The 117,429-nt window shown below is 53.4% G+C and overlaps 3 protein-coding genes and 1 pseudogene across 7 annotated transcripts; 2 read left to right on the forward strand and 2 right to left on the reverse strand.

The window, feature by feature from the left end:
* Nucleotides 1–16,230: 16,230 nt before the first annotated feature.
* MAP2K2 (mitogen-activated protein kinase kinase 2) lies at nucleotides 16,231–36,864 on the reverse strand. Its single transcript, XM_075903011.1, has 11 exons — nucleotides 36,594–36,864; nucleotides 33,307–33,517; nucleotides 31,602–31,748; nucleotides 30,791–30,868; nucleotides 29,560–29,611; nucleotides 29,327–29,451; nucleotides 27,278–27,491; nucleotides 25,790–25,854; nucleotides 24,649–24,710; nucleotides 22,318–22,363; nucleotides 16,231–20,774 (listed from the first exon to the last, which is right to left on the reverse strand). Exons 1-11 carry the CDS (start codon nucleotides 36,677–36,679, stop codon nucleotides 20,664–20,666), a joined length of 1,197 nt encoding a protein of 398 aa, XP_075759126.1. The 5' UTR covers nucleotides 36,680–36,864; the 3' UTR covers nucleotides 16,231–20,663.
* Nucleotides 36,865–47,010: 10,146 nt separating this feature from the next.
* CREB3L3 (cAMP responsive element binding protein 3 like 3) lies at nucleotides 47,011–59,278 on the forward strand. 3 transcript variants are annotated; one of them, XM_075903012.1, is made up of 10 exons: nucleotides 47,011–47,206; nucleotides 50,250–50,389; nucleotides 50,757–51,054; nucleotides 52,035–52,150; nucleotides 53,515–53,652; nucleotides 54,450–54,556; nucleotides 54,975–55,043; nucleotides 55,299–55,383; nucleotides 56,563–56,659; nucleotides 57,452–59,278. In XM_075903012.1, the coding sequence occupies exons 1-10, from the start codon at nucleotides 47,026–47,028 to the stop codon at nucleotides 57,805–57,807; spliced, it is 1,587 nt and encodes a 528-aa protein (XP_075759127.1). In that variant the 5' UTR covers nucleotides 47,011–47,025; the 3' UTR covers nucleotides 57,808–59,278. The 3 variants fall into 3 exon arrangements, with proteins under 3 accessions (XP_075759127.1, XP_075759129.1, XP_075759128.1); XM_075903014.1 differs by having other exon boundaries at nucleotides 53,518–53,652; XM_075903013.1 differs by having other exon boundaries at nucleotides 50,253–50,389.
* A 4,932-nt stretch (nucleotides 59,279–64,210) lies between these two features.
* Nucleotides 64,211–65,288, forward strand: LOC142819058 (relaxin-3 receptor 1-like; annotated as a pseudogene).
* Nucleotides 65,289–75,671: 10,383 nt separating this feature from the next.
* On the reverse strand, nucleotides 75,672–108,125 carry SIRT6 (sirtuin 6). Of its 3 annotated transcripts, none has more exons than XM_075903015.1 (8): nucleotides 107,966–108,125; nucleotides 106,370–106,497; nucleotides 97,682–97,864; nucleotides 88,579–88,638; nucleotides 87,539–87,634; nucleotides 86,871–86,951; nucleotides 79,368–79,491; nucleotides 75,672–76,145 (listed from the first exon to the last, which is right to left on the reverse strand). In XM_075903015.1, exons 1-8 carry the CDS (start codon nucleotides 108,029–108,031, stop codon nucleotides 75,798–75,800), a joined length of 1,086 nt encoding a protein of 361 aa, XP_075759130.1. In that variant the 5' UTR covers nucleotides 108,032–108,125; the 3' UTR covers nucleotides 75,672–75,797. The 3 variants fall into 3 exon arrangements, 2 of the variants coding, with proteins under 2 accessions (XP_075759130.1, XP_075759131.1); XR_012896711.1 differs by lacking the exons at nucleotides 75,672–76,145; nucleotides 79,368–79,491 and adding exons at nucleotides 81,990–83,939; nucleotides 85,531–86,122; XM_075903016.1 differs by lacking the exons at nucleotides 75,672–76,145; nucleotides 79,368–79,491 and adding an exon at nucleotides 81,990–86,122.
* Between the last annotated feature and the right edge of the window lie 9,304 nt (nucleotides 108,126–117,429).

Raw genomic sequence — 117,429 nt, forward strand, 5'->3', positions numbered from 1 at the left:
GGATGAAGACCTGCCGACCTCCCGCTGTGCAGACGGCGATTTAAGATACGTCAACTCCAGCTACATAAGTTGCATATCTTAAGTCCACCTTCTGCTTTAGTGTAGACCAGGCTTAGGTGGCATTTTGAGGGTCGACCCAGTGAGTGGTGGATAGAAAATCAGTCATGCCCATGAAGTAGCCTCAAGCAAACAGTCCAGTTCCCAAAAATGAGACATGGGAAAGTCCTATTATACTGCTTAGCCCCCTATCTTGACCAATTATATTTATTTACTGGCAGGGTGTTCCATAATACTCAGTGTCATATCTAAGCTGCTAACAAACATTACCCAGCTAACCTTAGACAGGTCTTTGGTAATAGCATCCTTAGAGCAGAGACAGGCTATGTCTACACAGCAGCATTATTTCAGAATAATAGATGTTATTCCAAAATAACATAGTCCGCGTCTACACACAATCAGTTATTTTGACATAATGTTGAAATAATGTCAAGCTGGAGGGCTGCTTACTTCAACTCCTGCAACTCTCAGGCTGTGTCTAGACTGGCCAGTTTTTCCAGAAAATCAGCCGCTTTTCTGGAAAAACTTGCCAGCTGTCTACACTGGCCTTGAATTTCTGCAAAAGCACTGACATCCTACTGTAAGAAATCAGTGCTTCTTGCGGAAATACTATTCTGCTCCCGTTCAGGCAAAAGTTCCTTTTGCGCAAAGCTTTTGCGCAAAAGGGCCAGTGTAGTCAGCTCAGATTTGTTTTCCGCAAAAAAGCTCCGATCGCGAAAATGGCAATCAGGGATTTTTTGCGCAAAAGTGCGTCTAGATTGGCTTTTGTGCTTTTGTGGAAAAGCTTCCGTGTCAATCTAGACGCTCTATTCCGAAAATGCTTTTAACGGAAAACTTTTCCATTAAAAGCATTTCCAGAAAATCATGCCAATCTAGACGCAGCCTCATTGTATGAGGAGTAAGGGAAGTCGGGGGAAGAGCACTCTATCTTGAAATAACTGCTGTGTAGAGGGCGCCAAAAGTCGAAATAAGTTATTTCGACTTATGCTACGCAATTAGTGTAGCTTGAGCTATTTTGAGTTTAGCCCTGCAGTGCAGATGTGCCCGGAGTTACCCCTGCAGGAAGACAGTAGCAGAGCCAGGTGTTAATCCTGACAGATGTGCGTCATGTCACTATGGCTGTGTCTAGACTGCATCCCTTTTCCGTAAAAGGGATGAAAATTAGACACATCGCAATTGCAAATGAAGTGGGGATTTAAATCTTCCCCGCTTCATTTGCATAAACATGGCTGCCGCTTTTTTCCGGCTCGGGGCTTTGCCGGAAAAAAGCGCCAGTCTAGACGGGGATCTTTCGGAAAATAAAGTCTTTTCCAAAAGATCTCTTATTCCTTATTGTAAGAGGAATAAGGGATCTTTCGGAAAAGGCTTTATTTTCCGAAAGATCCCCGTCTAGACTGGTGCTTTTTTCCGGCAAAGCCACGAGCCGGAAAAACGCAGCAGCCATGTTTATGCAAATGAAGCGGGGAAGATTTAAATCCCCGCTTCATTTGCAATTGCGATGTGTCTAGTTTGCATCCCTTTTACGGAAAAAGGTTGCAATCTAGACATAGCCTGAAAGTTCTGCAGGCAGGTGTTCAGATGCTATGGTGATGGGAACCATAAGACAAAATAGAACCACAATCACCTGTGTCTCAGCCCAGTTAATTGACTTCAATATTACTTTTCTCCTAGTAGCAGGTTCCCTGCATTCAGGAAACTATATTACCTCATCCCCTTGGATGAAATCAGAACAATCCAGCTAGTACAGTATGTCCTCAGATCTCAGACTGGAAAAAGATAAGCAGTGGCACTTTGCAGAGTGTCTCATGCAGATAGAAACACTTAGCACTCATCCCCCCCAAAATCCATGCCTATGTAAGGCATCTCTAATCAGGCACCCCAAAAATTCAGGGGCTCAAAATCACACCACTAAAAATCTTGACTTTGGGGGAGGAGTTGTAGATTCTAAGGCCATCTTGGCCAGTCTCTTGCATGCCACTTCCCCCAAAATAATTTCTGTTTGAACAGATCTTTGAGAAAAACACCCAGCCGGGATTCAAAAATGGCTGGTGATGGAGAAACTGAAACATGGTATGAAATCTGGCATATGAAGTATTTGATGTCTATGCTTGCTTGTGGCCCCAGCTCTGTACCCTGGGGGGGAATATAAATCCTTAGAACAATGGGTTTCAACCTGGGATCCACAGATCACGGGGAGACTCCTGGAGAGGTATAAGATTTCCAAAGGGCTCTGGCACCTCCATTGGGAATTTTGTAGGGGCCCACAATTGAAACAAAGTAGACACCCACTGCCTTAGAAAAAGAGCACAACACATGTCAAATGAATTATTCAATTGCTTTTCATTGAGGACGCCAAAAGGTATTTTTGAAAAAGCCCGCTTGCACGGCTGGCTAGGTGTGCAGATTGGAATCAGGAGGAGCTCTGTGGGAAGAAACCTCATGCTCTGTGCTGCCAACATGCACACTGTTTGGGGCACATCTACACAGCAGGGCAAACGTCGAATTAAGCGACGCAACTTCAGCTACGTCAATTGCAGAGCTGAAGTTGAAAGTGCTTAATTCGGCTTTCGGCCCTGTCTGCACAGCAGGAAGTCGTGGGAAGAGCACTCTTCCTCCGACTTCCCATACTCCTCATTAAATGAGGGTTACCAGGAGCCAGACTAAAAAGTCCTCCAGATCGACATTATTTCGAAATAAAGGCTTGTTACAAACGTGCATTGTAACGCTGCTGTGTAGACGTCCCCTAAGGTGCTACAGGACCATTCGTTGTTTTTTAAGTGTTTTTAGTTGTGAGGTAGCTGAGCAGTGGGCCACCTGTCTTAAGGATGAGACAGAGGGAAGACGTAGAGTAAGTCTGCAATGCAAACAGCTGGCCTTTGTCACTGGCGCTCCCAGGGGCTGTAAAAGTGGGGTGCAGATATTTGGGCTGGAGCTTGAGTTCTGAAACCTGAGCAGCAGGAAATCAAGGGAAGAACACTCTATTCCTTCACCTTCCCTCATTCCTCGTGAATTGAGGGTGACAGGACTCGGAGTAAGGAGTCCTCCAGCTCGCCATCATTTCGAAATAACGGCTTGCTGGGTAGATGCGCTCTTTGTTACTTCGGAATAATGCTGCTGTGTAGACATAGCCTTAGTGTTTCACTTAACCCCCAAAGCTCCCAGAGTCATGTGACTGTGGGAAACTCTCAATTTTCATTTTAAAGTATGTTTCCAGCTCTGGGAGTTGCAGGGAAATGCTTGATGCGCATGGATGTGCTACTATGTCTACGATTTCCAAAGGGATCTGCCTGCACCTCCATCCGAAATTTTTAGGGGCCCATAAATGAGAAAGAAGGTGGAAAACCACTGCCTTAGAAACCCCTCACACCCACCCAATAGAAGCTTAAATATCTTACTGTTGCCTCATGTCTAGGAGGACTGATTTTCCAATGCTTGGCATTGGCTGTGCAATGATATAGAAAAGGTCATCAGTGCTGATCAAGTAAAAGGGGCAGGGACAGATGAGCCCATGGCTGGCTTTTGGCCTTGCTTGGTTACAGCACAAAATAGCAAGATAATCAGCCCAGGACGGGGACATGATGAACTGTCATGTAAACTTGTTACTTGTCTCCGTGATCTGATCACGGCTTTCTAGGGATTCCACCAAAGCACTTCAAGGCAGAGTCCTTTAAGAAGAAAGTAGGGGGTTGATTTTCTGCTGTAAAAGCCCTAAGACAGGGGTGGGGAACCTTTTTGGGTTGTTAGCTGCTGACCCACAGAAAAATCAGTCGGGAACCTGGGCTAGTAGATTTTGTGAGTCCCCCTAGGCTCTGGAGCAGGGTCAAAAAGAGGGGGTCAGTATGCAGGAGGTGTCTGCCAGATAACAGGCTTGGGCTGGGGTGTTTGGGCAGGAGGGAGGATGCAGGTGCCTCGGGGGCTGGATCCATTCAAACTGGGGGCCGGATCCAGCCCCTGGGCTGTACGTTATCCATCCCTGCTTAAGATTCTGCCCCTGGAGAATCCAGCTCATCACAGGCCTCGCTGTATGTTACAAGTAGGTTTGGAAGGATTGGATGTCTATCAGTAAATGTCAATTTCCTCACACAATATTTCTATCAATAACAATAGAATTTACAGATAGGCCAAGTTAGAACAAAGCTGCCTGTGAACTTATGAGAGTTTGATTTACAGCTATTTATTTTGTATAGTTTGACCTGTGATGTTGACAATTGGGGTTTTAACATTGAAAAGGGTTTAATTGTTTGAATGACGATGTCAATTGTCATTAAATAACTGTTTTCCAGGATTTCCCATGACTGTGAAATAATAAATAGACAAACATTTTTAAAAAATGTTTAAAACCCATCATGGTGTGCAACTGTGAAAATTGCAATGGATAAAAATAAAAATAGAGGCTTGAAAACAAACATCAATGTTCTCTGCTGAAATGAGAAAAAAATCAATTTCTGCCAAGCTTGGTTACCAGCAATCCCCCGTTAGCTATGTTGCATTCCTAGAGCACTGCGGGAAGGCCACCATTACTGGCTGTGCCCACTGCTGAACAGCACCACCCTGCGAGAGAGCTTGTGGGGGAATTTTAGCCAAGGACTCTGCTTCTATGAAGAGTATCCTTGATTCTTTAATGCCACTGTGGAATATATGGGGGGACCTTTGCTTTCCAGATTTCACCTGAAAGATACAAGTGATTTTTAAAAGTCTGCCCCTAAGTGGGCCTCAATTTTTTTATGGTAACATTTGGTTTCATAGGAGGAAGTGGAGGTGTTTAAAATTGTACACACACACACACACACCCCTATGCATGCTGTCACACACACACACACACACACACACACATGCTGTGATCCAGGGGCTTCTAAGTGCTGACTGACGGAGGGCAGTGGGGTTTTACAGGGATTCCCTGGTCCAGATATAGGCACGTTTGTTCACCTTACTGGTGCAAGGTCTCTATTGGGCTAGTAACCTGCTGGTTTTCAGAATCATTGCAAAATGAATGTGTGGCTAATATTTAAGGAGTTGTGTGTCAATACAGAAAATCATGTTCTAAGGCAGGCACTTAGGAGGTGGTGTGTTTCACACAGGTTCCATTCAGGTGGGGGGGTAACAGCGATTTGTGTCTTTGTCTGCATTGATGGTTTCCTGATGGATGGATGCCTGTTAGCCGCAAGCTAAACAAGATCTCTTCTGCAAACCCGAGAAGAGATTGCAAAATGGACAGAAAGGAATAAGCAGCAAGAGGGGGTCTGGTTTATGAACAAAGAGAGAAGGACTGATTTGATGTGTCTGGGGCTGCAGAAAGAGACAGCCAGGGTTCCTTCACCTCAGAGGCAAGCTGGCAGTGTGTTTCATCTCCTGAACAGGGGATTTCAAGCCAGGCCCAGCTGTGAATGGCTGTCAGGATTTTGGGATGCGCCCAGTTCCGGAAGATGAAGAAGTATCTAGTTAAATAAGTCTAGGTTCTAGAAGGCGAGTTATGATTTTGCTTTGTACGGTTCCAAGACTGCAACTTGAATTGCGGCTCTGAGTTCAACACAGGTGTCCTTGTTTCACCACAACTGCGTTTCAATGCGGTGGATTGGGCAGAGCAGCGAGCTGAGGGGAAGCTGGTAGGCTGAGGTGCCCCACTTCTTTGGACGCAGCAGATCTGTGAATGCTGTGAGTGTCCAGGCCCTCCAGGGAGAAGCGTCGAGGGTGAGCGTGGGCCTGTTGCTAACACACACATGGCTTTTCCTTGCTAAGGACCGGTGGTAGCAAAGTTTCTTGCAACCTATGTAGCATCACACACACAGTCACACAGCTCCACACACATGCTAATTCCTAGATCCTATCAAAGCCCTTTTCATCCGTTGATCTCACGGCACTTTACAAAGGCAATCAGGGGCATTGTCCCCATTTTACAGGCAGGAAGCCTGAGGCACAGACAGGAGAGAGAGATGCCTTGCCCAGGGTCACCCAGCAGGCTAGTCGCAGAGCTGGCAATAGAGGCCGGCTGTCCCGAGTCCCACCATGAACTATTCTATCTGCTAGGATACCCAGCAAGCACGCCTGCATGCAAATGTGCACACAAATGCGTGTGTGCACCCACACACACATCCCCACATTCTCACACACTAGCCTAGAGCATTTCAGCTTAAACCCTGAGAGGAGAAGCACAAAGAGGAAACTGGACAGGGTAGGACTGTTTGCTTTTTAAAGCAACACTGATTATTTTTTTTCAGGGTAGGAACACACAAAGGGAAGAAATCTAAACCTCCCAACGGTAGACAGGAACAGGGATAAAATATACCCAGACACTCCCCCTCGCCGCCAGACCAGTAAGGACTAATCAACAGATCTGCAGATGCTGTGGGGGGCACCGAAGAGAAAAATCGCTTGCCTGCTTATCATTTCGAACCTGGATTGCTACTACTAACGCCCTCCCTGCCTTTATTTCATTGCTTTTCAGGTGAGGATCTCATCGAGCTCGACAAATGGGGGGGTATCACCACCCTCATTTTCAACACTGGCAGAACAAAGCACAGAAGCCCGTTGAAAGACTTTGGATCTGGCCGGGAGACAGGAAGTGACTGATCTGAAGTTGCATGTTGGGGGCAGGATTAGAAACAGAACCCAGGTGTCCTGCTTCGTGCCCCACCACCTGCCGTACACTCTACTAGACCAACTCCACTCCAGATTATCATACAGAATTTTCATCACCATTAATTTCTTTGCTCCCCCCCCCCTCCTCAGCAGAGACTTTGAAATACACTAGACTGGTCAGTTTCACTTTCTATTCCTAGTCAGTTTTGTTCTTTAGCACTAGGCTGTTCCCCTTGAGTTTCCATAGCAGCAGGCGAAAGGTTAAAATCATGCCACCCATAAAAGCCTTTTTGCTGGAATTAAGGAAGCAAACAAAGAAAAATCGCCTATTGAAATAACCTAGGCCTATTCCTGGGCACTTTTGCATTAACTCTTTTAAAAACATTCAAGGGCATAAAAGGAAGGGCCAGTGCAGTTTTGCTACCACTTCCTATTTAACATGTTTTTTTTCGTAAAGCCCTTGTTTTGGGAATTAGGTGACTACAACTCTGCTTCCACTTTCCTAAAAAAAGTCAATTTCTGGCTCTCCTGGCTGCAAAGAAAGGGTTGAAAATGTGACCCCAGACGGTTCAAAGACCAGAAAATAAATAAAAAGAACCCAGCTTTTTTGTGTGTGGGGGGAAGGGGGGAGGACTCGATTTTAAGGCAAGTTTGTGATTTTTAAATGTTGGGAGTTGGTAACATCAGCCGTGGGCCCTTAATCAGACCTGGCAGAGGCTGTGTTCACAGGCAGAGCATGCTTTTTTAGTATAGCACCCAAGTAATAAAAAATAATGAGCTAAGCTCTCTCAGAGGACAGAGGGTTGTACAGCTTAACCGAGGCAGGCTGCACTGCCGTGTGCAGAGATTTTCTAACTTGATGACCTCTCCAGGTCCCTTCCGGTTCTAGGATGCTATGAGCTAGGACACCTTCGGCGAGGAAGGAGCAGGCATGCTTTCTAAGGAACGGAAGCCGGCATCACTTTTCAAAGCATTCCGGGAACCAGGCTCATTTGGCACATGGAAGTATAGCCTAGTGGTCAGAGCATGGTACGAAGAGTCAGGATCTGCTGCCCCGCTCCTGCCTGGTTTATGAAACTGCACGTGAGGACTCAGAGCAAAGCACGTCCCCCTTGTCGCTTAGGCTAGCAGATCCTGGCCGTTGGGCAGCAGTACCGGGCACTAGGAGCACCCACAGCAATACTTCCACCCAAGGATCCCAAAGCACTTTACAAACATTACCAAGCTGAGCTTTGCAACATCTTGGCAGGGTAGGCACTCTAATCCCTCTCTGCTATGGGTGGGGAAACTGAGGCACAGAGCCGGCCTGTGTCTGCCCAAGGTCCTATGGGAAGTGATTTTCTGCTATAGGCTATAATGATTCAACTCCTAGTCCAAAACTTTTCACAGAGAGCATGATGTAAACCCCCAGCATCGTACCTGAACACGCCCCCGGAGAACGCCCGAGTTATGTACACTGTGGGATTGGTCCTGCCTTGGGCAGGGGGCTGGACTTGATGACCTCCTGAGATCTCTTCCAGCTCTAGGATTCTAGGTCTTTGGCCTCAGCTAAAATCAGGGCCCCATTGCATTGTGTGCTGCACAGACCTGCTATGCTGGACGGCCCCAGCCCCAACCAGCTTACGCTGCAAATAGCCAAGAGAGACAAAGGAAGCGCTACCTCCTACCCTTCTACAAAGCAGGCCCACAGAGATTAAACGCTGTCTCCTCTCTGCCATCCTGTCAGTTGTCTCTATTTAGACTGGAAGCTTCTCTGACTGAGAACTGTCTCCTGGTGAAGGACGTGGGATCAGGGCCAGAATAAAACAGGGCCTCACTAACAGGGCTTCTAAATGCTACTGTGCCTGATTTCCCCGGGGGTCACATTAGAAATCTATGGGCAGAGCCAGGAATTCTATGGCACAGCCAGCTGTCCTGAGACTTATGCCCACAAGACCTTCCTTCCTCTCTCCATGACCCAACACGTTCCCGTCTTTTACAACATGCAAGCAGGTGGGTCTGAAGTTTTCTGGGTTGGTCGGTATTTTATTTCCTCTTTCTTTGGGGAAGGAGGGGCCTCTAGCCCTGCTGGCGGAAGACTGGAAGTTGGGAGCGTGCTCTAGGGCAATTTCTCAGCCTTTTTTTTTTATAAAGTACCCCTTTAAAAAAAGCTTATAAGTACCTCCAGTACCTATAGTTTCCAGACACACACAATTTTTTCTACGCATTTGTTTAAACAATTAATCGTAGCCGGTCAGGCGATGAAATTTTTGGGTGTAAAAAGTACAAAAATAATAAAACGCGGTAAAACTTAAAACAACAATTCAGTTTTCTCCAAATTTCAGTTGTGTTGATGTATCCCTCTGCACCAGACTTCTCTTGAGAACCAGGTACCACTGGTTGAGAAACACTGCTCTGGGATAATACAATGTCATCCACCCGCTACAGCAAATACAGATGGGATACCCCGAGCAGGGAGGGGTTCTCAATGGGCATAAGAGGCTCTGGGTAGGAAAGCTGGCTGATAGGTGTTTTAGTGGGGTGGTGCACATCCATACATGCTTCGGTGCACATAACAAAATTTATTTCACACATGGATGGAAAAAATGAGAAAGAACATTGCTCCTCTCCCTGACATGGATCCTCAGCTGGTGTAGCTGGGCGCAGCTCCATTGTAGGCCACGGATCCAGCACAGCAAAGGCAGGATTATTTCACCAGCGCTGACAGTAAGTGGCCTCTTCTGTGACAGCTTCCTCCAAGACCGGAGAGCCCAAACTCAGCGCTTGCCCTTGCTGTCCACGTCACCCCACGTGACCCCACGGCTGCTGCCTATGCTGTCCCTGCACTGGTGGTAATCAGTCGTCACTTTTCAATTGCTGCTGCATTCATGGGACAGACTCCTTAAAAGATTAAAGTGATCCAGAGGATTTTTCCTTCTCCCCCAGCCTGGCTGGAAGGGGGGTTATTGAGCAGGCATTCTCTCAGAACAGCTTTCCTTGCCTGGGTTACCACTATCACTACCGCTTGTTAAAGATGGAGGGAATTTTATTTTCCTCTGCCATCCTGACTTTGTTTCGTTGCTGAGCTTGGATAATGAAAGGCGATCCAGCTCCTTTTCCTGGTGGCTGGTACATGTGCGATGACTCTGCCCATCTTTCCCGCAAGCCTCCGTTTATGAAGAGGTTCCCCTGATATTAGGCTTTGCAAAGCAGCTGTTTAAAAAAACCCTCTAAATTTTGGTCCAGAAAGTGTGTGTGTCTAGGTGTCCGGCCTTGAACAGGACAGTCCGGTATTTACACCTTCTGTCTGGTTCAAGAAATTAAGAAAACACCGGATATGTCCAGTATTTTCTGCTTTCCCCGGCTTGGCGCCCAAAGGACACATGGCAGGGGAGAGGGGAGTGGCCGGTGGTGGGCCCAGCAATTAAAGGGGCCACAACTGCATTTCAGCAGCCCAGCATTTTTTTTTTTTTGCGCAACAAAATTTTCCCAGCGCTTTATTTTTTGGGTCCGGTATTTTTGGTGAACCCTATGTGTGTCCGACAGAAGCACTTAGGAATATTTTTACCTTCCACCCGCAGAGGAAGAAGAATGATGTCAAACACCTAGAACAGCCCGGTTTCCTGTTCTGCGTTCCGTGCCACTGGGAGAAGCTAACCCTCAGAAACCCAGAGTGGGCTTTTCAAAGGCGCCAAAGGCAGTTGGGTGCCTGTGTTTGGCTCCCACAGCTGCCTTGCAGTAACACCTTTGATTTATCTGTACATCTATCCAACTGCTGATCTGGGATCTTAAACAATGGCTCCCCGACAAGCCTGCTCAGGATATGTGTACACTACACTCTTCTTCCAGAAAAAGCTATGAAAATTGTAAACCGCAATTTACATAGCTTTTTCCGTTCCTTTTTTCGAAAGAGGCCGTCCTGACATTTGGCCTATATACACGGGGCCAAATGTCGGAAAAAAACCCTTTTTCGAGACATCCCTTCTTCCTCGTAAAACGAGGTTTACAGGGATGCCGAAAAAGCATGTCTGCTCTTCTGAAAAAATGTTGGAAGAGCAGACGCGTTTCCTGGACACGGCAGGAAAAACTCAGCAGTGTAGACATAGCCTCACACTGGAACAAATAATCTGAATATCGGGAAGCGTACTATATCTGTTGCCAGCCCTCGCTAGGATCGTGGCTGGGAGATGACCCAAGGGAGGTGAAAAATTTGGTATGTGGAGTAGGTATCTGTGGACCATAGAGAGACAACTGTCAGGCATGCAGTCATGAGGTTTTGAAGGAGTCTATTAAAGTCACTAAACTAAAACAGGGAAGTAGGAAGAGAGAGGAAAAAAAAGGAAAGTAGTATTATAACCACAGCTAATTCCAGGCAGGCAGGTCATCACACGACGGAATAGCCAAACTAGCATCTGTGTATTAGATCTGGGCTGAGAAAGATAATTCCGTTCATGGAGGATTTTGCAATTTCGTTTCATTCTAATTCTGTGAAAAACCCAAACAGTATAACATTTTCAGTGGAGGGGGAGGGGAGCCATTCACCCTGGAGTCTCACAGGGCTATACAATTGCTGGGTAGACATTGGGACTCGGGTTGAAACCCAGGTTCTGGGACTCAACCCGCTCGTGGGCCCGCTGTGGGTATTTCACTGTGGCGTAGACCAGTGGTTCCCATCTGCTGCTCTGAGGACTGGTGTCGGGCCACGAACCACTGGCTGCTGAGCTGCGGCACATTGTGAGACCACGCTCCCATGGCTTGATGATTGGCTCGGCTGGGTTCCCTGTAAGCTATGTGGCCGCACAGCTGCTAATTGAGCCCCGCCCGCACAGAGTTTCCTGGCTGGGGTGGGCACTCCCTCGGTGGCAGAAACTCCCTGCTCCGAGTCCAGACAAGAGTGTGTTAGTAGGGAAGGGGACATGAGGAGTGAGGATGTGGCTAGGCTGGGAAGGGGTCAGAGAAAAGGGTCTCTCCAGAGGCAGCCTTGTTTTATTGGGCCACTTTAATAAAACACTTTGGGTCGCTAGCGATGTGTTACGTATGATTTTTTTAAGGTGGAAAGCGAATACTTTGAGGGGGGACAAATAGTAACAAAAAATCCGTTCCAATGACATGTATTGTGTGCATACAGATGCAGTTTAAAATAACACATGACCGCGTAAAACAAATGACCATAATGAATATGCAAATACATTAATTGCCCCAATGAATATGCTGATGTTTCTGTACCAATCCACCAAAAGTTTTTGAATGAGTTTGCCGGTCTGCAGTATAAAAAAGGTTGGGAACCACTGGCGTAGACAGACCCACGCTGGCAAGAACAGAGCTGCCGTCTTCTATCAAAACATTAACATTAAACTGCTGCTGCAAAACTTTTTTTACTTTTTCACTGGAAAATTCCGTTGAAGAAAATTTCCATCAGAATTTTTCTCCTGACTCGCTCAAATCACAGTAGCAGCCAGGCGCTGATTCTCCTGGTCGCAATTCGTGTCAACAGCAAAACACTTGTTGACTTCACCAGGGCCAGTGTTTTACCTTCATTTCTCTCACACAACAATCTGGAGCAGGGGGGCGGCTTTTTCTTTACTAAGCTTCTTGAGTGCCATTATTGTGTTTCAGGAGACTCGACACTAGGCCAGCTCCGCTTCACTGCTAGGTCATGTGCCACACAGACCATTCCTTTCATGGGAGGAGGACCCTTTTGTGCCATTTCATTCATGCCACGTCTAGACTGCAGGCTTCTTTCGGAAGAAGCTTTTCCAGAAGAGATCTTCCAAAAAAACTTCTTCCGAAAGAGAGCGTCCACACTGCCAAAGCGCGTTGAAAAAGCAATCTGCTTTTTCAAAAGAGAGCATTCACACTGAATGGACGCTCTCTCGCATGTAAGCTGTGATTGCTATGGGTGGAGTGGCCACTAGGGCACCCATGCTTTTTCCTCTTTCCTCTTCTTCAGAAAGAACTCCTTCTTTCCCACCACACACACTGTTTTCCGAAAGAGCTCGTTCAGCAAAAGTCTTCTTCCTCGTAGAAAGAGGGTTACCAATGTCAGAAAAAAAACCCTCCGTTCTTTTGATTTTTTTGAAAGGGCACGATTGCAGTGTGGACGTAAATGAAGCTTTTTTTCAGAAAAGCGGCCGTTTTTCCCAAAAAAACTGGCAGTGTAGACCTACCCTCTGTGTTCGCCCTGCCCAGTTGAACAAAAACAAACGCAGGAATCTGTGCATTTTGCTAACAGCAAGTCATTGCTCATCTCTGCTTTCCAAGCATCAGTGCTGTGTGGGTCAGTTTCACTCTACAATTCAGGGAAATGTTTTTTTTTTTAAACATCTACATTTGAGTCCTAAACTAGGCTGACTTCTTTTTGGAAGACTGATGGTGAATGTGTCCTCTCTTGGTGCGGGCACAGGAGCCCTATACTATTTTTCATTTGGCCCTCCTGCCTTTTAAATTGTTGATTTCTCCAATACAGTGGTTACGTCTAGACTGGCATGATTTTCCGGAAATGCTTTTAACGGAAAAGTTTTCTGTTAAAAGCATTTGCGGAAAAGAGCGTCTAGATTGGCACGGACGTTCTTCCGCAAAAGCACTTTTTGCGGAAAAGCGTCCGTGGCCAATCTAGATGCACATTTGCGCAAAAAAGCCCCCATCGCCATTTTCGCGATCGGGGCTTTTTTGCGCAAAAAAAATCCGAGCTGTCTACACTGGCCCTTTTGCACAAAAGTTTTGCGTAAAAGAGACTTTTTCCCCGAACGGGAGCAGCATAGTATTTCTGCAAGAAGCACTGATTTCTTACAGTAGGAAGTCAGTGCTTTTGCGGAAATTCAAGCAGCCAGTGTAGACAGCTGGCAAGTTTTTCCGGAAAAGCAGGTGATTTTCCGGAAAAACTGGCCAGTCTAGACACAGCCAGTATGTTCAAACTCTAGGCTTCCTCCACTACAACTAGAGAGAGAGGCTATTCTTTCCCTGTGATCCCTAGCATGCACACCGTGGGGGGAGGGGGGGGGGGGGAGGCAGAATTCAGGCTAATGGGAAATGTCTCTTTCCTTGACACCCTGATATTGATTACTGGTAAGATCTGAATGCCACGGGGCTCAAATAATTCTTCATCTTTTACCTGCCACTGAGATAGCCAGTGCTGAATCTCGCCCTGAGCAACTCGGGGAAATTGAGCAGCTCAAGGCTTGGGTAAAATGTATCTCACTGCAGCTGTGGCTTCCTTATAAGAGATGATTCAGCCCATCCAGAATCCAAGAGTAGCCAGTAGCAGGTACAAGTAGCACCATTTAATCTATTAGAGCAGGGGTGGGGGAACCTTTTTTGAGGGTCCAGAGCCGCTGACCCACAGAAAAATTGGTCGGGGACCATGTATAAGTGAGCAAAAAAAAAAACCCAGCACAAATCTGCACTGACATAGCCCCCAACTCAGGAAAAAGACCCTCCCCACATTCCCCCCTGCACTCCAGAGCCTAGTGGGGCCCGGGCCAGAAGATTGTGTGCTCCAGACTCACAAGTGGATGGCAGGAGGGCTGGAGCACCAGCGCAGGCTCCCCAGTGATGGGGGCTCTGAGCCTCAGCGGCTGGATCCAGGCAAGCCTGGGCCACATCCAGCTCCTGAGCCTTATGTTCCCCGCCCTTGTATTAGAAGTTGATCAAGTATGACTGTTGAAAAAAAAAGCAAACCTGATTCCGGGAGGCATTCATAGGAGAGTTGTGAGCAAGACACAAATCGTTCTTCCGCTCTGCTCTACACTGATTAGGCCTCAGCTGGAGTGTTGTGTCCAGTTCTCAGCACCACATTGCAGGGAAGATGTGGAGGAACTGCAGAAGGCGCAGAGCACAGCAGCCAAAATGATGAAAGGGTAGAGAACATGAGCTATGAGGAAAGACTGAAAGAACGGGCCTTGTTTAGTTTAGAAAAGAGGAGACTCAGAGCAGTTTTCAAGTATCTAAAAGGGTGGTTAAACACTGGGATAAATTGCCTAGGGAGATTGTGGAATCTCCATCACTGGAGATATTTAAGAGCAGGTTGGATAGACATCTCTCAGGGATGATCTAAACTAGGGGTGGGCAATAATTTTTGCCTGGGGGGCCACTTCAAATATTTTTGAAGTATCCCTGGAATGGGTGGGGCCTAAACAGGAAGGGGTGGGACTACCCCACCCCAATCTAAATAGTGTTTGGTCCTGCCATGAGGGCAGGGGACTGGACTAGACCTCTCAAGGTCCCGTCTAGTTCTAGGATTCTACGATTAGAGAAATCACTTGCCCACAGTAGTTTCTTCAACAGCTGCAGTTAACTTATGCCTTGACGCATAAGACACACACTGGGGCAGACCAATGATCCATTTAGCCCGCTATCCTGTCCTCTGGCAGTGGCTGGTGCCAGATGCTTCAGAGGGAATGAACGGAACAGGGCAATCATCAAGTGATCCATCCCCAATTATCCACTCCCAGCTTCAGGTAGTCCCAGGTTTACCACCACCAAGGACAGGGGGCTGTATCCTTGACTACCTTAGCTAGCAGCCATTGATTGATCTGGCCTCCAAGAACTGATCTTGAACCTGGTCATACTTTTAGCCTTTACGACATCCCCTGCCAACAAGTTGACGATTGGGACGTGCTTCCTTGTTTTAATACTGCTGCCTATTAATTTCAGTGGGTGACTCTGCTCGGGACTTTTTTTAGCAGGTTTTATGTCCTTCGGGGGTCTTGTATTTTAAATTTTTATATAGATTTGTATTGTGTTTAAAACATTTTTTGTAAGCCACCTTGAATATTTCAAATAGAGAGGCAGGGTAAAAATATTTAAAATAAATAAATAGCAGGGTGACTCTGTAACTTTAAAAACGAGCAGTACAAAATATATATATATAGTGTACCATGAGCTTTACATGGGCAAAATCCACTTCTTCAGAGGAGTTGGAGGTGGGGGAGAAGTGGGGACCCAGAATTTAACAGAAAGGGGGGGGGGGGAGAAAGTCAATTGCAGTGCTGGTGCTAATGAGGCTAATGGAGGGGGCTGGAAGTGTCCCATACTTAGCTTTTGATGTCAGTGAGATGTTAAATGTAAGGAAGGCTGGTTTTATAATGGGACATCCTGGTTCTTGTGTTATGTAAAAGGATAAAATAACACTTCCCTATTCACTTTCCCCAACCCATTCATGTTTGTGTAGACCTCTATGCTACCCGCCCTCCCTCCCCCCATCTCTTTTCTAAGCTGAACAGGCCCAGTTTCTTAAATCTTCCTTCTGGGAAGCTGTTCCTCGTTCCTTTAATTTTTGTTGGCCTTACTTTCATCTTTTCAAAATCTAATATATATATTTTAAATATGGAGCAACCCCAGCTGCAGACAATATTCAAGATGGGGGTATACCATGGATTTATATAGTGACCTTGTATTTTCTGTCTTATCTATTTCTTTGCTAATGGTTCCCAGTGTTAGCTTTTTTGACTGCTGCTGAATATTGAGCAGACGTTTTCATGGCTCTATCCATGATGCCTCCAAGATCTCTCTCTTGCATGGCAGCAGCTCATTTAGACCTTTTTCTTTTCACTACAATTCACATTTTGATTCAACAGGGGTTACAAACCGCCTGTGATGGAATTAAAGAGGAAAAGGGCCTTTTTAATGTAAAGTGCCATTTATTTTTTTCCATGATGAAAATAGAGTTAAAAAAAATTGCACCAACAAAATGCTCAATACACTTTCTCCTTCACCTCCAAAACCAAGCGCAAAAGCAAAATAAAAACAAAAATACCCTAAAGCTTTTCAGTTGTACAACTCCCTACCACTTTTTATTTAAATAAGAGGCAAAAAAGATACTCCCCACCCCCCCGGAGCCTTATGGTTCATATACATGACCAAAAGAACAGTAGTCATTCAAAGCACATGACCTCACCATTTCAATTAGAATTGGGTTTTTTTCATTAACCCAAACACTTTGTATAATACATTCAATCCTCAGGAGTTACCAGATTTGATGGAATATAAGTGCACTCTAGGAAAAAAAAAAGTTAATGGGTTATTGGAAAACATACAAACAGGCAGACTGCCATTTGGTGATGCTGTTTCAGATTTTAGCTCTCAAATCTTTACTGTTAGCCACGTCTTCCCTCTAGCTATTGAGCCGCTGTATAAATATCAAGGGACACCGGCAAATGGATGTTGCAGAAATGGATAGAGGCAAAACTCGAGCGAAATCTAAAGCCTGCGGCATGAGCTTTGATTTGGAGCAGGAGTGGAACTGGTCTCTCCTTCTTCTGGGCTTCAGGTAATTGTAAAATATTTACAGACATTCACTGGAGCAGAGTAAGAGATGCCCCCTCAGCGGTTTTGCTGCATTAGCGTCCCATTGGTCTGATTAACTAGAACCCAGGGAGGAGAGCACTTGATAATCTGATCAAATAGGGTAACTCCAGGGTAAAAATAAAGGCCTTCAAACATGTAAAAATGACATCAGTGCTTGGGCCACTGGTACTATTTGAAAAAATAAGCACAGCGCACTATAATTTTTTTGTTTTTTTTTTCCTTTTTTTTAAAACACCCAGCACATCTGAACCACAGTCAGCAGCATGAAATGCATCTATGGAGAGGGAATCCCCCACCCCTCATTAAATTATTACACTGTCGACGTGCTTGTTGAAAGACTACTCAACACTGACTGGCACCGTGCCCTTCATCAAGGGGGTGAAACCTACACCATACAGACAGTGTGTGCTTCATGAGTGATCAGGTTCTCCCCCGGCACCCTTTCCTTTTCAGGTCAATACATTCCCAAGTGGAAAAGAATGTATGCTTTTTTGGAGGGGAGAGGAACACAGATATGCCTTCTGCCTACCCAATCACAGAACTGTTCATTGCAAACCAGCTGTGACCAAGCCTTACCAATCACGCACACACCCTCCACTTCCCCAAATTTACAAGTTCATCATTAACATCTGCAGCCACCACAGGCTGGCTCAGGTTGTTCCATTAACAGCAGCACAAGAACGCTAGGGCTGAGGACACAGAGAGCCTCTGCCCATGAAGCCAAGACATTGTGCGTCAGGAAACCCGACAAAGACGAGATTTCTAGGATCTAGCCAAATGGAACTCGCCCCGCAAAGAGACCCGCCCCGCAAAGCCAAGAGGGCAAGGGAATGAGTCATTCCTATGGCTTGTATTTCTAAGTCAGGGAGGAAAAGAAAGGGTACATTAAAAAAAAAAAAAAAAAAAAAAAGCATAAAAGCCTCTTTCAACAGACCCTGTCCATGTGACTCAGAGACACGCAGGTCATCTTCCCACCTAGTGAGACTCCACCAGCAGAACAGGGCCCTTCCTTGCTCCCGTATCTGCAAGGTACGTACCTATCATTCCCTAAACTAGAGAGGTAGCTTGAAAGAAGCAAGAGTCCAAAGGTGAGCAGGCTCTTCCAGTTAGCTATTGTTTAACTTCTTCTTCCGTTCCCTCAAGAAAATTAAGAACCAGATCCACGCAAAGAAAGATGAGATAAATACACTTGGTGAATTCCATACATACTACTGCCAGGCACACAAGACAAGCAAGGCCTAATCAAGACCCACAAGAGGCTTCCTCAGACTTAACACCTGCATCAGCTCACACACTGATGGAGCGGCAGGAGCAAAGAGATACCTCGGATGGTCACTGCCACTTCGCCAGCTGGGTCTCCCTGCCCAGTTTGCAGCAGAACACTTCTGAGAGCCAAGCTGCTCACGCGGAAAGGCAGAAAGCAAGATCTTTTTGCCCAAAGCATTTGGGTCAGGGCAAGACACTATGCCCAGCCCCGCCGCAGCAAAGCGCGTACGACCGGCGTACCCATTCTAGGGAGATCTTCTTGGTTCAGAGGATTGTCATTAGATGAAGCAGGTTTGGAGTTACCTCTCCACTCCAATGGAGCTACATTGCACAGGGATTTATACTGGCCTCGGGCAGGGAATGCCAAGCAATGAGGAGAGCTGTAATAACTCTTCAGTAGCAGAGCTTCCCCCGGTGCATCTAGCCCTGACGAACATTAGCTCAAGGGGGTTGTTTCACTGGACAGGACTCCTAATCTGCTGGAGCTGAAGCTGCAATAGAACAGCGTGAGCCTGGGACCAGGGCTGCAACAGTGCAGGTAGCTCTGCGGAGCAGTTCAGCCACCACTGGGGGGGGAGGGAACAATCCTTATTTATCAAAAGGGGAAAGAAACGTGCACCATGGGTGTGTGGCTTTGAGAGGCCTTTCCCCCACCACAAGGGCCCACAGGGAGAGAACTGAGGTCCATTTAAGACCCCCAGCTCCCATTAACGCCAATGGAAGGTCGGCACCCAATGATCCTTGGGGAAGTCTTCCCCAGAGGCTTGACTGTTTTTGGCTAGTTATGTCACAAAACTAGTCCCGGTGTGCGGTTTCATTCCTCCAGTGGCATCGTACAGCATCTTGCCAGCCAGTCATGAGGCGGCTGAAGTTGCAGCTCCCTCGGCCTGCTCTTCTACCTTGCCTGGTGTCTGATGGCTGCTGGTTGAATGCATTTATACTGTTGAAAACCAGCCACTAACCCAGTGAGATCAGCCAGAGGAAGGGAAGGAAGGGGATTTCCAAACTGGGCACCTTCTGGGGGAGATGACAGGTTTGAACTCCTCAGGAGGAGACTGGTGAAAAAGATCAGTGCCGGCAGAAACACAAAACAAAGCCCAGCAACTCTGACCCCTGGCAGGTAGCCTGGGGAATTCTTCAAAGAGGTAAAGAACCCCAGGTGGAAACCGGCTGTGTGGCTTCCTGCAGGATTGGAGGCATTTCTCCCTGCCTCTCCAAAAAAAAGTTTCAAAAAGCTTGTTCACGTGCCATAGATCTTGGGGAAGATGGTTCTCACTGGACTGGAGCAGCTGAGAAAATGCGCAAAGGATCAGCTGGACTCCCAGAGCCTTTGGGGTATGCAACACATTCCCAGGTAGCTGCTAGATCAGCCTGGTCAGTGCCGGGAGAAGATCTGAAAGATCGAGACTTTTCTTCCCCAGGCCAGTAGCTAGGAACTCCGTTCCCAAGACAGCATCTCTGCGCTGGTGGCAGAACGTGCCAGAGCTACAGAGAAACGGCGACTTTCCCTTTCTCTCACCAACAGTCGGGTACAAGACAGGCTTCCTTTCACAGCGTGGAAGGGTAGCCGGGCAGTAATGCTGCTGCAATCGCAGGAGGGAGCAATCTCCTCCAACACAATTCTGCTAGCCCCAAGCTCCCTGCAAAAAGCTTCTTGCCCTGAGCTTCACATTGACCTGAAGAGCAGCCAATATTGCCCTGCAATCTGTTATCAATTGGCTCAGACTCATGTCCCTTTCCTAGTAGGCTCCCAGCCCCATTCAGTAGCCCAGGATGGAGCCGGCTGTGTCCAGGAGGGAACTGGACAAAGGGAGAAGAAAGGCTTCAGACAGACAAAAGGAGGGCGAGAGAGAATTTAATGCTACTCCTCTTTCCCCAGCTAGGCTAAAAATATTTACCCAGCAACCCTCTCTTTGTTCTTGCAGTGCACCTGCTAATTTCCCCAAGCACCCTCAAGGAATCCACTAACCCCTTCACTTCCCCTTCTTGCTCTCTGCCAACTCACATGCAACAGCTGTACCATTTGGCAACTTGGCCTGCCCTCACCCCCGCCATTCTGCAGTGGTAGTTTTCTCTGTGCTCAGCGCGAGAGCTTTCTACACTAGCCCTTTCCAAACCCACACCAAAAGTGTACCAAGCATGTGATCTCCCTCCCACCCTCCCTCCGCGTATTTTTTAACCCAAGTGAACAGTTTTCGAAAGAGACAACACAAGCAGCACCACACTTCCCAAATGTCAGAAACTCCAAAGACTCAGCTGCGCTTGAACGCAGGCATGGGAAACAAAAAACAAAAAAGGAAGCAAGCCCGTTTCTGCTCGTTTGTTGGATGAGGGATATTTCCCAAACGATGGTGCTTTGCTGTTTACGAGCAGGGTGGGAAGGGGATGGGGAGGAAGGAGGGCGGGTCTGTCTTCTACTGAAGGGCAGGAAACAGTGACAGACAGGCAGATGTATGGATACAAGGCAGTTTGCTTTGCTGTCACATAGCGGTGCGGGTAGGGGTGCTGGGCTGGTTTAACCGCAGTGTTTTACACAGCCAGCCTGCAAAATCCACCTCTTCCACTTCAGAGCGTTTGATAAAGGCATGATTCTGAAAGGGGAAAAGAGAGAGAGTAAAGCACATGCATTCCAACCAATGATCCCTCTAATGGTTTCCATGTACATGCGGAATGAATTTTGTTTTGTGCACCGAAGCAGGTGCAGATGTGCACCCGCACTAGAAACGCACACTGCTGGCTGTGGGCACTCTGCTAGTCAGCTGGGCAGCATTTGACTCGCCCCTGGGCGGCTGCCCAAGAGCTCAGCTTACAGGGAACATGGATCCCAACACCATGTCCTAAGTGGTAGTGGAGCCCTGCCCTAAGACAGGCAGCCCTGGCTCCCGAAGTCAGTGGAGGAGGGTCATTGAGACCAGACAATGGCAGGATCCAGACTAATGCTGCTACCTGAGAGCCTGCACTGGCGGAACAAGGGATTCCCGGACAATGCTTCACAGGACATGAATGGGAGGATGTAGGATTGTCACGGGGTAATGGTCTCTATTGCCGTTACATGGGGTAAAGCCAGGAAATCTCTCCCCCCCCCAAGGACGGGGTTTGTATCAGCCAATGACTCAGAACGTTGTTAATGGTTTCAGATGCTTGTGCCGCAGAGGCAGCTTCTTCCTGGAGCCGGGCTGTGCTGCCAGCACTGTTCTGAGTTGGAGGACCGGCTCGTTCTGTTCTCCAGCCAAAACCAGCTTTTTATAGAGCTGTCCAACAAGCTGCTATTTACAAGAGTGGCTGGGTCTTTTGGCTTTGAGATGGTTGATCAGTTGGTGCGGGGCTAGGAGCCATACTGCTGTTTGATTGGCTGATGCGCTGCAGACGAGAGCACGAACAGACCCACCGGGGAGCAACACACACACATCCCCCTGGTGGCTGAACTGGTGGCCTGGTGGGAGGACACCTCGAGCGGGGAGACAGTTCTAGGGGCAGCGGCAGAGCGGTGGGTGCGGTGTCCAAACTGGCTTAGCAAAGCTCCAGAGCTGTAAACCCTGTACTCCGCGGGCTGAGCGCCGGAGCTGCCAGAATTTGAGAGGAGCACCGCACAGAGCAGCTCGCTGGGTGCTGTCACGCGGGGGGTTGGCAAGTCAAGGATCTGCCACTCCACGGGACTGCCAGCCACTGCACCCACTGAGGCAGGTGATGCAGCCCGGAGCAGCAGTTCCAAGAGGTGTGGAGGGGAGGCACAATCTCCCCATCCCAGTCCTTAGCAGCTGAGGGGGTCTGGCACTTACCAAGGCAGTGGTCGCCCAAACCACCGGGGAAGACATGGAGATTTCCAACAAACACCTGCTTCCCTTCCCAAAGGCATCTCTGAGGAATCATTTCAGGAAGGCCTGGTGCCTGCATGGGCTGGGGTAGCACATGCCTGCGGGTATTGGGCATGGTTTGGGAAGACTGTAAATGCATCAACGGGACAGGTATTCTCCTGTACCTCCCCCCCGCACACACACTCAGGTCACCCTTAATGTCACTTGGAGCTTCCAGTGTCTCAAGAGGAGGAAACCAAATGCAACAGGAGCTGCTTCTGGTAAAGGAATGGAGGGGCACCCTACCCACAATGCAATGCTCCTGTAGCTCCCCACTTACCATCAGCATCTTCAGATCTGCCCGTTCCGCTGGGTTTTTAATTAAGCTGAGAACAGAAGAAAAGGCAGGAAAGGTCTGTCAGAGCCCTCTTGCGAAAAGCTGGCGCTTGGGCCATGCAGGTTACGCAGTCTGGTGTCTGGTTTATTTGGAAGCCAGAGAGTGCCGCCTTCAACAGACCTCCACCTCATCACTTGTATCACGGCTCTGAAAGCAGCATTATGTACCCACTATGGAGGGACATCCCCCCCCAAGCCGACCCCAGATGAGTCCCTTCAACAGTCTGACCTCTACACCTGATCTGTCCAGGATCTCTGACCCCACCCCACTATCCAGGCACTCACCACACACTCCAGCAGGCTTGGGAGATAAGAATCAGAGAAAAACTTTAGGGAAAGCTGATTCTCAAAGGTCCAGGTCCTGTTGGAAACTTTCCTTAGCAGAGGTTGCTGCTAAGCCCTCATTTGAAAGTAAAGATCAGGGATAAGTGTCCAGCAGTGACCAGCTATTTTAGGGGCCAAAACTGAAAGACTGCAAAGGCATCATATTTTGAGATGGAGCTGCTGTTCCACAGTTCTGAAAAATCAGACTGTTTCAAAGAGTTTCAAGTTAGGCCCCTTCCCCCCCCAAAAAATATCAAGGCTCTTAAAGGCATTAGTCACCGTGGGAAAATGTAGGGCAAGAAAGCTGCAAAAGATTAACTCATGTTTGAGACAGGGATGGTAAAAAATAAAGCTTTAAAAACAGTAACGGTGGAACTGTTCAAAATCCTAGCGGTTACACCATTAACCGGTTTTGGGCAGGTACTGCTGGGTGGGACGAGGGAGGGAAGGATGCAGCCTGCGGCTCCCGGGGAGATGGCTGCTGCCCCGCAGGCTCTGCCATATAAGGTTGTACTGCAGAGCGTGGAGCAGCAGTCAGCTCCCTGGGAGTGGGGAAGGCAGCCAGAGCGCATGGCTACAGGGCAGAGTTTAACCATAACAGAAACCGATAAGCTCATGATTGTCGGTTAACTGGTTAAACTCTTACATCTCTAATCAGACACTGAAGCACATCCATGAACCAAAGCCAAGCTGGCTGCTCTCAGTTTAAGTCCACTAGTCCTAATGTTGCTGCTGGGTTCTTACTATATTTAAAATGCAGAGGTGCAGTGATCATGGCGATCACCTGTTCGTGGCGGACAGCTCTGGCCACTAGTCCCTGTTCATGGCAGCCAGGGCTGGCTGCAGCCAGGGGCTGAGCAGCCCCAGCCTCTGCGAACAGGAATTTTGCTCAGCAGCAAAAGCCCCTGAATGCCGGGAGGCCCAGCTCCCTGCTGGGACCCCTGCGGACAGGAGCTGCTTTCCAGCAACCTCCCCATCTTGCCCCCCCCCCCCCCCCGCCTCTAACAGAGGCAATGAAGGGAGGCAGGCAGCACCCCAGAGACGGTGCTGGGGGGAAACGGCTTCTAAGCCAACTCCCCCCAGCACTGGCTTCTGTCCCTCCCCCCACCCTGCTGGCTTTCAGGAACCATTTGCTCATCGGACAGTTGACTAGTCGCTTCCATCCCTACCAAGTACACAGTAGCACTAATTACAGGTTCCTCTGAACAGAGCCTTAACCAAAGGTAGCTGAGCCGGGAGCATCACGAGCACATGAAGCCCCAACAAGACAAGTCCTACTGAAGAAAAATAATCCCTTTTACATGAGAAGAGAAGAGAAGAGAAGAGAAGAGAAGAGAAGAGAAGAGAAGAGAAGAGAAGAGAAGAGAAGAGAAGAGAAGAGAAGAGAAGAGAAGAGAAGAGAAGAGAAGAGAAGAGAAGAGAAGAGAAGAGAAGAGAAGAGAAGAGAAGAGAAGAGAAGAGAAGAGAAGAGAAGAGGATCCTATGCGCCTAGGAACATTCTAGGCAAGCTTCCTCGGGGCCAGGGTTTGGAGGGAGACCACGGCACGGAGAAGGCTGTCAATAAACCAGCATCAGCTGCAGAACTTATCGAGGCACCCACCAAAAGTCTTATACTAAGGACAAAGACAGAGCAGGGGATTGGATGACTTAAGCGACCAACCCATAGAGCCAGTTCTGTACCCTCCATGAAGTGCGCTGGTGACTTTAGTCCTGTTTCTAGGGAAGTAAGTGCCCGCACAACAGCTCACAGGGCGCGCAGACTGAATGGATCGCAAGGACTGACTGAGGGTGGTCCCTGCAGGTCAGAGGGGAGGCACTTGGGCAGGGGCACATGGAAAACCATGTACTGCTCTGCCAGCCTTGCTATAGAACAGAACATTTTCCTCTACCGAGCCAGCCCCACGCACAGCCTCTGTTCACTTGCAGCCAGCCCCACGCAGGAGATCCTTACCATTTATTTACAAACTCCTGGAAGTCCTGCGTGAAAACTCCACTCGGCAGCTTCGGCGGCGGCTGAGGAAAGAAGCAGAAGGGTTTTCTGCACGCATGGGTCAGGAAGCAGCAGTCTCTGAAAAGCTACAGCCTGAAGACCTGACTTTCTTACGGGTTTCTCTTTAAATTTAGAACGGCGTAACTATTGCTTCCCTTCACAGCCAGTGACCTCCCAGACGTGCGCATCTTCTGTCAGCTCCACCATTCATGGCCTCAGAAGGAAAACCGTGCACCCCACCTGAGGGAAAGCACGGCTCTAGGTGCACAGGCAAAGCGGTGCTGCCTACTTTTGAAGCATTAGGTATTAACCGTTGTCATAAGGTTGGAGTTCAAGAGCTAAACTCAGTATTCTGGTCAGACGTGGCAAATCCCACACACCTGTAACCCTGCAGCAGTGATTAGGTAACGATTCCTCATGAGACAAAATCTGCGTCCGCTTCTGCAAAAACGAGCTACAGATATCCGCATCCGTGGATACCTGCGGCCGTCAAGCAGATAGCCGCGGACTTGCAGGACTCTAGTCACCATGTCACCTTACAGGGGAAGCTGCTCCTCCCACAGACTGGTTCCGCCTCCTTACTGGGACACTTACTTTAGGACCCTGGATTGTAATTTACCTTAAGGTTTTTCACAAAGATCAGGAATTCGTCCCATGCTGAGAACACTGGTGTGATCTGCTGCCTAGCAGAGGGACTGTTTATCCTTCACAGGTCTATGGAGAAGTTTGTTCTAAATAACTAAATTGCTCAACAAATCGCTCAGTAACCCTCAGGGCTCCTTTTTCTACTCTTCTCTCAATTCCTTTAAGGATATTACAAGCCCTTGTCTGCAGGGTCTTATTCCAGAGCTAGAGGCATTTCAGTATTGTAGACTTTAATACCAAGAGACAGGAAGAGCAAATGGGGGTGAAGGGACAGGATCTAATACAAATAGAAGGAGTGGGAGAAAAGGCTATTTGATTGAAGCTTTCAGTTCTTGTTACCCCTTTAACTGATGGGCAAATGCGGATTTTATATCTATTTTGAATCGAGAGACTCTGAAAGAGTCCAGCAAACCAAGGGGGGAAGGGAAGGAGATGAAAGGTGATTTCAAATACCAACCTCATTAACAATATAGTCCAGCAGTTCAAAGATGGCCATTGCAGGCCGACTGTCCATTCCGTGGCCTGTGTAGTTAAGAGCACAAAGGCAGGGTAAGAAACTGCACATGGCCAAAACTGAACAGAAACTGCACAGTGGAGTTTAGACTCTGACAGATGCAAAAGCAATACAATGGTATTAGCCGTAAGAGACTCCTTGGACGGGAAGTCATCTGTGGCTATGACACAGTACTGCAGAGAATGGGGATAGATTTTTTTTCACAGCCTGTTTTCAGCTTTATGGTTTCAACCCTGGCTACCATATCCACGATTCATTTCATAGCTTGGAAGGTGGAAGTAGACCAAGTAGCCTTTTGTGTTTAGATCAACTACTCAACTCCAGCCACTCAATAATGATCATCTAGGGCAGTGGTCCCCAACCTTTACGGGCTCCCGGGCGCCCGGGGGCGGAGCCACACTCGCGCCGGGCGCCCGGGGGCGGGGCCACACTCGCGCCGGGCGCCCGGGGGCGCCGTCCTAGGGCACGCCAGGGCCGGGGCCGCCCGAGCCCCTTGTGCCGTGGGCCCGGGGCTGGCGCCGCCGCCCGAGCTGCGTGCCTGGGGCCGGCACCGGCATGTGCCCCGTGGCTGGGGCCGCCCGAGCGCCGCGCACCAGGCGCCGGTGAGTGTCACGCACCTGGGGCCAGCGCCTCCAGTGCGCCGGGGGTGGGGCCAGCCCGGGTTGTCGGCAGGCGCCTAAAAATGCCCCGGCGGGCGCCATGGCACCCGCGGGCACCGCGGCACCCGCGGGCACCGCGTTGGGGACCACTGATCTAGGGGCTGTTCAGAGGCCTATGTGAGATTAATTTGGCAGTCTCAGTCTAGCTCCTTGATCTGTTCAGATCTCAAATACACCACACCTGGCACTTATTTGGCCTCTTTGGGATCAGACTAATCAGAGACAAAGGAGCACATACCTTGCCCTCCCCCCAGGCCAGGACTCAGGCATGCTAGCAGGAAGCGTGCTCTGTCAATGCAAATGCTGTACCTGAGCTGAGGGTAACTGCACTTGTCTCTAGGGTAATCATGTCTCTCCAGCAAAGTCAGTCGGTCAGCAGAACAACTTCCACCTGAAGTTCTGCAGTTTGGCCAAGATTTTTCCAATGATTTTATGGGGCCAAACTAGAACGTGCTGAACAGGCGGCTCTGAAAAATCAGGCTTTTTTCAAAGTATCTCCCCCCAGATCACTAGTCTCTTTGGAACATCCTGACCCTCATGTGTATGGTAGGCTGCCTTTATGGGAGACTGATTTTACACGAGCAGTCTGTAAAAACCAGGGAAGCAAGAATTAGTGCTGGGTTCTGCTTCCAGGACAGGCCAGCCTTCTGCAGAACAAGTTCCAGAGAAATGATGAAAGCCGATTCTACAGTACCGGATTGTTTCATATTTTTAACCCAGCCCCATAAACCAAAGACCATCCCCGCAGACAGGTGTCAATTTCAGCCCCTACCACTGACAGGGCGCCCTGGGGGTCTGGGCCGCGGTGAGATGCTGTGAGGTTCTCCCTCTGCCCCATCGACCATGGGGCGGCCAAATATCGCTTCCAGTTCCTTGGAGTCAGGTGGGGGGATTGGATACCTTCCGATAGACAGCTCCACCAGGGAGAGCCCCATGCTCCAGATGTCAGACTGAACTGAGTAATGAGTGCCTTGCAACCGTTCAGGCTGTAATGAAAAGTCACAGATGTGCCTCATTAAACTCTCCTTCCACAGAAAAGAGGTCACTACGTAAGAGACTCCTTTGACGGGAAGTCATCTGTGGCTATGACACACTACTGCAGAGAAACTCTGCCTCACACATAAGGATACAAAGCACCTCCCTCTAATTATACATTTAAATGAAACAGACATGACCATCTCTCTCCCCCACACACTCCTGCACCTTCAGGCTACAGGGGCTCGTACAAACTACTTTTTTCTTTTTCCAGGCTGAACTGCTGCAGGGACAGGCTGGTTGAAAACTTACCATCTTCTTTATAAACTAAAATCCTCCGAGGGCCTGAAACTCTTCATACCAGCAGGAAGCATTAATATGCTCAGAGGAAATATGGGGGATGGGAAGGGGTGGGGGGGTTCTTCTTCCTAGAGAGGCCACGTACCCGGAACGTGTAGCACAGGTTTTATACACTTCGAGTGCAGCTCTCTAGCTTACTCAGTATACAAGGGGGGGGAAAAAAGATGATTTTTTTAATTGCCCGATAATACAAACTCCCAAGTAGAAACTGGGTTTTCTGCTTCTTTCATCACTGCAAAACCAACAGGAGTCACAGCTGCCAGTTGAGAAATGACTCAATCACCCAGAGCTGATGGACTGAAAAAGGGACTTTTTTTACGTTAGTCTCTGCCCTAACTATAACTGCAGTTGAAGAGTTACAGTGTCTAAAATATAGAGAAGTTCGGAGTGAAAGAGACAAGTGCAGGCTGACAGCCTCTCTAAAAGCCCACATCTTCGTTCCTAGCCGTTAAATCTGGGGGAAATGCACGCTACGCGCCACCATGCTGAGGCAAACAAGCTAAGGCCCAAGAGCGAGCACAGATTTAGAGTTTTGTAATGACAGTGGTCAGTAAATGTACTGCTCAAGAAAGCAAAGAACCCTGGCTAGAGTGTGATCTGTGCAAGTCCTTACAGATGCACACGAGCCAATATGCAACAATTCCATTGCATTACATTGTCACCAGACTGGGGATATAAAGAGAAAGCCCAACAGCATCTAATTAAAGGAACTTCCACTTAAACATCACACAGCTGTCTGAAATTCTTCTGCCTACGGTGACAAGTAACATGACTCACTGAACGTGTCCAGAAAAACGGTTCTCTCTCCCAGTTAACACAAGACCCCGACACAACTTTGGACCTGATGGCACACTGCCCTGCACTGTGTCGAACATCTACACCAGAGGAAAGTGAATAGAACACGCTACTATTCTGCTTTCAACTTTGCAACTGGACAATGAAGTGTTTTAGAGTGTCCATTTCATAGTTCTCCCCTGAATAGGCCAACAGCCCTTGGGTGACAATTCATTCCCTCCTGCTCTTGTGGAAAGCATTTTTTTTAGAAGTTGCAAATACAACTCTAAGCCTGCCAATACTGGCAGGGGAACTCAGGAGCAGGCGTAGGACTTCAAACTACTTTCTAACTTTTTGGAAACTCACTAGTTTTAAGGTTGTGGGCGTCCCTTTAAAAGAAGCAGACTCATCTAAGTATACAGAGGTGTTTGTGCACCTAAAAAATAAATCAAGCTGGGGACAGAAGTGAAGTGAGGTCTTGTAATATACACATAAATCACAGAGAAGATCAGCTACCTCTCTGGTGGGTCTGGTTGCTAGTTTCAGCGTAGAAGGGTGTAACAGCAGGATACCACAGGCAAGGCTAAGAATACCTGGTGGAGTTGAGTGACCCTGGACACTACGCTAACGCATAGTCTGGTTCTTAGGAGTGGTAAAGCCCTCTCCCTTGTTGAATACACCCAAAGGTTTACACAAGTGTAAAGAGGCTTACAGACATGTAGGATCGAGTCCCCACAAAGGAGTTTGCCATGGAGTCAATGAGCTGACCGCTAACCCCAAAGTCACACAGTTTGATCTCTCCTCGGGAATTGACCAGGATGTTAGAAGGTTTCACATCTGAGAATGGGAGAGAGAAAGGAAAAAAAAGGTATGTGCAGTGTTAAGAAAGAACAATCCAGGTCTCTGGCTGTCATGAGAAGGTATTTTTAGGTTCTCTGTTCTCACCTCTGTGCATGATCTGATGCTTCTCTCTTAGATATGCCAAACCTCGCAGAACCTAGAAGAAAAATAAAAGACAGAAAGAGCTAAATGCTGGGAAAGAAAAGTCTTTCCCTCTGCAGAGAGAGATCTTGCACAGACTTAAGATGCTGTCATATTGCAAAATCAACAGTAAAGCCTCCCTGGAGTAGCTAAGGGTTCCAGCCCCAGGGAGTAATCCACACACGGCAGAGCAAATGATGGTTTCACTTTAGGTCTACTCTGCTTAAGAAGATTAAACGTGCAGATAATTGAAAATCCCACAGTGTTAGATATGAAATCACTGGTTCACCGTAGGGATGTCAGTGGCTAACCATCTAACAGGCAAGCATCTCCTTTACCAGGTGATGTTTACCAGTTAACCAACGGCCCAGCTGGACTGGAGCAGCCCCCCCACCCACACCACAGATGGGGGGGCACTCCAGCCCTGCAGGCAGAGCCTCTACCCACCCATGCCAGGCAGTTAACTGATTCAACATAACGTTTGACCGGTTAACTGATTCAACAGAGTTGTAGTAAATGGTCTGAAATATACTAACTTCCCAGCTCATATGGTTATTCTTTTGACTCCTAGCTGATGATACAATAAAGACACATGGGATGGAGGGAAAACCTACTAATTTAAGCTGCAAACCCCGGTGTGTCTAGCTACAGGAAATTGTGCTCCCACTCCCAGGAAATAAGCTTCCTGGGCAACATTCACTTTAATCTTTTCCATCCACGTGCAGATTTTTTCCTTCCATGTGCGGAATAAGTGTTATGAGCACGGATTCACATGTGAATGTGCACCACCAGTTAAAAAATGAAACCCTAGCTGTGGGCACTCTGCTAATCAGCTGGGTAACACTGGAATCTCTCCCGAGTGGCCGTACAAATGACCAGCTTGAAGGGAAGACTGCTCCTGGGGTACTGAATAGATTTCAGGAAGGGTTGGGAAACAGACCAGCACAGAGTCAACATTCAGACTGTGTTTTCTCCCAATACACCCTGAGAGACAGCGAGTTCTGAATAGGAACACTAGATAGAAGTGTGAAAAACTGGAACGGGGTGGTGGGTAAGAGGCGCCTGTATAAGACAAAGCCCTGAACACTGGGACTGTTCCTATAAAATCGGGACGTCTGGTTGTGCTGCTTCTGAAAGCCTGAAGCCTCTCCTCTGCCAAGGGGTTTTGAGTGAGCCCTGGGAGAGGGATACTCACGGCTATGCTGACTTTCCCCAAGATCTCCTCAGGAATCCTTTTGGCTTCCTTCAACACTTGATCCAGGGAGCCTCCATCCTAAATTCAGAGCAGAGAAGTTAACTGAGCACTGGCAGGAAAATACAATAAATGCCCTGAAAAGTGTTTTCCAGCTCTAGGTTCTACAATGTACCCACCTATGAGGACTGAGCAGCGTAAATAGCCTAATACATTTGGGTTCACTAGTCAGTAACACTAGAGAGTATCTGCAGACTAAGGAAGATAGCTCTGGTAATCGTCACAAGTGGGTGTTCAGAGGACTACACCCATCTCTTGCTACGCCCTTCATGATTAAACTTTGCTGTCATAGGAAATATTATTTTAATGTCACCGTCTAACATAGAAACGTCATGAGTTTTCAGCACTGTTTCCCTTGCCTTTGCATTGACAAGTAAAGTGTAATGTGGGGGAAATAGAATATGCCCTCCCTGACAGATACAGCGGAAGATGCACATTGCAGTTCACTGAATTCTGTTCAGTGGAGGGTTTGCAACATTTCCTCTTGGCTGGACCCCAAAACCGCCACTTCCGCTTTCCAGAAAGAATACTTCTCTGTACATTTTAGCCACCATAGTAGGGCTGTGTAGCTCCTAGACAGAGTCTGATGTCCCATTTCCACCACACACATTCTGAGCAAGGAGCCTTTTGCTTAGCAGAAAAACACTCTAGCATCACTTAGCCCTTTGCATCTACAACCCAGAGGAATCTGCTCAGTAGAAAGTACTGGAGAGGAGCAGCAATGGCTTAAAAGAAGGAGGGAGTGTAGGCTCACCATGTGCTCCATGCAGATGCTGATTTCCCCATCGCTGTAGAAAGCTCCATAGAAACCCACAATGTATGGAGAGTTACACTCATGCAGCACCTGCAGCTCTCGGATAATCTGATTACGAATGGCGGGCTTAATTTCTAAGTGAATCAGCTGAAAAAAAAAAATCAAGCCAGACTCAAGGAACAGCTACAAGAACATAGAGCTCCAGTTTGGAAGCGAGAAGCAAAAGGGGTTGAGAGAGCTCCACTTGTCCCTGTGCTGGTGAGAGCTGTTCTCCCTACCATTACCAGCCTAAGTGGTGAGGCTTGCTGGACAACTATTCTTGCATTCTGCAGGCTGCACAGAATGTAACTGAGCATACTAGTCACCCCCGTACTGATAATACAGGGTAAGTCAGAACACCAACGTAGCAAGCTGGGCACACAGATGGCTCCCAGCACAGTAAATGTTTATCACGTGAAAAAGCCAGCTCTGCAGGCACTACGCAGGGTGTCTCAATACCAAGGAGACCAGGAAAGAACAAAACAGGGACACTAAGAGGGAGTTGCTTGAAAATTAAGAAACAGAGGACTCCATGTAGGACCAGTTTAACAATGCTACTGTGGAAGACTATATGGGTATTACCGCTCTATAGATTTGCTCATCAGACCCATAGAATTTTACCTGTTGCTTTTAAAAGTTCATCCCAATAAGAGTTTCAAGTTAAGTCACATAACTGGATTTGAACAGTCAGAAATCTGACTTGTTCTCTCTGAAGAAGTCTGCCTTTTCTTGACAGACGGGTCAATTACTGATTTCCATTATCGGGCATCATTAGGTGAACAACTTGTGTGTTTGGGACAGTAAGTTTCAAGACAAACGCAAAAGGCTCCTCGCAGCACTGTTCCAGGTACAATGCTGGAGGGTTTCTCTTATGGCAGAAGGATCTCTGGGGCTCTGTTGCTGAAAATGATTAAATGACCTTTCCTCTACTAGCAAAGTGTCTTTCTGCAGATTCTGCCACACATTTTCTCTCTGTTACCTACAACTTGCACCTGAAAAGCGTACAACTTTCCCACAAACCTCAATCAATTTAGTCGAGTTGATTAAGAGCTGAGCTAATGGAAAAATAAAGCATGAGTGTGCTCTAAACAGTATTTAGGATTTGAAAAAATAAAGCATGAGTGTGCTCTAAACAGTATTTAGGATTTGACATAAAATGCAACTTTGAATTGCTCAGAGGATTAATAATGGAAGAAACCCATCTTTCAAATCCAGATTCGATCACAAGTGGTAGAAAGTCAGTATCAACTGAGGACGCGTGCTCATGCATAATGAATTTGAGGAATTTCAATCCATTTGCTAGTGAACAGGTGTCCATATCACAAGAGTCACAGTTGTTGGTAGTTTCATCAGAAAGGCTAAGGAGACTAAACTCTCTTCTCCCTGCAAGGGGAGGATGTTCCAGATCAGAGTTGAAGCACAGAGCAAAGACTAGCGTGGCTGCCTGAGATACTTGTTCTAAGGATCTTGAGGAGACTTGGTCTCCAGAGCTCCTAATAAGGCACCCTTTACCAGTATGGAATTCATTTAAGGAAGCAGAAGGGATAGGCTAAGCAAAATACTGCTTTTCTTATAGGGTAACAGGGTGACTTTCTATTACAACCTCTCTCCTGTGTAGGCCAACACAAGCATAAGAAAAAAAATACGTCTGCCTCCTGTCTTTTACCTTTCGTGCCATAATGAGTCCTGAGGGTTTGTGCTGCACTTTGGTGACTACCCCACCATTACCAGCTCCCAGCTCGGAGATCCTCTCAAAGTCGTCATCTTTCAGCTCCCCAACCTTGGCTTTCTGGGTGAGGAAAGCCTCTAACCTCTTCTTTTGCTGCTCATCCAGTTCCAATTCCTCCAGCTTCTTCTGAAGATCTACCAGGTTAGCCCTGAAGAAAAACAGGGAGGAGAAAGACAAACTATGAGAGCCTGTTCGAATTTTGTCTTTGGCAGAGATACGTGTCCCTTCCTCCAGAGGAGATGGCAAAACTGTGGGGGTGTGGGCAGAACCTGCTGGGCATAAAGGAACAGGAGTTCAATTGGCAATGGAGGGATAAGAGAGAGGTTACCGCCCAGGGAACAAGTGCAGAGCAAGGAGGTGCCCCATGAGGCCCAGTAGAATACAAGAAGTCCCACATATCATTCATACTGAACCCCTTCAGCACTGCCAGCGGGAAGAAAGAAGAGAAGGGGAAAGCCCTACTGACAGGGACACAAGTGCTGTATTGGAGATAAATGATGCAGCATCTTCCCAGAAGCACAGATTCCCTCACAGAGATACATTTTTTACATTCAGTCACTCAAGCAAAACTATGAAACCAAAGGGAATCATTAAAACCTTACAGCAGGGAGAGGAGCATTGGCTGTGCCAGCAGCCGCTCCCCTTTCTGAATCCAGGGATACAGCTGGGCAGTCCACTAAGTAATATGAGACAGGCTTTCCATGTAGCTATGCAAATCCTACAGCTTAAAACACTACACCCCTCACCACCCTGCCCAAACATGATGCCTATCTATTATCCAAGCACAATGGGGTATTTATGCTCCGACGCCACCTATCTTTTGGAGCCCTGATTGGGGTATCTTTGGACAGCAGAAAACTGGACCATCAGTGTGATAGCTCCACGCTGCTGGGCCTATTTCCCCTTCAAAAGCCACCCCAGCCCTTGGATCCACAATTTTAATGAACACCCTTTTTTTCAGAGGGTGCTTTTTATTATCAACCTGCCAACCCTCCTACACAGAGCCCGCCTCCTCTTCCTGGCAGATGCTCCCCCCCCCCTGCTACTCCCCCAGGTTTGTTTCCTAACTTTACATTCACAGGGGACTGCTTATGGTGAAGAACTGGGTAGTGCTCCAAGCGCTTGGGAGAGGTGACTCTTCACTGCAGTGGTCTCCAATCTTTTTAACCACAAGATCACTTTTTCAATGCAAGTGCAATGTAAGATCTACCTCAAACCCAAATACCCTTGCCCTGTTTCTTTCCCACCTTTCCTCCAAGGCCTCACCCTGCTCACTCCATTGCCCTTCTTCCTCCATCCTCACTCACTTTCACCAGGCTGGAACAGGGGGCTGGGGTGCAGGCTCTGGTCTTGGGCTTGGAGTTTGGGAGGGGCTCCAGGCTTAGCTGAGTGGGGGATTGGGGTCCAGAAAGAGTTTCAGGGTGCAAGCTCTGGGAAGGAGTTTGGTGCAAGGGGACTCACGTCTGGAGCAGGAGGCTGGCTATAGGAGGCGGTTCAGGGCTGGGACAGGGGTTCAGGAAGCAGGCTCTGGCTGGGCACCGTTTACCTGAGAACGCTTCCAGGTGGTGGAGCAGTGGGGTTAAGGCGGCTTATGCCTGCCCTGGGCCTGCACCACTCCTGAAAGCAGCTGGCATACACAGCAATGGACCCATGGTACCATATGCTGCCCCTCATCTACAGGCACTAAGCCCACGGCTTCTACTGGTCACAGTTCCCCATTATTGATCAATGGGAGCTGCAGGAGTGGTGTCTGCAGGCAAGGACAGCATAGGGCAACCCCCAGCTCTGCCTTTCTCATGGGCTGCAGGGACATGCCAGCCACTTCCAGGAGCAGCAATTACTACGGGGATAATATTACTTCAGACAGGACAGGTGAGGCATTTTAAAACTCACTACTCAAAGAATTAAATTTAAGTGTGAGAGAAATGAAAATTATGAAATGCACAGACCAGTCAAAAACAAAAAATAACCCACTTTGCAAGCAGTAAAAGAAGTAACAACCCCCCCCCCCCCATGTGTGTGTTGGGTCAGCAGATGAGAGTGAAGGACAGCGTGTGTTTGTGAGAATGAGAGACACACACAGTGTGTGACAGATTTGCACTGCCAAGATCCCTCCATTCCCTTCTCTCTGTGTGGAGGTGGGGTACAGAAGTGGGGGGAGAGGGAAGACACCCGAACATCAATGCCCCCCTCTTCTCCCTCCCACACACAGTGGGCAGAGGAGCAACTGAAGTGCTTTATAGCTTCCTGGCCAAACCAGTCAGAATCACCTGTCAGAGGCTCCAAGATCTAATGGTAGATCCCGATCTACTTGTTGGTGACAACTGCTTTACAGGGACTGCCCTAACCCACCCCCCAAAACTCAGCATCTCCGAGCCCCCTTTCTGTCTCCAGTCCACCCACCCCATCTACAACCCCTCGCCCCACAGCACCCCACAGACCCCAGCATAATCTCTCACATACACCCCCGGGTGCCTTTGTCTCAAGGTAGCATGGGCCTGGAGGCCTCCGGGCCTAACCCGGGCCACCTCCCTTGTCCCCTGGGGGCAACCCCTCTCTCATCCCCCCACTGCCAAGTGAGCTGCTGCTCCTTTAGTCCGGCAGGTCCTGCCCCACCTCCGCCCTTCGCTCCCGGGGGGCACCACCTGGACCAAGCCCCATTCCCGGTCCCGAGTCCTCACCCGCCTCTGCCCGTCCACCTTGGGCTTCCTGGCCCAGCTTGGCAGCCCCTGCCTCCCCGGGGCCTGGCGCCCTCCCCAGGGCTCTTTCATTCCCCCCCCCCACCCCGCTAGGCACCCCCTCCCCCGCCTCTCCCTTCCTCCTTCTCCCTCCCCCCCGCCCCCCCACCCTGGGCTTTCACCCCCCCAGCCCCGCTTGGCACCCCCCTTCCTCTCCCTTCGCCCCCCCAGGGTTCTTTCACCCCCCCCCGGCCCCGCTTAGTACCCCCCACTCCCCCCGGCCCTTCCCCCCCCCGGGCTCTTTCATCCCCCCCCCGCCCCGCTAGGCACCCCCCTCTCTCCCTTCGCCCCCCCCGGCCCGGGCTCTTTCATCCCCCCCCGCCCCGCTAGGCACCCCCCTCTCTCCCTTCGCCCCCCCGGCCCGGGCTGGCTCCCCCCGCCCCGCTAGGCACCCCCCTCTCTCCCTTCGCCCCCCCCGGCCCGGGCTGGCTCCCCCCGCCCCCCCCCAGGGCTCTTTCATCCCCCCCCGGCCCCCCCCGCACTCACTCGGAGGAGCCGTCCGGGCTCGGGCCCTCGGCGATGGTCGGGGTGATGGTCAGGGCCGGCAGCACCGGCTTCCTCTTGGCCGGCATGGCCGGGCGGGGCGGGGCGGGCCTAGCGGGGGCGCCGCCGCATGGCCCGGCCCGGGCCGCGCTCCCCCGCGGGGCTCGGCGAGCCGCACTACGCGAGCCCGGGGCTTTGCGGCCTGGCCGGGCAGGGGCAGCGCAGGCCGGAGGGAGTCAGCGCGCGGGGCCGGGCTGCAGCGCAGGCGGGCGGGGCTGGGCGGGCGCGAGCAGGGCGGGGAGGGGCGGGCGCTCCCGCCGCGGAGTCTCGCGAGAGCGCGCGCCCGGCCGCCAGGCGCGGCCCCCGGGCAGGGCTGCGGTCGCCGGGCGCGCGCTCAGCGGGGACGCGCAGGGAGAGGCGCTTGGGAGGGAAAGAAGGGGGAGCTAGTGGGAGGGGGAGGAGGGATGAGAGGAAGGAGGAATGGGAGGGGGTGGAGGTGTGGGGAGGAGGGATGAGGGGGGAGGGATGAGAGGAAGGAGGGATGGGAGGGGGTGGAGGTGTGGGGGGGAGGGATGAGGGGGTGGGGGGATGAGGGGAAGGAGGGATGAGGGGGGTGGAGGTGTGGGGGGAGGGATGAGGGGGTGGGGGATGAGAGGAAGGAGGGATGAGGGGGGTGGAGGTGTGGGGGGGGATGAGGGGGTGGGGGGATGAGAGGAAGGAGGGATGAGGGGGGTGGAGGTGTGGGGGGAGGGATGAGGGGGTGGGGGATGAGAGGAAGGAGGGATGAGGGGGGTGGAGGTGTGGGGGGGGGATGAGGGGGTGGGGGGATGAGAGGAAGGAGGGATGAGGGGGGTGGAGGTGTGGGGGGAGGGATGAGGGGGTGGGGGATGAGAGGAAGGAGGGATGAGGGGGGTGGAGGTGTGGGGGGGATGAGGGGGTGGGGGGATGAGAGGAAGGAGGGATGAAGGGGGTGGAGGTGTGGGAGGAGGGATGGGGGTGGAGGGATGAGAGGAAGGAGGAATGGGAGGGGGTGGAGGTGTGGGGTGAGGAGGGATGAGGGGGTGGGGGGAGGGATGAGAGGAAGGAGGGATGGGATGGGAGGGGGTGGAGGGATGGGGTTGGGGAGGGTAGGACGGGTGGACAGAAGGATGGTGGGAGTGGGAAGCCTGGGGTTTTGCAGAGTTATTAGCTGGGAATAAGGGTGTTCTGTAACTGTAGTTTTCATCATGTAGATTCTCAGGAGCTCTCATCGATAATAAACCATACATGTTTCGGAGAAGGTGGAAGGATGCAGGGAGATCCACCTTTCTGTCTGCCTAGGCCCTCACATGGCTCCCTGCCTAGAGCATGGGCGCACTTCCAACCGGCTTTCAAACAGAACAAGAACATTCTCTCTTTTTTCCTCCTCAGCCTTTAGGAGAACTAACTGGATTAGTGTATAAATTGTTACCAGTGTGAGAGAGTGAAATCAAAGAGACAATACTGCAGTTAGTTCAGGGGACTAAGGGCTGATGCTCCTTCTAGATCATATTCTGCCACTGATTCTGGATGCTGCAGAAGACCAGTAACTCTACTGTGCCTGATTTTTATCCCAGTAGGGTGCACATACCAGGGTGTTGGCTGAATTAGAAATCTAGGTAAATATGTGATAAAATATCACTCATTGTATATGAATCATAACCACAAATCGATTCCCTCATGACTAGGGCCATACCAAATTCACAGCCATGAAAAATGTGTTATGGATCATAACATCTGGTCTCTTCCCAGAAAATCTGACCTTTAGTGTGCTTTTATTCTGTAGGATACAGATTTCATGAGGAAGGCCAGCGTTTCTCAACAGGGGCGGGGGCCTGACCCAAAAGGCAGTTGGAGGGGCGTCACAAGGTTATTTCTGGGGAGTCATGGATTTTCCGGAAGTAAGTGTGGCAACACCACACTATGCCACTTCACTTCTGCATTGCTGCCTTCAGAGTTGGGCAGCTGGAGAGTGGTGACTTAGCAGCTCAGAAGCAAGACCATGGAATTTCAGATTTAAATAGCTGAAATCATGAAACAAACAATTTTTAAAATCCTGCGCCTGTGAAATTGACCAAAATGGGCTAGTGATCAGCTAATGCCTTAAATCACATGCTTGTGGCACCAAGTAGTTCTTCCTCCTCTTTTCCCAATTCAACCCCCCTTCAATTGCCACCCAGGCCTGGACTAATCAATCGGAACCCCCCTCCCTCCAATCTGATTTGGTTGTGGAGCTGATGAGATGGCATTGCTTCGTTGATCAAAGGGCAATGTTCAGTTGCCTAATTACATGTGAGCAATTAAAATCAACTGCATTCCTTATCCCAGCAAACCCTGATAACTAGGTTGGTACAAGTGCCAGGAGGCTGAATTACCAGCGTCAACTTTGACAGACAGGGCGTGACCCCCCCAAAAAAGACGCCCCACACAAGCCATTTTCCCACTTTTCTTCACCCAGTTACTATCACAGCCCCTCTGTGAGCTCCCGACTCCAACATGATGGTGGAGGGAATTCAAGGTTGATAAATGAGCAGTAACACACTCTGGAAGACTGAATCCCAAGTGTGCGTACAAAAGGATGGAGGCCCGATTAGCTGTTGCCACTCAGGAAAGAGCTAAATTCAGTTTTCTCCAAATTTCAGTTGTGTTGACATGCCCCCCCAGACTACTTTCAAGTACCCCTAAGGGGACTCATATCACTGGTTGAGAAACACTGGTCTATCTAGAACAGTGTTTCACAATTTTATTTGGCCACGGAACCCCTAGAGTTGCCTTAAAAAAAAAAAAAAAAAAAGGCCCCTGCCACATTTTGTTGAGAAGAAGAAAAAAAAAAAAGCCTTTGCCATGGCTCTGTCTCTTTAACAGGGGGCGGGGGAGTGCCGGCTGTTTGCAGAACCCTTGCTTTCTCTTCGCGGATCCCCAGGGTTCCCAGAGCACCAATTGGGAAACACTGATCTAGAAGATCGGGAATGGTTTGGAGAAAATGAATAGGGGAGAGTTATTTACCACTTTGCATAACACAAGGACCAGGGGTCACCCCATGATGGGACAAGGCAGGAGGCGTAAAACTAATGAAAAGGAATGCTTCTTCACACCATACACAGCCAACCTGGGACACTTGCTGCCAGGGGCTTGTGAAGGCCAAAAGCACAACTGAGTTCAGAAAAGAACTAGATAAATTCCTGGAAAATTGGTCCAGCAATGGAGTGAGCCAAGATGGTCAAGGTCACAACCCCATGTCCTGGGTGCTCCTAAATCTCTGCCTGCCAGACGGTGGGACTGGATGACAGGAGATGAATTCGAGGTAAGTGGTGAGGGGAATCCGGGTGGGGGGTTCCTGCCATGTGACCCCCAGTTTGGGGAAGAATCAGGACAACCTCCCCTCCGCCCTAGGCCCCGCCGTCTCTGCCCCTGCTTTGCTTCTTCCCCATGCTTGCTCTGCCTTATCCTGCTTCTTTCCCCCTTTACCTTTAGGTCTCTTTACTACAAAGCACCTTGGATACTCTTATAGCTGGGGCAGGGGACCTGCAAAAGTAAACATGAACAACAATAGAAGTTTGACAGTTTGTTGGGGGAATGACACAAACCTTTGGATAATCAGGAACTTGGTGAATTGGGGCTGCATTGGCCTGCGTCTGCTGGACTCTTCAGCTGTCAGATGGCCTCAACTGTGCTCAGGAACTCAGGGAGTTGTGCAAACTGCTGAAAGGCAGCCACCTCTGGGGTGGGACGCAGACACTGTAGAACAGCACACAGCAATGCTACAAAAGAGGTCAGGAAAGGAAGTGAAGGAGAAAGCCGTAGCCACTTGATGCTTTATGAGGGCAGTAGGGAGACAGAATAGAATTGCCTGTGGCTAAGGGGCTGCATTTAACTTAGGATGTTAAAAAGCTGTTAATTGGGTAACTGAGTAACTGCTGAAAAACTTAGCCATTATACGGTTACAAGAGGCCGGCTTCTCAGCTCCTGCCTGCAGGCCCGGGTCAGGAGCAAGAGTGTAACCATTAGTCACCGATAAGCCCAGGCTTACTGGCTAACCGTTTAAACGATTACCGTATTACATCCCCACATTGAACCATTCATATCTTGCAAGCAATGGCACGGGCTCTTGAATCAAAAAGACCTTTCCCCTTCCAGTGACTTACGGCATGAACTTTAAGGAGGCAGGGAGTTGTGGGTTGGCCACCCAGCCATTCGGAATGCCCCGAGCTCTGTCCAGCACGTGCTGGGCTCCCCATCACACCCAGGATGGCAGGGGCAGGCTGTCTCTTCACTGGCTGCTCCAGCAAACTTGGCTGGATGGGGATGCCCCCGGCAGCCTGGGTTTAGCCGCTCCCTGCTGCCCTTAGGTTCCAGGTCCCAAGGCTCTACGGGTCGTTCTCAGCCATCCCCCCAGGCTGCCTCCTGCAGAATGTGAAGCTGCAACCTGCCAGCACAGCCCCCTGGCTCCAGTGACCCCGCCACAAAATCACACACCTGAGAACATTGCTCAATGAAGGAGCTTGCTCCAGTCTATTGCATCACCCGGAGCTAACAGCACCAGGGTGGGGTGGCAGGGGGAGGAGGGTTAAAAAAAAAATCACCACTTCCTCTTTTTGCCTCCCCAGCGTCGGTTCAGGCACTGTGTGGGCTTTGGCCTCCGATTCCCCTTGAAGAGCGGCGCGGGGGCAACCGTCTGCTTTGGAGGCTGTTTGGGGTCCGTGCTTTTGCCCAAGCGCTCTTCTACCACCAGCTGCAGACCCCCTGTTCCCAGGCCCCTGCAGTGTGCGGGGTGGGTGGGGGAGAACCTGCCCACTAAGCAGCAGTAGAGCCCTATCTCGCTGTGGCAGCGGGGAGCTTCGTGTGCCCCCGGGAGTGTTGCTCAACAGAGCAGCCTGAGACTCCGTATTCCCTCTTGGGAGCCCTGACTTCTGCTAGACCCTGGTTAGCCTTCCGCCCTCCCTGCCGTGTTTGACTGGGCCCTGCTTCTGGACAGAGGCAGTCTGGAGCGTCCCTGGGATCAGTGGGGCTTGGGGGTGAGGGGATCCGCTCATCTCACTCTCCTGTCAAGTAGGGGCCTAGCAGGCAAGCCCCATTGTGTTTACCGGAGCGTGGCCATTGGGATTCAGGCGCCCTGCACCCTCAAGGCCCAATCCTGCGCACGGCTCCGCACCTCCCTGGGACATCCACAAACTCGAGGTCCCTCCACTCCTCCTGGAACAGCCCCAGCTGGCTAATCAGGAGATGTTGTGCAATGAGATAACAGTGCTAGAGGCCGACCTTGCGTCTCACTCAGCGCCTTGCCCCTCCCCAGCGCTGGCTCCGGGGCCATGCCCCAGTCACAAGGTTTCTTACTCATCTGGGCTTCGGGATCCCTCCCTCGGCCAGTGGGAAACCCAGCCTGGGCCTCCCATTGCCGGAGACGGGTGACGACGGCCGGGCTCAGCTAGGGGGGATGCTTGTAGATTCCCCACTTGGCTTCCATGCTCAGAGGCACAATCAGGATCAGTTGCTAAGCCTGCCACCCCCTGGGCAGCATGGAGCAGGGCCGGCCTGGCACCTGGCTAGTCCATCTCAGGCCTAGGCTTCCCTGGCCCATCTCTGACTTACCCCCCATCTCTCCCTGTGGCTGAGAGCAGGATCAGGGCTTCCTAGCGCAGCATGACAGGAAACACCAGCCCAGTGCATCCCCTTGCCCAGATTCAGAGGGTTCTGGGTGCGGTTACTGGAAATGCCTCGAAAATGCATTTCCCCACGTCTGTGCACCAAAGGGCAAACTGGCACTGTGGGAACACCCATGATCTGCAGGTGAAGCACCAAGAAAACCACCTTCCCCACCACATCCTCCCCCAGCCCAGCTCCAGACAACACTTAATGAATTTAGTCTCTCAGCCCCCCAAGACAAACCTGCCTCAATATCTCCCCTGCCGGCGGGAGGGACCCTGTGACAGGCCCCCCTGGATCTCTGTGCTGGCCCCAGGATTTGAACCAAGATGCTCTGGAATCCAAGCCCACCCCAGCCCCCATCTCAGACCTCCTGTGCTACCATCATCCCCATGTCAAGGCTTGCCAGCCAGCCAACCTCGACCTGCTGTGCATCTACATCTCCCGCCCTCATTGCTTTCTGGCTTCCTTCAGGCTGAAGCACATGGCCTGGCCTCCCTCGGCTCCTCTCCTTCGTTCAAATCTGGGCGGAAGAGTCATTTCTGTTATGCCCGTGCAAGATGGGGAGTGAACTTGCCACCTCAGGATCTGAGAGCAGCAGCAGCAGCTGCCTGAGCTAAAGGACCAACCCCTCTTAACTAGCCCTAGAGAGGCTCAACTGGTGGAGCTACACTGGAGCGGGACAAAGCCCAGAAATGAATGGCTCTGGGGGGCACACGCCTCTTCTAAGGCATCCTGCTCGACCTTCTCCATCCCCATCGTGGGGTGGGAGTGCCCGGCTCCTCCTAAAGCGGGGCTTCACGCCTGCCAGCCCTCTCACCACATGCGCCACCCTCTGAGTGTCTCAGTCTCCGTCGACAAGGTCCTTTCACTTTGCACCCGCTCCCCTACAATGGTCCGGCCTTGCGGCCATAGTCCGTACAATATCCCTCCTCTTAGGGTAGTGAGGCCCAGTGGCCAGGGTCCTTTCCACCTGCTTCCTCGGGGGGGTGGGGCCTAGTGGCCTGAACCAGTTATCCCGCCCTTCCCTTAGAGCAGTGAGGCCTAATGGCCTGAGTTTGCAGCAATTTCCTTCAAAGTAGGAATAAGATCCTCCAGAAAAGGGCGCTTTTTCCGGAGGATCGGGGCCAGTGTAGACGCTCTTTTCCGGCTTTTCTAAAAGCCGGAAAAAAGCGGCGGACATTTTTATTTAAATGCCGCGGGGGATATTTAAATCCCCCGCGGATTTCCCTATTACGACCTGTGAAATTAACATGCCCCTTTCGGAAAAGGGGCCAGTGTAGACGTAGCCTTAGAGTTCTTTAAAGGGGTTAACAAACATGCGGACAAGGGGGATCCAGTAGATATAGTATACTTAGATTTTCAGAAAGCCTTTGACAAGGTCCCTCACCAAAGGCTCTTGTATAAATTACATGGCCATGGGATAAGAGGGAAGGTCCTTTCTTGGATTGAGAACTGGTTAAAAGACAGGAAACGAAGGGTAGGAATAAATGGTAAATTTTCAGATTGGAGAGGGGTAACTAGTGGTGTACCCCAAGGGTCAGTCCTGGGACCAATCCTTTTCAACTTATTCATAAATGATCTGGAGAAAGGGGTAAGCAGTGAGGTGGTAAAGTTTGTGGATGATACCAAACTGTTTAGGATAGTCAAGACAGAAGCAGACCGTGAGGGACTCCAAGAAGATCTCACCAAACTGAGTGATTGGGCAACAAAATGGCAAATGAAATTTAATGTGGATAAATGTAAAGTAATGCACATCGGGAAAAATAACCCCAATGATACGTACAGTATGATGGGGGCTAATTTGGCTACGACAAATCAGGAAAGAGATCTTGGAGTTATCGTGGATAGTTCTATGAAAACTTCCACACAGTGTGCAGCGGCGGTCAAAAAGGCAAATAGGATGCTAGGAATTATTAAGAAAGGGATAGAAAATAAGACCCAGAATATCTTACTGCCCCTGTATAAAACTATGGTACGTCCACATCTTGAATACTGTGTACGGATGTGGTCTCCTCACCTCAAGAAAGATATTTTGGCCTTAGAAAGGGTTCAGAAAAGGGCAACTAAAATGATTAGGGGTTTGGAACGGGTCCCATATGAGGAGAGGTTAAAGCGACTGGAACTTTTCAGTTTAGAAAAGAGGAGACTGAGGGGGGATATGATAGAGGTCTATAAAATCATGAGTGGTGTGGAGAGGGCCAATAAAGAAAAGTTATTTATTAGTTCCCTAAATAGAAGAACTAGAGGACACCAAATGAAATTAATGGGTAGCAGGTTTAAAACTAATAAAAGAAAGTTCTTCTTCACACAGCGTGTAGTCAACCTGTGGAACTCCTTGCCAGAGGAGGCTGTGAAGGCTCGGACTATAATAGAGTTTAAAGAGAAGCTAGATAATTTCATGGAGGTTAGGTCCATAAACGGCTATTAGCCAGGGGATAAAATGGTGCCTTGGCCTCTGTTTGTCAGAGGCTGGAGAGGGATGGCAGGAGACAAATCGCTTGATCATTGTCTTCGGTCCACCCTCTCTGGGGCACCTGGTGCTGGCCACTGTCGGCAGACAGGATACTGGGCTAGATGGACCTTTGGTCTGACCCAGTACGGCCGTTCTTATGTTCTTATGTTATGTTCTTATGTTCTAACACCTGAGCTCTCAGAGTTTTCACCTCCGGGCCCTGGGCTACTTCCTACCAGCCTCCCTGATGTCAGCGTCTTCTCTAATCTCATCCAGGCTGAGGGCTTCCACGGCCGTTCTCTGCTGGCGGGTCTCTTCAGCACTGCCCGGCTGCCGCCCTTCTTCCAGAGCTCTGGCAGCAGCCTCTTCCTCTGCGGCGGTCAGCCCTGACTGCGCTGCTCCACTGCCTTTATACCTGTCCTCCGGCTGGAGCAGCCCAACAGGGCTGTGGGCGTGGGGGGGGGGCTCTTTCAGCCAGATAACCCTGGTCGACTGCTTCAGGCCTAGTGCGGGGTTGGTACGCCCCGTCACAATCCCCAACACCGCTCTGGAAGAGGGGAGAGTGAGATCAGGAAATCTACGCCCCAGGAAAAAACAACAACCTCACAACAAGGCTAAACATGCTCTGGCCTCCCTGTGCGTCTTGCCTGTCCCTTGGACAGTGAGATCCTCGGGGTGGGGGGAGGACTGGAGGTGATGGACTCCAGCCAGCAATCCCTTTGAACAGGCAAGTTGCAGAGCACTTCCCAGAAAGGTTATAATAGAAACCGGCAGCTTCTTTGTCATTGCAATGTTTAAAGCCAGAGGGGCCCGTGTCGCCAAGAAAGCTACTGGCATGTTAGGCTGCATTAGGAGGAGCATGGCCAGCAGATCCAGAGAAGTGATTATTCCCTTTATTCGGCTTTGGTGAGGCCACATCTGGAGTACTGTGTCCAGTTCTGGGCCCCCCACTATAGAAAGGATGTGGACGCATTGGAGAGGGTCCAGCGGAGGGCAGCCAAAATGCTAAGGGAGCTGGAGCGCATGGCCTATGAGGAGAGACTGAGGGATTTGGGTTTGTTTAGTCTGCAGAAGAGAAGAGTGAGGGGGGATTTGATAGCAGCCTTCAACTTCCTGAAGGGAGGTTCCAAAGAGGATGGAGAGAGGCTGTTCTCAGTGGTGACGGTGGCAGAACAAGGAGCAATGGTCTCAAGTTACAGTGGGAGAGGTCTAAGTTGGATATTAGGAAAAACTATTTCACTAGGAGGGTGGTGAAGCACTGGGATGGGTTCCCTAGGGAGGGGGTGGAATCTCCATCCCTAGAGGTGTTTAAGTCTCAGCTTGACACAGCCCAGGCTGGGTTGATTTAGTTGGGATTGGTCCTGCCTTGGGCAGGGGGCTGGACTTGATGACCTCCTGAGGTCTCTTCCAGCTCTAGGATTCTATGATTTAGAGCAGTGTTTCTTAAACTGTGGGGGTTTTTTGCTCAACAAAAAATCCCTGGTGTTCCTCATCAAAAAAAAAGTATTGTTTGGTGTTCCTTGGTCTTAAAAAGTTTAAGAAACTTCTTTAGAGCATCTGGTCTGACCTCCTGTGTGTCACAGGCCATAGATTTCACTCTGGGCCCTGTCCTGAGCCTGCTAACTAGCGTTTGGGAGGCCCAATGACCTGAAGACATTAAGAGATGGCGAATCCACCCCTTCCTTTGGGAGCCTATTTCGTCGGTCAGCCGCCCCTGCTGTTAAACATCGGTGCTGGAAAATAACAGGATAATAACCTTCTACTCCTTCAAGGTTTGCATCCATCGATCTCAATGTGCTTAAGAAAGTAAGTACCATGATCCCCATTTTTCGGGAGAGGGGGACGACCAAGGCACGGAGGTTAGGTGACTTGGACCAATGTCACACAGCGAGTCAGGGCAAGAGCTGGGGGTAGACCCTGGGCTTTCAAGTGCCCTGCCCCATGTCCTGGCCTCGGAAGGCCGGAAACAGCTCGATCTATACGCGATACGGGATAAGATAAGGGCACGAGTCCAAGGCAACATCTTCTGACTGCCCCGGGAATGTTTCTGACACCCAGCGAGCGTGATTAATGCTGATGTGTTGGTTTAACAAAAGGGAAATCGCTCCTGAAAGTGGGTGAGAGGTCACCGTGAGATGGAGCGGCGGGGACTTTGCACTGCCGGGCCCAGTGCCCACCTGGACGGGAGAACAACAAAAACATCGGGGTAATAGTTACCCTGCTCACCCCAGCCACCACGGCTCCCCGCCAGCTGTCAATCAGCGCAGAGTCCTCCAGCCCGTCACCCAATCAGAAGCAGGGAAGGTTTTGCAATCCTGGATGCTATTTCTGCTCTGCTGGAGTTTAAACTTTGCCACTGAGCAAAGGAAGCATTGGGGAGAAGGAGAAAGAGAGAGAGGACTCATCCAGCCACCAGTGCGTCCCGGGGTTCACCGGGGACCCCCAGCCGGCGGTCTGTATCAGCAAAGCCACTGTGAGTGGGTGTTCGCTCTAGACAAAGGTGAGTTCATGGGCTTTTTTCTCCAGAAATTTGTCCCTTGGGTCTCTTTTCCTCGCCTATGGCTATCAGGTCTGCACAAACAACAGGACAAAGGTCGGGGCAGGGAGAGAGCAGGGCTCTGGCCAAAGAGGGATTCAACAACCCCCGATGGCTGTTCATAGCAAATTATTTAGCAGCTCCCATCCAGATTCCAGACTTAGAAGGTCCGGCTCAGGCCGGAGGCGTTTTTCATTCCGTTTTTTTAAACTTGCCCTCCAATATTCCTTGGTATTTTGCGTCGTCATTACAAGCCCTGAGTCCAGACCTGGCCATTGAAGATCTGACGCCTGGGAAATGTAATTGACGCTGGTCCCTGTTTATTGATTAGAGACAGAATTTTCACAGGAGACAGGCCGTCGGTGGCATGGTGCAAATTGATTGCGCTCGTTGTCACTCCACATTTGGGCCCCCAAATTAGTAGCCAGAATTTCCCAGAAGCTCAGCTAGCTCTTTGTGGTGCAACAGGGACTGGGAGAGGGGAGCAAGGCTAAGGCTTGGAGTATCTGTCCTGTATTTAAGTACCTAGATGGGAGCTGAGGTCTGAAAAAAATTGGCCTCATAGCGATAGGGCGCAGCTGGCTGGGAACTGATTTTTCTTTTTTGTACCTGCAAAAGATCTCGAGGAAAACCCACAAGATTTTTTCCAGCTTTGCCCTCTGAAATTTTTAAGGGGTTGCTGCAAAACAGAAACATTTTGGCCAGCCCAAACCCGACCCAAAAGGCTGGGATTGTGGTCAGGCAGCCGGCTGGCTGAAAATGGAAACATTGTCCAGTTTTTTAACAAAAGGCCCCCGATGTCTTCAAAATGGAAAGCTGTTTGTTGTTGGACAATGGACTGGAACAAAAACCCATCATGGGCATTGCTGTGTTGTGCTCGCAGCAATGACAAACTAACAGGCCCCAGTTTGCTCGGAAGGGGGGGAGCAGGAGGAGTTCAGCGGGAGTCCGTGGCCTTTGCGCTAGCCTTGCACAGGTGCAATTCTATCAGCTTCAGAGTCTTTCTGGTGTCCGACACAAGTGAGTGCAGAAGCAGCCCATGGCTCTGGATTCATACCAGGGAAACAGCCAAAGTTACGGGCAGCTTTGGCTCCGATCAAGTGTACGATCAGTTTTACGTCTGCTGTCCCCTTCCGCAGGTCAGCTGCTCCTGCCCCTAGAGCGGGAACGACCCAAAGCCAAGGGGCTGTTTTCTGCCTCGCTCTCTCTCTGGCGAGCCTAAAATAGAGATGTGAAGTGTCAGCTGAAAGGCACTCAACTGGATCCCGCCTCCTGGGCACCCCGTGGGCAGCCCCAGTGCCCCACTGAGCTATGGGGCAGGAGAATCAGCCATGAAATCATCGCTGATCTATCCAGGCAGGGGTCAGCTCAGAGGGTCCTGGTGGCAAGGAGGGAGCCCATCACCCCACCCTCTGGGCCTCTTTGCTTCCCCTTCTTCAGATGCCCAGTCATCTCTCCTCTCAACCCCCCAAAGCCAGCCACCATCTCCTCCCACTCCCGATCCTCTACCCACCTCTGTCCGCTTGGGCAGGGGCCACCAGACAGGGCTCTACAGGCAGAGGACTGTCCTCGGGGCACGGCCCCAGGCCTGGGATGTAGCAAGGATGCTTCAGGTCCCAGCACCTCTCTGAGGTTCTCACCTACCTGAGGCAGCCAGGTGGGATATTGGGTGCTTTGGACACTTCTGACCAGCCCAGGGTCCTTGCTCCATGGCTGGGGCAGCCGCTGCCTCTCGGTGAATGGTGCCTCCAGGGGCTCAGCAAAATGGGATCGGCACATGCAGGAAGGAGTCGGGCATGTGCCCATTCCCAGAGACCCGCCGTATGGAGAACAGCTGATCCCTGGGGATCCAGCAGGGTGAAGCCTGCAAGCATGGAGCAGTTTGGAGAGACCTTTATTAGTCACCAGCTTGCCCCACAGCTCTCCCTCCTGCATGGCAGCGAGGTGGGGAGGCTTAAGGCTTAAGACTTCTTGGGTGTCCCTGTGCCATTCCCCACGGCCACTGGGCATCCCAGTGGAGCAACTGGGAGAGAGCTCTGCTGTACAATGACATTTCCTGTTTCTTAAGCTAACAGAGAATCTCCCTTGAATACTGGCAGTATAGGGGCTATGAAACACATTGCAGATATTTGGCTCCCTTCCATTAGCAGTTCCTGGTGCACGCACACACCCAAAGACACCCTCCTCCCCCTCAATTCTTTGTGTCTACCGAACAGCCATGATTTTCAGCAGTGACTAGCGATTTTGGGTCCCCAGACCTGGGACACTGTAAAGGGACCTGCCTGTCAGAGGAGCGGGTGCTCAGAACTTTCTGAAAAGCAGCCTCCTTTACGGTGACTTACTGTGCCACTGCCCCCCTCCCAGTATCACTCATCCCCTTGGGGAATACTGGCCTGTCTTTCTCTCCGTTTGGGCATGGAGGGAAGCCCTGGGCCAGCCTAGGCTGCCTGGGGGGAGGCAGGGGAGAGCGCTGTAGTGTTGGTCCCTGACAGCTGGGGGCGCTGCTGGAGACGCAGCCACGGCCGTAGCAGAAGTTCAGGCAGAGGAAAAGCTGAAGGGTCAGAGTCCGGCAGTAAATGCGGCTCCAGTCGGACTGAGCGGGGTGGGGGGTGTTTCTGGGAAGAGGCAATAAACCGCAGAGGCTGGGTTCTGCTCCGTGGCCAGTGCAGAGACAGGGGAAGGACCCGAATGCTCCCCTGGGGCCCCACTGCCGGGTCCAGTCCCAAAGAAAGGGCCGGCGGGGAAACCCCATCCCAATGCTGCGGGGACATGGCACGTGCGAAGCAAGGAGCTGATGAAACTGAGAGAGGAGGACCTGGGGCGGGTGGGGATTCCCCAGGGGAGGCCAACAGGAGGGATTTCCCCTTCCTGTCCCATCTCTCACTATATCCCTGAGCCCCCTGCTGAGCCCCCCCCCCGCTCTGCGCCCCAAGCGCCTCACAGAGTCGTCGTCCCCCCCCCGTGGCCCAGGGAGCTGACCCAGCCTGAGGCTGCTGTCTCTCCCCAGCAGACATGGCCTCCAGCTGCCAGCTGGGCAGCATTGACAGCCTGGAGCTGCTGGACCTGCTCTTTGACGGACAGGACGGGATCCTTCGGAACGTGGAGTTCGGGAGCCGAGCGGCCGGCTGGCCCGGGGCAGAGCAGAGCGTGAGTGCCCCCTCCCCCGCACCTGGGGCCGGTGAGGGAGGCAGGGCCATAGGGCTCCCAGGGGACCCCCTCTCTGCCTGGGAGGCCGACAAGTCACTGACCAATCAGATGGGTGCAGTGCACTAGTGCCAGGATGGAGCCCCGCCCCCTGGGGTGCACATCAGCCCCGCCCCCACCCCGATGCACTGGGAGCCCCACCCCTTTGAGTGCACATCAGCCCTGCCCCCACCTGGGTGCATTGGGATCCCCACCCCTACTCTAGTGCCCGGAGCCGTAGCCCTACCCCAGGCTGGTCGTGCCCTGGCCATGCCATGCTCCCCCCGCCGCCTTCTGAGGGTGATTCGTCTCGTTGCCCTCTCTTCTCCAGCTGCTGCCCGGTGGCCAGGAGAACGAGGATTTCCTCAGCTCCATCCTGGGCTCCGGGGACTCCAGCGCCGACTCCCCGAACTGGTCCCCAGCAGCCAGCGACAGCGGCATCTCCGAGGACCCGAACTCGGACCAGCTCGACAGTCCCCAGCACTATGTGCCCACAGGCAGCCCGGGGGGCTCCTCGGACGGGGGGCCCGGTGAGCCAGCGTATCCCTACCAGGAATCCTGCCAGGCCCAGCCCGCCCTCGGCCTGCCTGGCACGGACCTGCGGGAGGCCGAAGTCTCCATAGATCTCGGTGAGTTCAGGTGTGGAGCTGGGGGGCTCGGTGGGGAGCCTGGGGTACAGAGATCTGGGGGGGCTCAGATGAGATTGTGGGGTGCAGAGAGCTAGGGGGTTCAGATGGGATCGTGGGGTGCAGAGAGCTAGGGGGTTCAGATGGGATCGTGGGGTGCAGAGAGCTGGGGGGCTCAGATGGGATCGTGGGGTGCAGAGATCTGGAGGGCTCAGATGGGATCGTGGGGTGCAGAGAGCTAGGGGGTTCAGATGGGATCGTGGGGTGCAGAGATCTGGGGGGCTCAGATGGGATCGTGGGGTGCAGAGAGCTAGGGGGTTCAGATGGGATAGTGGGGTGCAGAGATCTGGGGGGCTCAGATGGGATCATGGGGTGCAGAGAGCTAGGGGGTTCAGATGGGATCGTGGGGTGCAGAGATCTGGGGGCTCAGATGGGATCGTGGGGTGCAGAGAGCTGGGGGCTCAGGGGGAAGCCCGGGGTTCAGAACATGGGGCTCCCTGGGCCCGGACGGATGTGCACGCAGCCAGCGCATGGGGCTGAGCTGCCCATCCCGAGCACAGAAACTCATCCAGTCTTGGGCTCTTGCCAGTAAAACCCTGAGTCGCCAGCAGATGGCGGTGAGTCCCGCGGGTTCAGCCAGCCCTGGCAAAGGGAGGCGCAGCCCCGGCAGCTGAGGGTCTGGTAGCTGGAGCCCCGAGCCCCAGGCTCCGCCAGCAGAGACAGTAACTGAGCTCCCCACTCGGGGCCGACACTCCGTCGCCCGCCCTGTGTCGCCCGGGGATTGGCTCCCCAGGGCGCGGGAGGAGCCGCTGCTCTGCTCCGGTTCCGGCTGTGAACCCGGGTGCCAAGCAGGAGGCGCCAGGCCCAGCAGCCTGAGCCGGGGGAGTCCTGCAGGGAGCTCGGGGTGTGGAGGAGGAAATCGCTCAGCTGGCCCATGGCGCCGATCCCACCGACTCCACGTCTCCCCTTGGCCTTCCCCCCAGACCTGTGGAACCCGGGGTTCTTCTCAAAGAGTCCGGACCTGCCTGCTCCTGCGCAGATCGCAGCTTCCTGCACCCTGACAGTCAAGGACCTGCTGCTGTCCAGCAGCTGCGACATGGTGAGAGGCCTTGTGCTGCACCTGCCCATCCCCACCCACTCTCCATCCATCCACTGTCCATCCGTCCGTCCGTCCATCCATCCGCCCGCCTGTCCCCAACCGCTCTCCATCCATCCACTCTCCATCCGTCCGTCCGTCCATCCATCTGCCCTCCCACCTGTCCCCACCCACTCTCCATCCATCCACTCTCCATCCCTCCATCCGTTCATCCGCCCGCCCACCTGTCCCAACCCGCTCTCCATCCATCCATCTGTCCATCCAACCATCCGTCCATCCATCTGCCCTCCCACCTGTCCCCACCCACTCTCCATCCATTCATCTGTCCATCCAACCATCCGTCCATCCAACCTCCCGCCCACCTGTCCCCACCTGCTCTCCATCCATCCGTCCGTCTGTCCATCCATCCGTCCATCCATCCACCTGCCCACCCACCTGTCCCCACCTGCTCTCCATCCATCCTCCTGTCCCCACCCCTCCGTCGCAATCTCACTGTATCCATCCGTCTGCCAATCCATCCACCCACCTCTCTGTATCCTCCAGCCACCCTCCGCAGCCCCCCAATGTCCCCCCAGCTCCCCCCTGGCTCTGCAATGACTGGATTGCAGGTCAGGCCCAAAGAGCCCCAGGCTGTCTCGCCCTGCACCTTGCGCCGCCATTGGCACCCGTGTAGAACGTCTCTTTGCCCTCCCTGTGCCTGTTGTACGCCTCACTGAGCTGCAGGACAAGGGCAAACTGGGCCCGTCCCGTGGGAATTAGGGGATGGTCTGGGCTCCCGTGGGGGCTGGGCACAGAGCAAGCAGGTGCTGTGAAAAGCGTCCTTCCCTAGGGCAGCGCCAGGCACCCATTCCTCTTGCATCCTGCTATTGCAGCACTGCCCCACCGGGCCCACAGACCCCTCAGCCTGGCCCTGCAGCCCTGCCCCCGCTGTTCCAGCCTGGCCCCCCCACAGCGCCCCTCAGGCCTGGCCCTGCAGCCCTGTCCCTGCTGTTCCAGCCTGGCCCCCCTACAGCGCCCCTGCAGCCCTGCCCCCACTATTCCAGCCTGCACCCCCCAGCACCCCTCAGCCCTGGCCCTGCAGCCCTGCCCCCACTATTCCAGCCTGCACCCCCCAGCACCCCTCAGCCCTGACCCTGCAGCCCTGCCCCCGCTATTCCAGCCTGCTCCCCCCAGCGCCCCTCAGCCCTGGCCCTGCAGCCTTGAATTTTCCTGACCCTTCCAGCGCGAGGTCAGCAGAGGGGCCCGGTGGGCTCTCCCTGCCCGGGGGATGGTCCCGCCAGCTGACCCTGTGGGAACCCAGGGGAAGCAGAACCCCTGGTGACGGGCAGGGCACCCCCGGGGGTAACGCAGGGCTGATGCCGTTGCAGCAGCAGCAGCAGCTGATGAGCCCCGTGCTGCTGAGACAGGCCCACGGGCTCTGCCAGGAGCTGGTGCTGACGGAGGACGAGAAGAAGCTGCTGGGCAAGGAAGGCGTCACGCTGCCCACCCAGCTGCCCCTCACCAAGGTGAGGAGAGACCAGGGACAGGATCCCGCGGGCTCCCCTTTGCCCCCGAGCCTTCTCCTTCCTGCGCGGGGAGAGTAGGGCTGTAAAATCCCCTTAATCGGTTGCCCGGTGAACCGGTCGGTCTAACCAGGTAACCGCTCAGCCTGGGGCTGGCAGGGAGCCGCTCCAGTCCGACTGGGCCGCCGGGTAAGCATAGCTGGTCAGCGCCACCTGCTAAGAGTGATACTTACCGGTTAACCGGTCACATCCCGCGTGGCGAGCCAGCTGGGCCGGCGTGGAGGGGTGGGGGCATGGAGGGCTCCCTGCTGGGACACTGTGGACTCAGCCGTAGGTTCTGGCCTGGTGTTGGCATGGCAACGTGCCGTGGGCGCTGAGGACCCGGTCCAGGCCTGGAGTAGGCCCAGGCAGCGCCACCGATCCCAGCAGTGTGGTGGTACCCACTTCCCCCAGGGTGCAGTGTGGGGGAGCCTGGCGGGAGGGACAGCGAATGGGGCATCCGGTAGGACAGGTCTTCCCTAGGCCCTGGGGGAAGCGGGTTATTCACATAGAAGGGATCAGCCCAGGGAAGGAGAGCAGAGAATCCGGTTCGTTCACAAGTCCCCCTCTTGGTGCCTCAGTTTCCCATCCTGGGGGAGTATCAGGTAACGGCTCTCCGCAGAGCATTCCAGACCCCCCAGTGAAAGGCACACAGCATTATCCGTTCTCCAGGCCACGGGGGGCTGGGGCAGGGCTGGAAGGATCCCAGCCAGGAATCCCCCCCAGTGCCCGTGGGCCGGTGTCTGCCCTTCTCTCTGCAGTACGAGGAGCGGGTGCTGAAGAAGATCCGCAGGAAGATCCGTAACAAGCAGTCGGCTCAGGAGAGCCGGAAGAAGAAGAAGGAGTACATCGACGGGCTGGAGAGCCGGTGAGACCCGGAGCAGCCTCCTGCCGGGGCTGTCTGCCTCAGGCCTGCGGGGGCTGGGCCCCACCCTGCACCTCAGGAGTCATTTACCCACCGCCGGGGGGCAAAACGCGCCCTTGGCAGCGCAGGCGGGAACCTGCTCCACACCCCTAGGGAGTTCCCAGCCAGCCCTGTCCCCATCTCCATCCTGCCCCCATGTCCCATCTCTGCCCAGTGGCAGTGATGCTTGTGGGTCCAGGGGGTGGGGTTCAGGGAGGGGGCAGGGAGGGAGCACGTGGGGCACCCCATTTAAGAAGGCAGTGCATCTCCCGAGTGCTAAGCCTCTGCCCCCTCCCCCGGTTCCTCTCTGCCCCCTCCGCCAGTTCCAACTCACCCCCCCCCCACCCCCGCCGGCTCATGTCTCCTCCCGTGTCTCCCCCAGGATGTCAGCCTGCACGGCACAGAACCAGGAGCTGCAAAGAAAAGTGCTGCACTTGGAGAAGCAGAACTCGTGAGTCCGGCTCCCTGCTCCCGCCGTGGGGGGATGGGGGTTCTGCCTCCCCTGTGAGCCGAGGAAGCGGCTGATCCAGCCGCCAGACGGACACGCACAGACCCAGAGAGCCGAGTTAGCTCTCAGCTCTGGGGCCTTGGCCATCCTGGCTGGGACGAGAGATGAGCCCAGGCCGTCGGCTTTGATCCAGGCCGCTCTCTGGTTCCGAATGCCCCGCACCATGGGTCTGACCGGGGGGGTCTCTTCCCCTTCCAGGTCTCTCCTGGAGCAGCTGAGGAAAGTCCAGGCCCTCGTGGTGCAGTCGACCAGCAAAGCCGCCCAGACGGGGACCTGCGTCGCGGTGGGTGGAGACGCCTGCTGACGCCTCTTCCCATTTGCCCCCTCTCTGCTGAAGCCCCCAAGGGGGGCTGGGCCTAGCTTTTGGGGAGCAGGGGGCTCTGTTGGGTATGACCTAATGGGGCCCCTCTATCTCCCATCCCCCCCACTGCTGTCGCTGCCTCCATGTAGCCACAAGGCCCCAGCCCGGCCTGCCACCCCTGCCCCTAGCAAGGCCCTGGGTGTTCGGGGACTCCACCGCCATCGCCCCGGGAGCCAGGAGGGGGGGCGAGAGAGCGGCCTAGGGAGCAGGGCAGCTAGTCAGGAGAAGGCTCCAGGGGGTTGAGCCCCGTTAAACGAGACCTGGATCCAACAGGCCTTCCTGTCTGCCCCCCGCAAAACACCAGGGACCTCCCAGCCAGAGCCCTCCCCCAGCGTGACACTGAGGAACTCTCCCTCCCCCGCCTCCGGAACCAGGACTTGTCTCCTTTCCACGGCCGAGGGCCCGAAATTCCTCCAGGGGCCGGCTCGGCTCCGCAGCAGCTGGGAATTGCAGCGCTCCCCCCCCCCCCAGCTCCGTCATTGCCCCTGCACTGCGGGTGCACTTCGTCAGAGCGCAGGCTCCGGTTCCCTGGCCGCTGGCCACAGGATGGCGCCCCAATGCCACAGAAATGGGCACGGGCGAGGAAGGGCAGATGGACCAGTAGGCGGGGGGGGGGGGGGGGGGGAGGGAGAGGGAGGCAGACACTGTATGACTGGGAATGGACAGAAGAGTATGAAGGGGGCTGGATGGACAGACAGACACAAGGGCGCAAAGGAGGCCGGGATGGACAGACAGACATTAGGGTGTGAAGGGGGCTGGATGGACAGACAGGCATTGGGGTATGAATGGGCCGGGACGGACAGACAGACACAAGGGCACAAAGGGGGCCGGGATGGACAGACAGACATTAGGGTGCAAAGGAGGCCGGGATGGACAGACAGACATTAGGGCATGAATGGGGCTGGATGGACAGACAGACATTAGGGCATGAAGGGGACTGGATGGACAGACAGACCCAGACTCATGACCTGCTCCCAGTGTCCCTAGGGAAGTTGAAGTAGATCCTCTGGCTGGCACCAATGTTCCCCGTCTCCTGCCTCTCCCCCCCCCCCCGAGAGGGGGTGGGGGCCCAGCTGACACCTCTCTCCCTCGGGCTCGCAGGTGCTGCTGCTCTCCTTCGCCCTGATCGTCTTCCCCTCCATCAGCCCCTTCGCCTCCAGTAAAGCAGAGCCGGAAGGCGCCTTCGGACCGGTGAGAGGTACGCACTGGCAGTGTGCAGAACACAGCGGGAGCCCAGAACCAGCCGGCTGCCCCCTGGGAGCTAAGGCGTCCTGCACAGACCCCCAGGCGATGGGCCATGGGGTTGGGAGACAGGACAGCTGGCTTCCAAGCCCAGCCCTGTCATGGATCGCTAGGTGACCTTGGCCAAGGCACTGTCCCCAGGCCCGTGCCTCGGTTTCCCCATCTGTGGCACCAGGAACATACTGACATGAGATGACATTGGTGGAGGGGGAAGCAGGTGGAGCCCTTCTCCACAGGCCATGATCCTGCCCCCACCAATCAGGTGCTGCCTTCCCAATCAATATGAACCCAAGGAGCTTTACATCGCCATGTGCTTCCATTACAATTCCCACGGCACTGGGTTTGCCCTGTCCAGGCTGAGTGCTGGCCCCTGCCTCCCTAAAAGCCCGATGGCGTTTACCCTAGACATTGGGTCTTTTTCACTCCCGGGGCCACGAGCACTGCGGCGTTACTGTGTGCTGTTCAATAGTTACCCCATCCCACCCCAGAAGTGGCTGCCTTTCAGTACAGGGCGTGACCCCCCAGGCAGCATTGCCATGTGCTATTATGCAGCCGTCACGTTCCACCCCAGAGGTGGCTGCCTTGCAGTGGTGGGTGGAGCAATTTCCGTGCCGGGTAAAGCTCCATCGAGTGCAAGACGATTCTCCCAACAGGTGGGGCGGGGGGGAGGGCCCGGTGCGTGGTTGGGGGGCTGGCACTGGGAGACGGGCCACTGATCGGACTCGTCTCCCCTCCCCCCCCATGACAGTGTTCTCCAGGTCGCTCCATAATGACGCCTCCTCCCGGGTGGTCTATGCCCTGATGAAAGACGGCGCCGAGAGCCCCGAGGAGCCGGAGAAGCCCGTGTGGACGGAGTACGCTGGCGAGGTGCAGGGCGAGCCCCAGGGCGTCCTCGGCAAATTCCTCCGCAGCCACGGGCTCGCCAGGCCCCCGGCGGAGGCTCCGCAGAGCAACGGGACGGGGGCCCTCCCGCCGGACGGACACTCGGACTTGGAGGGGCTGAGGCACGACGACCCCGCCACAGGCCACGGCCCAGCCTCAGTGGCTTGGACAGAGCCCAGCCAAGCCAGCCGGGCGCTGCTGGAGGCAGCTGAGGAGCTATGACCGCCCCCCCGCCGCCTCCCCCACGCCCTGCCTGAGCGAGGCTGCGAACGGGAGGGCGGGGAGCTAGCCAGGACCCCGTCTGGGGGGCCACTGACAGGAGTGGGGGTGGGGCAGCGTGTGTGTGGCGAAAGAGTGAGAGAAGGGGGCGGGGGGGAGGGGAGCCGCTGGCTCCTCTGAGGCTCCAGCATCCTCCAGCGGCCACGTCACCAGCCCAGGGCTGCAGGGAACCGGAGGACAAAGGAACAAGGCCTAGCTGGCCCCCTCCAGCCTCCCTCCCCCCAGTCTGGGACTGGCTGAGCAAGCACGGGGCTCCCCTCTTCCCCCCCCCCCCGTTCCCTAGAGATTCTGAGGGCTGGGAGGTTTCCCTGTGAATTGTCTTACATTTCCCCGTATTGCCACCCCCCCCCCCAGCTACGCCCCTGGGGCATCGCAGACATTTAGCCGGGCGCGGCCACACCCCAGCCCCGCCCGGCGTCTGTGTCCCTTCACTCTGCCCCCTCGGCTTTGGGAGGGAAGGTGGGGCTCAGGCGCTCGGTCCCCTCGCTGGCCCGGGGCGGTGGGCAGAAAGCGAGGGGGGGAGATGGGATCTGGAGTCCGGGGGGAAGGGATGCAGCTGGGGGAGAGTGCTGGGGGGCCAGGCAACTTCCACACAGGATTCGGTCCTGTCCGAGAGAGGTGCCAGGGCAGCCGCTAAGGGGAAACTGGGCCCCCTGTGACAAGGGCAGGGGAAGGGCTGGAAAAACACAGGGGGCCCTCCCCAGTGTCTATGGGGAGAGCATTAGCTGCTTAATGCTCCAGAAAGACCCCAGGGACCCAGGCAAGGGGGCTGGAACGCAAGCAGCTGGGGCCCTAGCTCCGCCTGCTCCTAGCGCTGCCTCTCCTGGGGCTCACTGAGGGGGTGGGGAATTGGCCAGGCACAGCTGGGCGGAGGGGGGCGGGTAGCCCCTCAGGAGCCAGGAGCTGAGCTCCGTGACTCCCACCCGCCCTGGAGTTCAGTGAAGCAGCACGGACTACACCTGGCAGCTGAGATGCAGCAGGCCCCGTCAGCCCTGCGCTGGGATCCGGCTCCGCTGCCAGGCAGCGTGGGGGTGTCTGGAGCTGTACGTGTGTAGGAGAGCGGCTGTCTGACTGCATGTGCACAAGGGTCCTCGACAACCCCACCCGCGAGCCGCGGAACCCCCTAAGCAGGGCGGGCGAACCCCACCTGGGGGCCTTCCCCCCTCCTTGGGGAGCCCACTTCTCAGGACAATAGCAGCCGGGAGAGTGGGGGGCACAGGGAGAACCCCGAGGGAGACCTGCAAAATCCAGCCGTGTCCCTAGCTAGGATCCTTGGCCAGGATGGGGGACACGCTGTGATTCTTTCCCAGGGATGTCCCAGAGGAGCTGGGCCATGGGGTGTTTCTCTGTGTCGGGGAGTGGTTGGTTTTTTTAAGCTTGATGTTTTGTCTCCTAATAAAATATTTTGGAAGGAGCCGCTGTGGAGTTGGGCCGGGATGGTACCAGGAGGAGGGGCAGGGTCGGCCTGCGACATTCCACCCCCCTCCCCGCATGCTTCCCGTGACCGGCTTTCCAGCTGTGCAGAGGATCTGAAAATCCTCTGGGGACGGGCCTCCCTTCTCCTGCACAGGGCCGGCCTGTCCATAGAGGCGAACTAGGCGGTCGCCTAGGATGCCAAGTTAAATGGGGCACCAAATGGTGGCGCAATATGGTTGAGGGGTTTGGAGGTGGGGGCGCCGGTTGCTGGCAGCTAGTCTAGGGCCGCTCCTGCTCCTGCAGACGCCCTTGTAGCCAGGAGGAAACCCTGACCCGACTTCTCACTCCACCAGTGCCCTGGCTTTATGATGTCCCCATGGCTTGGGGAGGGGGGGCAGCAAGAGAGCAGGGGCGGGGTAAAGGGTAAGATTAACCCCTGGGAGGGGTGAGAGGCGGGGGAAGGGAGAGGGATCTGCTGACAGGGCCTGACCAGTGCATATGTTCGTAGAGAGCTGGACAACAGAGCAAGGGTCGGGTGGCACTTCCTGGTTGGCACAGGCTGCGGGCACCTGGCTCATTGAGACTGGCAGACCCATGGGGACGAAGGAGGAGGGGACAGGTGCAGAGATGGCCGGGCACTGTGCAATTCAGTCTGGCAGTGGGAATAAGGAGGCGTCGGCCTTTCCTGGCTGGGGACATGGCTTCAAATCCGTGTCTGCGTCACAGATGCAACCCCCGCTCTGCAGAGTAGCAGGGGGCGCTGCTGGCCTGCCAGCTGGCAGCTCCCCCCTTCCTTGCTCAGGGGAGATAGCCAAGTCCACCAGCCCCATTGCTGGCTGACTGCCTCTGTTACCCAGGGCCGAGCCGAGCCGGGCAGGGCAAGTGAATTCCCAATAGATTCAGTCTTCAGTCTCGCAGGGTGCGTCTGCGCCCGCGGTGTCCAACATGCTAGCCGCAGGGGTCGGCAACCTGTTCAGAGAGCCAAACATGAACATTCAGAACAAGGGGTCTGTTCGCATGGCGGAATGCCCATTTGCATGACTGAAAATCTACAACATCCTATTATTGATCATTGACACAACGATTAATAAGAGCACCAACGAAACATTGTACTCACAGACTATTTAATGGGACTTCTGCTGCTGCAACTTTTCACACATTTCTTTGACGTTTTCATCATAACTGGTCAAATCCAGCTTCATGCAGGCATTCAGGCTGTCTTCTGTCAATCTTATGGCAAGGGCTGGGGATGTGGGGGTGCAGAAGTCTGGGTTGGGGTGTATGAGGGGCTCAGGGCAGGAGATTGGGGTATATGATGGATGCAGGGCACAAGATTGGGGTGTGTGGGTGGTGTAGGAGTGTTATGGCAGGGGACTGGGGATGTGGGGGGCTCAGGGCAGGGGGTTCAGGTGTATGATGGGCTCAGGGTTGGTGTGGGAGGGGGTGCAGGAACATTATGACTGCATCCAGATGGGGGCTGGGCCCCAAGTGTGGGCTTGTTGGTCAGCCTTCATTTTTAAATCAGGGAACCTTTTTTGGGTCGGGGCCACTGACCCACAGAAAAATCAGTTGGGGACCACACAAGTTAAAAGCAAAAAAAAAAAACCCTTCAACTCTCCCCCCCCAGCTTTCACTGATGAGACCCCCAACTGCAACACCTCTCTGCCCTGGTGCTCCAGCCCCATGGTGGGGCGAGGGGCAGGGAGGCCTGAGGTTCAAGGCCTCAGGCCAGATTTATTCTTCTGAGGCTCCAGGGTTAGTGGATTTTCTGCCTCACCCCCAGGCTCTGGCTTGGAGCCAGAAATGAAGGGTTAAGTGTGCAGGACAGGACCGCCACGGAATGGGATAGGGATGGGAGTGCAGGATCTAGGCATGGGGTGGGGTGTAGGAGAGGGTGAGGGGTGAGGTCTGGCCATGGGGCAGGGGGATTTTGGCCAGGGGACAGAAGGCAGGGGGTCTCTGGCCATGGGGCTGGGGGCACAAGGGGCCAGGGGGAAGGCTGTCTGGCCAGGGGAGGGTGAGGGAGGGAGTGGGGGTTTGGGCATTTACTTGTTTTCATGCCACGTGGCAGGCACCATGTAACGTACCAGCCTCCAGGAAGGAGGGGAACAAAAATAATGCGCAGGGAGCCATTTTTGGCTGCTTGTTTCTCGCATGCAGGGGGTGGGGGAGGAAGGAAAACACTATTGCTCTGAGCCATTTTTAGCTCTGCTTGTTCCCTGCATGCTGGATCTGGCAGGGAGGCTCAGGGCTTTCTCCCACTGTGGCCCCCAATCCCCACAGGAGGCCAGTGCTGGTGTTCCAATACTGGGGAGGGGAGGCTGCCATGAGGCTGTACTACCAGTGATGACTCCCTGCTGCAGGAGGAACAATGGGGAGGGGGCTGAGTTGGGGCTAGTTCACAATAGCAGTTGCCATGGACACCGCGGTTCTACACTGTTAATGGTCGTGTCAACCTGCCCTTAGAGTCTCCATCACCAGGACTCTTGGCTCTGGTAGGACCCAACCCCGGGACAGTCGATCGCCCCTCTACAGCCTGATTCACGTAGTGTTTGCGCCCCACACAGTGCACCCGGTCTGGGGTGGTCCCAAAACACAGTCCTGCACCACAAACCAGCTGCTCCAGCATCTTCCGCCACACCCAGGAGTTGGTCCCCCCTGCCCTCAGCAGGACAGCCACCCACCCAGAAAGTGCAGCAAACTGAGCTGAGACCCACTGGGCTGCTGAGCAAGGTGGGAGGGGGCCCTGCTGTGCACCCCTGGAGGGGGAGGGGCCTCAGGAAGAAGGGGCGGGTCTTGGATCAGCCAGGCCTCAGCACCACCCAGAGCACACTGCGCTGCGCCCCCCCCCCCTCAGCCACCTGTGGACCGCAGCATGCAGGGCTCTGGTGGTGATTTAAAGGGTGACAGTCCCAGCCCCACCATTGCTGCTGGGAGCCTAAGGCCCTTTTAAATTGTCAGGCCCCGGGGCAGCTGGGGAAGGGGCTGGCTTTGCCTCTGTGTGTGTACAGCACCTAGCGCAGTGGGTCTCTCCTCTTGGCTGGGGGGCTCTTGGCACCACCATAACAACACAGAGCTCCCAGGATCAGGTCCTTTTGCCATGCTGCATAACTCCGCATGAGTTTTGCCAAGTAAGGAGCACAGGATCAAAGGGGGGGGGGGGGCAGGGAGGCTTCCTAAGCGGGGCGTCAATGCAGAGGCACCGCGTGGACGGAGCCCTCCCAGCACAGCCGGTGCCCTTTGCAGAATACGTGACTGCCAAGTGGCTATACCCAGCCAGGGCTCTGCACCAAAATGCCAACAGCCACTTCTCACCCTTTTGGGTCGAGTGTGTATGTGTGTGTGTGGGGGGGGGGGGGGCTGATAAAAAAGGCACCAGCCACCGGCGCTGTAATTATTGCCGTGGTGGGGAAGAAAATTACAACCTCGCCCAAGGACGCCTTGTCAGGCTTGCAAGCGGCTGCCAGTCCCATTGGTGGTGGGGAGAGGGGCGCTGATTTGCAAGTCATTGGTTTCGCTCTGAGCTGCGGAAGCCGGGAGGGTGTGTGTGAGGGGGGGGGGTCATTTGTATTCCGGTCACAGGGAGCGAGCTGGCTGAGTGTGACCCAGCAGGGACAGAGGAGTGGGGGGACAAGGCGGGGGGAGGGGGGAAGATGAGCCACCTTGGAAGGGAAAGCCGGTGACTCTATGCAACACAACCCTAGGCTGACCTATACTAGGTTGTCTTGCAGCCACTGCATGCAGCGGTGCCGGTCTACACACCCCACCTGGGGTCCATGCTGTGTGTCCCTTGCACTGGCTACGAGGGGCTGCTGGGAGCTGAGAACCCGTCTCTTTGCTCTGCTAGCAGTTCCCTGACAGGACCCTGGTGGCCTAGACTTCCCTGTTCCCTGCCGGACTGCAAAGGAGCTCTCAGGACTCAGGACGGGAGGGGGAGCCACGTACCCAAGGTTACTCCACAGATCAGCGCTCAGCTCTGTGCCCAAGTCCCCTCGTGCAGAGCAGGGCTGGGGGTTTGATCCCCCATCTGTATCCATGTCCCTGTGTCAATTCATGGAATCCAAGAACAGAACCTCCCCCCCTGACTTACTGCTGGACCCAAACCCATCACAGCCCTGCCAGCATTCCCCGGCAGCCCCCCGCAGAGGGGAGCTTATGGCCTGTGTCATAGCAGCCCCTCTGCTGCCCTCATGTGAAGACCCACATTGGATTTAAGTAGGGCCTGGCCTCCCACACAGGCAGAATTTCAGCCTTTGTGCTCTGCAGTGGCTGCTTGTTTAGGTTACAGCTGACTTCTGCTCCCCGAGCACTGACCACCGGCCGGCAGGGCCAATTGCAATCTGACACATGACACCCAGCACTTTTCCTCTGCAGAGCTCAAAATCCCCATGCCCCACGGCTCAAGGAGGTTGGGGTGTCAGCCCCCTTTTACAGAGGGGGAAACAGAGGCATGGAGTGTGGCTGTGACATGCCCAAGGTCCCCCGCAAGTCAGTGGCACTGACCTCCATGGCTCAGTTGTGGAGAAAGATGTAGAAGCTTAGAATCCTAGGGCTGGAAGAGCCCTCAGGAGTCATCAAGTCCAACTCCCTGCCCAAGGCAGGACCAACCCCAACTAAATCATCCCAGCCAGGGCTGTGTCAAGCTGGGACTTAAAAACCGCTAGGGCTGGAGAGAGATTCCACCCCCTCCCTAGGGAACCCATCCCAGTGCTTCCCCACCCTCCTAGTGAAATAGTTTTTCCTAATATCCAACCTAGACTCCCCCACTGCAACTTGAGACCATTGCTCCTCATTCTGCCATCTGTCACTACTGAGAACAGCCTCTCTCCATCCTCTGTGGAACCCTCCTTTGGAACCCTGCTGTCAACCCCCCCCCCACTCTCCTCTCCTGCAGACTAAAGCCCAACGCAAACGCAGCACAGTCGAATTCATGGAAATCGAAGCTTGCTTTGAGACCAGAGCCGCTTTCGGCAGGCCATTCTCTAGCTGTTCAGCTCTACCGACTCCCAGGACACCTGGAACCTCCCGGGATCCCATTTGCAGACGTGATCTCCCAAACAGACCCTTTCAATTGCTCCGTTCCGTGTCACCTCTGCTGAGCGGGACAGTGGAGCTGCAGCAGCTGGGCTGGCGACAATGGAAACTGCCAGTTTGTATTTCATGGGCACCACCCAGTCAATATTGGCAGCCACTGGGGGTGGCGGGGAACCTGCTGGTGCTCTGCCTCTTGGGCACCGGAGCCCACCGAGATGGTCCAGCGATGTGACTTTCTTTGAGCTCAACCTGGCGGTGACAGACTTCCAGTTCGTTCTTACCTTGCCTTTTGGGGCACTGGACACGGCCCTGGATGTCAGCTGGCCCTTTGGCAAGGCCGTGTGCAAGCTGATCCCCTTGGCCTCAGCCATGAGCATGTACGCCAGCGCCTTCTTCCACGCAGCCATGAGCATGGCCCGCTTCAGCTCCGGGGTGTCCTCCCCAAAGGCCCCCAGGGCTCCTCCTCTAGGGGCAGGGCTAAGGCAGTGGGTGCCACCCTCTGGCTCTCTGCTGCTGTAGCCACCTTGCCACATGCCGTCTTCTCCGCCGCTGTCTCCAGGCAGGAGCTCTGCCTGCTCAAGTTCCCAGAGCTGGGAGACCTCGACCCCCAGTTCCTGCTGGGCTTTGTCCTCAGCCTGGCCATCATCTCGGCTTGCTGCTTCCTCCTCCTCTGGATCCTGGGCAGGATGAGGCTGAGTTGCTGCCTCCCCCCCCCCCCCCCCCGAGGAGATCCAGGGTCACCAGGTCAGTCACCATCTTGGTGCTCTGCTTCTTCGTCTGCTGGCTCCCCAGCCAAGCCCTGACAGCCTGGAGCATCGTCATCAAGTTCAGCCTGGTGCCCTTCCCCAAGCCATCTCCTACACCCAGCCGCACTCTTCCCCATCACCAGGGGCCTGGCCCACACCAACAGCGGCCTCAACGCCACCCTCTACTGCAGGGCTGCTCAACTTTGGAAGCCCCAGGGGCCACAATGACACTCAGAGCACATGCCGAGGGCCGCAACTTAAGTGTGGTTGCATATTCATGCAAATATATATGCAAATATATGCAAATAGCTTCTTTCACACTGTCAGGCATGAATACAAAGCACTTCCCACAATACCCTGGTGCTCCCAGCACCTCCTCCCTGGGGGCTAGAAACGCCGACACCCCACACCCGTCTGTTCCAGCCAGCCTGTCCGCTTGCCTCTTTCAGTGCTCGCCTCACCTGGGGGACGCCTCGCCGCTTTGGAGCGTGTTCCCAGGAGGCCGTGTGTTGAGCCCCGTGTAAGCCCAGACCTCATCGTGGGCGTGTTGCGTAGCCCTGTCTGGTGAGAAGGGAGTCTCGAGAGGTGCTGAAGGGGATCCCTTCCTTCAGCCAAGGACCAGCAAAGCCCATTGCAGGCCGGGCAAGGCCCTGCTGGCCCAGGGGAAACTGCCCCAGCCCCTGTGCTGCGGGTGAGGCCCCCTGAGGCTCTGGGTTACAGCCTGGGACAGCTGGGGTCTCTCCGGGACTCGGTGCCAACCCTGCCCCTCCCCCTCCCTCCTTTTGTCCAATCCGATTGCCAGTTCTCCTCCCGCTTTGGGCATGGACAGCGCCTCGTGCCCCAAGTGGCGATCCCAAAGGGGGGGCGATCCCAAAGGGGGGGCGCTCCCAGGTACAAGGGGGGCAGGGCGGTCCATTGGGCGCTGTGCGCGGGGGGGGGGGGGGAGCGGAGTGGAGTCTGTGGGGCCCGGAGTACAAATGCCACCAAATGGGGAGTTGGGGGGGGGGGGTCTAGTGGTTCTGTGCAAGTGACGTGGGGGCCAAGTGTTTGGGGGACAAGGCCCCTGGAGACCGGCTCGGCTCCGGGGGGGGGGGGATCTCCGGGCTACCGGTTCCCCGTCCCCACAGGGAGCAGAGGGGCGAGTGTGTGCGGGGGGCAGGCGAGTCTCTGTCCCGCTCTTCCCCCGACGTGCGGCTGCGAGGCCCCGGGCCAAGGGTTTCAGCACCCGGGACAGCTCCGGCGCAGCTAGGGAGGGACCCCCAGGCGGAGCTGGGCTGTGGGCGGCTGCTCCGTCCGACTCCCCGCTGCCCGGGGACGGGGGCTGCCAGGAGCCGCGCTGGGGCGGAGAGAGGCACCGGGGGGGGGGGGGGGGGAGAGCCGTTCGTGCCCCCCAAAGCCGGGAGCGGGGCCGCAGGCCGAGCGGGGCAGAGCCGGCGAGTCTCTCGGAGAAGCCACTAAAAGAGGCGGGGAAGGGGGTACAAGCGCTGTTTCTATATTGCTGCTGGGCTGCGAGTGTGTGTGTGGGTTGGAGCGTGTGGCTGTGTAGGTTGGTGCGTGTGCTCGTGTGTATTTGTTGGGGGAGGTGTGTGTGTTGTGGGGATGTTGGAGTATGTGTGGGTGGGGCTTGAAGTGTGTGTGTTGGTGTGTGTGTGTATGTTGACGTGTGAAGAGCATGTGCATGTTGATGTGTGTGTTGTGTGGATGTTGGGGTGTGTGGGGGGGTACTGAAGTGTGTGTGTTGGTGTGTGTGCTCGTGTGTACGTGTTGTGGGGAGGTGCGTGTGTTGTGTGTATGTTGGCGTGTGCATGTTGATGTGTGTGTTGTGTGGATGTTGGGGTGTGGGGGGGTATTGAAGTGTGTGTGTTGGTGTGTGTGTGTGTGTGTTGGGATGTGTGTATGTTGGTGCGTGTGCTCGTGTGTACGTGTTGTGGGGAGGTGCGTGTGTTGTGTGTATGTTGGCGTGTGCATGTTGATGTGTGTGTTGTGTGGATGTTGGGGTGTGTGAGGGGTGTTGAAGTGTGTGTGTTGGTGTGTGTGTGTGTTGTAGCGTGTGGATGTTGGGGTGTGTGTTGGGGTGAGTGTGTGTGTTGTGGATGTGTCATGTATAGGTGTGTGAAGGTACGTCTGTGTTGGTGAATGAAAACAAGTCACAGTGTGTGTGACACACCCCAGCCCTGTGCTCACACGCCCCCGATCAGACCCCCTGGCAGAAAAGACAAGTCCTGCTCCCAGGAGCCCTCAGCCCCTTTTCTCCTGGCCTGGCACAGAGACGTTCTGAGCAGGGGGACCGGCCACAGGCAGTGGGGAGCCGGGAGCTGCGATCGGACTCTGATCAGTGCCACCGGGCTGTCTGCAGCTAGGGCCCTTGGCCCCCCCATCACTGCAGCACAAAATCTGTGGCTGCTATTGACCCCGTGAGCGTCACAACCCCTCAGGTGCCCTTAGAGCCCAGCTGCAGGGAGGATGCAGCTGCTGGGGGCAAGTCGGTGGCTGCAGAGCGGCTGGGCTCAGCCCGGCTGCCTTGTGTTAGGCCGGTTGGTGCCATGTCCTCAGACAGCAGCCTGGAGGGGGAGGGCACCCCCTTGCAAACGTGGCATGCACAGTCACAAGCAGGGCACCCCAAGGGCCCTGAGCAACACCCCATGCTCCAGAGGAAGCGGCAAGGAAAGCCACCCCTCCCCCGCTTATTGCTCGTTGGGACCCCGTTGGGTACAATGGGCTGAAGCCAGACCTGGGGATGTCAATGGTGCTGCAGGAGCTTTACCCAGATCTCCACACTCTGGGGTGCCCAGGGGCTTGTTCCACCTCCTCCCCTCCCCTCTGGCCTGTCTCAGCCCCTGCTGCTCCCATCTCCCAGCGAGGCCGTAAGCCAGGCCGCCTGCACAGGGTCCATGAGTCTAGGGCTTGCCCCAGAGCTCCTGTCACTTACAGGGATGAGCCGCTGGCTCCCCCGGAGCGGCGCTGCCATAGCCGAGGGTCAAAAGCTCCGTGCCCCTTGTTTGCAGGGGCAGCTGGCGGGCGTGGAGCACGCTGGAAATCCGGCCAGTTCAGCTAGCGGCCTCAGTGGAAGCTGTGAGCTTCTGAAAATCCACCTCTTAGGTCAGGGTGGGCAGGCCCCAGGGTGATCCCTTCAACCAGCGGGTGGTGAAATTTTCCCTTTGTATTAGCACCGACCACACCAAATGACCAGCCTGATTTTCTGCAGCACCCAAGTTAATTATCTAACACAGTTGCAGGTGGAGGGGCAGAGCCAGGGAGTTAAAGGCCCCAGCAATAACAACCATACCCAGCAAAGCGCTGGGGCTCCCCTAGGAATACCAAGGATTGGGAAGCCCCTGCTCTCGCCTCTTCCGATGGGTTAGTCAACAGTGGCCTGAGTCTCTTGTTGGAGGCGACAGCTGCTGCTGCTTCTGGTGGTGGTGAGCTGCAGCCTCTTTCAACACCCCCTCTGGAGAACTAGCAAACTCAACCCCCGGCGTGCACCCTGTCCCAGCTGCGGCACCGTGGGCCCTTTCCCGGCACCCCTGCCTCCCACTCTAATTCACTGGAAAAGTTTCAGAGGGGGAGCCGTGTTAGTCTGTAACTGAAAACACCTAAACAACCAATAGTCCTGCAGCACCTTAGAGACTAACAAAACATGTAAGTGGTCTCGTGAGCTTTCCTGGGAAGTGGGCTGTGCCCACAAAAGCTCATGATACCAGTTACATGTTTTGTTACTCTCTAAGGTGCTGCAGGACTATTGGTTAAGTGTTTTCCCTGGAAAAGGGGCTCAAATATTGCGATCGTTTGGGCTAAGCCTCATTGGAACAACGATGTCGCCACTGCCCTTCGTTTAGGCGAAGAGACGATGGGAGATTCAGAAATTAGAACCACGTAGGCAGAAGGGCCTCGGGGGTATTTGGAGAAGGGAGCAGGTGCTGGTGTGTAGGAAAGAAGCAGACCCAGAGAAGGGAGAGCCAGGGAAGAATGAAGGCCGGGGGCACACCCCTCGGGCAAAGCCTCGAGAGCACTTTTTGGGCAGAAGGCCGGCTAAAAATGGGCGTGGAGCGGGCAAGCAAAGAATTTGTGAGATAAATCTTACCTGATACGTCCGATGATGACATGCAAACTTTGGGAGTGGGGCCATTCTCCATCAGTTCCGCTTAACAGCCGGGAACAAGATGTTGACAGGGGGAGACAAGCCAGAGCCCTCGTGGAATACATCAATATTCCGTGTGCCTCGGTAATGCTCATTTCTGGCGAATTCTGCCCCGCTGCGATTATCCCCCAGTGCTGTCAGCCACACGATCCGCACACCAAGCGGACAGCCTCGGCACAAGGTCAATTTGCCGTTAGACACCGTCTTCCATTTTACCAACCCTCTTCAAACAAGTGCTCGCGCTGGGAAAGATGAACAACACACGAGTCCCCAGAGACCACGCTCCAGAGGACAGAATCCGCAGCACCACCTCTTTCCACAGCAAAGAGCAGCCGAAGTCGGAGCTCTGTGGGATTGAACTGGATTTCCCGGGAACCTAGCAAGCCCTCAAGAGGCAGAGTGACAGACAGAGGCCAAAGTTTCATAAACTGCCAGTGAAAATGGCCAGGCGCATCTTCTAGAACGATAGCTTTCCTCCAGGCCAGGAAAAGGACAAAAGAATCAGGAAGAAGTCTTTGCAGGGGAAAAGCATAAAGCCCGACTCGTCTAGACTACATCCCTCTTTCGAAAGAGAGATGTAAATGAGCCCGATCAAAAGTGCAAATGAAGCATAGATTTAAATATCCCGCACTTCATTTGCATATTCGCAGCCAATCAGTTTCGAAAAAGGGTATTTCAAAAATGAATGCGCAGTCTAGACGTGGGAGTACGGGATCTTTCGAAAAAAGGTTTTTTTCCCCCTGAAAGAACCGTGTCTGGACTGCAGTTTCACTTTCAAAATAGCACTTTTTCAAAAGAGCGCTATGACGCAATTATGCAAATGAAGTGCAGGAAACTCAAAACCCGGCTTCCTTTGCAATTTTCAAGTGTCTAATTTACATCCCTCTGTTGAAAGAGTTTTGTAGTCTAGACGCACCATGTGATTTCACTTTCGAAATACCCTTTTTCGAAACTGCAATCGGACGTGAATATGCAAATGAAGCGCAGGATATTTAAATCCGTGCTTCGTTTGCACTTCCGATTGGGCTCATTTACATCCCTCTTTTGAAAGAAGGATGTGGTCTAGATGAGCCCATGAGCTGAAGAACGAACAGGGTAGAGAGGAAAGATGGTTTGAAGTTAGGGTGCAACATGGGGCTTTATTCATCTTCTGTGTGCACACCCAGAGTGAGTGCACACTCACACTGCCTCCCCCCCTCCCCCCCCACTACACAGCAACAGAAAAATAAATGAAGTCTGAAAATCTGGAGTACGTTATGAGCCTTCTTCCTTTCCAGCACACTTCAATGAGCAGTGAAACAGTTGCCAATTTTGTCATTAAAGGTATCACTACCAGCCCCCATTCATGTTCATGGGGTTTCATGTAGCCTCTTGTTTCAGGCTCTCTGCAAACTCAGGCAGGCAATGCTGCGCAAGTCAGACTTGCTCCACATTTTCTTTGCAACAGTCAGAGATTCACTAGGCAAAGCTCGCCACGAGGGCTACCTTTTTTCTCTCAGAGTCAATAGCGCTCAGGCTGCAGAAATGAAACAAATAAAATCTTCCACAGACCGACAGAGACTGGGGAGAAAAACTCAAGCTTCTGATTTTAGTTCAGGCATGGTTTCCATTTACAATCTCTGTAGATATTTTAGAGATTTGTGCATCTGTCCATATGGGAGTCTGCCTGTGTCTGGGAGTCTGTTTGAGAACTCCAAAGCAGAAAGCGTTAGGACCACCAAATTTGGGATGCAGCTTCCTCTTCTCCTAACGTAAAGCAAGGTCAGGGTTAGTAGTACCAGGAAAACCAGCAATGCCAAGAACGGGACTGTTTTCCATAACATGCAAAGGGAAAGGTTTGGTTGTTCGGAGGGACACAATACTCACGGTGGCAGCCATACCACAAGGGAGTGGCTAGCAATGCTGGAGCTCCATCATCTTGCCTGCCACCAGACTGGGTGAGGCCCCCTGCCCGAGAGACAGACCCTGCCACCCCCCCAAAAAGGGCCAAGGGGAGGGAGAAAGTCCCTGTTGCCCCCCACTCTGGACCAGGCCAGTAGGGAGGAAGCCCCCCTCAGCTCCCAGGGACAAGCCAGTGGGCAGGGGGTGTGGTCCCCACTTCCTTGGGCTGTCCCCAGGGAGCAGCCAGCAGCCCCCCACTCCTTGCTCTGAGCCCCGTTTTCCCAACCCCCTGCCCCACTCTCATGCCCTCGCCCGCCTTCCCTGAGCCCCCCACACCCCCAAGGCCCTGCCCTGACTCCTGCCCTCCCCCCACCAGCCAGGCAATGTTGAGTAAGCCTTCTAGTTAGAAATACATTTGAATAGCCCTACACATGACATGGACACGCACGTGGGTGTCTATAGCTCACTTTCCCGTTCAATCAACTCACATCCTTTTTTTTTGTCGATTTTTGTATCTAGTCTGTTCCACTGGTGCTTGGCACTAACCATGCAGGGGCCTTTTATCTGGTTCCCTTTCCACGGGGAATAGCGCCCTCCTTAAAGCATCCTAACCCCTCCGCAGAAGGACAATGAAGCAGCCCGCTGCCTGTTTCTTCTCCCACCCCTTTGCCTCCCTGATTTTGAACGCCTGCCCTGAGCCACTGACCTCTCCCCGCCTGCGTGTATGTGCGGTGCCCGGCTCCGTGAGATCCTGGCCTTGGCTGGTGGGCGAGGACCAAAGGCAGCCCTTTGCCACGGGGAGGGGGAACACTTACACAAGCGTAGCACCATGGCAGCAAAAATCTAACACTTCACCCTCTCCGAGAGCAGCCCCCAGGTTGTGCGGTGCAGGCAGCTGATGGGCTAGAGAGGAGAGGTCACTGCCACCGAGCCGTCTGGAGACTGAGCATCCCAGCCTTTCAGCCCCACTGAGCTCTCGCACCCACAGATCACCAGGGGGGCGGGCGCCCAGGGAGGCATGGCAGGCCCAGGGAATCGCAGCACGGACACGGGACGTTTGGGCTCCGAGCCCAAAGACGAGGGCACTCCGCAGGGGAGCCACAGGTGCCTGTATCCAGCAGCGCCTCCATCCCCGTCCAGCCCCAGGGAAGCGTTCCATTAACGACGCACGACCCCCGCCTGAGGCAGGTGGCGTTCGCCCAGTTCCCCCGGCAGGCAAAGGTGCTCAGCACCCTCCCAGCGCCAAACCGCTATCCCAGAGTGCCCTGGGGACCGTTAGCTCCGGCCTCCTGCTTGTCCATCCCCAGGCACAGCCCCCGCAGGGCCGCTGGAACAGCCAATGGGGAAAGTGCAGGGACAGAGGGGACTGTGCAGGAGTCCAGCTTCCAGGTGTTGCATGTCACCCCCCTTCCCGTCTCTTGCCGACTGGATGGCACTCGCTGCCGCAGCACCCCGTGATGCCAGGGGCTCAAAGCCACCAGGTGAGAGGACCCATGATGGATGGGTGCCCAAACATTGCCCCTACAGAGGCTGTAGTGTGGGGTGGCAGCTGCCCTTCTCTGTGGGGGATCTGAGTTTCACAGCAGCGTCCCCTGCCCCCCACCCACCGCACTGCTGCCCCAGAGAGGGGATGAGGGGAGAAGAGGCTCCACAGACCTGGTGCTGGGGGAACCAGATTTTAAGCTGGCTCCCACCAGCACCAGCTCCAGCTCCTGCCTCCCTCCTCCCCCACAGCCTATGTAGGAGGCAGCAACGGGGGGGGGGGGGGGCAGGCAGGTCCGCGGAGCCAGCTCCCCATGCATGTCGGCTCCAGCCTGCCCCCCTCACCCTCAGAGGCAGCAGTGCGGTGGGGGGGAGGGGAAGCGGATCCAGTGCTTTTAAGCCAGCTCCCGCTCCCCTTGCTGCCTCTGATGTAGAGGCAGCAAGTGGGGGGGATGCATGTAGTCAGCAAGATTAACCAACAAGCCTAGGCGTATTGGTTCATCGTACAGTCATTTACACGATGACATCCCTATTGAGGGGGGCCCACGGGTAACTTGCCTGGGTTCCAAGAACTGCACCTCATTTGCATACATATTTACATACTATTCAAATAAAGGAGCCCGACCCGAACCTTCATTTTGACTTTCATTGTAATCCCTTCGATGGCAATTGTCTGTGGATTGAGTGCGCCAGGCCTCTAGCTCTTCTGCTATAGCCGGACCACAAGCTGCGTTTTACTCCTGGGGGGCCACGCAGACCGCACACCACCCTGGCCAGCTGTGGGCTTCTGGCCTGCTCCTGTGCTGTAGCTAATTTGCAGGCCAGAGGATCTGTCATTGCTTGAAACGCCGCGAGGATACGTCGCATCATCCCTGGCACAGGTTGGACCTCCCTGGTCTGACACCCTGGGGCCTGAACGAGGGATTTTGCTGGACTGGGGAATTCATTTCTGGCCCCCAGAAAGGCTCCTCCTGGTCTGGCTGCCAACTTCCCCACTGGCTCCCAGCCGTACCGGCTCTGCCAGGCTGACCCGTGGCTCCCAGCCCCACCAGTCCTGCCACCGTGGCTCCTGGCCCCACCAGGGCAGACCACTATCCTGCCGGAGTCCTCCGGTGCTCCAAGCGCCCTGCTGCCAGCTCAGACAGACTCCCGCAAGTCTGGGGGGGCTCCTGGCCGCCTTTCCCCCTGCGCCAGCCCAACTGGGCCTCCAGTCCTCCACCGGGACTCCCTGATCCAGCCACACCTGTAGTCCAGCCAGTCCCAGTTTCAGTCTGTGGGAAGGAAAGGGCTGTGCAAGGAATACTGAGATGCAGCCACTTCTGGGGTGGATCCAACAGCTGTTTAACAGAGCACAGGAACACCCCTGGCTGGTTAGGACAGGAAGTGAAGACTAACATCCCGTAGAAGCCACAGGGCAGACAAGGGGTAGGCATAACAACCAGAGGGCAGTGTCAGGTCACTGAGGGTAACTCCAGCTCTTACACCAAGTACCAGGAGATCTTTGAGTGACAAGTGGTCAGGGCTGGAGGGTTCAGTCTTGTCCAACAGACACAATCTTTGTATTTTTACACAGCACCTCGAGGCAACGCCCATCATCCCCCCCCCCCCCCCCCCCCCCCCCCCCCCGCTGTGTTAGCCATTGGGGTATAAAATTGGAGGATGCATCTTCATCATGTGCTAGGACATTTCAAATTCCATCCGGGAGACTGAGACAGGAAACTGGCCCCCCAGAGTTTCTACATCTCAACCCAGACTCCCCCAAGTGGCTCAGAAAGACCCATACCTGGGTGGCTCAACATGCAGGCTGCACCGGAAAACCGGTCGGACTATACAGACACTGAGGATTTACCCTCAGCCGGTCCCCTACCCCCCAACCTCTTCTCTCTCTCTTTACTCCTGCGACACACAGTGCTGCAAGTACACTCCGCTACAGCGGGGTTCGCCAGGCCCCGGCGGCAGGCCTGAGGTGAATGGAGCCTGCGGGGCTCACACAGCGTGCGTTCCCTACAGCCCACCTTCAAATCAGAAAAACGATCGCCCCGCTTGTAAGGAGGAGGAAGCCGATTCCGATCACAAAGCAAGTCTCTGCCACCTCTCTTCTCAGCCAGCAGCAATTACAGCTGCGTACCTACGCCGAGTCCGGAGCAATCGCTGCATGGCGCTAGGTCAACGAAGGCACCGGCCCCTGCTGGTTACTGATTCCTGCTACCAGGCTGGAGCCGTGGAAGATGAGCCGCCCCTGCTTGTAGAGCGAAGTAACTGCCATCCAGAGACGTGCCAACCGGAGTGCGGCTGACCCCTCCCGCCGCTGGGAGCCTCGCCCAGTAAGCCTGCAAGGCGTGCAGGGTAAGACGCAGCGAGGCCGCAAGTGCTCCGATGGGGAGCGCGTCCGCGAGGGCCGGCAGCCAGCGAGAACGCAGGCTTAGCAAGGCAGGCTGGGCCTGTGAGCCGATCAGACCCCACTCCCCGGGCTGAGGTCAGCGACGGGACTGAGCGCCCCGTGGCAGGGAGGGAAAGGGCAATGAGGGAGGTGAGCCAGGGTCTGCCACTGGCCAAGTCCTGCAGGGTAGCGTTTGGCTTAGGAGCCGAGTCCCATCAGATTTCAATGGGGCCTCTTCAGAATGTGACCCTCACTTCTCTGCATCTCCGTTTGCCCGGCAGTACAATGGGACGGAAGCGCCCCACCTCCTGCAGGATGGGTATGCGCGTAAACTCGGGCTCTTGGGTGCCGGGCTCAGGGGCCATGCCATGGACGGATACCCACGTCCCGGGTCCTGCGAGGCTGCAGTTCTCATCTGCAAGGGATCAGCCCAGCCACATTTCAGCTACCGGGTGTAGCCAGCTGGCTAAGTGCTGCTGCCCTTATTCACGGGCAACTCCTTTGGCTTCTCTGGGAGTTTTCATTCCTGATGAGCCAGACCTTGGAGCTCTTAGGTCAGATCTGCCAGAGAAGCCAAGGGAATTCTGCTGACCTTGCCCCAGCAGGGTGTGGGTCAGCAGCCAGACAACCTCCCTGCAGGCAGAGCAGCAGTAACACACCCCGGCTTCGCCAGGGTGCTGGGTAGCTGGAGACCTGCCCCGCCCCGACTGGCGATGCAGCTGCACAGACACACCACTGCCGTACATTTAATACTTACAAAAAGGGAGTGATATTTAAAGGTATAAAAAGGACGGTAGGAAAAGCAGCCCAGGCTGAGCTGCTAAGACAAACGACCAGCAGCGAAGACGAGTCTAAGTCAAGAGAGCAGCGACTCCACTTTCACCCTCTTGGCTGCTACGGGACCGCGGTCTGAGCCAGGACACTCCTGTTTCAGACTGTCCCAGTTCTCCTTGCGTGAGGGCCCGCGCCCAGGGCAAGCCCCGTCGGCCTCCTCCGTCGTGCCGTTGTGGTGGGAGCAGGGCTCTTCCTTGGCCGGGCGCGGAGCCTCTGGGTCGAGTTTTAGGGGTGGTTCGGGCTTCACAAGCGCAGAACTCTCCACCACCGCCGGCCCCGTCCACTCGGGGATCTCCAGACTGAGCTGCTTCATCAGCTGTGTCATGACTTCGTCCACGTAGCCATGGATGCGCAGGTCGGCTTGCCTGTCCTGGGGCCAAGAGACAGGAAAAAGGGTCATGGAGCTGGCGTCTCTCCAGCCTTACTGCTCACGTGTGCATCCAGAGGGCAGGAGCCTTGGAGCGCTACCACCCCGGCCATGATCCGGCCCACCTCTGGATCACCAGCCAACAGCTTCCTGGTTGCCTTGATAGAGGAAACTGGGGAACCCCTTTTACTAGAGAAGCCCCAAGTGCAGCTTGGGGGCTGCAGACCCCTAACATGCGGCTGCTCTCTGCCTCTTACTAGAGGCCTAGGACACAGCTGAGCAGCCTCGGGGGAAGTCCAAACTCCAAGTAATTTGAGAGCTCTCTCTCAAGGGACCTCTGACTCTCAGGATTTTGCTCTGGTTTTCAAAGGCCATGGGTGTTAATTGCAACGCCTAGCAATTTGCCTCACACCTTGGACTAATTCTCAGCTCTGCACTGACCAGTGATAGAAATGTAGCCGTGTTAGTCTGGTGTAGCTGAAACAAAACACAGGACTATGTAGCACTTTAAAGACTAACAAGATGGTTTATTAGGTGATGGTTGTGACAATTTTCTTCCACTATTTGATCTGAGGAAGTGGGTCTGGCCCATGAAAGCTCATCACCTAATAAACCATCTTGTTAGTCTTTAAAGTGCTACATAGTCCTGTTTTTTGTTTCTGCACTGACCAGGCAGCATGTGAGACAGATTCCAATTATCTTGATGCAGAAATAAGGGGGGAGTTGGCAGTGTAAAGAGGCAGGATTATGCCTCCTGTAGTTTAAGACACCAGTATCTGGGCAGATTTCACGAACGTGAAATGTTCAGTATCACCTTCTAGACAGCTAGAAATGTGGAGCCTTTCAGCCCTGATGTGAAAAGGTCCAGGAGCGACACATTTTCATTAACGATCCAGATGAGGTTTGCACCCTCAGCAAGCTCACAGACGATGCTAAGCTGGAGAGAGGTAGATACGCTGGAGGGCAGGGATAGAGTGCAAAGTGACCTAGACAAATTGGAGGATTGGGCCACAAGAAATCTGATGAGGTTCAACAAGGACAAGTGCAGAGTCCTGCACTTGGGACGGAAGAATCCCAAGCATTGTTACATGCTGGGGACCAACCAGTTAAGTAGTAGTTCTGCAGAAAAGGACCTGGGGGTTACAGTGGATGAGAAGCTGGATATGAGTCAACAGTGTGCCCTTGTAGCCAAGAAGGCTAATGGCATATTAGGTTGCATTCAGAGGAGCACTGCCAGTCGCTCCAGAGATGTGATTATTCCTCTTTTCTCAGCTCTGGTGAGGCCACATCTGGAATATTGTGTCCAGTTCTGGGTCCCCAATTACAGGAAGGATGTGGCTGCATTGGAGAGGGTCCAGCGGAGGGCAACCAAAATGATTAGGGAGCTGGAGCATATGACCTATGAGGAGAGGCTGAGGGAGTTGGGTCTATTTAGTCTGCAGAAGAGAAGAGTGAGGGGGGATTCGATAGCAGCCTTCAACTTCCTGAAGGGAGGTTCCCAAGAGGCTGGAGAAAGGCTGTTCACAGTAGTGATGGAAGGCAGAACAAGGAGCAATGGTCTCAAGTTACAGTGGGAGAGGTCCAGGTTGGATATTAGAAAAAACTATTTCCCTAGGAGGGTGGTGAAGCACTGGGATGGGTTCCCTAGGGAAGTAGTGGAGTCTCCATCCCTAGAGGTGTTTAAGTCTCGGCTTGACAAAGCCCTGGCTGGGTTGATTTAGTCGGGACTGGTCCTGCCGTGGGCAGGGGGCTGGACTTGATGGCCTTCTAAGGTCTCTTCCAGCTCTAGGATTCTATGATTCTAGACAAGTACAGAGTCCTGCACTTGGGACAGAAGGATCCCCAGCACTGCTACAGGCTGGGGACCTTTCCACAGAAAAGGACCTGGGGTTTACAGTGGCCGAGAAGTGGGACAGGAGTCAACAGTGCACCCTTGTAGCCACAAGGACTAATGGCATATTGGGCTCCAGTAGTAGGAGCACTGCCAGCCAACTGAGGGAAGTGATTATTCCCCTCTAGTCGTCATTGGTGAGGCCAAACTGGAGTACTGTGTCCAGTTTGGGGCCCCCTCACTACAGAAAGGACGTGGACGCATTGGAGAGACCACAGCAGAGGGCAACAAAAGGGATGAGGGGGCTGGAGCATATGACTTATGAGGAGAGCCTGAAGGGACTGGGCTTATTTAGACTGTAGAAAATAGGGGGGGGGGGGATTTGATAGCACACGAAAGGGGGGTTCCAAAGAGGATGGCGAGAGGCTGATCTCAGCAGCGGTAGACAACAGAACGAGGAGCGATGGTCTCAAGTTACAGCCGGGGAGGTCTAGGTTGGATATTAGGAAAACGATTTCCCGAGGAAGGTGTGAAGCCCTGGGATGGGTTCCCCAGGGAGGGGATGGAATCTCTGTCCTTAGAGGTATTTAAGTTCTGTCTTCACAACGTCCTGGCTGGGTTGATTTAGTTGGGGTTGCTCTGGTTTTGAGCAGGGGGTTGGACCAGATGACCTCCTGAGGCCTCTTCCAACTCTAATCTTCTGATTCTATGGAGGCCGGACAGCACAGAATAACCCATTTAACACATACTGGGCTTCGGGCAGGCCAATGTCACAAACATCCCCATGTTTCTGGTAAGAGGTCCTACGGGTCTCTATTTCCGGAGGGGACGGGTGGGAACTCGGAGTTGGGAAACACATTGAGACGGACGGGTTGAATCACCAAGAGTTCTGCAGAGTCTCCTGCCTAGGACAGGGACTAGATGATCGGAGCAGGTTTTTACGTCTGTCCTTGATGCATTTGGACAGTCTGGGAAACAAACTGCCTTGGTTGTTTAGGATTCTAGCAATCAGGGTAATTGAGGGAGGTCAGAACATACATAATTTGGTCAAATTCCATCGGCTCACACCAGGACTTAACTCCTGGGAAGTTCATTAATACGCCGGATCGCAATTCACCTTGGGATACCTGAGGGGGTTTTGATCCCACCAGGATTATTTTGATTCACAGCCCTAAGGTCGTGAGCAATGGGGACCCAACCTGTTTACTTACTGAACTAGGTTGATTTCCTCTAGTCGGCATCATCCCGCCTGGCTCCCAGACTGACTCGTTTTTGCAGGATTCAATCAAGCATCCACAAGTACCGAGTACTACGGCTGGAATAAAATCCAGGCCTGTCAGACTTCCACTGGGCAGCTCTGCACTCACAGGGCCGGCCAAAGCATGTGAACTCACGTGCTTCGTTGCTTGCAGATTCACGATCACCAGCTTCCCTCCTTTCCTTTTCGTGAGGAGGGGGAGGTTGCCACTCGGTTTGATCTGAAGAGAGGTCCCCAGCGTGACTGACAGGTTGGCTTTCCTGTGGGCAGAAAGGAGACTTGCAAGCCCATAAAGGGAACAGAGCCGGTCTCAATGGCTGAAGTCACCGGCTCTAAGATGACAGAAGGCCAGAGGCCCAGCCAGACGCTACCCATTGGTCTTACTGTCCCTCCGACGAGACTCATGCCACAAGTATTCTCATAAACTGCATCTCAACTTCATTCAAAATGGGAGCCTGTGAAATCTAGGGACGTTAAAAACTGGCATTTGCTTATCGGATAGTCTGTCGACTAGTTGATTTCTCCACTCCCCTTTTGCTGCCTCTATAATATAGAGGCAGAAAAGCCGGGGGGGGGGGGGAGGGAAGAGAAAGGGGTACTTCAAAGTGGCAGTGCCAAGGCAGTATTTCAAAGGGGCAGCCGCTGCACACCTGATCCACAGATCAGCTGTGTGCTGGCTGCCCCTTTAAAATGCCACCTTTGTGCGTTTCAAAGGGCCAGGCGTGGAGTCCTCAGCTGACCCCGGGCCTCCACGGCTGCCCCTTTGAAACATGCAGAGGTGGCGTTTCAAAGGGGCAGTGGAGCCCGGAGCCAGCTGGGGAGTTCCCAGCTGACCCCGGGCTCCATGGCTTTGAAATGCACAAGAGCCCCCGCTGGGGACTCTTGTACATTTCAAAGCAGGCACTCGTGTGCAGCCCAGAGTCAGGGGGACTTCCCACTGGCCCCAGGCTGTATGCAGAGTTCCCACTGGGGCTCTTGTACATTTCAAAGGAGGAATGCGGAAGTGCCTAAGGACTAGTCAATTAACCTCATTTCAACATCCCTAGTAAAATCAGCGAATAAAACCCCGTTCAGAGTGATGCTCAGCAGACTTGATTTATGACTGGCAGCTCTTGGGGGCGAGGAGCCTCTGCGTTTTGTGTTTGTACCGCACCTAGCGCAACGGGGCCCTGGTCACTGCCCCGGTAAAAAACCAACAACAAACCAGGCCTTGGAAAGTCTAGTAAATATCCATCCACCCCCCAGCAACGCCAAGTAAACGTCCTTTCATTTCCTTCCACGCTCTGTCCCTTTACACTGGGACACCAGCGAGGCAGCCACGTATTCATGTGCCACTGATGACTGCTAGGGATGTGAACCGTTACTAGGTGAGCATCGCCCCAAACGGTGTGCCTGCAAATAGAATCAGCTCCCCTCCTGCAGGGTGCCCGCCATGGACAGGGCCTGTCCTCCCTCCCCTGGGCTCCCAGCTGTCCACAGACAAAACAGAGCCCTGTAGCAGGCTTTTCTGAGCAGCATGTAGGGGTGGGGCAGGCAGAAAGCCTCCTCCTGCACCCGTGGGCCAGATCCAGTGGCGTGGTGGGCTGGATCCGGCCTGCAGGCCACGTTTTTCCCCGACCCTGCTCCTGAGCAATACCACAAGCACCTGGGCTCAGGGGGTAGGAGGAAGGTAGGGTGTAGGATTGGGCTGGGGGTGCGGGAGGGAGCAGGGGATTGGGAGCTGCTACCATTTGGGGGGGGTACAGATGGCTCCTCACCTCCCTGCGCTTGCAGGCACTGCCGCCTGTTGCTCCCATTGGCCACGATTCTCGGCGGCGGGGGTGGAGCCTGCAGGCGAGCGCAGGGACAGAGCATCCCCATAGGGGCTTTAACGCCAGCTCCCCGCTGCTTCCATCTGCGGCAGGGAGTCAGCACGATCTCTGAGGCTTAGGCCTCGCTACAGGGCTGGAGGGCCAGTGCTGGTTCGCCCCGCTACGGGGGAAAGCCCCAAGCCTCATGCGGGCCAGATCCAGGCAAGCCTGAGCCTGGATCCAGTCTGCCGGCTGTAGGCTCCCCATCCCTGGCTTTGGGATGCACTTTACTCTCCTTTCACCCCTGGAGTCTAATACTCACAAGCGTCCGCTACAATTTATAATTCTGGCCAGTGTGGCAAGGGCCCCTCTTACCCAGGCCACTGCTTGGGCCAGTCTCTCCCCCTTTCCCCGCGGGCTGGGGCTTGCAGCAGGGCTCTGTGGTAGGGAGCCCAGCCATTCCTCCTGGGACTCCCTTCCCTGCTCTTTGCGAGGACTCACTCGCAAACGTTTGCTCTCCTGCTCTCAGTCTCCCCCATACCTCCCCTCCCGTCCTCTCACTCTCCCCTCCACCTTCCAACGGGAGAGGCTTTTAAAGGCCTTCAGCAAGCCGGCGGTGGAGTCAGCTGGCCCCAATCTGCCTGCGCCAGCTCCCTCCCTGCTGCTTCTAATCGCCCTGCTGGCCTCTGCTCCTATTTCACAGGTCTTTCCCCCTTTTGGGGCTGCCCTTCCCCTGCTCTACAGGAGCCCTCTGGCCTGACCCTGCCACACCTCCCCTGCCCCTGCTCAACACCACGGGGTTGGGCTACTTGCATCGGGAAACAGTGCACCCTTGACAAGTTGTCTGCGTTTCCATGCTGGGCTCCCCATCTATGTTGCACCCAGAAGTAGGAGGGCTGCAGGGACAGGAACCACCTGCTTACCCTCGCGTTCCTGTCCTTGTTCCGGTGCATCCATCGCAGGGGTGCATGATCGGTGACCAGGGTAAACCTTCGCCGGAGCAGGTGGTAGCGTAGGCTTTCCACGGCCCATGCTACTGCAAGGCATTCCCTCTCTGCTACGACACACTCTTCTTCCCTCAGCAGGAGCTGGCTGTTGAGGTATAAGACCGGACGTTCTTCCTCCCCAACCATTTGTAACAACACTGCTCCTAACCCCACTTCCGAGGCATCAGGCTGCAGGATAAACGCCTTTTTAAAAGCAGGGGCTCGGAGGACTGGGTCACTGCAGATCCGTAAAAGCTTCTTCCGCTGCAGTGGTCCATTTTACGCTGTCGGGGCCGCAGACTCTGGTCAGGTCAGCGAAGGGGTATGCCCTGGAAGCGAAGTGGCGAATGAACCCGCAGAAATATCCAACCAGTCCTAGAAATGCCCTGACCTGCTTCTTCCTGGTTGGTTGCAGCCAATTCGCATTGCTTCCACTTTGTTGAGTTGGAGCCTCACTATGCCCCTTCCTACAATATATTCATGGTATTTAGCTTCGGCTAGCTCAATCGCATGCTTAGTGGGATCTGCCGTAAGGCCGGCTCTCCTCAGGGTCTCCAACACAGCCTCCACCTTCTCCAGGTGTGTATCCCGATCTGGGCTGTGGACAACAACATCATCTAAATAGGTGGCCGCATACTTGGCATGCGGGCGTAATAGCTTGTCCGTAAGCCTTTGGAGTGTTGCGGGGGCCCCATGCAGGTCAAAGGGGAAGACCGTATACAGGAAGAGGCCCTCTGGAGTTGAAAAGGCCGTCTTTCCTTTGGCTTCTGGGGCCAAAGGGATCTGCCAGTAGCCCTTGGTCAAGTCAAGGGTGGACAGAGATGGGGCCTTCCCCAGTTAGTTGATTAGCTCATCTACCCATGGCATAGGGTAGGCATCACATCTGGACACCTCGGTCAACTTTCGGAAGTCACTGCAAAACTGTAGGCTTCCATCGGGCTTGGGCACCAAAGCAATAGGACTGGACCACTGGCTACATGACTCCTCAGTGGCTCTGAGTTCCAGCATTTTCTTAACCTCAACTTGGAGCTCCCCTCGCTTTGCCTCGGGTATTCGGTAGGGCTTACTGTTCACCTTCACTCCTGGATTGGTGACGATGTCTCAGTTGTTTTCCCAGGCTCTGCAGAACACACATCATGATTTCTCTCAATCATATCAGTTACTTCTGCCCGTTGGTCCAGGGTCAATTCAGGGGAAATCCCCAGCTGCCTTTGTGAGTTCTCCTCTTGGGGTGGTGCTCCCAGAGCAACCAATTGCACTTCTCTGTCTTGCCAGGGTTTCAACAAATTGAGATGACATATTTGCTCCGGCTTCCGCTTGTCAGGCTGGCGAACCTTGTCATCCACCTTGCCAGCGGCTTGTATCACTTCATATGGCCCCTGCCACCTGGCTAGGAGTTTACTCTCGGCCGTTGGCACCAACACCGTCACCCAGTCTCCCACTTGGAACTTTCGGGGAGTCGCTTGACAGTTGTAATAGGCCTGTTGGACCTCCTGCGCCTTCTCTAAATGTTCTCGCACTACGGGGGTGACTCTGGCTGTCCTGTCCCTCCTCTGGAGCACATGATCAATGATGCTCTTCCTTGGGTTGGGCTGCTCCTCCCACACCTCTTCGGCGAGGTCCAGAATACCCTGTGGGTTACTCCCATACAAAAGCTCCACCAGAAAGAATCCAGTAGACGCTTGAGGGACTTCCCTTACGGCAAACCTGAGAAATGGCAGCAGAGTATCCCAGTCTTTGCTGTCCAGGCTTACCACTTCCTGGAGCATATTTTTCAGAGTCCTGTTAAACCACTCGATGAGGCCATCAGTTTGGGGATGACAGACAGACGTCCTCAGGGCCTGAATGTGGAGCAGGGTACGCAAGTCCTTCACGAGCTTGGACACAAAGGGGGGCCCTTGATCCGTTAGGATTTCTTTGGGTATCCCAACCCTAGAGAAAATTTGGATTAGCTCTCTCTAGTGTTTTGGACAGGGTATTGCGTAGGTGCGCTGCCTCTGGGTACCGGGTGCCATAGTCCAAAACATCTAGTATGTTCTGATGGCCTCACACAGACTTCTCTAGCGGCCCAATTATGTCCACAACAATCCTCTCGAAGGGGACTTCAATGATTGGTAGGGTACCAACGGGGCCCTCAGGTGCGGTCGGGGCCCGTGTAACTGGCATTTAGGACAGGCAGCACAATATCTCCAGACTTCCATGTAGATCCCTGGCCAAAAGAACCTCCATAGACTGTAGTCCAGGGTCTTGCCTACCCTCACATGCCCCCCAAACAAATGACTGTGTGTTTCCTCCAGTACCACCCTCCGGTGCCTTTGAGATACCAAGACTTGTTTCACCTCTTGGTCCTCTATACGAGCTACTCTATATAGCAGATCCCCCTTAATTATATAATAAGGCCCAGTACCCTTGCTCCTTCCCTCCATGGGGACCCCATTAACCTTGACCACCTTCTTATGGACATTTTGATAGACTGGGTCGTTGGCTTGATCCTGTCCAAAAGCTTCCCATGAGGGTCTAACATGTCTAAGCTCAAGGGGGCCTCTCTGTTCCCTCCCGTGATGAGCTGGCTCCTGCTTCTGGCTCATCTACTTCCAGGGTTTCCCTCCGAGTAGTCTGATGGGCTCCCACCCCCCGCAAGCTCCTGCTTCAGATTTTGAGCCAAGATTCTTGTCCCCAACCTCTTAGCGGCCCTTCCTTCCCGCCTCATCTTCTGGGGGCGCCCTAGCACAGGGAACAGGTCCTGGGAAAATTCATGGAAGATCGGGAGAGAGTTACCTTTTTCTGCTCAGTCCTGCGGTAGCAGGTCGTTAAACCTGGGGAAGTCTCGTCCTATGACCACTGGATAGAGAAGCCTTCACACTGTCACACTTGAGAGACTTCCTTGAACTTCTCTCTTCCCAGGGATGGTGGGGTAATAATTAACATCCCCACGCACACCCGAAATCCCAGTGCACTTGGCTCGGGTCAGCTGGTCCTGCCCCACTAGCTTCCCCGAGACCAACGTAACCGCGCTCCCCGAGTCCACTAACATGGTGATTTCTACCCCATTCATTTTCACTGGCCGGGTGTACTGATGGGGGGCTACTGCAATGCCTACAAGGCTGATCAGGGCATAGGGGCCTCGCAGGTTTCCTAGGTCACATTGCACAGGCTTTTCTATATTAGGGCACTGCGCTGCTATATGCCCCATTTCCCTGCAGGCGTAATACCTATATCCCCCCTTTTCTTTGGGCTGTTGGGCCTTGCCCCCTGGCACTCTCTACCCCAGCCTCCAAATCCCTTTGTAACCTCTAGTCGTTCCTCTGCCTCCTTTCTCTTTGTCCGTGCTCGGTCTGGGGCTTCGGGAGCATGGACCCTTGGAGCGAGGGCCCCGTGTTCCGACGCACCGCCTCCCCAGGGAGTCGAGAAAAGCTCCTTGGCAGTCAACCGCCTCTCCACGAGGGCTACTAAATCATCGACCGTAGATGGGTCATTCTGCCCAGCCCACTCCCACAGGTCCGGTGGTAACCCCCTTGTATACCTGTCAAGGACGACGATGCGATCTTCTCTGGGCTGTGGATTTCGGGCTGTAACCATTTCCGGGCCAGATGGACCACGACAAATAATTGGGTTCGGGGGGTTCTCTCTTCCCGATATTTCCATTCGTGGAATCTTTGGGCTCTCACAGCTGCCCTGACCCCTGCCCACGCCAGAATCTCAGCCTTCACCTGGGAGTAATTGGAAGCTGCTTCCTCAGCCACGTCAAAATGCGCCTCGGGGCTTCCCCACTCAGGAAAGGGGCTAAAATGCTCAGCTTGGGGCCGGGCCTCCCGCAAGGCTGTCCTTTCAAAGGCCAAAAGAGAGGCCCCCACATCATTGTCCCGTCATCTTCTGTAAGGAACAACTGGCGCGTAATGGCCACGTCCTGTCTTGACTCAGCTGAAGGTCCTGGCTGCCCAGAGGCAGATTTGCCCCCTCCTGCAGGGTGGCTCAGTCCTGAGCAGCCTGGCTCATCGGGAGCTGGTTTGTTTCCTGCTGGAGCTGCACCGATTCTTGCTGGGCAGCCATCTGCACCCAGGTAGCTTCTTGCTGGGCCGCGGTGGCCTGCACCAGTGCCTCCATATGTACTTCTCCTTTAAGAGGGGTCAAGTTAACCTGTTTTAGGGTCGCTGTGAGGCCTCACAGCAGCATCCCACTCCTGACACCACGTGTGGCAAGGGCCCCCTCTTACCCAGGCCACTGCTTGGGCCAGTCTCTTGCCCTTCTCCCCAGGGGTTGGGGCTTGCAGCAGGGCTCCGTGATAGGGAGCCCAGCCACTCCTCCTGGGACTCCCTCCCCTGCTCTTTCTGCGCTGAAGCCGCTATGACTCACTCTCAAACTTTTGCTCTCCTGCTCTGTCTCCCCTATACCTCCCCTCCCGTCCTCTCACTCTCCCTTCCACCTTCCAACGGGGGAGGCTTTTAAAGGCCTTCAGCAAGCCAGCAGTGGAGTCAGCTGGCCCCAATCTGCCTGTGCCAGCTCCCTCCCAGCTACTTCTAATCGCCCTGCTGCCCTCTGCTTCTATTTAGCAGGTCTCTCCCCATTTTTGGGCTGCCTTTCCCCCAGTCTGCAGGAGTCCTCTGGCCTCACCCTGCCACACCAGCTACAGTCATTCTTAAGGGTTAGACAGGATTAAAATCTTGGAGCAAAAGGTCAGTGAAGGAGGAATGGCAAGTCAGATTCCAAGTATCTGAACAGCCTAATCCAGCCCAGCAGAAGGCAAGATGCTTGGAGAGGAGAGCAAGAATTTTCATGTTGGATGATTTATCGTAGGGAGGTTTTATTGAAGTACCAGGTTTTAAACAAACAGGAGCCAAACCCCAGTGCTGTGGAAAGCAATACCTGCAGGCTTCATCTGCCAAGCTGAGGTCCCGATCAGGCAGGGAATCTTCCCAGTCCAAAATAGTGTCGATTAACTTTCCTCTGGAAAAAAAAACCCAACAGGAAACAGGGTTGGCTTTGCTCTTAGACAAGGAATAATCAGACACAGAGACTCGCTGTATCATAGAATAATAGAGCTCGAAGAGACCTCAGGAGGTCGTCAAGTCTAGCCCCCTGCCCTAGGAAAGACCAATCCCAACTAAATCCACCCAGCCAGGGCTCTGGGTAACCAGTATTCAGGGAGCAACGGGAGGGGGGGGGGTAGATTTTCCGAGATGCAAAGGACACCTAGGAACCCAACTCCTACTGAGACACGATGTGAACTGGGTGCCAAGCTCCCATTTATATCTTCTCCTGCACAGACTCTGCTTTTCATCAGACAGCGTTTCACAGACTTAAGCTAACCCAGCTGGGTGTGAGCACAGACTCACCACTCCTAAGACAGACACAAATGAGAGCCGTGGGCCCTTCATTGAGTACCTAGAGGAGCCCTACCGGGTATGCTGGGACGGTGCCATGTGGCACAAACCAAAGACACAGAAGCAGGAAATGCTGGAGTCCGGGAGTGTCATAAATGGTAAGTTTCTGCAGGGTCCCTTCCCCCGAGGCCGTCCTTACGTGATACATACCGGCAGGCACGAAGCCCTCTGGCTTTGGAGACATCACACAGCCTGCCCGTTGGCTTGAGGCCCATGCTGCCCACAATGGTGTCCCGCACATATTGCCTGTGGATACAAGAAGAAAGGATGCAATTTGGGGCACGAGACAAAAAACAAAATCTGTTCACAGCAATTTGCCTGCAAGTGCGTCGATAAGACAGATGCTAGAAAGCACCAGCCAGATTCCAGGTCGTGGGATTGAGTAATGGGAGGGAAGATGGAAAGGCAGAGAAATACGGAGGATCATTTTTCAGAGAGGTAGCTGTGCTGGTCTGTTTCAGCAAACACAATGAGGAGCCCTGTGGCACCTTAAAGACTAACACATTTATTGGGGCATAAGCTTTGTATGTATAAAGCTCGGCCGTATTGAAGCATCCACTTCATCTCTCCGCGGAAGGGAGCTGCAGCCCACGACAGCTTATGCCCAAATAAAATGCAGGACAATGTAGCACTTTAAAGACTAACAAGATGGTTTATTAGATGATGAGCTTTCGTGGGCCACACCCACTTCCTCAGATCAAAAAAAGGTGGGTTTTTTTTTGTTTGTTTGTTTTTTGATCTGAGGAAGTGGGTCTGGCCCACGAAAGCTCATCATCTAATAAACCATCTTGTTAGTCTTTAAAGTGCTACATTGTCCTGCATTTTGCTTCAACTACATGGAGAGACCACTGATATTTAACCCTGGGCATGACCAATATAACGTGATGAGCTGATGACAGGAGCTGTGAGCATCTTCTAGGGACACGAGATAATGATCTCCCACTGAGGGGCAAGATTTAAGTATTTATCCAGGATCTGCTCATATCACATGCCCTGGGCTCTCTGCATCATGGGCTTATCTGTCAGAAAAGCCCTGGGGGAGATCAAACTCGACTCACGCTAGACCAGGTATAGAACAGAATCCAAAACTGCAGCAGCCACGTGTGCCCCGGACACACACCACAGGTTCGCAATGCCTGTCGGCAGTGGAGAGACTCACACACGTGTCTCGAGCAGGAGGGATGACGTACTTGCCGCATTTCACACATTCCTCCACAAACATGTTCCCGTGCAGCTCGGCCAGCTTGTCCCTGCGGAAGAAACAGCGAAGATGAACAGAAACCCGGTGGCCACGCGGCCCCTGGCTGATGCATCAGCCAGCTCGACAGATTCCTATTCACAGCCGGTGTGGATGCAGCAGGCCCAAACAGCCTCCAGTTAAGCTTTTGACAATGTCTAGCTCTCACAGACGTACTGTTCCGGATGACACATTCCTGGGCTGGGCCGGCAGCAACCGAGCCATGTGGCCCAAAGGTTTCTGTGATGATGCCATAGGGTGAATCACCCTAAAAATGAGCCAGATTATTTTCATACGAGCCCTCTGCTAGTGGCACCCTCAGCTTTGTTATCAGTTTCCCACCGTTCCCCAACACCCAGTTAACCCACAAGAGCCTACCCCGATGCAACTGATTGGATTTAGGGAATTTACTCGGAATAAAGAACAAAGTGTCTTTCTAGGTAGGTGTATTGTGGTAGCGCGTTGGTGCCCTGTTCCTAGGTCAGGCCCCCACTGTGGCAGGTGCTACACAAACAGCACACAGGGATGCTCTTGCCTGAAGGAGCACACAATCTTAGTAGGTTCAAATGGAAAGCCAGCCCTTCAGCAAATGAAAACCACCACCACAGAGTTCGCACTCTAGCCGCTACCGTAATACAACTAATAGCAGCCCCAACCAAAGCCAGGGTGCTCTGTGCATGCATGCAGTGAGAGTGGTTGTGCCCCAAACATTTACCACCCAAAGGCCGTGTCCAGACTCAGGGGTTTTTTCGGGAAAAGTAGCCTTTTCCCGAAAAAACTTCCCCTGCGTCCAGACTCAAGCCGCGTTCTTTCGAAATTATTTCGAAAGAACGCGGCTTTTCTTTCGATGGCGGTAAACCTCGTTTCACGAGGAAGAACGCCTTCTTTCGAAAGTTCCTCTTTCGAAAGAAGGCGTTCTTCAATGTAAAGAGGCCGTCTTCGAAAGAGAGCATCCAGTCTCGCTGGGTGCTCTCTTTCGAAAAAGCGGATTTCTCTTTCGAAAGATCTGCCTGCAGTCTAGACGCGATCTTTTGAAAGAGCCTCTTTCGAAAGAAGCCTGCAGTCTAGACATAGCCAAACAGACAAGACAAAGGATGAGTGGGGGAAACAGACCAAGAATGGTCACAGTAGGTCACAGTAGGTAACTAGCAGTGTAACATTATCCTGGTTTCCGGCCTACCATACAGCCTTAGATATAGAGGATACACATTTCCCAACCTTCATGCTTTTTCTGCACCTTGCTGATAAGGAAGTTTCACCCAAGGCAACAGACACGCTTGACTAATGCTAAAAGCAGGCCTTTGAAAGAGAGACAACTTTAGGGACTGAACTGTACTGGTTTCCCATAGTTTTACTGCCACCATGTAGATGTAACAACGTGTGACACATCAAATCACCCCACAACAAAGGTACAATTTCCGGTGTGAAATGCTACAGAAGGAAAGAGGCGTCTCAGATTGCAAACACAAGTACGTTTCTGATTTCTTCCCCCTGTTGTGGGCCTGATCTATGATTTTTATCTGAGATCAGTAATGACATAGGTCCATCACTTCTTTGATGTTTTTTATTATTTGGTCCTGGCATGATTCTAGTTCTTTGCTGTTAATTACCTCAAGAGTTAATTACCGCAGACTGCAACAGTACTGTCAGCCTGATTCATTGGGTACCTCGGAAACCACCTGCAGTTGCTTCTGTAAGATCAGTGCCTCTTTGTAAGTTCCTTTGTTGTGGAAAGCGCGTGATTTGTTTTAATCCAAGTTCCCCTTGTGCTCAGTGCAACTTTCAACGTTAGTGACATTCGCCAGGTGCAGATGTAAAGAGACAGTCTCTCTGAGTTCTGCATTACATTAACTTGAAACAGGGGGACTCCTCCCTTAAGTATTGCAGGGACAAGGGGATTAGTCAATCGCTTTTTGGTGATTTCTCTTCCCAGCGCCCATTCTACATTCTAAACATCGTCAGCTCCTACCCAATGAAGCCAGCAAGTTCTCCCTCCTCCCCCGCATCCAAACATCACAGAATATCTCTGTCCTAGGTCATGCAGAGGTGTCAGTGGGCAGGTCCATGACATGATTTTCCAGGATACATGCCCAACATAAGGGACCTATGATGGGACAGGTCCTCAGGTAGGGTATGTCTACACTACAGTGTTATTTCAAAAGATCTTATTTCGAAATAGTTAATTTAGAACATAAGAACGGCCGTACTGGGTGAGACCAAAGGTCCATCTAGCCCAGTATCCTGTCTGCCAACAGTGGCCAGCACCAGGTGCCCCAGAGAGGGTGGACCGAAGACAATGATCAAGCGATTTGTCTCCTGCCTCCTTCTCCAGCCTCTGACAAACAGAGGCCAGGGACACCATTTCTATCCCCTGGCTAATAGCCTTTTATGGACCAACCCTCCACAAAATTATCTAGCTTCTCTTTAAACTCTGTTATAGTCCTAGCCTTCACAGCCTCCTCTGGCAAGGGGTTCCACAGGTTGACTACACGCTGTGTGAAGAACTTTCTTTTATTAGTTTTAAACCTGCTACCCATTAACTTCATTTGGTGATGTATCTCTTTAAGGCTTCTGGGATTTTTAGAGCAGCCAAAGTGCAGAGGCAGCAGCAGATGGGAGAGAGGAGGATGGTCCCAAGCTCCTGTTTCTTTAGGGGTCTGTTACTCTTGCACTCTAGGGGTATGTCTAGACTACAGGGTTTTGTCGACAGAAGTTTTGTCAACAGATACTGTCGACAAAGCTTCTGTTGACAAAGAGCGTCTAGACTACATCCAGTTCTGTCGACAAAGCAAGCCGCTTTGTCGACATAACAGCGTGGACGCAAAGGACAGTGTAGATGCAATAATGCCTTCTATCGACAGAACTCTGTTGATAAAGGCGTTATTCCTCGTAGAATGAGGTTTACATACGTCAACAAAACTGCTGAGTTTTGTCGACATTATATCGACATAACTGAAAGGCAGTGTGGACGCAGATATAGTTTTGTCAACAAAAGTCCACTTTTGTCGACAAAACCCTGTAGTCTAGACAGACCCCAGAAGTCCCAGAAAATGGGTGTTGACTGACTCCTAGTCTCTACTATCCCAAGGGGGTACAGTCAACCTGTTCCAATGCTCTACCCCCATCCAGCAGTTGTTCAGGATGACTGCGCTAGAGATCTCACTTTTTCAAACAACATTGTCTGGATCAATGGTTCCCAACCTTTTTTGTGGCACGGACCAGCAAACCCATTCACAAACTTCTGGCAGACCAGCAACATTTTATTTGCATATTTGTTATGAAATAATGAATATGCAAATAAAATGTTACCAGTCTGCCAAAAGCACCACCCTCCCCCACCCCAGCCGCTGTGAACAGCCAGCTTCAGCTTTGCCAGCCCCCGCCACCAGACCTCCCAGTGCCAGCCTCCTGCTTCCAGAGCCCCACTGCCATAAAGGGCCATGTCACAGGGGAAAGGCTGAAGCTAGGACCAGGGCCACGTGGTGGCTACCCTGCTGCTCCTGGGGCAGGGCAGCTGACCGCCCCGTGGCCCTGCCCTGGAGCAGCTGAGCAGTCACTGGTGGGTTGAGGTGGTGGGTGGGTCTCAGAGGGAACACTGGCCGGGTGATGTTCTCCAGCTCCGGCCCCTAGAGCCCCCGTGGCCTGGCAGTCAGTGGTTCATGGACTGGCACCGGACTGGCAGTTGGGAACCGATGGCCTGGACAAATGCAAAAGCCTGTCATACTTTTCTCTGTATTTTTGGATAGTGTCTTCCACAACTTGGAAACCATATTCTTTTAGGAAGGAGGAGTGGTTCTCATAGGAAAGGTGGTTCCATTAAGTAGAACATATGGATGTATCTAGCTGTGATCTGGTCACATCTCATGTGAAACCAACCCTCTTGCATTAATGGCAATGTTCATTCTTTAGTTCTCCCTGTCTTCATTTACAATTGATGGCGTAGACCTGGGCATTTAAGTCTGTCTGGAAAAGAACAACCAGGGCAAACTGCTTCAATCCCTTGTTCAAATGGCTCGGTTTTTGCTACATGGTGAAATGAGAATGAGAAGGTTGCAACTCTTGTCACGTCTTTGCTTTTCAGTTCTTCCCCTGGCAGTGTCACTGTTTGGTTTTTGCCACTGTTGGGTGTTGATGAGCAGAGATTGCTCCTAAATGAATTGATGTTGAACGGCTGGAAAGCCCAGCACTGGGACAAGAAAAGCATCTCACATGCAGGCTCAAACTCAATATTCAGCTCTTCTGTTTCAACTAGCCAATTAGCCCGTCATAAGATGGGATTTTCAGGTCTCTCCTCCACGTCTGTCTTCTCTCCTGAGCCTCCGGTCTCTCTCTCCTCCTGCCGCTGCCACCTCCTCTCTCTCTCTCTCTCTCTAAGCTTTCCTCCGCCTTCTGCCTCTCTCTCGGTCTCTCTCTTTCTCTTCTCTTCCCCCTCCTGCCTCTCACTCGGGGGACTGCGGAGCCCAAACTGCGCCCGTGCTGCATGGGGAGCGCGGAGTCCAAACAGTCGCTTGCTCCACTTGCTCCCACGTGGCGGCCTGGCTGAGCAGTGCAGAAGTCAGCTGAGCGCCACGGCGGGAGGTGAAAGGGGGCGGGGTGGTGACATACACGGCTGGGGGCGGGGCCTGGAGCCGCTGTCACACTGCACATCACCGCTCCGCCCCCCTTCACCTCCCACCGTGGTGCTCAGCTGACTTCTGCGCTGCTCAGCCGGGCCGCCGCGGGGGAGCAAGCGGCTGTTTGTGCTTCCCCGTGGCGGCCTGGCTGAGCAGCACAGAAGTCAGCGAAGGAGGGCGGGGCAGTGACGTACATGGCCAGGCCCCACCCCCTGGGCATGTTACGACACTGCCCCCCCCCCCCCTTCTCTTCCCACAGTGGCTCTCGGCTGACTTCTGCGCCGCTCAGCTGGGCCGCCGCGAGGGAGCAAGCGGCCGTTTGGGCCCCCACACTCCCCATGCAGCACGGGCTGCCCAGAGGGAACAGCCAGCATTTCAGGCAACAGCACCGCCCAGAGGGAACAGCCAGCATTTCAGCGTTACAGACTCACAGACTATATCAATGATGAGGAAAATTTCATTCAATAACATTTGATCTTGAAGAAAAAACAGATTTTCTGCACCGCAAGATGAGCATGGATGCTTTCTCCTGATCAACTCTAGGCATGTAAACACTGTCAGTGCAACACAATTGTCTCTTCACTACGCCAACACTTGTTTTCCACCACTTCCTTCAATCTGTCCAGTTTTAGTCAGGAATTCTCACACTGATACTTGGCAATTAGTGAGCACTTGCCATATTGATCAGTAGCTTTTACATTTTCTTTAGCTAGGATGAGAAAGTGCCGCCTCCCCCATTCGATACTCAAGCCTAAAAACAAATTGAGCTGGCCAGCTTCATTCAGGACCATAGCATCAGTTATCCTGACCGTGCCATCTAGAGTCTAGCAAGTCAAGCCTTAGCAGATCACAGGATCACACACTGCCCTAACATCCAAAGGCACTTAATGCCACCCACTAGCCACACAACCCTCAATAACCAGTGGTTTAATATATTCCCCTTCCGTGCTGGGTTTTTTTCGGCAGTTTGGTTGCTTTCCTCTTGCGTCTTTGTAGGCATAAGAAGCTCAATCACTTCCTTCTTACCATCTTAGAATTGTTATAATTTTCATTTGCCGGTTGAAATCAGAGTCTAGTGTTTCTCCTATAAAAAGCTCCTTTCAAACCTGTAACGTTCATAGCAGTATTTGAGTGTGACTCTCATGCTTTGCCCATGCACAGAAACTGCATCAGTTAAACTAAGCCAGTTAAAAAACAACCTTCACACCCACAGGTGCCGACTCTGTGGGTGCTCCAGGGCTGGAGCACCCACAGGGAAAAATTAGTGGGTGCTGAGCATTCACTGACAACTCAACTCCCTCCCACACACCCCTCTGACTTGCTGGTGACCTCACTGACCAACTCCAGTCCTCCCCTGCCCTCCCAGCACTTCTGGAACATTGCAAACAGCTGTTTCCCAGCATTCGGGAAGCTCCAGGAGGAAGGGGGAGGAATGGACACAGGCTTTGCTCTGGGGAGGAGGTGGCTGGGGATAGGGAGCGGGTGAGGCAGGGATGGGAAGAGGCAGGGGCTTGGGGAAAGAGGTAGACTAGGGGCAGAGCCTGGGGAAGAGTGGGGGGTGGAGTATTTCCTGGCTAGAGGGGAAGCAGGCACCTATGCTCACACCTTCAATGTAATGCCTGCACATGTGTATCCACACCAGGCCGCAGAATTTAAAAAAAGAAGAGAGACCAACCCTGAGTCATAGCTCGCACTAGAACGTTCTTGAAGTGTGAAGTTGGCTCCCCCTCACTCCAAAGAAAACGACTCTGATGTGTAGAGAACCGCGCTTTTCCCAATCACTCAGGTCTGACTTTGTCAAAGGGCCATTTGTCTTGCTAAGAAAAAGAAATCAGCTCTGAGCTGCCTCACGGGATGAGAACACAAGCAAATATCTCCTCAAGCCAGACAGCTACTAGATTGGCTCGTTAGTTAACACCATGTCATGGTCTTTGTAAGATGCACCTTCTCTAAGGAGGTAATTTCCATTCACACCCGCTTCCCAGTTCCTCTTCCCTTATACTTTCTTTCTTGAATTAAAATTGCATTCTCATCTACCCACCTGATCCAAGCACTCAAGCACACCAGGCAAATAACCCATTTGTTTGAAGTGCTTGAAATGTGCTGTCTGGGGTATTTTCATTGTAGATTAAAGTTTCTCCTGAAGGCAGAAGTTGCCTTTTCCAGCCTGAGCTAATGGAAAGGCAGGTTCCTTTGAGGACATCCTTGAAGTTGTCTTTACCTAAGTGCAGTTCAATCTTTACTGTCATTCACGTGGGGATTGGAGAGTCTGTATCCACACGCCAATCAAGTGCATAACACATTACGGGGCACAGCACCGGGCTGTTTTGGACACTGTTATAATGAGGATGCAGGAAGAGAAACAAACAAATCAAGGAAACCACAGCTCGCATAAGAGGATTATTAACCTGAAACTCAAGACTCTCCTCCTTGTGCCCTTTCTAACAGATTGCAGGTGTATGTGGCAAAGCATAATTGAAAGGCACTGCAGAGTCCGTCAGGCAGCAGTACAGGTTTTCTCACAGAAGAGATGGGGCAGGATGGGTGTTCGGGAACCTTACCTGATGAATCCCAGTTTACCTAAAACAAAAATTCCTGTAAAAGCCGATACTTGGAGGTGAATCAAATGAGACACTTGCACAAAGAAGTGCAAGGGTTCAGACAGCCAAGTTAGCCTTTGGGAAATGAGTTTGATTTCTCAGTCCAGTTCCAGAGGACAGGTGTCCTCTAAATGGGCCACAAATGACACCCTTGCTGGCAGTTTTCATGAAGAAGCCACAACCTTAGTAGGTTACAGAGACCAAATTCCCCCTTCTTCAAAGGGTCTGTAATGGACAGGAGGAGTACTGACCAGCACCTAAGGGGTTAAACTCAGGTAGCTACCAAAGCTCTTGCAAAGCAGGCTGTGCAACTGTCACCGGAGCACACCTTGATTCCCTCTCTACACCTCCCTGCAGACATACGGTAGCCTCCCCATTCGCTGTACAGCGTCTTGTATGTTAATCGTGCTTTGTAAATATCAGTACAATTTAGATCTACTTGGGACCAAATGGAAAGTTTCCCATTTTCACTTGACAGAATCCCCACAAACATACAAAGAGTAGAACACAGAGGAAGGCGATGGGAGAATGGCCTGACATAACCTGTCTATGAATTCAGTCCTTCCAGATGGTGAATCATGATGTTTCCAATGGTGATCATAGAATCATAGAACACTAGAACTGGAAGGGACCTCAAGAGGTCATCGAGTCCAGTCCCCTGCCCTCATCAATACCAGCTGCTTTACATACACCAATGTCTGACCTTTAATACAGAAAGAGGCGGCTAGTTCAAATCTAGCAGCATGGAGTCCCAGCAGAGCTTGGGGAAGTATTCCTAGAGCTATGTGGGTCATCGCCTTTCAACAAATAAGGCCCCCTTTAGAAACAGCAACAGAGGAAGCAACACTGGGTTTAGCTTGCTCCAGGGTACTACACCAAGAGCAATAGTAGATGGTGCTGCTGCTGTTACATCTGCCTCTATTCTAGCCTTACAGCTCCTCCCTCTCTTTAGATCCCATTCAGTTTATTTTCCCCAAATGCATCCCATAGCTCCCCACTCCCCATCCACACCCAGACTGTAGTAGTGGGACTAATAGCTCTTTTAGTACAAACATGATTAGAGAAGCCGTGTTGCTTCTAAAGCTCAAGAGATTTGGGCTCCAGGGTTTGCTTTCATCTCAGGAGAGCAATACCTGTTTTGGTACAGGGCGGCCCCACTATAAGTCGCCCCGGTATACATCCATTCCACACTAAAGTCGTTGATGCTTGTAAGAACTGATTCTTTATAGGTCCTTCCGTTCCCTGCTCTTAAGTCGTTTTTTTGCACAAATGGAAGTCAGCCGTGGGGGAAAAAATTCCCCGCTTTAAGTTGTTTCGCTGTAAGTCCAAGTTTTTTTTAGCGTATCTTGGACTTAGGGTGTGTCTAGACGACAGGTCTTTTTTGGAAAAAAGTGGCCTTTTTTCGAAAAAACGTCCCCTGCATCTAGACTGCTGCTGCCTTCTTTCAAAAGGAAATCAAAAAAACACAGCAGTTTTTTCAACCGTGGAAAACCTCATTTTACAAGGAATAATGCCTTGTAAAAAGTGCTCTTTCGAAAAAAGGCGCTATGTAATGCAAACTGTGCTTTTGTGAAAGAGAGCATCCAGACTGCCTGGGTGTTCTCTTTTGAAAAAGCAGCTTGTTTTTTCGAAAGTACTGGCTGTCGTCTAGACACTCTCTTTCGAAAGAGGCTTGTAGTCTAGATGTATCCTTATTGCGAAGACAGCCTGTACAAGCATTAGCAGAGATTTGTGCCGCTTCTACACACATTGTCCTGCAAAGCTGCACTTGATAACAGGTTCTAGTGCCTGTTACAGGCCTCTGGGCCCTGCTGGGCAGAGATGGATAAGGGAGGCGCAGTACCGTGGGAATCCGGAACGCACATGCAGGCCATCCACGTTCTGGCTGACCAGGAACTTCAAGATGCCGACTCTCTGCAGCTCCAGCAGCGCCATGTGTGTCTTGGTGGGCCTCGCATTCTCAAAGGTAGTGTCAAACTTGGGGGACAATCCCCTCTCTTCCATAGTCCATACGCCATTGGGCCCCCTGTTGGAGGGGAGGGAAAGAAGTTAAGTTATAACTGGAGGTAGCAGAGATTAAGCACAGTCAGCAATCCTACTTAAGGGAGAAAGAGCAAAGTGAGTTGCTAAACAAAGGTGAGGTGCTACCATGGCATTTCTGGGCCCCACAGCTGCAACCTTGCTGCTTCATTCAATGCTCCTGGGGACAACATGTTAATATTAAACAGTAACGAGCAAGATAGAAATGAGAATGAGAATTCCTGCACTGACCCAAATCAAATCTGATACTGAAAGTACAGGCATGAAGAGCAGGCAATGCTGGAAGGAGGGCATCTAATGGAGGACTGAGATCCAGTGGGCTTAATACCTGCTGTAGAGCACTCAAAGCTGCCTGTGTGTCACAGGGAACGATAGCAGTGGGATGACATGAGGCTTAATGAGGCATAACTGCCAGACCTATCAGTAAGAGCATTATACTGGTTGGACCTCTCTAGTCCAGAACTCTCTAGTCCGGAAACATCCATTGTCTGCAATGATTATAGTTAGCTGGGTGTCCACTTTTCATGGATCTGGCCGAGTTTCCTATAGTCCCATAACGTGTGTTTACATCCAGCAGTCCTGGCTCTGAGTGTTCTGTGATATTACTTAGCTCTAATTTACCCCTAAACGTCCTCCAGCAGCCCAGTAAGCAGTAGGGATATTACATTTCGATTAACTGGCTAATCAAATAGTCGATGCAATTTGCATCGACTATTAGATTAGTTGATAAAATTTGCATCGACTATTAGATTAGTCGATAAGGGCACCTCCACTTTTTAAATGTAGCAACAGCCTCGGGGCTGTTGCTAAACTTCAAAGGCGAAAGCGCTGCAGGGAGCATGGGGCCTGAATCCCCCGCTGGCCCCGTGCTCCCTGCAGCGTTTCAAAGCAGCAGCACAGCATGGAGCCCAGGGTCAGCTGGGGAGTCCATCCCCTGCACTTGATCTTCCCTCCACCAGCTTATTTTCCTGCTAGGACACTTCCTATAGCAGGTAAATTGCCCTTCATTGACTGCTTTGTAACACATGTGGCCTTTCAGCGCCCTCTAGATTCAACCTCAAGAGTATCTCAGATTCACTGATGGGGAACCCGTGAGTTGCAGACTGGGAGCCCTGGGGGGTTAGCTAGACACAATCGGAAATCAAGAGACTGAAGAGACTTATTAGGTCAGCTGTGGGGCAGGATCATGCCGTAGGGAATATTCTCCAGTGCTTTGCCCGATCTCAAATGAATTGAGCAAAGTCACTTTCATTACTCCCGAGACCACGGTCCACAGCCTCCACTATCAAATGCTTTCCTAATGCTGAGCCCACTGGCAGAAGCGACTGGTGAGGGGGGCCCAGAGGGGGCACCGTCCGTGTGCCCTCCCAGCCCGGGAAAGGGTCGGAACATCCCTGCTCTGCCGCAAGCCCCACCTCTCCCTGCGCGACCCTGTCTCTTCCCCCAGCTGAGGCGGCCTGGGGGATTAGTGAGGCTGGTGGGACAGCGCTGCACCTCCCCACCCCATGCACCCATTGGCAGCAGGGGGGGGGGGGGGGGGAGCACAGCAAAGCAGCCCCAGTTCGTGCTATTCTCTCCGCCTCAGTGCGCTGCTTCTGGGGAGCACTGGGACGATCGCGCCGCCTCCTCCGCAGCAGCACAGCTGGAGAGCAGCACAGCTGGGACCATCTTGCTGAGCTTTCTCTGCCACTGTCGGTGACTGCAGGGGGGGCTGCGTGGACCCCCCACTGCCAGTGCCACCTTCCAGCCTCGCTAATCCCCCTGCTGGCCAGCCCCTCAGGGGTCCACACCCCTTTCCCGCACTCACCACCAGTGGCAGGAAAAGCTCAGCAAGGCGATCGGGGGAGGGGACAGGATCACCCCAGCACCCCTCAGAAGCGGTGCGGCACAGCTGGAGAGCAGCATGAGCTGGGGCCATTTTGCTGCACTTCCCCCACTCCCCACTGGCGGTGAGTGCACAGGGTCCATGGGAGGAGGGAGGAGTCTTGCTGCCAGTCCCCCTGTTGACTGCTGACTGGCCCCTCCCGCTTTGGGGGTGCATGCGCCCCTTGTGCACCCCATGCCTACTTGTATCCCATCACTCCTGACAACACCTCCCTTAAAACACTCTCCGCCCTCCTTCAACCGTTACACCCTTCAAACAGGATGCTGGCCAATGTGTGTACCAGACCAGCGATGGGCATCCCAGGCTAGTGAGTGGAGTGCATGCCGGCCCTCCTTCATCTCAATGGGCCGCACGACTGTCGTAACCAAGACCATCTCCCGGGAAAGGGCAGTTTTGCTACCGGTTCAATCGATACGCCCTGCAAATTCTAGGTATGCAAATGCAGTTGCACTGGTGTACCCAGAATTTGCAGGGGGTACCAATTGAACCGGTAGCAGCGCTTTGATTGGATGCAGAGGGAGCGCACGGCTCTCACAATCAGCACGCATCTCATTTGATGTGCCTTTGCGTTACATGCATGTCTCTTTAGTCATACCGGTACACACAAAAATGACACGGCTGGAAGCCAATGGAATCTGGCAACCTTACACATGGGCAGTGGTAAACAAAATGCCTTGTGGGTCACATACGGAACCTGATAGGCCACATGTGGCCCTCAAGCTGCAGGTTGCCCATCATTATTCTAGACTGTGTTACCCACCATGTGACCGTAGGCAGATCAGGTCACTTTGGTGCCTCAGTTTCCCCATATGCGAACATGGACAGTCATACTCTCCTATCTCCTAGTAAGAGCTCAAGCCTGCAGTCCAGAGGAGCTGCCAAGGAGAGTCAGGGCACCTTTATATTACTAGCTAGTAGCAAGTTCCAGAGGAACCCTCTTCAGTTTAGAATCAGAATCCCCTCACTAGCAAGACAGGCCGACAACAGCCACAATGACTGGAAATGAAAGTAACCAGCTGTGGACAAGCACAATGGGACGTTTTACTGTGTCAAAAAAAACCCCCCAAAGTTTGCAACAGGAATTGCGCTGCTGGGTCCCAGAGCGCCCATGTGCGTACCCTGCACCTCAGCCAGGTGTGCAGAGAAACAGCGCCACCTGCTGCTTACGAGGAACCGATGGGCCTGGCAAACGGAAGCAAGAGTTCCTGGCTCTATCGATGGTCTTTCTGCCCCAGTGCACGGAGTACAACATGGACCACGTATGTCAGAGGGAACATATGCAACTGACCTATTTTGAGTGATCCATCCCCTGTCGCTCACTCCCAGCTCCTGGCAGTTGGAGTTTAGGGAAGCCTGGAGCACAGGGTTACGTCTCTTTGGCTACTAGTCATTTACTGACCTCTCCTCTTTGAACTTATCCAATTATTTTTTGAACCCAGTTATGCTTTTGGCCTTTGCAACATCCCCTGGCAACAAGTTCCACGGGATGACTGTGTGAAGAAGTACTTCCTTCTGTTTGGTTTAAACCTGGTGTCTAGGCATTTCTTTGGGGAGCTCCTGACTCTTGTGTTTTGTGGAGGAGTAACTAACATTTTCCTATTTACTTTCTCCACAGCAGTGACGATTTTATAGACCTCTATCATATCTGCTCCAAGTCGCCTCTTTTCTAAGCTAAGCAGTCCCTCTCTTCTTAATCTCTTCTCATACGGAAGCTGTTCCATACCCCGATCTTTCGTTGCCCTTCTCTGTCCCTTTCCCAGTTCCAGTATTTTTATTTAGAGATGGGGTGACCAGAACCAGTACCAGTGTACTGCAGGTGTACATGCAGTTATAGAGTGGCATTATGATCTATTCAGTTTTGTTATCTATTCCTTTCCTAATGGTTACTAACATTCGATCACCTTTTTGACTGCTGCTGCATACCCAGTGGATGTTTTGAGGGATTTATCCATGATGACATGAAGATCTTTTTTGAGTGGTAACAGCTAATTTAGACTCCATCGTTGCATCTGTATAGTTGGGGTTATGTGTTCCAATGTGCACTACTTGGAATTGATCCACAGCAAATTTCATTGGCCATTTTGTCACCCAGACATCCAGTTGTGTGAGATCCCTTTCTTAACGCTTTGCAGTCAGCTTTGGAGTTAACTATCTCGAGAAAATTTGTATCAACTGCAAATTTTGCCACCTCATTGTTTACCCTTTTTTCTAGATCATTTACCCAAGACTTCTCGGATCCTTGTGTGGGCTCAGGGCAGAAGGTTGGGAAATGTGGAGGGAGGGGCCTTAGGGCAGGGAGTGGGGGAGTGAAGGAGTCTAGGCAGGGGTTTGGAAGGTATGTGGGGGCTGAGGGCAGGGTGTGGGCATGCTGGAATCAGAGTAGGGTGTGGAGAGTGCAGGAGCCAGGGCAGGGGGATGGGAGGCATAGGGGGGTGCCCCAGGGCAGGGGGAATGGGAGGCATAGAGGGGTGCCCCAGGGCAGGGGGATGGGAGGCATAGGGGGGTGCCCCAGGGCAGGGGGATGGGAGGCATAGGGGGGTGCCCCAGGGCAGGGGGATGGGAGGCATAGGGGGGTGCCCCAGGGCAGGGGGAATGGGAGGCATAGGGGGGTGCCCCAGAGTAGGGGGAATGGGAGGCATAGGGGGGTGCCCCAGGGCAGGGGGAATGGGAGGCATAGGGGGTGCCCCAGGGCAGGGGGATGGGAGGCATAGGGGAGTGCCCCAGGGCAGGGGGAATGGGAGGCATAGGGGGTGCCCCAGGGCAGGGGGAATGGGAGGCATAGGGGGGTGCCCCAGGGCAGGGGCAATGGGAGGCATAGGGGGGTGCCCCAGGGCAGGGGCAATGGGAGGCATAGGGGGGTGCCCCAGGGCAGGGGCAATGGGAGGCATAGGGGGGTGCCCCAGGGCAGGGGCAATGGGAGGCATAGGGGGGTGCCCCAGGGCAGGGGGGATGGGAGGCATAGGGGGGTGCCCCAGGGCAGGGGGATGGGAGGCATAGGGGGGTGCCCCAGGGCAGGGGGAATGGGAGGCATAGGGGGGTGCCCCAGGGCAGGCCTGAGGCCACCCAGGGCTATGCTGTCCAGCTGGTGGCTGCTATCTAGGGGACTGTGGCAGCGGGGGGCTGCACTGCCCAGCCAGTGTCTGGGAGGCCACAGTGGCAGGATATCCCTCCCTGGCGTCTGGTGCTGGGGCTGAGGAGGGAGTGGTTTTGGCTTTAGGCAGAGGAACCACTTACCCATGGCTGACAACATGCAGAGCCCCTCCCGAGCTGGCCATTCTCTTCCAGATGTAGCCACCCCACTGCGGTCACTCTGCAGTATCCCTGTGCGCAGTGTTCGCTGCCCCCTGTGGTCATCCCAGAACAGAACTGTCCCTGCTATCTGACCCCTCCTTTTCCATGTTACGGAAAACAATCGGATTCCAGGCACATCCCATTGTCCTGGCACAACCAAACCCTGATCTTGCTTTAAGTTAGGATAAGAGGAAGTTGCATATCTAATTTGGTGGTCCTAGCTCTTACCATTTAGGAGAGCTCTTTAAAAAGATGGATTGATTGGCAGAAACAGTTTCCCAGTATAGATCCATGGGGGAGGGAGGGCACTGCTATTTACCGCTCTCCAATCTGAAAACAGACCTTTTATATCCTATATCCTATTTTTTAAAGAGTTACTGACCTAAGAAAGAACATTCCCTTTTAATCACATAACTGCCTATTTTGCTTAAGAGCCTTTGATGAGGGACTGTATCACCGATTTTCTGAAAGTCCCAGGACACTATATTGGCTGGATCGCTCTTGTCCACATTTGACATTCTAAAAGACCAGCGAGGTACGATTGCCCTTTCCAAAAGCAATGTTGACTTTTCCACAACATATCATTTTCATCTATGTGCCTGATAATTCTGCTCTTTTTTTATACAGGCAGTCCCCGGGTTACGTACAAGATAGGGACTGTAGGTTTGTTCTTAAGTTGAATCTGTATGTAAGTCGGAACTGGCGTCCAGATTCAGACACTGCTGAAACTGACCGCCAGTTCTGATTTACATACAGAATCAACTTAAGAACCCCAGGCGTCCCCAAGTCAGCTGCTGCTGAAACTGATCAGCAGCTGATTCCAGGAAGCCCGGGGCAGAGCAACTCTGCCTCGGGCTTCCTGTAGTCAGCGCTGGTCAGTTTCAACAGAAGCTGACTTGGGGACGCCTGGGGCAGAGCAGCTGGGTTGCTCCAGTAGCGCCGCTCCTCGGTGCTACTGGACCAACCCAGCAGCACCCCATCTGCTCTGCCCCAGGCGTCCTGATTCAGCCGCTGCTGAAACTGTCCAGCAGCGGCTGAATCAGGACCTGGGGCAGAGCAACTGGGGTGCTGCCGGGTTGGTCCAGTAGTGCCCAGAGCGGCGCTGCAGGACCAATCGGCAGCGCCCCAGCTGCTCTGCCCCAGGGTCCAAAACAAAAGCCTGGTCTGCTGGGGGGGGGGCACACTAGCTGCGCCCCCCCCCAGCAGACCAGGGACACGGGGAGCAGAGCCGCAGCGGCAGCGGGGTGCCGCGCCTCTGAGGCTTTGCTCTGGCAAAGTCTCAGAGGCGCGGGACCCCGCCGTGGCTGCAGCTTCAGTCCCGGTGCCTGTGGTCTGCTGGGGACGGTCCCCAGCAGACCACAGGCACCGGGACTGAAGCGGCAGCAGCGGCGGTTCCCCGTGCTTCTGAGGCTTTGCTCTGGCAAAGCCTCAGAAGCGCGGGAACCCGCCCGGTGCCCCTGGTCTGCTGGAGACGGTCTCCAGCAGACCAGGGGCACCGGAGCAGCTTACGAACGGGGCTTTCTCGCCCTGGAGCTCGCAGGTAGCAATCCGCCACCTCGACCTCCGGGGCGAGAAAGCCTCGTTCGTAAGTGCGGATCCGACGTAAGTCGGATCCGCGTAAGTCGGGGACTGCCTGTAGTTACAGCCAATTTAGCTGGTACTGAATTGAGGCTTACTGGCCTGCAATTGCCAAGATCACCCCTGGAACTACTTTTAAAAACTGGCATTAAACTAATCACCCAGCAGTCATCTCACACAGAGGTAAGCAATACGTTACATTCCACAATTAAGAGTTCTGCAATTTCACATACAGGTTACTTCAGAACTCTTAGTTGAATCCCATCTGGTCCTGGTGACTTCTTATTGTTGAATGTATCAATTTGTCTCTCTAGTGACACCTCAATCTGGGACACTTCCTCAGATTTGTTGCCAAAAAAATAGTATTTCAGGTGTGGGGATCTCCTCCACGGCAGTGAAATCATTTAGCTTCTCCGTCTTCCTTAAATGCTCCGTTAGCACCTCTATCGCCCAGTGGCCTATTGATTATTTGGTAGTCTTCCTGCTTCTGATGTATTTAAAAAAATTAATTTTTGAGTCTTTTGCTAATTGCTCTTTACATTCTTTCTTGGTTTGCCTAATTATATGTTTACACTTGATTTGCCAGAATTTATGCTCCTTTCAGTTTCTCAGTAGGATTTTACTTCCAATTTTGAAAGGATGCCTTTTAGCATCCTGCTGCTTTTACTCTGCTGCTTAGGAAGGTGTCATTTTTTTACTCCTCTTACTGTTTTGTGTTCATTTGGGTTATATATTTAGTTTGAGTCTCTAGTATGGTGTTTTAAATAGTCTCCATACAATTTGAAGGCATTTTACCTTTTAATTTCCATTCAATTAGCTTCCTCATTTTTTTCCCCCTTTTTGAAATTATTACTGAAGTTGTGGTTACACTATTAACGAGCACGGACAAATAGGCTATAAAAAGAGGACACTAGAGACCAAGGACTGTCATTGTTTGGCTTGCTGGAAGTAAGCATGGGTGCTAGCCCCAGAGAATAATCTCACCGAGTTCAGTGTCTCAGCAAATCCCACTTTGGCCAATAAATAGCAAGCTCTTGACTTTGGGACAAAAATCAGAGCAGACTATAATCAGAAAGGAGAGGAAACCTCTACCCTCCATTTACCAGAGGGCTAGAAAAGAAGGTGTTTTCCAGAAGTAATGGCACTGAATAAATGAACTATTTTCCTTACAGCACTTAACATGTAAGCTAACTGGCTAAGTATCAGGGATGGAACCATAAGAAAACTATTTGTTGCTCATTAATGAAATATTTTCACCACCAATTCCATCACTAACCCAGCAAAATAACACATGCGCTCCTACAGATCTCCAAGCACTTCATAAACATTGTGACAAGTCTCAGAGGAGTAGCTATGTTAGCCTGTATCTGTAAGGACAACAAGGAGTCCTGCGGCACCTTGAAGACTAACAGATTTATTTGGGCATAAATCCATGCTTCTGGCGAAGTAGTTTTGACCTACAAAAGTTTATGCCCAAATAAATCTGTTAGTCTTAAAGGTGCCACAGAACTTCTCATCGTGTTTTCATAAACATTAAGCTTTTGCCAAACTCCCGGGAACCAGACATATTTTTACGGGTGGGGAAACTGAGGCACTGAAAGGCAAAGTGACTGGACTGCCGTGAGTCAATGTCAGAGCCAGGAACTGAGCCCACAAGCTTTAACTCAGGTCTTTGCTCTGGTTGCTAGACTACACTGCTTCAGTGACTAAGGATATTTCTTCATTCGGTGCCCTTACCTGAAATCAGGGATTCCTGAGGCTGTGCTGATCCCGGCTCCTGTGTGAAATACTACATTGGAAGAGCCCCTGATCAAGTCTGCTAAGGCACACACTTTCCTCTCCAGCTCCTCTGGCGGGTCAAAAATCTGAGGGGAAGGAAAAATTGAAATGGAGAAGCAGGGATAAGCGTCCCGCCAGCCCAGCACGCGGAATGGTGGATAAGCAGTTTCACCGAAGCCACAAAGCTACCTGGCACACCAAAAAACAGGCTAGAAGTTGACACAGAAAAAAAGCACATTAGCAACTGGGTCGCACAGATGCAGCGCTGGCGGCCAGAACTCATGGCCTGCCACTGGCCGCTCAGTGGCCTCAGGATGTTCCAATTTAAACCTCACATCTGCTTCAGGGAGGTGAGGAGTCAGCGTCCCTTAGAGGCAAAGGGGGGGGGGGATTTGAGGGGAAAGGGAAACTCCCTTGCAGGGGTGCATAGGACCCCGTTGGTGGGGGGAGAGGGAAGAGGAACCGTCCCCAGGGGAAGGGAAGCACCCTGGGCGGAGAGAGGGGAAGGCAGGGCTCCAGCTGGGAGGGTGAGGACAAGGGGGAAGCACCCAGAGGTGTGTGAAAGGAGCGCAGGGTCCCCCTTGAAAGGGAAGGAGGGGAAACACCCCAAGGGACGGACGTACAGGGCCCCTCTTGGGGGGTTGAGAGGAAGGCGCCCCAGGAATGTGAGGGGGGTGCAGGGTCCGTCGGGAGGAAGGAGAAACACCCCAGGGGAGGGCATGCAGGGTCCCTGTCGGGAGGGGGCGAGGGGAGCGCCCCAGGGGGGAGAGGAAACACCCCCAGGGGAGGGCATGCAGGGTCCCTGTCGGGGGCTGAGAGGGGAGCGCCCCGGGGGGAGGGACATACACGATGCCCGTGGAGGGGAGGGGGAAGCGCCCCAGGAATGTGAGGGGTGCCCCGGGCCCCCGAGGGGAGGGGAACACCCCCAGGGGAGGGCGCGGAGTCCCTGTCAGGGGCCGAGGGGGGAGGGGCACGCACGGTGCCCGCGGAGGGGGAAGCGCGTGGCGCTGGGTGGGGGGAGGGGCGCGCAGGTCCCGCCAGGGGGGGGAGACGTGTCACTGGGGGAGAGCGCAGGACCCCGGGGGGGAGACGTGTCGCTGGGGGGGGGGGAGCGCAGGACCCCGGGGGGGAGACGTGTCGCTGGGGGGGGGGGAGCGCAGGACCCCGGGGGGGAGATGTGTCGCTGGGGGGGGGGGGAGCGCAGGACCCCGGGGGGGAGACGTGTCGCTGGGGGGGGGGGGAGCGCAGGACCCCGGGGGGGAGACGTGTCGCTGGGGGGGGGAGCGCAGGACCCCGGGGGGGGAGACGTGTCGCTGGGGGGGGAGCGCAGGACCCCAGGGGGGGGAGACGTGTCGCTGGGGGGGGAGCGCAGGACCCCAGGGGGGGGAGACGTGTCGCTGGGGGGGGGAGCGCAGGACCCCAGGGGGGGGAGACGTGTCGCTGGGGGGGGGAGCGCAGGACCCCAGGGGGGGGAGACGTGTCGCTGGGGGGGGCCGCAGGGCCCCGGGGGGAGGCCCCGATGCTGGGCGGGGGGGGCTGCTCCTTCGCGCTCACCTCGGGGAGGCCGCACTTGCCCTTGTCCGAGTAGGGGGAGAGCCCGGCCGCGTAGTTCACCGACATCCTCCCGCCGGCCCCGCCGCTACCAATAAAGTTTCCCTTGTTGTCAATTCCTCCAGCGAAGGGCGGAAACGGCCGGGCAGGGCCGACTGAAGCCGCCGCCCCTCAGTCCGCATGCGCAGAACTCGGAGGGGCGCGCCGCCCGGCGCCATATTAGCTCCGGGCAAGCGCTCGCTCCACCAGCTGGAGCTCAGGCGTGGCGCCTCGGGCAATGGGCTGTGCCCTGGCCTCGGGGGTGCGGTGGGGGGCGCCCCTAGGGCACAGGCCCGCTCTGAGCAGCGCTGCCGGCCCCCAGGGTTCAAAGATCACCAGCCAGGCCTCACTGGCTGGGGAATGGTGGCTCTGTCGCTTTTTAAATAACACATTTTTGGTTATTTTGCTGTGACTCTGGTTTTTTACCTGGGGCCCGGGCAGGCGCCTAGGCCACATGTTCTAGCTTTTCCTCCCTAATCATGAGGGCTAGAATGTAAAAACACACACCATGAAATCAAAGATTCCCACACAAACACTTGCCTCTGGGAACTGGGGCTTTAAGAAATCATAGAACCGTAAAAGCGACGAGGAGTCCTGTGGCACCTTATAGACTAACTGAAGTGTAGGAGCATAAGCTTTCGTGGGCAAAGACCCACTTCGTCAGATGCATGTACATGCATCTGACGAAGTGGGTCTTTGCCCACGAAAGCTTATGCTCCTACACTTCAGTTAGTCTATAAGGTGCCACAGGACTCCTCGTCGCTTTTGCAGATTCAGACTAACACGGCTACCCCTCTGATACATAGAACCGTAGAACACCAGAAGTGGAAGGGACCAGTCCCCTGCCCTCATGTCGGGGCCAAGTGTCATCTAGATCAGTGTTGTGGGGTTTTAGATGCTGCTTGTAATTATTAGAACTGGGAGCACTGGCTGTTGGGAATCTGGAAGCCCAGGAAACAGGAAGGAGGGGGGAGGAGATGGGCTAGGCCTGAGTGAGAGCTACAGAGGGGAGCAGCAGCAGCTTTGTGAAGAGGTTTCACCTTTGTTACATAAAGGCCTATTGAAGTTTGTTACTACTTTGCTTGCATGATACAACAAGTGTTTTCAACTTTTTTTTATAAAGTACCCCTTTTAAAAAAAAATTATAGTTTTCAGGACTATGTAGCACTTTAAAGACTAACAAGATGGTTTATTAGATGATGAGCTTTCGTGGGCCAGACCCACTTCCTCAGTCTGGCCCACGAAAGATCATCTAATAAACCATCTTGTTAGTCTTTAAAGTGCTACATAGTCCTGTATTTTGCTTCAGCTACACCAGGCTAACATGGCTACATTTCTATTACTATTCCAGTTTTCAGACACACATAATTTTCTTCCACCGTTGCAACACATTTGTTTGAACAACTTAATCGTAGCCAGGCAGGCAATGACATTTTTGGGTGTAAAAAGTACAAAATAATAAAGCGCTGTAAAACTTAAAACAAAAAAATCAGCTTTCTTCAAATTTCAGTTGTGTTGACTTCTCTCGAGTACCCCTAAGGGTACTTGAAGCAAAATGCAGGACAATGTAGCACTTTAAAGACTAACAAGATGGTTTATTAGATGATGAGCTTTCGTGGGCTAGACCCACTTCCTCAGATCAAATAGTGGAAGAAAATAGTCACAACCATATATACCAAAGGATACAGTTAAAAAAAATGAACACATATTTGTACCACTGGTTGAGAAACATTGATCTAAATCATACCTGATAGTTGTCTGTCTAACCTGCTCTTAAATATCTCCAGTGATGGAGATTCCACAATCTCGCTGGGCAATTTATTGCAGGGTTTAACCACCCTCACAGTTAGCAAGTTTTTCCTAATGTCCAAACTAAATCTTCCTTGCTGCAGTTTAAGCCCATTGCTTCTTCTCCTATCTTCAGAGGCCAAGGAGAACAATTTTTCTCCCTCCTCCCTGTGACATCCTTTTAGATACCTGAAAACCACTATCATGTCCCTTCTCAGTCTTCTCTTTTCCAAACTAAACAAGCCCAACTCGTTCAATTTTCCCTCATAGCTCATGTTTTCTAGACCTTTAATCAAATACCCCAACTATAGCAAGATTTGCAATAAATTCTCCAGCATTGGCTTCACTGCCTAAGGGACTCGTAGGATAACTGGATGCATTTAAGGGGTGCCTGTGGAATGTAGCTACAAAACCCTAAAATGTATCTTCTGAGATCCTAAAATATGGCCTTCATGTTCTCTCTGAATAACCATATGGTGAGGGCAAAGATGGTTATCACTGTTGGCCTTCTCAAACTCTTTCTAGACATCTCCCACGGACAATGCAAGCACACGCAGAGGTCCCTCAGGCTACGTCTACATGGCAGCATTTTGTCGGCATAGGAAATGCAAATGAAACGCTCATTAGCATTTCTCATGCTGTCATTTGCATAGTCTCTTCCGATCCTTTTTGCCGAAGAGGTTTTTGTGGAAAAAACTGCAGTGTAGACGGGGCCATTTTGTGCAAAAAAAACCCTTTTGTGCAAAATCCAGTATACCTCCTTTTTTGAGAGAGAAGGGATCTTGCACAAAAGGTTTTTTTTTCGCAAAATGGCCTCGTCTACATTGTTTTTTTCCACAAAAACCTCTTCCACAAAAAGGATCAGAAGAGACTATGCAAATCAGAGCACGAGAAATGCTAATGAGCGCTTCATTTGCATTTCCTCTGCTGACAGAATGATGGAGTGTAGATGTAGTCTCACTATAATAAAGTCTAGGCTCTTGTGTGTTTTTCCCATCATGTTTTCCAAGAGACATTTTTACTGTACCTGTTTGGTGGGGAATGTACCTCCTTGTCCAGCTACAAGATGCCCAGCATGCTATAGTTGTTATAGGAAAATAAAATAAAATAAAATAAAATAAAATAAAATAAAATAAAAACATGAGCCACAATCCTGCAAGAAACTCTGTGTTGGGTGTACTGAGGTCCATCTGCATAGTCATTAGTACAGAAGAAGGGCCATAGCATTTATGGTTGCCAGATGGTCTCCCGAAAAATACCGGATACGTGGAATTTTTTGGTCGAGCAAAAAAAAAACAAACAAACAAAAAAGGAACGTGGGATAATAAGCCCCTCCCCCCTCGTTCTTCGGTGCCCAGAGCGGCGATCACAACCCCGCCTCCCAGCTGGCACTCCCAGGCTGGGAGGCGGGGCCATGATTGGCACTGGGAGCCTGTGATTGCGCAGAAGCCTTGCGGGGGCGGAGGCAAGGCCTCTGAAGTGCCCAGAGCAGCGATCGTGGCCCCGCCTACCAGCTGGGGGTTCCCACCTTCCCACCTTCACAGGCACCTAGCGCCGATCATGGCCCCACCTTCCAGCCACCCCACCTCCCCTCGCCCATGCCTGGCTTCTGTCTGGTGCACAGCTGGAAAAATCAGAGAGTATTGGACATTGCACATGTCCGGTATTCTCTGATTTTTTTTTACCGGACAAAGAGCACAAATACTGGACTGTCCGGTAGAATACTGGACACCTGGCAACCCTAATAGCATTGTTTAGTGATTACGACCTAGAGATTATGGGACTGGGGATCAGGATAGTTGAAAACAAGCAGCCAGGCAGGTGTGTGGAGAGCTGAGCTGTGCTGAGCACTGGTGACATAACTGGGCTAGGCAGGATGAACAGGGTTCGGCCCTATGTAGAGAAATACATTCAGCTCTGTCAAGTGCAGTTGTCACCTTCCCGTACTGAGCAGCGACCAGCTTTGGCAAGGTAACTGTACCTGTAGCAGGTGAGTAACTTAATTCCTATCGCAGTTAAGTCCCACCCCTTGGCTATCCTCATTGGTGGATTCACCAGCTGGCCCCCACTGGGCCACCTATCGTAGGGTGAGATTCCTTCAATTGAGACTGCAGTAAGGAGACACTTCTCAGTTTGTTCTGCCTTGGGCACAGAGGGAAGGAGCCCTCCCGGCTGAACTCGGCTCTATCAGCAAGGTAGGGAAGAGGGTTGGGAGGGAGTGATGGAAAGGCCCCAGGACTAGGGGAATAGCCACCCCATTCTGTCCAGCCCTCTCAATGCGGGATTCACGTATTTAAGACCAGAAATGAGGGAAGCTTCTGCTCCCAGAGCTCAGTGACTGTTGGGTCTAATATATGAAGCCATAGATATGACTGTGCCGCAATTCATGTCCCCATTTGACATATCCTGAAAGGGACATTACTGGGAATAGCAAAGAGGCAGCATGCCCTAGGAAAGAGAGGATGGTGATGCTAAAGAGGCAAGGCCAATAGGCCATGATGCATTGAGTTGGAGCCTGTCCTGGCTGGTTATCTTGATGCAATAGAAAGCACGGCCCACGCAGATTTAACAGTCTAGTGTGGGATGGGGAAGTGAAAGTGCTGCCTGGTGCTTAAAGCAGAGGACTCAGAATCAGGCCTGTTCCCAGCTCTGCTACCAATATGCCAGACAATCCTGAGCAATTCTTAACCTCTCCATGTGTTGCTTTCCCCACCGGTAAAAAGGAAATAATAATGTCTAACGAGCCTTCTGAGGCTTCATTAATTGGCTGTAAAATGCTTTGAGAGCCTCAGGTGAAGGCGCTAGAGGAGTACACGTAATATAGTGTGCCATGAGCTAGGTAGAGACTAGAGTAACAGGACAAACATGATTAAGGGGCTGGAGCGCATGACTTCCGAGGAGAGGCTGAGGGATTTGGACTTATTTAGTTTACAGACGAGAAGAGTGAGGGGGGTTTGATAGCAACGACCTGAAGGGGGGATCCAACGAGGATGGAGAGAGGCTGGTCTCGGTGGTGACAGATGACAGAACGAGGAGCAATGGGCTCAAGTTGCAGCGGGGGAGGTCTAGGTTGGATATTAGGAAAAACTGTTTTCCTGGGAGGGTGGTGAAGCACTGGGATGGGTTCCCTAGGGAGGGGGTGGAGGGGCATCCAGTAGCCTAGGTGGGGGAAGGCTTTGCTTTCACAAATCGCCAGGCATGGCCCCGCCCACACTGTGCCCCAGAATGCCCGGTGTAGACATTCTGGGGGTGATTATTGCTGTCCCCAGCGGCCCCCCCTCTTTGTGCTCCAGGGCCGGGCAGGCTGGAACCGTGTGGGGTGGGGAGGCTGGTGTGCACATGAGCCTCCTCCCCTTTCCGTGGGGGGCTGTGTGCTCAGCATGCTGCCCTGCCTCCTCCCCCATTGTTAGGGCGGGGCCTCCGCAGCGAGGGTGGGGCTATAGGTGGAGCTGGGGGCCTGCCTTCCTCAGCCCTAGCTGCACCCCCCACCCATAGGTGGTGAAATCCCCATCCTTAGAGGGTTTTACCGTATTTTCCGGCGTATAAGGCGACTGGACGTATAAGACGACCCCCTAATTTTCTAGTTAAAACATAGGTTTTCGTCTTATACTCACCGTATAAGACTACCCCCCCTTAAGAGGCCAACCGGCAGCGCCCCAGCGCCCCTCCGCCTTCCCGGCTTTGCTCCCGGTGCCCCTGGTCTGCTGGGGACCGTCACCAGCAGACCAGGGACACCGGGAGCAAAGCCTCGGGGGAAGCCGGCAACGGGGCAGCCCAGGCGCACCTGGGCTGCCCCGCTGCCGGAGCCCCTCCGCGGCTTTGCTCCGTGTCTTCCTGGTCTGCAGACCAGGGAGACACGGAGCAGCTTTTCTCGCCCCGGAGTACATGGGCGGCGGGACCGCGAGGTCCCGCAGTCCGTGTCCTCCGGGGCGAGAAAAGCCCCGTTTGTACCTGCAAGTCGGGGGACTGCCTGTATACCCGGCGTATAAGATGACCCCCGATTTTGGGGGGATGTTTTTTAGCATAAAAAGTCGTCTTATACGCCGGAAAATACAGTAAGTCCTGGCTTGACAAAGCCCTGGCTGGAGGATTTAGTTGGGATTGGTCCTGTTTTGAGCAGGGGCTGGACTTGACGATCTCCTGAGGTCTCTTCTATGCATCCGAACATGATATGCCAGGACAGCAAGACACCCTATTTCCAGCTCAGTGTGCCAGCTAGCGGTACCTTGGTGGAAGGATCGCACGGCTCAGCGTACCGTGATGCACACCGGTGGCAGGCACAGAGCAAGAGGCTGGCAGGTCCCTAGGCCGGCCAAGACCAAGCCTCCTGCAAGTGTTCCAAAGCAATTAACAGAAGCAAACTCATGTGCATTTGAAATCAGCAACTGGCAGCCTCTGAGGCAGTGGTTCTCAGCCTGTGCTTGCGACGGCGGGACCATTTGAGATCTGTGGAGGGTGGGGAACCCTGAGAGACCGGTGTGTATTCCACCTTAATCCCACGCCCATTGGGGACATCAGTTGGCAGCTCCTTCACAGAGCCGTGAGCATGGGCGTGTACCTGGTGCGGTTCACCCCCATCCCCGACACCTGTCCCTTTGGCGGCGTGAGGGAAAACCTGGCACATGCGTACCTAGAATGAGCCAGGTTGCAGCCTTTTTTCCGGCTCCTCCAGAACCTCTTATTGAGGTTCTGGCTGCACTTTTCCCCCACACCTTTTTATTTACACACACCCCATCCCTGGCCCCACAAAGTCGCAAGACCTCCTCGTCAGCCTCCTCCTGGCCCTGGCAAAAGCCGTGATATATAATACCAGGAGGAGGATGCTCCCTACTGTCACACATCTGGGTGGAGTTCCTCTGTGCTCCCTACTGTCACACATCTGGGTGGAGTTCCTCTGGGTGGTGTCCACTGGCTCCCTGTACAGCTTGGAGGAGCAGTGGGTGCCGTCCGGGGTTCTCTGCTCAGTATCCCCCGCTGGTTCCCTCGTTTTAAACCTTTGACCGCACTCCTGACCCTGATTTTCATTATTTGTCCCCCGTAATCAATTGAACCCTGGGTCCAGTTGTCCCTCCTGCAAGTCTGGGGGAGGGGCTTTTAGAAGTGGGCGGGGTTTCAAATAGTGTTTGCGGACCAGTCAGCACACAGCTGCAGGCCACGTGACAACACCCTCAGGGCCATACAGTCGGCACATGTATTGTGTGGACGAGGCCTCGGTGATGCACAGAGAGCTGCACACGAGGCCCTCAGTGATAAACAGATTGAAAACCACTGCCCTAGGACTTGGTTCATTTTGATGACAAGTCAGTAAAGAAGGAGTGCATGAGTCTGAACTTTTGGAGAGGGCTGAGCGTTGAGCCTCTATGAAGACTAGGGATATCAGGTAGCTTCAGAAAAAATACCGGACACACTTGATTGGTGGGGGGGGGACCAGCCGGGAGAGGAGCAGGGCTGGCTGGGAAGGGGGGGGGGACGGGAACCAGGGCTGGCAGGGAGGGTCAGGGACAGAGAAGATGGCTGGGGGAGATCGGGGGGGGGCAGCCGGCAGGAAGCAGGGCTGGTTGGGGGGGAGGGTCGGGGGCAGCAGGATTGGCATGGGGAGATTGTGGGGGCGGCCAGTAAGAAGCAAGGCTGGTGGAGGGGGTCGGGGCAGCGGGGTTGGCTGGGGGAGATTGGGACAGGGTGTCGGGGAGAGCTGGGAGGGGCTCGGGGGGAGCGGGGCTGGCCGGGGGAGATTGGGGTGGGGTGTCGGGGAGAGCTGGGAGGGGCTTGGGGGGAGCGGGGCTGGCCGGGGGAGATTGGGACAGGGTGTCAGGGAGAGCTGGGAGGGGCTCGGGGGGAGCGGGGCTGGCTGGGGGAGATTGGGGCAGGGTGTCGGGGGGAGCTGGGAGGGGCTCGGGGGGAGCGGGGCTGGCCGGGGGAGATTGGGGCGGGGTGTCGGGGAGAGCTGGGAGGGGCTGGCCGGGGGAGATTGGGACAGGGTGTCGGGGAGAGCTGGGAGGGGCTTGGGGGGAGCGGGGCTGGCCGGGGGAGATTGGGGCGGGGTGTCAGGGAGAGCTGGGAGGGGCTGGCCAGGGGAGGAGCCGGGGGGGATAGAATCAGCCAGTGGGGAGCAGGACTGACCCGGGCACATGCAGATCCCAGGGCACTTCCTGTCCCACGCAGTCCTGGCGTAGCACGAGCGAGTCCGGCTACGGCTCCACAACACACTTGACCAGCGCTCAGGAGCACGGACGGGGCTTCTCCTCCTCCCCAAGGCGTCACTCCTGTGTCAGACGCAATCAGAGGCTCCCAGCGCCAATCATGCCCCAGCTCCCAGCCACTCCCTACAACCCCGCCAGGCTTCTGTCGGGCGCCCATTCAGAAAACACCAGACATTGCACATGTCTGGTATTTTCTGAATTTTTTTACCGGGTTGAGGGCCCAAAAACCGATCTTTCCGGTTGAATACCGGACCCCTGGCAACCCTAATGAAGACTACCATTATGAACGTTGAGCCGTTTGGTTTGGAGGCATCTTGATCTTTAAACACTGAAAAGTTTTGATGGCCCCTTGGATGTGGGGAGAGGGGGAATTTTGGAATTTACACCCATTTATGTTCTTTGGTCAGAGACTTCCACTGACGCAGGGGCAGAGCAGGAGAACTCCAGCCAGAATGAAAAGCCTGAAGGCCAAGTTTAAGAAGATTGACGTGAGTATTGCTGAAGTGGGGTTGGTGATTCAGCAGGGGGCTGAGCCAGACGGATGCCCCTGTACGCTGCTAGCGGACACTGTGCTGCCGGAGGTGCAATTTTTCCAATGAGAAATGAAACCGAAGCCCTCGCCGCTTGTGGCCATTAAAGAGCCCAGGGAATTTCTGCACAAGTGAGGATATTGCCACCCAGGGCCAAATGCACTTGGGTCAGTTCCAGCCTAACTTCCCCGCGGCAGTATCAGATGGACGCAGTCCCCACCCGGACCATCACCTATGAGCCATAAAGGGAGCGTCTCTTACAATCAGTGAATCGCTGTGGGACCCACCTACATGAAGAGGATGCTGGAGCCCTTATCTCTCCAGCCAAGGGTCCATCAGAACTAAATCTGGACACCCCCGGCTAGAACAGTGGTCCCTTCTCCCCCTTTTGTGCTGTTGCTAGGCCACTGGTCCCTCTTTTCACCCAGGGGTGGTACTCTAGCTGTGGCAGGCCGGTATGTGGGCATCTCACGCGGCCGCAGAGCCACACGCTAAATTCCAAAGGTGCTGCCCAACCCTGCCCTCCTTTACATCTCTGCATGCTGCTGAGTGCAGTGGGGTTGCCGAGGGGTAGCTAGGCTTCTGTGGGCAGCGGTGAGTCTTCTTGTCTTTGCTAGAAACACTGCGGCTGCATCGCGTGAGCAGGGCCGCCTGGGTGGTGGGGGCGGGCAATTTGCCCCAGGCCCCCATCAGAATGTCTGAAGTCTGAAACAGGGAGTGCCAGGAAGGGACCCCCTGAATCCTCTGGGCAGCTCTGCATGGGAGAGCTTCAGTGTAGATGCTCAGGATAGCAACATAGGAGTGGGGGAGGTGTTTTCTGCCGCTGACGTTAATTCCCCTTCCCACCTAGGGCTGACTATACCGGGGGCAGGTCAACTTAACTATGTTTTCACAGCCATCGCCCTGAGCA

This window comes from Pelodiscus sinensis, chromosome 19 (assembly GCF_049634645.1).
Source record: "Pelodiscus sinensis isolate JC-2024 chromosome 19, ASM4963464v1, whole genome shotgun sequence".
Lineage (NCBI taxonomy): Eukaryota > Metazoa > Chordata > Testudines > Trionychidae > Pelodiscus > Pelodiscus sinensis.

What these genes read in the sequence shown, in the direction of transcription:
- MAP2K2 (XM_075903011.1), bottom strand. Translation starts at nt 36,679, where the DNA reads ATGCCGGCCAAGAGGAAGCCGGTGCTGCCGGCCCTGACCATCACCCCG. An exon ending in AGCCCGGACGGCTCCTCCGA is followed by an intron (nt 33,518 to 36,593) that starts GTGAGTGCGGGG and finishes GTTTTTCTTCAG; the next exon opens with GGCTAACCTGGTAGATCTTC. An exon ending in GGACTCGATCCTACATGTCT is followed by an intron (nt 27,492 to 29,326) that starts GTAAGCCTCTTT and finishes TTTTCATTACAG; the next exon opens with CCTGAACGGTTGCAAGGCAC.
- SIRT6 (XM_075903015.1), bottom strand. Translation starts at nt 108,031, where the DNA reads ATGTCGGTGAACTACGCGGCCGGGCTCTCCCCCTACTCGGACAAGGGC. An exon ending in GCAAGTGCGGCCTCCCCGAG is followed by an intron (nt 106,498 to 107,965) that starts GTGAGCGCGAAG and finishes CCTTCCCCTCAG; the next exon opens with ATTTTTGACCCGCCAGAGGA. An exon ending in TTGGCAGATGAAGCCTGCAG is followed by an intron (nt 79,492 to 86,870) that starts GTATTGCTTTCC and finishes TTCTGCCCACAG; the next exon opens with GAAAGCCAACCTGTCAGTCA.
- CREB3L3 (XM_075903012.1), top strand. Translation starts at nt 47,026, where the DNA reads ATGCTATTTCTGCTCTGCTGGAGTTTAAACTTTGCCACTGAGCAAAGG. An exon ending in ATCGACGGGCTGGAGAGCCG is followed by an intron (nt 54,557 to 54,974) that starts GTGAGACCCGGA and finishes TGTCTCCCCCAG; the next exon opens with GATGTCAGCCTGCACGGCAC. An exon ending in CGCCTTCGGACCGGTGAGAG is followed by an intron (nt 56,660 to 57,451) that starts GTACGCACTGGC and finishes CCCCCATGACAG; the next exon opens with TGTTCTCCAGGTCGCTCCAT.